Below are 144,179 nucleotides of genomic sequence, written 5' to 3' on the forward strand. Positions count from 1 at the left end.
CTACTACTTTGGTAACTTACACACCGGGTGGCACTGAGCAATGGATAAGAAGGATTGAAGAGAAGTTTACACCCGTGGTTGGCAAAACATTTGTGGACTTAGAGCCAGCAATGTTGTTCTATAAAATTTATGCTATTGCTTGTGGGTTTGAAGCAAGGAAGTCTTCAACTAAGAGGTTTAAAGATGGTGTTATTAGAACAAAATGCATGGTTTGTCATCGTCAAGGTTTTAATAACAGGAAAAATCATCCTCCCAAAGCTGATGCAAAAACAACAACCGTTGAAACTGGTGACAAAACAAAAGCTGGTGTAATAAGTGGAAATAAAAAAATAAAAGCTGCTAAAACCAGTACGAAAAAGGGTGGAGGTGCAGGTGAGGCTGAGAGTTCCAATAAGCAAAGTGGTACAAGAATAACTAAAATTAAAAGGTGGGGTTGTGAAGCAATGATAAAATTCATGTTCCATGAAAAGATGTACAAGATTGAACAATTCCGTGAGGGTCACAATCACCTAGGGACGCCTGTCAAAAATAGGAAATTTGAGAAACTTGCTGTTAATATAAATCAACTGAACGAATATTATAAGCAATTGATTATCCAAAATTCGAGATTGAATGTCGGGGCTAGTTTAACATACAAATTATGCAAGGAAAAAGCAGAAGGTTTCGAAAATGTTGGAGCTACCCTTACGCAGTTCAAGAATTTCCAAAGGAATATAAAGTGTCTACTTAATGGCAAGGATGGACATATGTTCATCTCTCGTTTAGAAACCCTCCGAGAAACAAAAGGGTTGGTATTTTCATATGAAACAGATGTTGACAGTGCTTTGACAAGAAATTTTTGGACAAATGTGGATTCCATCAGATGTTACGCATTGTTTGGTGATGCTATTTCATTCGATCCAACCTATGGAACGAACAAATATAACATGAAATTTGCACCTTTCACTGGGATTGACAATCACAAAAAGTCAATAACATTTGGATGCGTGCTTTTAGATCATGAAGACGATGACTCATTTATTTGGGCATTTCAGCAGTTCCTGAAAGCAATGGGTGGGAAAGAACCCAATTACATCATCAGTGACCAAGATGCCGGAATAATAAATGCAGTTCCAGGTGTGTTTGGAATATCTTACTTTTGTGAAACTGGTTATTTATTTGGTGAATCTAGGAACATTATTCATGAATCTTGAAGTTTATTTTGTGAATCATAGAGCGTGTTTTGTGAAACTTGATCTTAAGTGGTTAAAATCACGTGCTTTGCTCTTTTCCTTATTTTGTGAATCTTAGGGCTTGTTTTGTGAAACTTAGATCTTGATTTGTGAAACACAAAGCTAATATTCTTAAACTTGGTCATAAGTTGTTGAAATTGCCTATTTTGTTATTTCTCTTATCTTGTGAATCTGAGACCTTGTTTAGTGAATCTTAGAGCTTGATTTGTGACCAAAGATCTCTGACAATAGATAATGTGGATTTTGTGACTTGCAGCCGTGTTCAAAAAAGCAAGACATTGCTTTTGCATGTGGCACATTATGAAGAAAGTAAGAGACAAGGTTGGGAGCACAATTTGCAAAGAGACTGATTTCTTAAGTCGTCTGAACAATGTTGTCTGGAGCGAGGACTTGGAGCCTGAAGAATTTGAAGAGAATTGGGCTATGGTCATTAGCGAGTTTTTGTTAGAAGAAAATAAATGGTTGACTGACAAGTTTGCGGAACGAGATCAGTGGATACCCGCTTATTTCAGGAATGTGCCGATGGGCAACATTTTAAAAACCACACAAAGACAAAGAGTTCAAATAGCTTCTTCAAGAGATTTGAAAATAAATATGGGACTCTCGTAGAATTTTGGATGAGATTTGAGAGTGCCATGGACCAACAAAGGCACAATCTAAAGCTTCTTGAAGTACAGAGCCACAACTCAATGCCTGAAACCTTATTCGGGTCAAACTGGGAGGCCCATGCAGTGAAGGTCTATACACATGAAGTGTTCTTTGACTTCCAAGAGGAGGTTAAATTTTCGGTAAATGCGTGTAGTGTTTGTGGATACACCCCACCAGATCCAGTAACTAACTTTGAAGTTTCAATTGTTGAGGACGCAAACAAGCAGAAGAGATATGCAGTTGAGTACAATAGGAGAACAACGGATATCCGTTGTTCATGTAAATTGTTTGAAAGGAAAGGTATCTTATGCAACCACATCATTTGGATTTACTCGGGAAATTTTAAGGAAATACCTGAGAAATACATTTTGCGTAGGTGGAGTAAGAATGCACTCAGAAACCCGGTTTGTGATTTGAATGGAAATCTACTGGAAAACTATGATCTTACTGGTAATAGTAAATTTGGAATGTCTCGGGTGTGGTCTGAGATTTACGCAACTGTTGGTATGCTCAAAAGAAAAGAAGAAGAGTCAGATATGAGAGAGTTTGCCAAGCTAATAAAAGAATTACGAGAGAAGTTGGAGCCAAACCCAAAGCCTTTGACCAAAGAACAAGAATTGGAGGCCCTTCTTAACTGCAAGGCTCCAAAAGAAATCAAGATCTTACCACCTAAAGTCTCTAGAAACAAAGGTAGTGGTAAAAGGATGGTGAGCAGCAAAAATAAGGCAATTATGAAGGCAAAAAAACCGAAAAGGTTGTGTGCTAAGTGTAAACGCATGTCACACCACGATAAAAGAAATTGTCCAAATGAGTTTGCAGAGCATCCTCCTGAGAATCAAGTATGTATAATTCTAATTGAAAACGCAACTACTATTGTCTACTAATTCTTTTTTTTTTTTAAAGTATCTAATCAAGGTTTGATTCTTCACATAGGGAGACATATCGGAAGAAGAGGAAGAAGGGGAAGAAGTCGAGAATGAAGAATGATGTAAAGGAGTATTCTTAAGCAACGAGAATAGAGATGACGATTGAAGAAGACAAGTTTTAAGCTCGTCTTATTTTGATCAATGTTGTGAATCCTGTGAATCTTGGACCTTATTTTATGAAACTGAAATGTAAAATTCTGAAACTTGGTCCTGAATCTAGCATCAAGCATTTTTATCATTTCAGACCTTATTTTGTGAATCTCAGACCTTGTTCAGTGAATCTCAGAGCTTGTTATGTGAAACTTGGTCGTGGTTTAAAATCATCTATTTTTCTCTTAATTTTGTGAATCTCAGACCTTGTCTTGTGAATCTCAGACCTTGTTCAGTGAATCTCAGGGCTTGTTATGTGAAACTTGGTCGTGGTTTAAAATCATCTATTTTGCTCTTAATTTTGTGAATCTCAGACCTTGTCTTGTGAATCTCAGACCTTGTTCAGTGAATCTCAGGGCTTGTTATGTGAAACTTGGTCGTGGTTTAAAATCATCTATTTTGCTCTTAATTTTGTGAATCTCAGACCTTATCTTGTGAATCTCAGACCTTGTTCAGTGAATCTAAGGGCTTGTTATGTGAAACTTAGTCGTGGTTTAAAATCATCTATTTTGCTCTTAATTTTGTGAATCTCAGACCTTATCTTGTGAATCTCAGACCTTGTTCAGTGAATTTTAGGGCTTGTTATGTGAAACTTGGTCGTGGTTTAAAATCATCTATTTTGCTCTTTATTATGACTTTACAACTATCAAATATCTTTACATGAGTTGATGAAGGCAACAATCTTTACAGGAGCCTCGACCCACTTTTGCTCAACTCAATGTCAATGTCAATGTCAAATTAGCTCAAATTGCTCAACTCAATGTCAAATTAGCTACATAAGTCACATAAGTGACCCAGAAAAATTATTATGACTTTACAACTATCAAATATCTTTACAAGAGTTAATGAAGGCAACAATCTTTACAGCTTCGACCCGCTTTTGCTCAACTCAATGACTTCACATCATCCCATCAACACGGACAATTGTCTTCTTTAATTAAACACCTATACAACCAAAAACAAGTACAATCGACTTATTTACGAAATATTCGCCAAAGTTATGAAGAAATGAACTTCACGTCATTTTTAATACCTTTTTAGTATTTTCATCCCATCTAAGTAGTTCCAACATGATCGATTTTCGATATTGTGGCAATTTCTACAAAGAGCGACATATATTAATGAAGTATATAGACAACCAACCTATCTTTATTTGGTGAATATCAGACCTTGTTTTGTGAATCTCAAACCTTGTTCAGTGAATCTCAGAACTTGTTGATTTTAAACCACTTATAATGACCAAGTTTCACAAAACAAGCTCTAAGATTCACTGAACAATGTATGAGATTCACAAGATAAGGCTTTATTTTCGTATACTAATGAACTTACCTCAAAATATTCACTTTTGGTCCATAAACTATCATCGTCCAAGGCACTCAACCACTTCAACACAAAAACGCCACAATCATAACTAGACAAAAAAAAAACAGCAAATGGTTTAAAATCAACAAGTTCAAAATAATAACTATTGATCTATTAACAAAAGGAAAAAGTTACATGCTTACATACCATGTTGTTTGTTGAGGGACTTCGAGATTGACAAATTCGTTCGTGTGCATGAACTGCAAAGATTTATATGACTCCCAAAATAGATGAAACATGAGGTACCTGAAAATGTAAAGGCAATAACACGATCAAAATATATTTTGGAGTATATTTTGGAAAAACAAAAATCATACAAGCTCTTTGGTATGCTTGTTGTCAGGATCCACATTAATATCCCTGCTTGAGTCAAGGATGAAATTTTTTCCATGCTTTATATCACAGACACAAGCCCACCAATGCTCCGACGGCGTGTTACTATGAAAAGGGATAAAAACCTGAGATAGTAAATGTACAAGACAAACCAAGAGATTAATGCTATAATAAGGAAAATAAGGTCCAGGATTCAGAAAATAAGGTCAAGGATTCACAAAACAAGTTCACAAACTAAGGTCAAGGAGTTCACAAAATAAGGTCCGGGATTCCAAAACAAGGTCCAGGATTCACGAATTAAGTTCCAGGATTCACAAATAAGTTCACAAAATAAGTTCCAAGATTCACAAAATAAGCTCCAAGATTCACAAAATAAGGTCCAGAATTCACAAAATAACGTCAAGGATTCACAAAATAAGTTCACAAATAAGGTCAAGGATACACAAAACAAGGTCGAGGATTCACGAAATAAGTTCCAGCATTCACAAATAAGTTCACAAAATAAGTTCACAAAATAAGCTCCAAGATTCACAAAATAATAAGGTCCAAAATTCACAAAATAAGGTCCAGGATTCACAAAATAAGTTCACAAAATAAGATGAAGGATTCATAAAATAAGTTAACAAAATAAGGTCCAGGATTCACAAAACAAGGTCCAGGATTTCACGAAATAAGTTCCAGGATTAACAAATAAGTTCACAAAATATGTTCACAAAATAAGCTCCAAGATTCACAAAATAAGGTTCAGGATTCACAAAATAAGGTCCAGGATTCACAAAATAAGTTCACAAAATAAGGTGAAGGATTCATAAAATAAGTTAACAAAATAAATTCAAGGATTCACAAATAAGTTCACAAAATAAGTTCCAAGATTCACAAAATAAGCCCCAAGTGTAACACCCCCATATTCAGAGGAGCCTTAACTAGGCCTTCCTTAGCATATAAGGGCGTTACCATCTCGGTTGCCCGAGGATAGTAATTATCGAACGTCGATAAGAGAACTATTATGCTATATTACAAGTGCTTTAAACCAACAAACGATATAAAAGATACAACTCAAGGACTACTCGCTATGACCATCATATCTCGTGAAGACTCATCCCTGCCCGGAGTCCAGCTATCAACAACATCAACACCTGCTAAGACCGACTGCTCACCATAAGGGATCACGGCAGACACATAACAAACAAACAACCACACAAGGTCAGTACTGAGATAAGACACGATAACAGCAACTACAATTATCAACACGATACAACGCTAACAATCTCATACACAATCACAATAATCCAACCAACCTCCGTCACTGACTGTCCACTGGACCAGCCCTGCCAGTGGGGGACCGCAGCCGTTCCCACCTAAGCCCCGCTCATCATATCGAGCGACAACCGTGTCCATCAATGTGCACATTCCCTTCCGTGGCGGGTTCCACGAAGGGCGAAACTAGGGCGTGAAGCCACTCCCGCAAGTGACCCCACTCAGCCGAGAACGTATCTCGAGAACCAGAGACAACAACCAAAATCACCATCACAACCGTCACAATACAATCACGATACTAATCAATCACAATACAACCACAACGACCGACACACTAGACCGTCTACAGAAACTGAGTAGGCGAACCTACCTTTAAGCAACTGCAACCAATCCATGCCGACAAACAACACATCCAGCGACCAGGCAAAGCCTATAACCACAATACAAATATCTATTACTATCAAGCAAACCCTAACTGTAAAGAACAAGGACACGGGTGATGATTATGACATACCTATAGGGAGAAACTCAGCAAAAGACCGCTACCCGACTCACGTGATGCTCTCCTAAGGCACAAGGATCTTCAAAAAGGCTTCCATGGAGGTTTTGAGGTGAAGGGAAAGGAAAGAGGCGACTGAAGGATAAGAGGAAAGTGGCGGAAGTGATTTGCGGATTTAACAAAACGCGATATAAAACCCTCGCTGAAAACTCGGTACTCGATCGAGTACCCAACATACTCGATCGAGTGGCCTCCTACTCGATCGAGTAACCTAGCTACTCGATCGAGTAGCCTCTACTCTATCGAGTACCACTCTTAACACGCAACCCAAGATGGTTTTGGCACTCACTTCTAAGACTATTCCCGCTCCCAAGGCCAGTCAACGTTGGTCAAAGGGTCTCTAAAAGGGCGGGTATTATAGTCCCCCCCCCCTTTAAAAGAACTTCGTCCCCGAAGTTCAACTCACCTATCTCACGCACAAGACACGGAAAAACACGACATCACCAAACTTCCCACCCAAACCATTACTCCCTGGATACCATCCCCCATGACATCATCATCACCGTCTAACGCTCTATACCTATCGACTCTTACAACTATCATGCAAACATTATCAGCGTCAATTGTCACTCTATATGTATGCATCAATTCTTACAAACTATTATATATCAAACATCGACTTTGCCATACGAGCCAACACAAACGACCATCGTCCATCATATGATAACAGCTATCATCCCGAAACGTATCTCATATCAACCTCATACTGCACAACTAACACCACTGTGTTACTCACTAATTCATTCTATTACGACGCATCGCGCCACAACTAGCTCTTTATGACGGTCCTTTACAACATACTATCATATTCATTTCAATGAACTAAAGTAACCACTTACACTTCGTATAAGCAATGTGACCAACGTACTAGAAACAATTAGTAATTAAACAACAAAACCTTGTAAACGAATAACAACATAACTTCAAAATCAGCCTTTTTATTTTGCGACATTACTCTTCCCCTCTAAAAGAAACTTCGTCCCCGAAGTTCACCACCAAAATTACAACACATATTATCTATTACTTGATGCATAACATGTATTAGAAACATATTATTTATTATGGACATTACTCGCTAAGCATAAACTCGTTAAATTATAAATCATATACATACATCAGGATAACTCGCCGCCGTCGCTAAAGTACGTTAATATCGTATGCACAAACGTATGAAGAAATGTAACTTCAATGAATGAATGGTAATATGGCATATGTAATATTAAAACAATCAAGAAACCGTCACCACTTCACTAATTGTTACAAATATGCATATAAAACCGAAACTTGACTTCAAACATATGAAATTAACGGTTCAAAGGTGTTACTACGCACTAATAACCACATTAGACATCAAACTTGCAATTATAAAACAATTGAACATTTTTAATTTTCGAAAATCTCCTGTAACAGTGCTACTCGATCGAGTATGTAGCGGTACTCGATCGAGTGCCATGCTACTCGATCGAGTGTCTTGGCTACTCGATCGAGTAGCCCACAGATCAGAATGATTTACTTCATGCATGCCTGCAGCTACTCGATAGAGTACGGGGTACTCTGTCGAGTACCTACAGGCCAAAGTGCCTATAAAACTCGTCATAAACCAACATACATGTACCTAGTCGTCATATAAATCGAGTCGGGATGACTCCCCGACTCCCAACATCCTGCAACAAGGTCAAAGTATCAAATCTGGCCATATAGCCAACCATACAAGTCCAAAATCAAAGTTTCGATGGGAACAACTACCAACGTCTAACAACACTACCAACCTCTAAAACCAACTACCATCAACAGAGATAAAAACAAGGAGTATCACTCCTCCTGCTGCTGCTGCTCAACCATCACCTCATCATCACCACCACCTCCGGAAGTACCCGCTCCTGATGACCCAATCCCCGCATCCACTCCTGCTCCTACTCCCGGGCTCACATACCATGGGGTCAAGCCACCGTAGGCAAAGGACTGAGGTGTCCCCCACGTCGACTGATGCACCCCGTAGGAATGGAAAACCCCTGTGTAGTCCCCAACTCCAATCCACCAAACCGGATGCGGTCCCTCGGTCCCTATCCCCTGAGCGTACGCCATCTCGTGCATGTTCCGGAGTGTCAAGGTAGATAACACTCTCTCCGCCAAGTAGCTGGATCGTGTCTCCGGGGTGTCGAGGTAAGGGTAGCACGGAAAAGGATGCTGCTGCTGCTGTGGTGCTACCGGCCGTGGCCTAGTCTCCCAGGTCCTCTCCCTCACTCGACGGGGTCCTCTCCCCAACCTAGGTCTCTCCACCGCCACGACCGACGCATTCTCTCCCTTCTTCGGCTCTGGCATCACCTCGAGAATCGTGTCGTCGATGAGGTAGGTCTGCAGCTGTCGGGGTCTATCAACATCCTCCTCCTCCTCCTCATCATCAGAGTCCACAGTCACTACCGCCGGCTCTAAGGGCTCAGTCGGTGGGAGGTGCTCAGGAGCTGGAATTTTCATCCAACTCATGCCCCACACCCTCCAAGCTAAGCTACCGTCAGCCAAGGTCCTCAATCATTTCAGGTCGAGATAGTAGTCACGGTCCATAGTGGGCACTGGGGTAGCTAGAGGCACGTACTCCGAAGAAGTCTCAAAAGAGGTTAGCTTTTCAGCTAACAGAGTGGCGATAGCGCCACAACTCAAGTACCGGGAAGAGGCAGTGGCCATCAAGGCAAGGGCAGCAGAAACCATGGAAGGAGCATTAAAGACCACTTTCCTAGTCCGCTCCGGGTTGAGGTACGACATCAAAAGCAACACCTCATGATTATTCAGCTTACTGATATCCGGTCGATCATAAAGGAGGTTCGAGAGGGAACGAAGAAAGATCCTCAATGTGACATGCTGAACATCATTAATCAGCATGTTACTTGAGGTGGGAGCTGGTTTCCCGGTCAGACAAGGCATTAGGCGGCAGACGCCGCACTCGGCAGGGATATCAGTGATGGAGTCCTTGGGAGGCTTGGCCAACCAAAGGTGAGAATCAAATTGGTCCATAGAAAGCAAGAAACTAGTGTTCATCAACCAAAACTCAACGGTCTGGGCAGCGGGGTCATAGATAAAGGAGCTCATAAACTCCAAGGTAAGAAAAGGATAAGAGTGTTTCCTCAGCCTATACAAACCCATAAGGCCCAAGGTCTCAAATATGTGACGGACATCCGTCTCTATCTCCAATTCCTCCAACAGTATAGTATCTATGCACCTCGTTGGTCTCATCTTGCGTTTTTGTAAAGCTACAAAACGCTCTCGTTGTTTGAAATCAACAAAAACAACAGAAGGGTACTCCGGAACTGCGGGTACCACAAGTCCGCTCCCTTCCCCCATCTCAGGCGGATTACCCCTCCCATGTTTACTTTGACGAGTTCCTATGTTCAGTCTCATCATCTGTTTCAGCATATGACTTAAGCAACTTGCATAAACACGTAAAGCATATACTTCATGTAATTTGGACTTTACATACTCAGTTAGGCACTCAAATTCACCAACAAATTCGACATGTGAAGCACATAATTCATGCCATTAACTTTGAATACTCAGCTAGGTACACACATTCACCAGCAGTCTCCCAAATTTGATATATAAACTCAGTTTACAGCTACTCATAAGCCACAGTTGTGAAAAATTTATCATGGTGATTGCACATGCTCCACAAATTCGGATATCCTAACATGATTCAAAGGTTGTTCCATACACATCCTAATCACATGTGAGGCATTCTTTCTAATTCATGAAAAACTAACTTAGAACATATCATCATCATCTTCCATATTAGAAACAGCAACTTAATTAAATTTTTCAGACGGTCTTTACAGCTGTAACAATTTTGGCATATTTTCATCAATTATCATCACTACAATCATATTGAAGTTCAACTTACACTTAAACAGTCATACACAATACCAAATTCCAATTATAAATCATGAATTTCCATTTGAGGCACTTTTAAGACGGAGTTTTAAGGCAACTTTCTAATGTGAAAATCATCAAAATCCATCCTTCAACATGATATAAACAATGTAGGATACTCAACTCCATCATCTAATCAAGGTAAAACAATCAAAAATCAATTTCAATTTTGTAAACCCTAGAAATTTCGGTTTCAACTTTGCAATTCCTAGTCTAATTTACAGCAATTAATCACAAACAAACATGGAAAGAAGGCATGTGAATCATATTTCAACTATTAAAAGCAATAATCTACCCATGTGAATCGAAAATTTCAGATTGTTTCACCATTCTAACACATTCAAATCAATAAACAATGTAAATTAGGGAGAAAAGCATACCTTGATTGAGTAACAAAGTAAGGAAACGAAATTAAACAAAGAAATCAACCCCAAGAATAACCACTAACCCAAGAGTATGAGAGATTTTGAGGATTTTGGGAGGAAACAAGCTTTAGGGTTCGAAATATAGAGGAAGAATGAGAAGAAATAGAAAGAATAGGGGTTTTAAGAAACCCGTAGGATTCTCTGTACAGTAACCTACTCGATCGAGTGCCTAGGGTACTCGATCGAGTACCACCCTACTCGATCGAGTAGGAGCTATTTCGTCGAGTATCTGTAGGAAATCTTTCCACATCCCGACGTCATAGCTTCCTAACTACATCGAGTGAGGTCTACTCGGTCTAGTAAGCACTCGCACTCGGTCAAGTATAGTTAAGTACTCGGTCAGAAGTACAAAGTAAATCGGAGACACCTGCAAAACAACACCGCGTGTCAATTCCAAACTAAGTTCGGAATTCGGCACTAATTATCACATTCGATCACGTTTTACAATCATCACTCACGCATAACATATTGCCTCACTAAAAAGGTGTATGCCACATTACGCTACACAACTACCCAACTCGGTTTACCTGCTACCGAGTCACTCAGAAGCTTAGTCACGTCATCCTTTCATACTCAAAACTTGTCTTAACATATCGCTACCAAACTCACTTTCACAATAACATGAAACATATAATTAACACTAATCCATTCTTTCTTATAACATATAATTGTATATCCTCATAACCAATTACTCTATCATATTCTACGTTCAATCATAAGAAAATCATTTTGTACAAATCAATTATTACGCAGCGGAAATTTCAACTTATAAACAAGGCATAAGCGCATTACTATATGCTATGTTTCAAATTATAACTCAACAATTCTATAACTATCATCATATTACTCACGGTAGGGTTTATAAACTCGTACATGACTACCGTCACCATCAACTTACAGCAAACACCAACATGTTAATCCTTCCATTATAGCACACCCATTCCCCTTCTACGCATTTCTATCGAATAGACTTTTGTCACGTATCTCAAAATCATCATACAAGCTCACTAATCATGCCAAAACTTCACTAAACACGGCCCAAATACAACTATCATATCCTTATTAACTCTATCCAAGGCTCAACTACAAGTAACTCCGACACAATTAGCATACACGTCACACATATACACACGGACTCCACATCCCCGTACCATGTGACTGGCTTAAGTATCATGGGGTCAAGATTTTGAAATGAGGGCGCCTACTCACCCAAAACCTAGCATCAGCTGGGGCTCCCATTCCACATACACCAGGTTCATTTTATTAGACTCACTAAGTTCTTTATTTTTTTATTTGTTACAGGTTCCAAAATCGTCGCTCTGATACCACTTTGTAACACCCCCATATTCAGAGGAGCCTTAACTAGGCCTTCCTTAGCATATAAGGGCGTTACCATCTCGGTTGCCCAAGGATAGTAATTATCAAACGTCGATAAGAGAACTATTATGCTATATTACAAGTGCTTTAAACCAACAAACGATATAAAAGATACAACTCAAGGACTACTCGCTATGACCATCATATCTCGTGAAGACTCATCCGTCACTGGACTCCGCCTATCAACAACATCAACACTGCTAAGACCATTGCTCACCATAAGGGATCACGACAGACACATAACAAACAAACAACCACACAAGGTCAGTACTGAGATAAGACACGATAACAGCAACTACAATTATCAACACGATACAACGCTAACAATCTCATACACAATCACAATAATCCAACCAACCTCCGTCACTGACTGTCCACTGGACCAGCCCTGCCAGTGGGGGACCGCAGCCGTTCCCACCTAAGCCCCGCTCATCATATCGAGCGACAACCCTGTCCATTAATGTGCACATCCCCTTCCGTGGCGGGTTCCACGAAGGGCGAAACTAGGGCGTGAAGCCACTCCCGCAAGTGACCTCACTCAGCCGAGAACACATCTCGAGAACCAGAGACAACAACCACAATCACCATCACAACCGTCACAATACAATCACGATACTAATCAATCACAATACAACCACAACGACCGACACACTAGACCGTCTACAGAAACTGAGTAGGCGAACCTACCTTTAAGCAACTGCAACCAATCCATGCCGACAAACAACACATCCAGCGACCAGGCAAAGCCTATAACCACAATACAAATATCTATTACTATCAAGCAAACTCTAACTGTAAAGAACAAGGACACGAGTGATGATTATGACATACCTATAGGGAGAAACTCAGCAAAAGACCGCTAGCCGACTCACGTGACGCTCTCCTAAGGCACAAGGATCTTCAAAAAGGCTTCCATGGAGGTTTTGAGGTGAAGGGAAAGGAAAGAGGCGACTGAAGGATAAGAGGAAAGTGGCGGAAGTGATTTGCGGATTTAACAAAACGCGATATAAAACCCTCGCTGAAAACTTGGTACTCGATCGAGTACCCAACATACTCGATCGAGTGGCCCCCTACTCGATCGAGTAACCTAGCTACTCGATCGAGTAGCCTCTACTCTATCGAGTACCACTCTTAACACGCAACCCAAGATGGTTTTGGGACTCACTTCTAAGACTATTCCCGCTCCCAAGGTCAGTCAACGTTGGTCAAAGGGTCTCTAAAAGGGCGGGTATTACACCAAGATTCACAAAACAAGTTCCAAACATATCAATGACCTACAAATAAGTAAAATAAACATCACAAATATCTGACCTTGTCGATACGACTACCAGCAAGTGGAGTGTAACTGTCCTTTATGTATTGACCCCAAATAACGGGGTTGTTTTCTCGATGAAGACCCCACAAGAACGCAATTTTAGAAACAAAGCAACTTTAAGAACGCAAAATACTTGAATATCAGCATATAAAGGATTTGAGACTGACAAATATTGTTGTTGGCAAGTAGAGTAAATTTGTTCTGCCGAGTGTGCACTTAATTCCAAACATATTAATGACCTACAAAATTAAATTTGTTAGGAAACATACACATCGAGTGATCTGATTTTATGAAACGTGAACAAAATGAAACAGGTTGAGTGGCGTGAACAAAAAGAAACAGGTTACTTACCTGATCCATAATAAGGCCAGGCGGTGCAAGGCTATGCAAAGCATCTCTTGTGACTTCCATGCACGGAGTGGATACCATAACCTCACTTCATTATTGATAAAATGCAATTAGTAGATATATTTATTACAATAAAAAAAAATCAAAAAATCAAAGCAAAAATATGACATTACTCTTTATCTTTCTTTGATCTCTTTCGAACAAAATTCACCAATTCCATGTCAGTGTATCTAGGCCATTCTAGTGCATCATTTTGTACTATTTCTTTAGATAGGTTCTCAGAACATGTAGTAATTTTATCGCACGCCCTCAACTCCTTACTGGCAGATGGTTTATCGAGGCCGGAAACAATTGGTGTAGAAGGGGGATCACTGTTGCCTACCACATGAGGAGGAGGAGTAGAAGTCTCAGGAGTAGCTAGAACAGTAACGGTGGGGTGAGTGGGGTCACTGTTCTCAGAACATTTAATAATTTGATCGCACGCCCTCAACTCCTTACTGGCAGATGGTGTAGAATGAGGATCATTGTTCCCTACCACAGGAGGAGGAGAAGTAGAAGTTGCAGGAGTAGGAGTAGGAGTAGCTAGAACAGTAACAGTGAGGTGAGTGGGCTCATTGACGGAAGGGACATCATCAATAGCACTGGAACTTGTTTGCATATCTCTTACACTTGTTCTCCTCCTATTGTACTCAACCCACCGTTCTTGATTATGATGATCATCCGCTACCACTGTGGGCTCAGAATGGTCAGGTTGTTCATCATTGATGGGGGGACATCATCAATAGTAGTATTATGAGAGGGAGATAAAAGATGATCAGGTTGTTCATCAGCTTGAATACAAGACGTTGAAGGTTCACCAAGTGGTATGATTTGGCATTCTGGCTTTGGTGGTGAACGACGTGACTGTATTGGTTGCAAAGCTTCACCCATCACGTCCAATTCCTCCAACAATTCAGCTAGATTATCCCCACTATTACCCTCCACACTCTCCTGTACATTACCCTCGTCATTATTGTCTTCTTGAGATAACCTAAAACCATCTGCCATACCATCTACAGCTACAACTAGTTTAGAAACTGTTGCTGAGGAAGGTAGTTTGCTGAGAGCTTGGCTAGCAAGAGATTTGTACTCCACGAAAGCTTGAGCCATGACCTTTGCGGAAACCGCAAGTTAATTAACAAACTCAATAGTACTACCTGAATTATTAGGTAGAAGAGGATCAACATTTGCGGAAAGCGCAAGTTTATTAATAAACTCAGTAGAAGGATCAGTAGGTTCTTCATCTTCAGAATGTTGTTGTTCACTTGTTGGCTTTGAAGACTGCCTAAACTCAATAGTAGGAAAATGTGCACTCAGTGGCTTTGAAGACTACCTAAACTCAATAGTAGGCAAAGGTGCATGTGGCTTATGCTGAGTGATGACCAGTGGAGGCTCAATAGAACCCCTGCCGAAAGTTTTATTGTCCGATTTTTTGTCATTCACTTCCTCCTTAAGTCTCTGGGATATAGCTTATTTAGTCCAAGTTGAGAGCGTTGGAAACTGCCGAGTAACAAGGCGTGATTTGAAGACACATCGGTCAAGATAAATGAAAACCAAGACCATAATAGGTCCACCAAACCAATTTTCTTTCCGCTTTTTGGTCTTCCACTCCTCCTTTTGCCAAGACTCAACTTGGGAAGCCAATTTACATTTGATAAAATTGCGCCAGTTGAATTCGGAGATCAACTCAGTGTTTACCAAACTTTTAAGAAGTCTCAAACTTGCCCGATTGCCTACAACACCGCCTAAAAGAGTTGAAGTTATAAATGATGAAAGTGCGTTTGAAATCATCTCCACCATCTCTTTGTGTAGAGAGCTTTTGCATAATGTGTTTGACCTCAATGGAACTACCTTTGTATTGACTTCTGAACTCCTCCAAAAGAGACACATAAGAAGGCACTTATCTCCAATTTTTGCTTCTTCGACAATGTTTGGACCCATTGGCAATCCCATGCACAGATGGATATCTTCCTCTAAAACAAGGAGTTTCCCATCACACAAGGATCCTTTAAAGGGGTCATAATTTGAAACTAGCCAGTACGCCAAGTGACCCGGAACAACATCTGTTTTAAGATGCAATAGAGAACCAAATCCCATTTCTTGTATAGCTTCAATCTGCTTATCTGATGGTGGATTCTCCTTATTGTTGAGAAAGTTGTAAAGCCCAGCAGAAGACATCCGAGTCCTCAACACAGCGATCTGTCTTTGTAAATTCTTGTCTTTTTTGTAGCGGCTCGGAGAGTGGTTCAAGAGCTTGAGTAGGTGCTTGAGAGAATCGGCAGTTTGGTTCAACACGTCGCTTCATTTTAGCTTGCTTCCTATTATGCACCAAGTAAGGCAAAATAACATCAGAACTAAAATCCAAAATGTAAATTTTAAGTAAGTTTGACAACAGAGAAGGTGATTTCATCCACTTATTAACAAGTATAACAATATTATCTTCCAGTTTCACAAAACAGGGTCTGAGATTCACACAATTAGGTCCTAGATTCACACAAGTAGGTCCTAGATTCACGAAATGCAAATGAGATGTAGCTACTGAAAACTTAACCAACAATACATTTAAAAACTGGCAATATAGAAGGATAAGATAATGAAAACAGAGAAGGTAATTTCATCCACTTATTAACAAGTATAACAATATTATCTTCCAGTTTCACAAAATAAGGTCTGAGATTCACACAATTAGGTCCTAGATTCACACAAGTAGGTCCTAGATTCACGAAATGCAAATGAGATGTAGCTACTGAAAACTTAACCAACAATACATTTAAAAACTGGCAAAGAACATGCATCCAAAGAACATGCATCTAAAGAACATACAGCCAAAATAACGATAAATTAATCACAAAACCATACGCAAGAGAATCGAAATATACTAAAAAAAAACCTAAACCCTCAATAACAAAAACCCTAAAACCTCAATAACAAAAACTGGCAAAAACCCTAAACCCTCAATAACAAAAACCTGCATAATAAAAACAATAATTTGACGAATTAAAGAAGTTGATATAAAATTATGGTGAAAAATACGAAACAAAAGGAGGATGAATCGAAACTTGAGAAAGTAGATAGAAAATACCTAATTTGCGGATGATAGCGATAGTAGAAACGGTAATGCTAATGGCAGACGAAAAGCTTAATGATAATGGCGAAGACGGATGTGAAACTGGAGCACTGAATATGGAAGTTGAAGAGAGAGACAGTTAGTGAATATGGAAGTTGAAGAGAGAGCACTGAATATGGAAGTTGAAGTGAAATTTGAAATTGCGAAATTTTGTGAAACTGGACCACGTAGATCTTTACTTAAGAATGCATGACTCCTAATTTTGAGAATCTTGGAACTAATTACGTGAAACTGGAGCATGAAATTGTGAAACTAAGTCTTGAATAGTTGATCTTCACTTACGATGTTTCTTTTACTCAATGTTGTGAATCCTGGAACTTATCTTGTGAAACTGGAACATAAAATTATGAAACCTAGACCTGAATCTAGCATTAAGTATTTTTGTGAATTTAGTCTTTTGTCTTTTTTATAATGTGGATTTTGATCAAAATTTAGTCTTTAGTCGATGTCATTGTTTCCCAATGAAGTAAAGCCTAAATCCAGCATCGTTTCCCAATTTAGCCTGAATCCAGCATCGTTTCCCAATGAAGTAAAGCCTTTAGTTGATGCCATTAAACATGTAATTGTGCCAAAGGTATATCCAGACCTGAATCCATTAATCATGTAATGTACATAATACAGAAAAATATGCGAATCAAATGAGAAAGCGGCTTGCATTAAACATCTTTGTCTCTCAATAAAAGACTGTCATACGAAATACACCCGTCTCATCTTATGGTCAAATCCAAGTTTTACAATTTCTTGTAGCATTACATTCTCGACTACTCAAATACAAGACTACAGACTAATCAATTCATGGTACCATTACAAACAAACAAGGTCATATGGCCGAATTTCACCATTTCGAATACTGAGTACATCAACACAAGATAGATATAGCAGGCTTGCTGAAGCAAGGGATGTCCGCCAGTGAACACATATCCGTCGAAGAAAGATCATTTGCTTGCAAAAATACTGTCATGTCATCAATATAACACCTATACCATCAAAAATAAGTAACAATTAAGAGATTTTCACCCAACTTATTTACAAAATGTTCACCAAAGTTATGACCAAATGGACTTTGCATTAATTTTAAGTCAAGCAAGTGTACCGTTTTTGTATTTTTATCCCATTTAAGAAGTTCCAATATTATCTTCTTTCGATAGTCCGGCAATTTCTGCAAAAGAGATTTTCATACAGTATAGTATATATTTAATATGTAGCAATGGCAAGGTAGGAGGCAAAACCCGTAAATTTATACCTCAAAATATTCATTGTTGGTCCATAAACTTTCATTGTCCAACGTATCCAACCATTTCAGCACAAACACTCCACAATCAAAACTACAAATAAATAAACATTTATGAGTAAAAGAAACATCTCAAGTGAAGATCAACTATTCAACCATTCATTTCAGTAATATGGGATTGCGTACTTGGTTTTGGTCAGAGAGAGAGACCATTCAGGTCCAGTTTCAACCATTCAAACTTGTACGATAAAAACACAAATATAGCCTAAAAAACGAAGATACATGGTTACATACGATGTTGTTTGTTGAGGGACTTTAAGGTTGACAATTGCGTTCATGTGCATCAACCACAAAGGTTCAAATGCAGATGAACCACCACAAAGAATAGATGAAACTTGGTAAAACTGGAACATGAAAAAGGCAATAGAACATAAAAATATGACAGGGTTATATTTTTAAGAAACTAAAGATAAATACTCCAAAATATTTTGGGAAAAAATCATACAATCTCGTGGGCTGTGTGGTTATCAGGATCCTCATGTAAATCGGTGCTCGAGTCGAGGATGAAATTTATTTTTTGCTTTAAATCGCAAACGCAAGCCCACCAATGATGACACTTATCGTTAAGCATAGGGATAAAAACCTGCAATAGACAAACTAATTAACAATACATGAACGAAAATAAATAAAAAAGAACATAAATAGCAGAAGAGGGATCTTTCACCTTTTTGATATTGCTCCCATCAAATGGAATGTAATCAGACTTCAGGTATTGACCCCAAATATCTGGGTTGCGTTCTTCATGAACGGTCTGCATGTGACAAAAGTAGGACCATTTTAATAAACCAGAGCGGAGCAACATTAAGAAAGCAAATACTTGAATATCAACATCTAAAGGATTTGAAGCTCACATATACCGTGGTTGGCAAGTAGAGGAGATCTGATCTAGGACTTAACTCCAAACATATCAATCACCTACAAAATCAAATTTAACAAAACATAGGTAAAGGATTCACAAAATAAGTTCCAGCATTCACAAAATAAGGTCCAGGATTCACAAAATAAGGTCCAGGATTCACAAAACAAGTTCCAGGATTCACAAAATAAGTTCACAAAATAAGTTTCAAGATTCACAAAACAAGTTCCAGGATTCACAAAATAAGGTCTAGGATTCACAAAACAAGTTCTAGGATTCACAAAAAAGTAAAATGAAACATGAAAAGAAAAAGGAAAGGAAAATGATACTTACCTGATCCATAACAAAGCCACGTGGTCCAAGGGTCTGTAAAGCATGTCTTGTGACTTCCATCCACGGAGTGGACACCATAGCGTCACTTAAATATTGAGGAAATGCAATTAGTCAATATCTCTCACAATATAACTTTTATATTGTAAAATCAAAGCAAAATCATATAACTTTTATATTGTAAAATCAAAGCAAAATCATTACAATTTAGTTTTTGCCGATTTTGATCTGCAAACATAATCCAACAATTGCTGGTCACTGTAAGGAAGTGGTCGAGAGCCACTGCCACAATACGAACATATATGATTATTTAATCAACTAAAATACTAAAGAATGTAAAGGTTTTGCGAGAAAAATTTGATAATATTAAAAGAAGAAGGTTCTTACAGCGGTACACGACTCCATTCTAGTGCATCTTTTTTCACTCTATCTCTTAATACGTTCTTATCATATGTAATAATGTGATAGCACACCCTCAATGCAAAACGCTTCACCTGAGCTTCCTATAAATGGAAAAGGGGGAATAATAATGTGTTGCAAACTTATAAAAATTTATGTTTATCAATGTATAAATAGAGTTGAAAAAGTAATCTTACAGTATATATGGTTATTGGACAATCACTTTTGTTTCCTTTGTAATTCTCCAATATGTTCAATAAATAGAGGCCATTATCTATTTCATCAGAAGTTAGGTTTGATTTTGAGATTCGGGCGTCCACAAAATACTTGTCAGTGCTGGCAACTTTGGTTTAAGAAGCCGGGTGAGCTTTTCTTTCTGTATGAACAAAAGAGAAATTAGTCTTTCTTAGCACATGTATAAACAAAACTTATTTTGTGAGGTACAACACACTATCTAGGAATCATGTAAGGTACTACTATACTGTCAAAACAGACACTAGCTACAAAATTGCACCAGTTGAACCATACATCTTAGTTTGTAAAACTTGGAGTGAAATGGTAAAGGACCATAGGTTCACAAAATAAGATCTAGGATTCACAAAATAAAGGCCGCTACTTTCACAAAGTCCCCTATTTTGCCGTTTTCCTTTTTTGGTGAACCTCAGACCTTGTTTTGTGAATCTCAGACCTTGTTCTGCGAATCTTAGGGCTTGTTTTGTGAAACTTGGTCAACATAAGTGGTTTAAAATCATCTATTTTGCTCTTAATTTTGTGAATCTCAGACCTTATCTTGTGAATCTCAAACCTTGTTCAGTGAATCTTAGGGCTTGTTTTGTGAAACTTTGTCAACATAAGTAGTTAAAGTGATAAGATTCACAAACCTAAAGTGTAGGCTTCACAAAATAAAGTCATACATTCACAAAGTCATTTCCTAGTAGAATCACAATAACACACATTTTCCTAAGCAAAATGGAAACAATAGACATACCACAGGTTGTATAAAACAAGAATAATCAACAGATCTGCCTTTTATAGGATGGATGATTTGCACTTTGCTACTTTTAGTTCTGAGGTCGATACAAATCAAGAAAGGTGGGCATGAGGCGGAGACTATTGGAGCGCAAACCTGAAAAAGGACAAAAAGTAAACTGAATTAAAAAGACAAAAATGCAGTGAATAAAAAAGACAAAAATGAACTTAAGTTGAAATATTATGCAGACCAAAATCAAAGACTTACTAGTTGAACTGCAGAAACATCAACATTGGAGAGACACTGGGAACAAAAAATAAGATCAGTATGAGTAACGATTAGAAGTCAACATCATGTAAAATAGACTTGGAGAATTGGATAAAGTAGAGAGTAATAAGACTAACACTTTCATTTCTATACGACACAAATAAACGAGAAGGGGAAGTCCGGGATTTGAATATCTCAATACTATTTAAGATCTCACAATACACATCTATGACATGAGATGATATCCGATCGCCTTGACCACACTCTTCAATCGGCTCCTTGTCAAAGTCGACATTGACTTTGGAAAAGAATCTCCGTTTCATCATATGATTCGCCAAGTATAAAATCTAATACTCGTTTCTTAGCTTGATTCAAATCCCTAAAAATATTAAGATTTCTTTGCAAATAGGGCGATCGGAAAACTTCAGCTGGAACTACAACCCTCCTCTTACCACGACCCGGAACATCCTCTTCAATTGGTAATGGAGATAAGGGAAATGGGATTGCAGCAGTAGTTGGGGTTTTGCAAGGAACACTGGCAATCGACTTTGCCAAATGATGTGGCGATCGACGAATATAGACATTACTGACAGATCGTTTACTGACAGATGGTTTATCGATTGTTGAAACAAGTGGAGTATCTGGTAGGGAAATAACATCAAGAGTTATCTTCCGTACCACAGTAGTAGAAGGAGTAGGAGGAGTAGCTGTTATCTCAATAATTGCAGGCTCAGTGACGTCCTTGTCAGGAAGAACATCATCCAGAGCAGCGTGAGAGGATGTGTTCCCTACCAAAGGAGTGGGCTCAGTGAAAGGAGGGATGACATTCACAAGGAGGGATGACACAAAGAAAGATATGTGTCGGGCTCGGGCTCAGGTTGAGACAACAAATGGTCATCAGCTGCTAGGAGCCTAAAGGATGGGTATTCTGCATTTGGTGGTGGTGGATGATGTGGCGCTATTGGTTGCAAAGCTTCACCCATCGCATCCAATGCCGCCAACAAATCAGCCTCAGTCCACCCATACTAATTATCCACATTCTCCCCAGCTTTCTCCACATTCTCCCCAGCTTTCTCCACATTCTCATGAATATCGTCAACCACTTTCTCAATGATATTCTCATCCACAATGTCCGACACCTTTTCCTCATTCTTCACATCCTTCACATTTTCAGCATCATCCTCTTGTTGAGATAACTTAAAACCTTCGCTATGCCGTCTCGTCTACAACTAGTTAGTTTCTTCACCGTTTGTTGTTGTTGAAGGCGTTTGAGAGGAGCTTGACTAGCAAGTGATTTGTAGTCCGCAAAAGCTTGAGCCATTGCCTTTGCGGAAAGCGCAAGTTTATGGACAAACTCACCAGTGCCTTCATTCCCAGGTAGAGGTAATTTTTCAGCTTCAGATACTTTATCTTGAATTGTTGACTTGGAAGACTGGCTGAGCTCAATCTTTGGAGGAGGAGGTGAATATGCAGGTTGATGACCATCGGAGGCTCAATAGAACCCCTACCGAAAGTTTTCTTGTCCGCTTTTTTGTCATTCACTTCCTCCTTAACTCTCTTGGATATAGCTTCTTTAGTCCAAGTTGAGAGCGTTGGAAACTGCCGAGTAACAAGGCGTGATTTGAAGACACATCGGTCAAGATAAATGAAAACCAAGACCATAATAGGTCCACCAAACCAATTTTCTTCCAGCTTTTTGGTCTGCCACTCCTCCTTTTGCCAAGACTCAACTTGGGCAGCCAATTTGCGTTTGATGAAATTGCACCAGTTGAATTTGGAGATCATGTTAGTGTTTACCAAACTTTTAAGAAGTCTCAAACTTGCCCGATTCCCTACAACACCGCCTAAAAGAGCATTGAAGATATAAATGATGAAAGTGTGTTTGAAATCATCTCCACCATCTCTTTGTGTAGAGAGCTTGTGCAATATGTCTTTGACCTCAATGGGATTACCTGTGTAGTGACTTTTGAACTCCTCCAAAACAGACAAATAAGAAGGGCACTTATCTCCAATTTTTGCTTCTTCGACAATGTTTGGGACCCATTGGCAATCTCAGGCACATATGGATATCTTCCTCTAAAACAGGGAGTTTCCCACCACCCAACAATCCTTTCAAGGGGTTGTAATTCGAAACTAGCCAATACGCCAAGGTACCCGGAACAACATCTGTTTAAAGAAGCAAGAGAGACCCAAATCCTATTTCTTGTATAGCTTGAATCTGCTTATCTGATGGTGGATTCTCCTTATTGTTGAGAAAGTTGTAAACCCCAGCAGGAGACATCCGAGTCCTCAACACAGGCAGTTTGTCTTTGTAAATTCTTTTCTTTTTTTGTAGCTGGCTCAGAGAGTGGTTCAGTAGCTTCAGTAGGTGCTTCAGTAGAGTGGTTCAGTAGCTTCAGTACGTCCTCAACATTGTTGGAATATGTGTCCTCCGATAATAATGTGATCACAACTGTTGATCATGATGATCACATGTTTAAATCTCATTTTAAGAATACATGTGGTATGTAATATTTTACAGTCAACTGGTCCACACATATCGGTAATGATTGGCTGACTAGAGTTTGACATTATTGTCGTGCGACGGAGGTGATCAATTGATCCCCTTAGGTCATACCTATAGGGAAATACTCTTAATTGATTATTTAATTAATCGTATGCCGATACGAGTTAATTAAATTGCTTAAAATTGACGGGTGATATTGTGAGTAAAATTAACGTGTCTTATTGTAATTCGATTATATTAGATACGGTCTAAGTAATTGAATTATTTTATTACTTAGATAAAATTTCTGTTTACGAAACAATTGAAATTGAATGAATTATTTATTATAAATACAAGACGTTGTGATTTATAATTCAATAAACCATTTTGGTACAAGTAATTACGAATTACTAGTCGATTTTGTATATGACATATTTTTATTAGTATGTTGATTTTTAATGGGTTAGAAATGCATAAATGTGAGACATAAACATGTAACATGTTACATGTGACATTGTGACAAAATTGACAAATTGACAAAGATAAAATGGAACCCATTTTATCTTATATATACCGAAATAATAGAGGGAGTATGAGGATGAATATTGTGTTTTTATTTTAAATAGGAACATGATTATTACCTCTAGGGACTAGCCTTGCATGCCTATTTTCTTGGATAGAAAAACAAGCCCATGCATAGGGCACTCTTCCCCCTCCAACCGGTTTTGGCATGAGGAAAAAAAGGCAAGGGTTTTTCCTCTCTATTTTTCATTCATTCATTTTTGATATAGAATTTCTAGAGTAAGAAATTACTCTTATTCTCTCTACATCTTATGAAAATTCTAGAGAAATAAACTTCACAAATACTCCCTCTTGAACCGTTTTTTCAAGAGCAAAAGTTATAATTTTTGTGTCAATTTTATAGTAAGACTTATATTATTTCTAGTACAAAATAATATTAGTTATTAAGAGGTTTCCTTGGGTATATGCTTTTGGGAGAGATTCTAAACTTGAATCTTGTTCATCCATTATTGGAAAGCTCAAGAACTAACAAGAAGGAGATCTTGTTGGTGCCCATAAAACCGAAATCATATAGTAAGAACAATGATTTCTTCTCTTATCTTATTTATGCTTGCATGCATAAGATTTATATTTAATTTTTTGACTAAATTAATTGTAACATATATGAATATATTGTATAATGAGATAATGATTTCTTAAAAGCGGTATCAGAGCCTTAGGTTGTTTGCATGCAAATCGGTTATTGTTTTTCCGAGTTATATGATTAACAAACAAAACTTATAAATTTGTGTTTATTATGATATATCACGAAATTAATTATGCATGTTAAAGTTTCTGGTCCTAAAATGTTTTTAGGATATTTTGGTTTATTTGTGGATTTTATTGTTCATTTTTAATAATAATGGCATTAAAATGTGATTTTTATGATAAAAACGTCATTTTTGGACTAAAAATAGCTAAACTTCGATTTTTCCAGTGGTTTTTGGATATGTTTTCACATATATTATCTACTGATGACCTGTAAATTTTCATAATAAAATGAGTTGTTATTCTCGAAATATGGATTTTTCAAGTTAAAATCGTATTTAATTGGTTAAATAGGTTAATATGAGTTATATTTCGAATCTGGTCATAGAAATTTATATATTGTCACATGAAATTTTACAAGATGTGTGTAAAATATTTGGCTATATATAAGTCTTTATGCATGATTTATGAATTTTTGATGAAAAATCACATAAATGGTGACTTTAATTAGTAAAAATTGCTAAAACATACTTCATGACTAAGGAGAAACGTCACATATTGCATTTTATCATTTATTTCAGATATAAAATTGAAAAGTTGATAAAAATAATTTTTCTCATAATTTTATGGTTATAATTGATAAATCCGATAAAACGCAACATTGTTTTTCTCGATAATTTTCGAAATTTTTAACCTATGATTTTGAGCATTATGAGTGTCATGGTATTTTTACGAATGTTCATGAGTTTAAATTTCAAATTTTGAAATTATTTGAAATTTTTAAGATTTAATTTGAAGTTTATGGCAAAATTTTGTATTTTAAGTCCTTTTATGAACAATATTAAGAAATATAAGTTAATTATTGTCAATATGTTAGTGGAGACTAATTTTGAGTCCTAAGTTGGTTAGGGTAATTAACTTGTACATAAATATGATTTTATGTAATTATTGTGATTTTAAAAGGTTAAATCACGCAAATCCGTAAAAACCGATTAATATACGATATTGGCTCCTTAAAGGCGATTTAGCATAAAATTGGGCATGTTCATACATATTATAATGCTGAATTTTATTTATGATTGTCATATTTTAAGTTTATGTAATTTTTGAATTAAGTAATTTTACTTAGTATGGCCTTAGTTTAATTGGTATTACCCGAAATGTATGGGAATATCGATTTGGTTGTAATTTATTGTGATCTCGTATCACCGTTTTGTAATTTAATAGATTTATTTTTATTTTAATTACAAATTTATAATAGGAAATTATGTAATTTATTATGTAATTTATTTATTCCGGAGTTCCTTGAAGACGGTGCCACTCGAGAAGGCGATCCATTAAAGAAAGTGTTGCCTTGAAATGCGTGCCAAGACCAAAGTTCAAGGGATCAAAGGAGTTGGTTTCCGAATATGTAATAGTTAATTAGATTTACTATTTTAGAAAGGCCATACTAGGATTTAATTTATGCTTTGCATTTTATTTATATGTTGCATGCATCGGTAAATCGCCATAACTAAACATGCATTTTTAATCGAGTTTATCGACCGTGTCAATTACAATTATCGTAGTTCACCGCTTTAGTTCACTTAAAACGTGATAGATAATAAATTGACATGACCTCTCGCTAAAATAAACAATTGAGACTTAGCCTTACCAAAAAGTAGAAACCATGAAAACCTATTTCGCGAGGGAGTGCACTCGGCTACCCCGGGGTACAAACCTTGTTACATAGGGGAAGTGGGTGATAAATGTCTATCCACCAAATTCATGTTGATGAGGAATGAATCGGCTACCCCGTGCCCAAGTTAATGTGAATTTGGATCATGGACACATTTATTTGAAATTTGGATTGACCTCAACGGAAGTATTCGTGACCGTAGTCGCATGTGTTCCGGGCTATAGATAAATATTAGAGTAATTTTATCGACCGAGAGTTCTAAAAGTAGAATCGATTAAAGAGTTAATCCACCGAGTTATATTGATAAGGGATGAATCGGCTACCCCGTGCCCAAGTTAATATGAATTTGGGTCTTGGAATCATTTATCATAGTTGGGTAGAGGTCACTATGTAAATGCTTTACTTGTTACTTACAAGTATTAATAAAACGATAAATGTTAAGTTTTCCACTATTCCGTTATCATATTATTCTATTTCTTTACCACAATTCATATACGATATCATTTCGATTTTTAGTTCAAATCTCCATTAAAACATCGTAACTAAAGACAAATATGAATTTTCTTTTAAAACCTCGTGTTATCCATTGGAAGGATCTCTTATGAAGAGTATAGATGAAAGTTGTTCGTGATCAAAAGGGTTTTTGATTTTTGACTAACATATCTACTTACAATGAATTGTTTCTCATGTGCTTAATTGAGTTAAATACTTTGAAACGTTAAATCATTTTGGTGTCTAGATTTGTTGGAAATCATAATAGACCAAAATACCGCAACCACTTCAATGAAAGTTTTAAGACTAAACAAACGAATGAAGAGTAGTCTTCATGAATTTCAATTTTGCTTCTCTTAGCAAAGACTCATTGAAATGAGTGGGAGCATTCTCTTAAACCGTTAAGAAAAGGATAAGGTTTTAAAGAAGTAAAATTAGAATGGAATTGATACAAGGTAATGTTACCTATCAATCCCGACCGATAAAGTTTCCATTGTCTTAATTGTTGGACGCTAAAAAGGAAACTACCCCAAATTATTGAAGAATCAACAAGTTAGTTGTGGGACATCTAATGGGACCTTCTTCTTTAAATGTTTATTTGATTAACATAAATTTTGCTAGTACTACTTCGTCAATATTAGAAACCGGTGGTGGTTTTCATCATTGTATTTGGTACATAGGATGATTAGAATATGACAACTAGCAACAATGATGTTGAGAGATAGAGTCATTGTGTACTCAATCTAGTTTTGGGTTTAGAGTTGTACTTAATTGTGACTATTAAGTGCACAAACTCTAAATAAGAATATAAACTTGTTAAGATACAAAAGAGGTTTCACTTTTGTGACCCTATACACCATGATTTGATGTATGGCTAGCCCATTATCAAAGTGATTATATTCTAAACCAAACTAGAATGATATATCATGTAGATGATGCAAGACTCAAATTGGTAACCCAAGATTAAACCTTAAATTCTGGAATGATGAATGCAAAGAGTTATCGAGTACTCTTGAAACCATTAGATTGTTAATCTTATGGTATATGCGTATCTTGTATACAAAGCAAGAGGTCTCGTGCTTTTGGTTGAAAAGGAGATCGAGAATGTAAATCATTGATACAGAATAGGTTGATCATTTACTTTTACCAACGATTTAAGTTGACACTAATGTGTTCACTTAATAAGGTAAATAGAGAAATCTTTGAAGAAGTTCAAAGAGTTCAAGGAATCACGATTTAGTCGTGATGGGATTATCAAAGTGAAGACTTTGATATAAGCCAAATGAAATATGAAATAGTATCACAAGTTAATCTCTCTTAGCACGCATTATGGGATAATGTGTGGTTGGATAAGAAATCAAACGCTTTTCGATATGGTTTGAACTTCAATCAAGTTACTTTGAGTTACTTGATTCTTTTGGGGACTTTATCATTTTGTCTAAAATTATTTTTCCACTAAATCTAAAACAAATCATATGAGATATGAAATGGTAAGGTACAATGTTTGTAAGTTTTTCAAAAGAAACAAATGCTCATTTTTCCTTATTATAATCACGAGTACAACGGTTTTGTGGCTCGTGAAGCTGTCTTTCTAGAATACAAGTTTATTTCTAGAAGACAAAGTGGGAGAAATTATTCAAGAGCCACAAAGAATGCTATGTCGCAAGAAACTGGTCTTTCTTGGCTACATAAGACGTTTTGTGTAAAACGTTGTTTCTTCAAAACCTAGGAGGTTAAAGTCATCACTTGTTGAAGATGATGAATTAGTGTTATTTTAGAAAGTAAATAGCTTGTAACTTACAAAGAAATTGTTTGATTCAAGTTGATTACTTCTGGAAAGTAATGAACATATGACTTACATGAGAATGTTTAAGTCACAACTCAATACAAGGCTTAGAGCCATAAAAACCGAAATAAAAGGCTTGATTAGTGACAAAGGGTTTTGCACTAATAAAGAGAGATTTCAAAGCTTGATTGGTAGCAAATAGTTTTTCACTAGTTGAAATGCTTAAGTCTATTTGGATCTCCTTAGGGATTATGTTTCATTATGATGATATACATATAGCAAGTTAATCTAAAACCCACTTCTTCAATTAGAAGGAATGTATTCAATACATGTCTTGAGTTTTGTAGATTTTTGCAATCCTAAGATAAACTTAAGAGAGGGTCTTAAGTAGGACATCAGTGAGTTGGAATCAACATTTTGATCATGTGATGAAACTTTTCTCAATAAGTTGAGAAGTTATGTTTATACATGAAGTTTAGTGGAGTTACGGAAATTTTAATTAGTCTAATATATGGATGACATATTGATCATTGGGAATGATTTAAGACTTTTGGAGTATTATAATACATCTTAATATCCGGATTTATGGAGATAAATCCACATGATATTAGCGTCAAATTAGAAGTCTTATGTTGATAAGATTCATGACTAGTTCAATCGAGTTGAACATATTTGATTGATTTCAATTGCTTCCGCTACCGGATCGATTAAATAGAAAATGATGTATAACACTTCATATACTTTGAGTATGATTAATTGTTTCAAATCGAATTTAAGTAATATTTACCAAGTAAGCCATAAAGATTACCCTTAAGTGCTTGCAGAAGCATTAAGGATGTAATGCAAAGTGTTTTTGATGCAATTTTGTGTAAGGGTGTTACACAAATGACAATTGACAATTGAGATTGCGCATTGTTTCCGACAAAACCATAATCAAAACACATTAGAATGGTTAAGATACCATTGTGGCTATGTTATTTTTTCTAGAATCGTTCTAGGCAATAAAGAACAATGAGAAATATTTACAACGGAAATTGAGTACACTTGCAATCATGGGATGTGCAAGAGGGATGAGTCCCGCATACTGTGAAAATAGTGGGAGCTATTCTAAGGCTAGAGGGCCTATGTCTAGATCGGATCTAGACACGTACTCAGAAAGTTTTGTAATGCAAATGTATACATTACAAAGGAAAAAGAGTATGTAGTAAGGTTGAGTAAGGTAGAAGAAGTTGATGAAACCTACTAACCAAAGCCTTCTCATACATGATGAGTCATGTCATATGTCATTTCAATAACAACTACATACAAGATCTAAATTGGATTATAGAATATGAAGTCGTAATCAAGTAATGACTACTCATATGATAATCACATTTGTCGTTTGAGTTTTTAAATCAAAAAAACTTCTTTTTATACTTTGTTACATCCAAACGGGTTGTGGAGACAATATTGAACCCCGTTAAAGTGAACCCGGATTAACATGGTATTTGCCCATAGTCACTTGTATGAGGTGACGTCTCGAAGTAACTGGAGTGTGATGCGATTGATGGCAAGTTCAAGTGCCATAGAGTCATATGAGATGACTAGTCGATCACATAGGCAGACTGTTAGGAACACTTTGTCGGGCCTTATGACCGCTTATAGAGTTCTGGCAAATTTATATAGCCTGGTCGTGGCGAGAGCTACTATAATATTCTAATGAGTCGATTCTTTTGACTAAAGACTGTTCGCCTAAGGTGGCACAGTTTCAGATTAACTTTGATTTCTGTTACTACGACCTTCGTAAATGGGGTCAAATGGGCATATTTTGGGTTATGATGGTTGTAGCTAGTCGAAGGGAATAAGTGCGATAGGAATTGTCCACCCCCTTGTCAGGGTTAAAACAATATTTCAGGGCCACTCGAGGAGTAATGAACTAGAAATGCGTGGCCACGCTCGGAAGGTATCTATGGTAGATAATTCCGGTCAATCAGTTATTCTCCAGATCGAGGAAACCACTCTTGATATGATCACTTGCAAGTACGACCTGAAAGACACCTTGCATTGAGTGGGAGATAGTAATAGGACAAGAGAATTGGTGACGCACACTTGTCGAGGACAAGTGGGAGATTGTTGGAATATGTGTTCTCCGACAATAATGCGATCACAACTGTTGATCATGATGATCACATGTTTAAATCTCATTTTAAGAATACATGTGGGATGTAATATTTCTGATCAACTGGTCCACGCATATCGGTAATGATTGGTCGACTAGAGTTTGACATTCTTTTGTCGTGCGACGGTGGTGATCGATTGATCCCCTTAGGTCATACCTATAGGGAAATACTCTTAATTGATTATTTAATTAATCGTATGCCGATACGAGTTAATTAAATTGCTTAAAATTGACGGGTGATATTGTGAGTAAAATTAACGTGTCTTATTGTAATTCGATTATATTAGATACGGTCTAAGTAATTGAATTATTTTATTACTTAGATAAAATTATTGTTTACGAAACAATTGAAATTGAATGAATAATTTATTATAAATACAAGACGTTGTGATTTATAATTCAATAAACCATTTTGGTACAAGTAATTACGAATTACTAGTCGATTTTGTATATGACATATTTTTATTAGTATGTTGATTTTTAATGGGTTAGAAATGCATAAATGTGAGATATAAACATGTAACATGTAACATGTTACATGTGACAATGTGACAAAATTGACAAATTGACAAAGATAAAATGGAACCCATTTTATCTTATATATACCGAAATAATGGAGGGAGTATGAGGATGAATATTGTGTTTTTATTTTAAATAGGAACATAATTATTACCTCTAGGGACTAGCCTTGCATGCCTATTTTCTTGGGTAGAAAAATAAGCCCATGCATAGGGCACTCTTCCCCCTCAAACCGGTTTTGGCATGAGGAAAAAAAGGCAAGGGTTTTTCCTCTCTACTTTTCATTCATTCATTCATTTTTGATATAGAATTTCTAGAGTAAGAAATTACTCTTATTCTCTCTACATCTTATGAAAATTATAGAGAAATAAACTTCACAAATACTCCCTCTCTAACCGTTTTTTCAAGGGCAAAAGTTATAATTTTTGTGTCAATTTTATAGTAAAAAATAATATTAGTTATTAAGAGGTTTCCTTGGGTATATGCTTTTGGGAGAGATTCTAAACTTGAATCTTGTTCATCCATTATTGGAAAGTTCAAGAACTAACAAGAAGGAGATCTTGTTGGTGCCCATAAAACCGAAATCATATAGTAAGAACAATGATTTCTTCTCTTATCTTATTTATGTTTGCAAGCATAAGATCTATATTTAATTTTATGACTAAATTAATTGTAACATATATGAATATGTTGTATAATGAGATAATGATTTCTTACAAACACGTCGCTTCATCCTGGCTTGGCTTGCTTCCTACAACTCAGTAAAGCCTATTATTCATAAAGCAAGGGAAATAAGTTCACAAAATAAAGAAACTTGGTCAGTAAGGTTTAGATTCTCAGACCTTGTTTTGTGAATCTCAGACCTTGTTCAGTGAATCTAAGGGTTTGTTTTGTGAAACTTGGTCATTATAAGTGGTTAAAATCATCTATTTTACTCATACCTTTATTTGGTGAATTCACATACCTTGTTTTGTGAATCTCAGACCTTATTCAGTGAATGTAAGGGCTTGTTTTGTGAAACTTGGTCATTATAAGTGGTTAAAATCATCTATTTTGCTCATACCTTTATTTGGTGAATTCACAGACCTTGTTTTGTGAATCTCAGACCTTAATCAATGAATGTAAGGGCTTGTTTTATGAAACTTGGTCATTATAAGTGGTTAAAATCATCTATTTTGCTCATACCTTTATTTGGTAAATTCACAGACCTTGTTTTTGTGAATTTCAGACCTTATTCATTGAATCTAAGGGCTTGTTTTGTGAAACTTGGTCATTATAAGTTGTTAAAGAACATTACATTATAACAATAAGCTATGGTCAATTAACTGAATTTAAGTGATAATAGGTAAGAAAGAGGGAAAATCGTATGAAGAAGTAGGAAAATTCACTAAACAAGGTCTCAGATTCACTAAACAAGGTCTCAGATTCCCTTGCTACTCATTTGAGGTGCAGAAAGACCAAAATAGACCCTACAGGAGGGAGGGGTGAACCCCTTTTTTGTAATGGGATTTAAAGTAGGGGGTCGGGTGTCCTAAAACGGGACAGGAAAGGGTTTGGGGTTGGATTAGGCGGACCGCTACCGCGGGTCCGCCTAATCCAACCCTAAACCCTTTCCCTTGCTACTCATTTGAGAGGCAGAAAGACCAAAAGACACCCTACAGGGGGGACGGGTGAACCCCTTTTTTGGAATGGGATTTAAAGAAGGGGCCCGGGTGTCCTAAAACGGGACGGGAAAGGGTTTAGGGTTGGATTAGGCGGACCCGCGGGTCCGCCTAATCCAACCCTAAACCCTTTCCCTTGCTACTCATTTGAGGGGCAGAAAGACAAAAAGACACCCTATAGGGGGGACGGGTGAACCCCTTTTTTGGGATGGGATTTAAAGAAGGGGGCGGGTGTCCTAAAACGGGACGGGAAAGGGTTTAGGGTTGGATTAGGCGGACCGCTACCGCGGGTCCGCCTAATCCAACCCTAAACCCTTTCCCTTGTTCAGTGCATGGAAGAATATGTAAGAAAACAAATACAAAATTAAATGGAAAATCATAAGTAAATAACATTGCATTATACATAGAAAAGTGATCCATGCAAATATTTAAAACAAAGTACAAGATTACATGATAATTTATGTTATCCAAAATGTTAAACTAAGACGTACATAATTATACAGAAGGTTGATACTACTACGAAATTATACAAAATAATAAAAGGGCAAAGTTAAAACCTTAAAGTGCAAAGCCCTAGTTACACAGATAGTACATTACAAACAAGGGACAACTCTAGGCTGTATATACAACATCAAAGGTAAGTCAAGAAAAGATATATTTCTACGAGTGACTAGTAAGTCAGCAGCAATGCCAATAGCTATATCTCGTTCTTCACTCGGCGTAGCTAAAACATGCAGTGACTCATTAACTGCACTACGTGCAACATCATCAAGAGCATTTAGATGAGTACTCTGAGATGGAAGTTTTGCTTGGTGATAATGCAGTAAGAATTTGGCAATCATATCCTCCGTCATGAAACATTTGCATGTTTCAAAGACTATTCTAGGACCCCTATGAATAGTCCGAACACCATTCATATCATTTATGTCTACAGAAAGCCAATATGCCATGGTGACCCCAGGTGCACTTTTGTGTATCAGAAATAGTTGAGCCCAAATTCGACATACGAGCGCCACATGTGCTTTATCTTCGTAATGATCAATTTTAGAGAATATTTTTTTCAGAAGATCTTGATTATTAAAAACAAAATGACATGCTTGATAGTGACGGTCAGGCACTATAACTTCCTTTAACGGCGAAAAAGAGAAATCCATAGCTGTTTGTTTTTCAGTGACATAAAGTTCGCGAAATGATACTTGATCTTCATCAAGAAGATTAACAACACAACCATTGCACCAAGTTGTCATACTTGTCTATGAAATAAGTGAAATACAAATATTAGTTAAACAAAAGAGATGTGAAAATACAAAACCCAAATTCCTAGGTAGTTGGACTAACAAGCTGGGAAAATAAACAAAGGTGAAGGAGGGTCACAAAATTAGATCTAGGAAGCACAAAAGCCGGGAAAATAAAAAGGTTTAGATTCTCAGACCTTGTTTGGTGAATCTTAGACCTTGTTCAGTGAATCTAAGGGCTTGTTTTGTGAAACTTGGTCATTATAAGTTTTGCTCATTTCTTTATTTGGTGAATTTACAGACCCTGTTTTGTGAATCTCAGACCTTATTAAGTGAATCTAAGGGCTTGTTTTGTGAAACTTGGTCATTATAAGTGGTTAAAATCATCTATTTTGATCTTTTCTTCTTAATTTGTTTCTCTGCTTCTTTGTAATCGCAGACCTTATTCAATGAACACTCAAGCAACAACAGCAGAAGACAAAAAGTAGCTAGTGTAATTTATGCAAACCTCTATAATTTATGCAAACCTTTGAATAATCTCAGACCTTATTCAATGAGCACTCAAGCAACAACAACAACAGCAGAAGACAAAATGCAACACGCAGCCAAAGAATGACAAGCAAGCAGGCAAAAACTGGCAAAATAGAGGCAAAACTACTAAAATTAAAAATGAAGCAACAAAAACAGAAGTCGGTTTAAGTTTGAAGATAATATAACAATAAGCTACTGGTTTCACAAATTTGCCTCCTAGATTCACAAAATAAGTTCTAGGTTTCACAAAAGCAGGTAAACGAAATCTTAAGAAACAAATGACAAAAATTAAGTCCAAGTTTGAAGATAATATAACAATAAGCTACTGGTTTCACAAATTTACCTCCTAGATTCACAAAATAAGTTCTAGGTTTCACAAAAGCAGGTAAACGAATCTTAACAAACAGATGACAAACATTAAGTCCAAATTTGAAGATAATATAACAATAAGCTACAAAACTTAACTGAATTTAAGTGATAATAGGTAAGAAAGAGGGGAAAACCGTACGAAGAAGTAGGAAAATTGCTTTTCAATTGATGTTAGGCGTTCCGACGGTGCTTGATTATGCTGAGTAAACGATTAAAACCTTCATTAAAACAAAAATAATAAGTAATTTAAGATCAATAACAAAAATAATAAGTAATTTAAGTTCCGACGGTGCTTGATTATGCTAGTGATAATGACGACGAGGATATGGAACTTATTCAATCGAATATACCTGACTTGAAGAGGATAATGGCAGATGGGAAGCTCAATAACAATGGCGGTCGGAAGCTCAGCGTTAATGGCGAGTGACGAGTTGAAGAGTGAGAGAGAAGAAGAAGAAGAAGGATGAAGTAAATGAGAAGAGTAATGACCATGTGTTTTGAGAGGATAATGGCGGATGTGAAGCTCAACGTTAATGGCGATGGGGGAGAGAGAGAGAGGAGAAGAATGACGATAAATGAGTGAGTAAATGAATTGAGTTGGGTGTATTATGACATTATATAGGGACACGTGTCATAATCTGGTGAGCCTACAATTATTAGATCCAATGGTTTAAAAAGGATTCAGCTACCTCACCCTAAGGAGGGTGCCTCACATGATTCAATTTATATATATATATATATATATATATATATATATATATATATATATATATATATATATATATATATATATATATATATATATATATATATATATATATATATATGATCTCGTCTTGAACCGAAAGTTCGGTACGAACTTACGAACTAATATTAAATAGTCAGATTCCACAAAATTAACGCTAATCCACTTGTCCCTGACATATTCCCTAGACCTTCACTCCATAATCTCTGACTTTCACTCACCTATCACTTTCACTCCACCTTCACCAGATATCACCCCCGAGGCCCCGGCACCGGAGCATCTCCGACGTAGGCACACTGCCGATTTCAGCCATCCCAACCCCGCACAAGTCGTATTTACTTCTCTCCCTTCCTCCCTCGATCGTCGATCTACCACCGCAAACATCATCGGTGCTGTAGTCTCCGGCCCTCTAACACTATATTCGGGTCGGAATCTTCCGAGTAAGTGAATGATATTGTTACTTTTGTAAGTTCTTGGATCGTTTTTTGCAGATTTACCTTTTAAACATGAATGAACATGAAGGGGGTACCGGCCTGGGGTGAGGCTGGTGTTGGGTTATTTTGTTTGTTTTGATTATGACTTCAAGCTGTTTTTCTGCAGATCTACCAACACCGTCTAACAGCAAGAATTAATGGCGATGTCACTATTAGCGAAGAACAGGCCTGACTTTAAGCTGTTTTTAGTCGAGATTTTCCGACTAGTTGAATGGTAGAATAAGTTTTCAAAATTTGTTGTTCCTTATTTTAGATCCTACAATTTAAATCGAACTAAAGAGATGAGATATCGATTTAAGGTGAGTGAAGGAAATAGGATGGGCGTGAGGATGAAAATGGGGGTGACAACTGTGGGCAGGTCGTTGCCGGCGTCGTAACTTTGTCATGGTTTCAGACCTTGGGTGAGCTTGGTCTGCGGTGGTGGTTCGGGTGATGAGCGTGATGTGACGTGACGTCACTTTGTCATGGTTTCAGACCTCGGCGTAGTGAGTGGGGCGGTGCTCGACGTGACGTCACCTTATTGTCGGTGAGAGTGACGATGGTTGGTGCTACGTTAACATATTGACGACATTAAATATGTTAGAGGTGAGGCGTCTATGGTTCTGGTATGCGGTGTTTAATGGCTGTTTTAGTGGTACGAGGCAGTAGGTTGTACTTAGAATTATCTATCTACTGGAAATTGTAAATGTATCAAGTATGTTGTTTTATGCAATTAGACTTGATTTTGTTGTATTATTTTCAAATTGTTTAGGATTTTAGCCAAATAATAATCTAGCTGACTTTTAGATTTTGTTGAATTTGTGCAATTAGACACGATATGACTTTTAGATTTTGTTGAATTTGTGCAATTAGACACGATATAACATTGAATTGGTATAGAACTATAGATGGAATTCATCATAGAAGTACGCATGGATTATGTGTGTTAGAAATGATTGTTACAAACTTTTAGCATGTTAGATACATACCTCTAGCTAGCTACATACACTTCTTTATGTTACTAGGTACATTCCTCTACCTAGTTAGATACACTTCTCTAACTTGCTAGATAAATATCTCTAATTATCTAGATACACTTGTTTAAATTTCTAGATACACTTCTCTAACTTGATCGTCTTTAACTTGCTAGATACATATATCTAATTAATTAGATACACTCGTTTAAATTTCTAGATACACTTCTCTAACTTGCTATATACATATCTCTAATTATCTAGATACACTCATTTAAGTTGCTAGATACATACCTCTAACTAGCTAGATACACTTCTTTATGTTGCTAGATACATACCTCTAACTAATTAGATACACTTCTCTTAGATAAATATCTCTAATTATCTAGATACACTTGTTTAAATTTCTAGATACACTTCTCTAACTTGTTAGATACATATCTCATATGACTTTTATGTTCTAATTTTGCTTAGGCCTGATTTTGAGAAGTATGAAATAGTTACGCCTAACTTTAGTAGATGCGTGTAATTATTGTAGGTTGTCTGCTTTTTAAGAGTTGTGTCATGGATTAGTTACGCTTAAGTTAGATAAACCGATTAACATTGTTACGCTTTCTAAATGACGCAATAAAAACAAAACAAAAAAAGTTGCAATATTAGCACTTTTAACGCGAGTTTGCATTTGAGCTTGACTCAAAATTTAAAAGAGGTACGTCTTGCATTCTATTTTGGTTCGAAAGAATTAGCGTGTGGTACAGTAAGGAACGTAGGTTCGATCCCACAGACGATGTGGTACATCTAAAAACCATCAAATTTGTATACCACGAGAATCTATGACAAGCTTATTATTTCCCCCAAAAATAATACTTGGCTCAACAATTAGTCAGAGAAAAGGTTGTGTGAAAAACATTTACAAATGTATTTGTCGTGTCGTATATTCAAAAATGTCACTGATATCACAATGTATTTGGTAGAAAAATACACTTTGGGAGCACTACTAAAAACAGTGCCAGTATAGAGAGATCTATCTATAGCAGCTTTGACGCATGTGAAATACGAGTACAAGTTTCATTTGTCCTGCTGATTTACGGACTTGTCAGCCTCGAGTTTCCTTAGTGATGTTGAACTCAGCTTGTCTCCACTCGTTTCTTCTGAAACTAAATCTACAACTTGAATCTTCAAATAGCAGATGCATAAGCCAACTTTTAACAATTGCAGAAGCAGGAAGGCAATTGATTAGCAAGCACAGAATTTTCTTGGAGTACCTTTGAGCCATATGAAGGAAGTGTGAACTCCATAAAGTTGATGTCCATATGAAGGAAGTGTGAACTCCATAAAGTTGTTAGATCAGTCTTTAAGTGTGGAGCCATAGTAGAGTTCCGTTGTATTGGAATTTTCTTGGAGTACCTTTGAGCCAAATTGCTTGTTTCTCTCCGGCTCTTCACCAATGCTGTCAAAGAGTCAGTGATCATTATGTAAATTGTTTGGAAAAGTTGTCAATTATATATGTAATTGAGATGGGAGAAACATGGATCGTACTTGATATCCAGCCTTTAGCATCCTGGCACTGCAGATCAGACCATATATACGCAGCTGCTCACCATAATTAACACAAAATAAGTCACGATTTCGAAGGAGTTTTAATTAAGACAGTGAGGCTTGTACGAGACAGACTTACACACGAGATCAACCTAAATCATTGTATATCAGTCATTAAATCATAGGATTAATGAGATCCCTTCACATGTAAAATTGTCTCATATGAGGCCTCATATGAGCAAGCAGGACATTTATTGTGGCACAAACTTAGATACACTTTGAGTAAATCTTTAAAAAAACGCGAGTGTTTTAAGCAAACTTGAGTAAACCAATCTTACTCGAACGGAATGTTTCGTATCATTATCCTTAAATAACATGATACACTCATTTACCTTTCTAGATACACATCTCTAACAAGATAGATAAACTTTAAATTGCTATATACGCTCATTTACCTTGCTAGGTACACATCTCTGACTATGTAGATACACTTCTTTAAATTGCTAGATACACTCATTTACCTTGCTAGGTACACATCTCTTACTAGGTAGATACACTTCTTTAAATTGCTAGATACACTCATTTACCTTGCTAGGTACACATCTCTGACTAGGTAGATACACTTCTTTAAAGAGGTTAGCAAGGGCGTTTATTCCGTGCCATGAAAAAAATTAAAATTCCCATCAATTTTTATTCCTGCAAATACCAATTACCACACTACCATGTACCACTAGTCATTCAATCAGGGTTACCCAATTCGCTCGCCCCCCTCCGAATTGCGAATTAATTCGAACGAATTAATTCGCAATTCATTTTCATCTTAATTCGTCCCAATTCGCGAATTATTCGCTGAGATGAGCGAATTATATGATTATGCTAAAAACCAAAAAAAATCAGGAAAAATTGAAGTATAGACAAGATACCTGGTTATTTTGAAGTTTGAACTTTGAAGCCAAGCACAATGATTTGATTCACTATTGTAGATTTGGAGATTTAGCTTTAATTTGATTTTGATTTCTGACAGGAAGATGATTTTTTTTTAGCTTTGTTGATATAAAAGGATAATCCTTTTGCGAATTGGATTCGACGAATTACCGAATTTCAAAATAATGTAATTCGCCAGCGAATTGAATTCGCTAAATTGAGTGAATCGCGAATTAGAATTAAGAAAGCGAATTGAACGAATTGCAAATCCGGTAACCCTGCATTCAATCATATTTGAGCATAATAAATTCATATCGCCACCAAATGAAAGCATCAAATTAAATAGTACTTGGATGATCTTGGACGGCTTGTTGTTAATATACTCAGTACAAAATAGCCAACAAGAAACAAGAACAACGGACATTAAAAGAAGTATAATGAAGCGGGTTTAACAGAAATATAGTGATAATTTTATTATTCGTCGACGTAGTAAATAGAATTAGTCTCTTCGTCTTTACATAAAAAAATTTTTAGGAGTAATTAACTGTGACACGTTCACTAAAAAAAATCCTTTTGTAGCCAATCATTTATTACGAAAAATTGATAAGCTTAACACAAAAGCGGAAAAAGAAATAATAGTAACTTGGTCTCGGGCATCTACCATTATACCCACCATGATTGGACATACAATCGCTATCCATAATGATAGGGAACACTTACCTATTTACATATAGGGCGAACGACGGGAATTGAACCCGCGCATGGTGGATTCACAATCCACTGCCTTGATCCACTTGGCTACATCCGCCCCCTTTTATAGTTACGTAAAAAAACTACTTCTTATCTTAATTAAAAAACAAGAAAAGACGAATTGACATAATAAGACTTTGTAAAGCCGTTTTATTTTTTTTTAGGATTTTCTAGTAAAGAATAAAAAAAAATTATATAAAAAAACGAACTAGTAAAGGGGCAATACTAGTTTCTTGATCGAACAAGAAATTTTTTATTGCCCCTTTACTTTTATATACTAAACTAAAAAAGAAATTTTATCCATTTGTAGATGGAACTTCAACAAAGAAACTAAGTCTAGAGGGAAGTTATGAGCATTACGTTCATGCATAACTTCCATACCAAGGTTAGCACGGTTAATGATATCAGCCCAAGTATTAATTACACGACCTTGACTATCAACTACAGATTGGTTGAAATTGAAACCATTTAAGTTGAACGCCATAGTGCTAATACCTAAAGCAGTGAACCAAATACCTACTACCAAATACAACAAGTATACATTAGTTGGATCGGTGGGACAAGCGAGTTTGGCCGAGGCAAGTTCGGAGAAATAGCTGCAAGAGTATAGTGGTAATGAGTTTGAAGAAGCTAAGAGCCTATTGTGATTGTTAGGACGGTAAAACACAAGACAGGGAGAAAATATTATAGTGACCTTAGAGCTTGGCTGACCATTATTCCAGCTGCACCAGCAATAAAATTTGTCACCTTAGCAATAATCTCTGCTTCTTTCAAAACTCGACTACCACAAGTGAAAACTCACAGGTGAGTTGTTCCCCCTTGTGCATATTACTTGACACTGAGACTTCTCTTGAGTCTTGATTGTAAAGCCGAAACATGAGAACATGTTAAAGGTGTTCTCTAATGCGCAGTATACTGAGAATGGAGTTGTAGCTGCTAAAGAAAAGGCGGGCAAGAAAGTTGAGGACAGGACTTTGAAGAAGGTTCAGTTTGTAAGTGGCTTTTTTATATAGTGGTAAACTTGGGGGAATAAATCAGACCTGAATGAGTGAATGACCCCACCCGAGACCCGAACAAATTAAACCAAAACCACCCAACCTAAAATTAAAACTGATCAGAAATGACTATTTGAAATTAGCCTGGTGTTTATCAACATACCCACCAAAAACTAACCTCGAATGATTCGTCTGTCAGATCTAAGCAACACTTTAAGACCTTTGATAAATTAATGTTAATGGATTTATTTTGATGGAAACTTTTGTATACCCTGAAAATTTCAGATACCAATCAAAAGCAAATACAAGAAGACGTCAAAGGAGGGTGAACCACTGTCACGAGGCACGATTCCAGCATAAAACACAACCAAAAGTGACAAATTTGAAAGAAGCAGCCGTGATTATTCAAAATTAAGCCAAAAATCAATTACCCTACGAATCTGTCGATAAATACCAACACAAAATTGAAAATCTAACATCACATAATCACATCGGAGGTGTTGGTAAGGTGAACAAGAAACATAACTAACATTTGCTCGACTACATTTTTTATAAAACAATCGTATTTGAGCATATAAATTTGGTCGAGGAAGACATTTCCCGAGTCCAAATGTTCAAACTAGCCTTTTTTACAATGTCTTTTCGAATTTCCCCTTCTTTTTTAGTAGATATATAATTAAAATCATAAGTTTTAGGAGTTGAAAATGATTACCTCACCGGAGAAAGGAGATGCAATGGACTTGGCGATAGTAAGCTGTAGTGAGTCACCGGAGAACGGAATTAGTCGCCGGAGTAAAGGCAATGCTGTTGGAGAAGATGCAATGGACTTGGCGATAGTCAGAGTTGCGTCTGCCTGATCGGTGTCGGAGTACCGTCGAGTACGTCACCGTTGGAGGGTGGTGGTCTAGGGGAGGTGGAAGGAGGGTAGTGGGTGATGGTAGGTGGTAGTTGATGAAAGAAAATGGGAAAGACTAATTGTCAGGTTGGTTTGTGTAAGTTAGAACTTAGAAGGGGTGGTAGCGTGTTATTTTATTAGTTAAATAGTTTGCAGTTCGCACCATTTAACCCTATATATCTATATATATATATATATATATATATATATATATATATATAGGGGCGGGTTCAGTGATTTAACTACCTTAACGCATTTAACTGTACGAACTAAGGCTAATATACACTGTTACTCTATCTCGCGTGAAAACCAACATCTACAACCTTAATCCTTTTCCTTTCTTATTCCCTACCCCCACCCTCGACCTCCGTCCACTCTACACTCACATCACTCATCCTCACCTGATGCCGCCGTCGCAGCCGGCGATATACAACGACGCCGGCGCATCACTGGCGATTAGTATAGGCGCATCTCTTCTTTTGTGTGTATCTTCGATTACCACGACCTCTAGTTTTCCTTGCCTTTTCACCACAATCGCTTATCGGACCACCGGAGAACACCACCAGTGGCTGATTCTGTTATCGCCGAACCTACTTTGTCGGCGACGTTTACCTCACACAATCGATCTATTTCTGGAGAGAGAAGGGCGATCAACGACGACGAGAGGATATGTGTTTCATTCTTAAGTTTCAGGTTAGTAGATCTGAACAATTAGAAAACAACTGTGGTTTAGTTTTCCTTGCCTTTAAACTCTTGCATTACACACATACTTGTGATCTTGTGATCTAACTGGTTTCTTATAAGTTATATTAGAAGACTATAAACTGGATTACTTTCACAATACTGTGTATACTTGTTCGTCTGATGCCTGATCGTGGCGTTTTCTGGTGACGGGTGATTTCCCCGTCGGTATGAGGTTGTCGTTTATGTCAGCGGTGATGTCGCTGATATAGGTTCAAGCGGCTGTTGGGACTGACGAGGATGGGGCAGGTTGTGGGGTTAGTTCAGGGATGGTGGTGGTGGTGGTGCTCGCAGTAGGTGTGGTGGTAGTGTTTGTGATGGTCATAGTTGAACTTTAGATCGTAAATACACGAAATACGAGCCCGGATACACATGGTATTACCATTTGACACACAAATCGATTTGTGTATCTAGTAGTAATACCATGTGTGTCTATTGTATGAACATTAAACGTGATTTTAGATATGTTGACTCTAGGGGGTTTGATGAGTGCGCCGACTTTCTAAAATACTTGGGTGAGTGCGATCACGATTGGGAAGAGGCTTTTGTCACCTGGATTGATGTCTCTCCTAAGTGGAAGGAGGACCGCAAAAAATCCCTAAGCCACTGGGGTCCTTGGAATCTAGTCAAGGTAGCTCTTATATTGTTATTGCCATTGGCATCTTGTTGTGCAGTGGGTGGGTACTGGGTGGTACTTGTTCAATATTTGTTGTAATCTGGAATAATATGTACTAGGACAGAGGCAAAAAGGAGCCATCGCACTTTCACTGCTTTTTCAACCTGGAGGCCCACTTGCTCGTGAATTAGCTCGACATCCCATTGTTCTTAAAGTTGTGCCTGATCATGCCACTATACGCAGAACACATAACATACTTTTCTTGTATTATCCTTAAAATGCTAACAAATAGACTTGTGGTTGTTGTTCAGTTGGTTATGGAATAAAGAATCAGGTATCTTGTTGGATGAGAGGTGAACATGAGAATGATAATACAACTCCCATCCCTTTCATTACCACACACAGATACGATAGTGTTGTCTGGAATCGCTTATACTCCAGAGATATTTCAGACTTGGAAGACTATCAGATTAACCAGGCAAACAGTCCTTTGAAATATTTGTTGTTAATGATTAAATTATGTTTTTATATGTCCCAACGAACTCCATTTTGGTTGACAGATTCACAATTTCACACAATCCTTGAAGAAACCCTGCAAGCTATTGGTGCCAAGGTGATGGTGGTTGGTCATACTCCTCAGACCCAAGGGGTGAACTGGTATGTGTTAGCATCCATGTTTGGGATGACTTCCCTTTCTTAACTTCACTTTTGATAAACTTGATATATTGTTTAGCATATGGCGTATTGATGTCGAAATGTCCAGTGGAGTTTTGGATTCCCGACCTGAGGTATGTTGATATTGGTGGTGATGGTTCATGGGTGAGGTTAGTGGACAGTGTTTCATGGTGGGTCAAGTGTTAGTCGTGAGTACTCTTGGTCATTAGTGGTGTTCGTGAGGTGGTGAGTGGTGGTTGCATAATATATGACCAGCAGATACACAAGCTAGTACTATAAGATACATAAATCGACTTGTGTATCTGGAGTATTAATTTATGATATCACCTTCCACCGAAAACGAATCTTGACCATCTAGGTCCCTCCGGCGATCTTGACATTGACCTCCTCCCTTCCCTTCCTCTTCTCCATTTTCACTATTTCTGTCCATAAGATAATATTTTTAGCGTAGCCTCATTTCATTATTTCTGTCCATCCAGATATTTCCTCGTGGATGTCATCTTTGGCGTAGCCTCATTTCATTATTTTTGTCCATAAGATAATATTTTTACTGTTATATCGCATTTTTGAGGGAACCATTGTGTTGAACTAATGCTGATGTTTGTGTTGACTTGTTATTGTTGTCGAGCTGACTTTAAAGTTCATAATCAACATTGAGGGAAATTGGGATCTTTTTTATCATCATTGGCTGCAATCTGGTGAACTATTCAAGTCTGTAGATTAAGTTTGAGTAAAATAGTTCTAGCCACTTTACAGGAAGAAGCCTGTAGTTTTTGTTACTGTCAGTATGACTACAATTGCAGGATTACACACAAACGGTAGTCTAATTCTGAACAAATGTGTATGAAAATGAAATAGATGGGCGGATTACTGCATTTCTGTTCAAATATCCTTGTATATGTATCTGTCATTCTGAAAAAATAATGAAATTATTATCCTGATATATTTCTTAGACAGAGTGTAAATGGCACAACATTTTTGCAAGTAGCATGTTTTAGTATCTAAGAAATGATAATTTTGTTCACAAATTCTCATTGATGGCAGCCATATTTGGTCTTCAGCTGAAGACGGGCCAAATGTCGCCATTTTAACTACAAAATGTTACCATTTTAATGACAAACTATTATAGCTTTAAAAATTATTTACCTTAAAATGGTTACATTTTCATCAATGTTGGGTGACATTTTGCCCGTCTTCAGCTGAAGACCAAATATGGCTGCCATCAGCAAGACTTGCTGAATTTTGTTATGTTTTAAATCTTGATTACACAATTAAATGTACATGTTTGTAGTAGTTTCGGATGCGAAAAGTATAATCAAACTTGGTCTTGGTGATAGGTACAATAGCGATGATTCCTAATGGGATGTCAGAGGGATTTCAAATATTACTCAGATTTTCAATTCATTTAGGAAAGACCGTTTTATCGACGTATAAATTCATTACACTTAATTAAAGGAGTGTATCTAATAAGCTAGAGATATGTATCTAGAAACTTATGAGAGAGTATCTAATTAGCTAAAGGTATGTATCTTCCAAGTTAAACGAGTGTACCTAGATAGCTAAAGGTTTGTATCTAGTAACCTAAAAAAGTGTATCTAGTAAAATTAATGTGATCAAACGAGCAGGACGAGTATGCTAAATTTTTAATACTTTCCCCCTAACTTACATGTTAATACTTCGAAGAGCCGTTTTTTAAAAGCAATGAAAATAAAAGGCCGACATAGTGAAAGTTTTAAATCATTTTTACACTCAAATAAGATGCCTAAAACAAATGGATATTTCTATCTTTGATAAACACCGATTATCAAACCAACATTTCATCTAGTTATGTAGAATTTGACTGAGTTGCTCTCAATTGATACAATTACTATTACTACTCCGTAATAACAACACTAGACAACAGAAATAACTAAAATGTAATCAACTCAAATTTCTTGAGGACGATAAAAACTATTCATGGCGACAAGAATCTGGAACAAGCATAATTTACCAGGTTTATCGAACAAAACCTTATTAATCAGCAATTTAAATTCTGATTGCATATCAGACTAATGAAGTTCATGGCGAAATTGAATAGCTATGGATTTCGAATTCAAGAAGACTACAAAAATCAATAAACATCATCTAAAATATAATTCAAGACCTTCAAACCCAAGTGGAAAGTGGGAAAAAAATGGGTAAAAAATATACTGTATGTATTTACATGGTTAGGAAGTGTATCTGCAATACATGTGGAAAGTGGGAAAAAAATGTATTTACATTATTTACTACCAATAGACCGTCTTACTTGTGACGGCCACAAACTTATACACATGATATTACTACCAAACTAGTTTTATTTCCGTGCAAAAAATGCACGGGTCGTAATAACACACGCTATCATTAGAGACATGAACATATAATTGAGCGTGATTAAGTGTTCAATACCGTGACAATATAAATAGTCCATATTTGGAGATTTGAATATTTGATAAATATTAGATTTGAATATCAGATAATATACAACCATATTTTATTAGAATTATATTAAGGTATTTGACATGTTAGACCCGTTGAATGTATGTAAAATTGTAAATTGCAACATTTATGTAAATTGGGCCAAATGACCAAATTGGTAAAAAAAAAGTAGGGGATAAGTGACAAATTGGTAAAAAATCTAAGCAAAGTGACAAATTGGTAAAAAAAAGTGGATGATAAGTGACAAATTGGTAAAAAAAAACGTTTCTGAGGATAATTTAACCGAAAATAAAATAAGGTAATATTACAAATATTTTTTATTTAACGTGAATTTTGTTTTCCAAATAAGTAAACACTTTCTATCAAATATTTTTATGTAAAAGCAATTTTTATCATTGTTTGTCAAAGTATTTGTGTTTTATTCGGCAAAAAACATAATGAAATATAATCATTATTTTTTTCTTTTTTCTTTATATGTTGAATTTTCTTATGTTGAAAAATATGAAATGATAAATTTTTTAACCCTTGAAAAACTACAATTATGTGAAATTAAGTTTTTTTTTAGTTGGAAGGCAAGATAATTGCGTAAATGGGGTTGAACTGAAAATGTTTACTATGAGTATAATGGACATATGTTCGTTGTTTCTTTTCCAAACTTGGTACGGAGTCACTAAATGTTATATTGATTTTTTATTACACTATAGTTGTTAAATCGTAGACGACTTACTATTACAAAGATATATACTCCATAAACGTAATAAACCCGTGATTCAACGATTTTGCCCGATTTTGTTAAATAAAGGTTAGACGATTTTATGACATTGCATAACAAGTTTTAAAGTTTTGGGCCAAGTTTAAACTGAAGCTATTTGGAGGAGAAACCCAGCATTTTACACCTACAAATTAAAATTTTTTTCCATTCCTCCTTGCCAATCCTCCATGTCATTCCTCTTTGTCTAGCCAAACAAACTATTAGACTTTGGAAAGGCGAACATGACCCGAAATGGAATTTACGGAGGAATTAGAATAAGAAATAGTAGATGGACCCATTTGAAAGTTTTATAAGATGGTTTTATGGTAGGAACAATCCGGTAATAAGTTAGTCTAAATAATGTTTTATTTTTCGTCAAATTGTCTTCCAAAATGTTTATTTTACTAATTTTCCGTCAAATTGTCCTCGAAAATATTTTTTTACCAATTTGTCGCTCGCCATCAACTTTTTTTACCAATATGTCACTTAGCCAAGTTTTTTTTACCAATTTGTCACTTAACCCCTACTTTTTTTACCAATTTGGTCATTTGGCCATGTAAATTGTGACATTTTAACTTAGGTTTTAACATAAGCAATTAAAATAAGAATAAGAGATAGAAATAAGAGGAATTGGCTTGAGGAGAGAAGGTAATTAAATAACATAGGAAACATGGTGGGGCCCACATGTAAAAACTCACCAGCCAATCAAAAGGCAAGAAAAAACTTGGCTTTTATACTATGTAGATACCCTTATTACTACTTCAGATACACGTGTTATTACTACCGAATACACATGGTATTACTACCAGATACACAAATTGATTTGTGTATCCGGTAGTAATACAATATGTACCTGGGCTGATATTTCGTGTATCCACTGCCAAAACCTCCAACACCACCTGACTAATCATCCCCACGACCAGTACCTCACCCAGACGACCACCAACAGCACACTTATCGATTACCCCACACTTCTCATGTGACCTCCCTTTATCCCATTTCCTTTACAACCATCACAATCACCGCAGTCAGACCACGAGCACCTCTGCAATTACTGCACCGAAACCGACAAACCACCAGAACATTATGAACACTGCCATATTTGTCCAGATCACCCAAGCCCACATTGCTCGTGCTCCTAGTTGAACACTACAGACATGGGATGACACGCGCCATCAGCGAACTAAGTTATGGTGCAAAGTACGAACTACTCAGATACATCTCTCACTTCTTCCGGATACATTTATAGGTACTTTAGATACATTTTTCAGAAATGTATCTAGAAGCATATCGTATGTATCTGCCCCCAACTTGGAATACCACCGCTCACTACCACTACTACCACCAATACATTTATAGGTACATTTCAGAAAAATGTATCCGCCAAAATGTATCTAGAGTACATTTTTCTGAATGTTACTCCATTTACTACAGCCCCAAATTGTGATGCTCCCGCAGAACGGATACACCACACGTCCTTCGACGCCCATATACGCTATTAGAAAACACCGGCTCCGGTGGCGACTTTTCCGGCAAAGTTTAACCTAATTGTGTTCGAAAATGTACAACGATTTCAACTATCTAATTAAATTTTTGAAATTCCTCATTATTATGCATAGATCTAAGATTTTAAAACTTAAATTTGTCGAGCTACAACCATCGTACCCCTGATGGTGTCGGCGTTCTAAAAGGCGATGATAGGATTTCGATCCTTACCGAGCTGAGTGAGTATTGGTCGGAGAACCTGTCGACGGTGATAAGGACGGCGAGTTCCTCGACTGTGTTTCAATAGGTGGGGGTTTGCGTGAAAGATAAAGGAGTTCGTGGTGGTAGTCGTAGGAGATTATCAGCTGCCGGAGGTTACATTTTTGGTGCGCCGGTGAAATGTGCGGCTTGCTCCGGCGAGGTTTGGTCGGCGATGGGTTGAGAATTATGGGATGGGTGTAGGTTGCGAGAGGTTAAGAGGACATTAGGTATATATGAGTGGGAGGATAAGAGTAATTGGGGGTTTAAATAGGGACCATTGATCTTTTTAATCTGAAGGCTATTACTGAGTTCATACGGTTCGCACCCTAATTTGGTTCGTACAGGATCCTGATTCTAAATATATATATATATATATATATATATATATATATATAGGGTCGGGATCCAGTGAGAACCACCCATATAATGAGAACCGTGAGAACCACCTTAATCTAATCTAGTACCAATAATAACGCGCGCGCAAATCGCAAATCAACCACCAAAACATTCTACACTCCGTCATTTTCCAATTTTCGTTTCCCTCTCATCATTCTTTCTCTCTCCTCGAATATTACCATCTTCACAACACCATTGATCCTCAACTACTGATCCATCAATCTCTTCAACGATCTGCCTATTCGACGCGTCCTTCATGAATGGAACCTTTTAATTCAAGGTAATATTTCGAAGTTGCTGATTAATTTGTTGATTTTGAAAATTAGGGTTCGGTAATTTGGGAAATTGTTTAAATTGGTTGAAATCGTGATATTATTGGCTCAGTTTTATGAATTAGACAGGTTTTACAATCGTCAAATTATCAGCTACGTGCATTAAATTGTTGCTATGTGCGTCAAATTAGGGTTTATAGTTTGATCTGTTTGTAATTTTTCAATTAATCGATTAAAATTAGGGTTTATCGTTTGATCTGTTTGTAATTTTTCAATTAATCGATTAAAATTACGGTTTACAGTTTGATCTGTTTGTAATTTTTCAGTTAATCGATTAAAGTTGTTGAATTTGAGCAATTAGGGTTTCGTAATTTGAGAAATTAGGGTTCTTTAAAATTAGAAATTGCTTAAATTGGTTGAACTCGTGATATTGTTGGCTCAGTTTTATGAATTAGACAGGTTTTACAATCGTCAAACTATTAGCTACGTGTATCAAATTATTGATATGTACATCAAAAATTCTAAATTTAGTTGTAGTAATAATTACCTGGTATGATTTTATTGTCAGTTACTTAATTTTAAGTCGTCGTTATTGCAGCAATGACATTCTTAGTTCAATGGGGTCGCTATGAGTTTTCTAATGTCATTACAAATGGCATTACAAATGAAGGATGAGATGGTTGAAGTTATTGCATCTCAATCAATATAAAATATCCGCCCTTAACATTGATGTTCTGAAATCGTACAAGGTACAATTCGTTGAACTGTTGAATGATCGAGATATTGTTCTATATAACCGTCTTTGTTGAATACTTGAGTTATCCAAAAATCTAAATCCTAACTCTACTTTAATTTCATCACATTTGCAGATAACGTAGTAGACGAGGCAGAGGTAATAGAGGAGGCAGAGGTAATAGAGGATGCGAGAGGAGGAGGGGGAGGAGGAGGAGGAGGCGTCCGGTTCAAGCAACATGAATCGGATTTTTGGTTGTCCTACCCATCTCAAGCCTATTATTGGTATGGTCTTTGATACACTTGAACTCGGTATTGCCTTTTATGAAGCATATGCAAAAGAATGTGGGTTTGTGACTAGGAAAGGCTCACAAAAGAATAAACAGGGTGTCACTACACATAAAACTTGTTTGTGTAATAATTTGGAGAATGTGAAGCCAAAGGCAAAAAACACCGTAGGCAAAGGACTAGGGTAGGTTGCCTTGCTAAGATTAAGTTTAAACGAATTGCTAACGGTAAATACCAAATTTATGGTTTTGGTGAAGGGCATAATCATATGCCGCCTACACCATTAACAATGGTACATCCGACGCAAACGAGAGAATTGAATATAGTTCAAAAAAATGATAGTTGACAACTCAAAGGTTAACAAAGGTCCGGTTATGACCTATAGGATGTTTAAGGAGTATGTCGAGGTTATCGAATGTGGGTGCTTCATTGGAAGACTTTAAAAACTTTTCAAGGGATATCAAAAAGTTCTTGTCAGAAGGGGATGCTCAAATGCTTATTGAGCATTTTATGAAAATAAAAAGAATGTGTCCATCCTTTTACTTTGACTTTGAGGTAGATGAGAAAGGTAGATTGTCACATGTTTTTGGGTGACCCTATTAGTATAAAAATTATTTGTTATTTGGGGATATGACATCCTTTGACACTACCTTTAGGAAAAATAAGTATAGAATGATATTCGCCCCTTTCACGGGGGTGGATCATCATAAGAGATGTGTGACCTTTGGGGCTGGGCTTCTTATTAATGAGAGCAAGGAGTCATTTGCTTGGTTATTTACGAAATTCCTAGAAGCTATGGGGGTCGTTATCCTGTGTGTATAATAACCGACGAAGATTTGGGGATAGAAGGAGGACTTAAGAAAGTCTTTAAAGATAAAGTGCAACATAGATATTGCATGTGGCACATATTGAAGAAGTTGCCAGAGAAGGTAGGGCTTGTTATATGTAGAGAAAGCGAGTTTTTGAAAGAGATAAACTCATGTGTTTGGGGCGAAGATGTGGAGCCTGCTGAATTTGAGGAAAGATGGACAGCCATTGTGGAAGCTCATGGGTTGTCGGATAATGAGTGGCTTCAGGAAAAGTATGGCATTAGACATTTTTGGATTCCAGCTTACTTTCGTGACTTGTTATTAGGAGGGTTGATGAGAACCACCTCGAGGTCCGAGTCAGAAAATCATTTTTTAGCAATTTCACTAATCCAAATTTGACCCTTGTTGAATTTTGGATGCGCTTTGAGAGTGCAATGGATACACAACGATGGGCTCAATCGAAACTGATTGCACAATCTAAGTACTCATTTCCTGACTTGGCTACTCCTCTAGACACGGAAAAGCATGCAGAAACCTACACTCCGAGAATTTTCGAGGAGTTCAAAGTGGAAATAAAAGCAAAGATGCTTTACATGTGCCATTGGGGACAAACAAAAAGATAAGAATCATGCAATTCTCTGCATAGATGTCAAGGATCGTGAGAGAAAGAAAGACTATAAGGTGGGTTATAAGACAAAGTGAAGTGAAACTAGTATGCGAGTTGCAAGAAATTTGAACGACATGGAATACTTTGTCGACATATTCTATGTGTCCTTAAAGATTATGGTTTTGAGAAAATTCCAAGCGAATACCTACTTAATAGGTGGAGCAAACTAGCAACCTGCCAGCCAATATTCAATTTCGATGGGCGGTTGCTTGCTTGATTGAGATCGAGTCGATGCACAAAAGAACAAACTGACTGAATTGTGGTCAGAAATGTTCACTTGTGTGTCACTAGTTGAACAGAGTCCTGTTAATTGTGATGAGTTACTAACCATTTTACGCGAGTTCAAGGAAAGGGTACTTGCAGAAACAACAAGTAGTGTCGCTGATGATGGTGGTAATAGTAGTATTGGAAAGAAAAGGGACAAAAATGCGGAAATTGGAATGCTCTTGGGTACAAGTGTGCCTAGCGAAATTACAATTTTGCCGCCAAGACAATGCAAAAACAAAGGCTCGGGAAAAAGAATGATTTCACAAAGAGAAAGAGCAGGGGAAGTCAATAAGAAACCACTAAGAAGATGCAAGGCTTGTGGGCAGATGGCGAACCACGATAGCAGGAATTGTGACCGACCAAAGGATCACTGACAAATAGTCGAGTAAGTGATGTCTCTTATTAGCGCAAGTTTTCTACTTTTACCCTTTTTGTTTCCCTCTAATTTTTATCTTTGTTGACATTTGCTTTCTTATGTGTGAGATTGAAGTTTTTTGCGAGGAATTGGACTGTGCAGCGGAATTTTTGAGCATCATTTGAGAAGTCAACACTTGTTTTTGAGCATCATTGAAGTTTTTAGGATTATTTTTGAGCATCATTGAAGTTTTTAGGATTATTTTTGAGCATCATTTGAGAAGTTAACAATTGTTTTGTAATAAATGTAACGGGAGGCTTCCCGATTCTTAAATTGTATATTTGAGAAGATGAAATTGTGATTCGATTTAAGAATAGGAAACATGTGTTTCTTTGAGCAATTATGACATGCACATACAAGCTCATTTTATGCACGTATGAGGTCGTTTTATGCACATGTGATAATTGTTTCTCCAAATTTGGTAATTAGAAAGCTGAAACATGTGATCAATTTACGCCATGAGAAAATGTGATTAGTTGAATCATCATCGTGTATGACAAGTCGTTAAATATCATGCAACTAAAAGGTTATTCCATGCACATGGATTTCATCTATGATACATGTGTTTCCCTTGGCAAACATGAACATGGCATGTTCATATGAGATCATTTTATGCACGTACGAGGTCATTTTATGCACGTGATAATTGTTTCTCCAAATTTGGTAATTAGAAAGCTGAAACATGTGATCAATTTATGCCAGCAATAAAATGTGATTAGTTGAATCATCATCGTGTATGACAAGTCATTAATATCATGCAACTAAAAGGTTATTCCATGCACATGGATTTCATCTATGATACGTGTTTCCCTTGGCAAACATGGCATGTTCATACGAGATCATTTTATGCACGTACGAGGTCATTTTATGCACGTGATAATTGTTTCTCCAAACTTGGTAATTAAAAAGCTGAAACATGTGATCATTTTATGCCAACAATAAAATGTGACTTAAATGTGGGTTTTAATTCTCATTTCAAGTCTCGAAACTTAAATGTGAGTGATTATTGAAGAAGTCGGGCCAATCCTATTAGCACTTTAGGCACGGCCCCAGCACGGCACGCTCAAAGTACATTGGGAACTCTAAATAATGCAAGTAATTTTGTTTTGAAAATTTTCATGCATGTAGAAAGTCATTCCATACACATATAACGCCTTTTCATGCATGTAAATATGCAAGTTACTTTGGGATTTAAAAACAACACCCTGACAAATGGGGTAATTCTCATTACAAGTCTCATTTAAAAAGGCCATAATCTAGTAACATAATTGTGCCCCACACAGTTAAAAAGCGGTTCCATTCACATATAACGCCTCCTCAGGCACGCTCGAGTCTCGTTAAACAGACCCGAAAGTCGACAAATTACATGCACGTAGAAAGGTATTGCATACACATACAACGCCTTCCCATGCACGTAGGAGGGTCTTCCATACACGCAAAAGTTACTTGGAATACCTACACATCTGCAACCTACAAATTTAGTCCACAAACAAACTAATGCCTGCCCAAATCAAAGAATCAACAAAAGACAATGAGAAGGTTCTCTGCCACTCCCAGTTGCTAAGCACATACAACGCCTTCTCACCATATTCTTGCAAAAATAACACCTAGGTATAATCCTACAAAAAAAAGGTAGGGAAATATTGTTACATTTAAAGTCACTTGACAACAATATTGAAAGTCTTGCAGTTAAATGATTGGAAAATAATAGAAACAAAATTAGATAAAGCATTCGGAAGATATTGTTATTACCGTTCTCTTGTTTTCCTCCCATCTGATAAGATCTACAATCTTACTCTCACCATATTCATCCAAATTCTGCATATATATTTGACAACAATATTGAAAGTGTTACATTTCACCAAAAAATATTGAAAGTGTTGCAATAAAATATGCCGAATAATATTTGACTAATATAACTTGGTTTAGACATCATTACCTCGTAACAAGTCTGATCGGACCATAATGATTGACAACTCAAGTTTTCTAGAAACTTCAGCAAATAGACTCCGCAAGAATACCTTTTGAAATAAGGAAATTTGTTAAACACTTTAAAATGGTGTGTATCCCATCGAAAATATTTAAAACGAGTAGAGTATAGTTTAAACAAGTAAGGTACCCATTCTTTTGTCGAGGCACATCCACAGTCACAAACGGAAAATTGTTTATTTGCAACAGACTTTTTGTATATCTGGAAAGTCTCTTGCAATAATCTCCAAAGCAGGAAATAACTACAAAAAACCAAAAAAAGGAAAACACAATAATATAAAAGCGAAGGAAAACCAACACAAAATTGAGGTAACAAACCCCTAAGGCATACGGATATAATCATACCGTTTCAACTAAAAATTTACATCTTGTGTCAGGACGCCTAGGCAAGTTTGAGTCAAGTATAAAGTTGGTCTTTTTAACAAAGTCAGACACGCAAGCAAACCAATGTTCACGGTCAACACGAAAGAGGGAAGAAAGCCTGCAAAAACGCCCATAAGGAAATGAAAAAGTGAGGGGATAATTACCGATTCGACGGGATAATATACAAACAAAGTTAGACAGGATATTTAATAAAGTTCTTTCTTGGGCAAGAACTTAATTAAGTTCTTTCAAAGTAGTAAATTCCGTCGATATAATAAAATTAAAAAGTGACAGGATAATTACCAGTTTAGCTTTGGTTAGACTTTTGGGCAAATCTTGAAGCTTAATGTCGACTTTGAAAACTGTTTTTAGGGACAACATCCCGAAAGTTGAGAAAATTTGTAAAAAATGTTGGTAATTCCAAGTAGAAACATTAGCGGTTACTAAGGATGAATATGAATACCTTGATTATTGTCGGAAAGTACACAAGACTTGGTCTTTCAAGTGTTAAACGAAGACCAACAAGGTCAATTACCATATCCATGATCCATTTTCCTCCAAATAAAGTCGACATTCCTTCTTGGGTTACTTGCAGCCATGGAGTGTCTACAACAATGTCACTAATAATGCACATATTGTAATTAGATGCACACACAACAGCAAAGTGGACAAAAACAACTCAAAAAGATGCTATATGGTCAGTGATAACTTACTCCGTATTTGCCACATTTGTCCTAATAAAATTCATCAAGTGTTCATCTGTATAGGGCAAGTCTCGTGGAACTTCATTCCTGGGGAGAAAAAGGGAAAACACAAAACAATTAAATAACCATAGCACACTTTTAATAAACCAGGAGTCATCATATAGTAATGAGAAGCATTGTTGGTAATAGATTTCTGATTACCGAATCACACAGCCATTCTTGTAAGCCTTTGCTTTAGACGTCACTTGATCTTTCACGATGTTGTCTTGCCAAGTCAAAATTTCATTGCAAACCCTCACAATGTAACGCTTCACATCAGTTCTCTGAACAATGATATAAAGTAAAATCAACCGCAGAGCCTACACATCTAATACACATACCTACATATCTAATACACATACCTACATATCTAATACACATACCTACACATCTAATACACATACCTACATATATAATACACATACAAGGCTGATTCATGAAAGAACAAAGCTAATACATGCATGTTGATGGCTTCTGGCGTCAGGAAATATAGAAACACCAACTAAAAATTTGACTTAAATAATGGAGACTTACGTCCTTGAGCAACTTTAAAGTATACCGACACTTATTCCCATTGTACGTCTCCATATGTCGCATCATGTAAATTCCAGTATCACGCGCGACAGAGAAACTTTTATTCGGAACATACTCTTTGGCTACTACAAAATATGTAGCATGCAGCTTGGGAATCATGGAAGAAAGCTTTGCACTTAACTGTTTCTTCTGTTAGACAGAAGACAATGCCAAGCAAATAAGTTCGCTATATAAGAATTAAATCAGACATTTAACATACTTATTGCCAAACGGTGTGAAAACATACCACATATTGAACACTGGCATGAAAATCTACACATCCTGGATCACACGGGTGTATAACTTCATACAAGTTATGATCAATATCAAAACAATGAAGAAGTGGGCTGGGTGCAACAACAGGGAATAAAACCTGTCAAACAATGGTTAGTTGGGTTTGTATATTATTTAATTATGTACTTTTAAAACTTTTAAAATATTGAACAACTTACCAATTTCACGTCTCTATAGTTGATATCCAATGAGGCTATCTGTTGTTTCAATTAGCTGACCCGTATTAGAGAATAAAAAGGTACAAGTTGATAACTTAGACCAACAAAATTTAAATATCAAACTTACATCAGTTGTTTCAGTGAGAAAGAGACGGGAAATTGATCTACGATCTCTTAACCTGTTTCCATTATTCAGATAATCACACCACACATTGATCACGTCGATGTTAACGCTACCACCAAATAGCAAGGTCTTCATATCATATCGTGTAAGAATCTTCCGCCACTACTGAAACAGAACCTCGCTACAAAAATAAAACCTTAGTGTTATAGAAAGAAAATATAATACATATATCTTGAATAAGAAGAAAATAAAAGCAAAATTAATAGACTAATACATACCCTTCATCTAAGTCAGCGGCAAATGCATAGTCACCCATCAGTTTTTCAGACTGACTCAAGGCATCCATCACGTTCACATTTCGTATGAAGAAAGGTGAACGAAAAACGTCAGGTAACTCAACTTTCCTCTTACACTTCCGAGTCTGGGAGGGGACGGTTGGGGACAGTTCTACAAGCGGAGAAGAAGGCATAATTGGAGATTCATTCAATGACAGTTGTGACGAGATAAGTATTGGTGATGCAGGGGATGGATTGGAAGGTGCAGCTGATGTGCTTGCACGGGGAGGGGAATGAATAGAAGGTGCAGCGGGAGTGCTTCCACGGGGAGGGGATGGGATTGAAGGTGTAGCTGACATTGTTGCACGGGGAGGGGATGGAATGACAGGTGCAGTTGACGTGCTCGCATGGGGAACATCACACATATCACCAGGCCTCTGTGCTTCGCGGAACTCTTGAGATGTATATAACGCATCCTCACCGTGAAAGAGACTGAAAGATGGTCCCTCCATGAGTTCCTTGTCCATCTTTTCCTTCGTAACTTGGTGTTCTTTAAATGCCTCACCAACACGGTTATATGCACTATTCAGAATCCCCTCTAAATCAGCCAAGATGTTGGGATCGTTGTAAAACTCATCAGAGTCCATATAATCCACATACTTCTTCCCCTCCTCCACTTTACTCTCGTCCTTTCTCTCCTCTTCCTCCATTTCATGGTCATCTTTCTCCTTGACCTTATCAAATTTATCCTCCACTGTACCCTCATCGTTTCTCTCATCTTGCTCCAATTCATGGTCATCTTTCTCCTCGTCCTTTCTTTCCTCTTCTTCCATCTCAGATTCTTCTTTACTTTGCTGCGAAAGTGAAAACCCTTCAAATAACGAATCTGCCAAAGTCGACATTTTGGTAACAGCTTCCATATGAGGAACCACAAACTTTGCTTGCATGACTGCCTTTGAGAATGCACCATAACAGTCTGCAAGAGTAACAGCAGTCCCCGCTAAAACCTTGATACAATCTGTTGTTTTCTTATGAACGGGACCTCCTTCTTCAGGATCCTCAACCTTTCCCTTTCCCTTTGTTGTCACTCCAGCACCCTCAACATTTTCCTTTCCCTGTGTCGTCACTGCATCATCAACCCGTTTGTCAGTTTCAGACACGGGTGGTTTATAAACAAATCTGTCTTCTACACGCCCCTCTCCGAAACAATTTGCATCATGTTTTTCCATCTTCACCCTCTCTCTGATACGTTCGTCAGACCAATTGGCTAACAAAGGGAAAGATCGAACGACCGTTCTTGTCTTGAAAACGACTCTATCCAAGTAGATAAGACAGAAAATGAGAATTGGTCCCTTAAAGGACGTACCAGGGTCTTTAGCTGCTGCCTTTTTCCAGGAAATGACATTTTCAATCATGTTGACTCGTGCAAGCTTGCACCAATTAAATTTAGGTACATCAGCCAGATCGGATGAGCGACTTAATATACGAGTCTTTGGGATAATCACTAGCTACCCCCATCAATGAACAGAAGTAATGTATACAAGAAAATTCCTCTTAAAATCATCTCCAAAGATCCATTTGCTCAATCATCTTCTCTAGTAAAACCTTCTTGGTAATATCTGTGGTACTAAATTGGTCCTTAAATCTCTGGGACACCTCTAAATAACCCTCTTCTTTACAAGTACCTCCCAACTGGATTAATATCTAATGGCCCCATAGGAATTCCCGTGACAAGGTAGACATCCTCATCCGTGATAGTCAAATCCCCATTCATCAACGAACAACTGAATGGATTGAAAGACTCCACAATCCATCTAGCCAAATGGCCATGGATTTCTTCCGACTGAAGTTTTAATGACTCTCCAAAACCCATGCTCTTAATAGCTTCAATTTGCTTCTCAGACGGGTTCGACTTGATAAAATTAATTATCAAAGAAGGACTCATCCTAGTTACCACAGATATCATAATCTTTACCACACTTCCTATGTGGACTTCCTTTCTTACTAGCAACGCTGCTAGCATCTTTCTTATCGATAATAAAGTGGACACTCTCCTTTTCTTGGTAGATGGTTCTTCAACATCTTTCGGTAAGACATCCTCATCAACTGGTTTTTTAGTACGAGGACTCACTCGACGCGGAAATTGGTTCTGTTTTAGTAGCTTCCTTGTCACATTTGTTCTGGTTTAGAAGCTTCCTTGTCAACTGTTTCTGTTGTAGTAGCTTCGTTGTCAACTGTTTCTGAGAAGACATCCCCATCATCTGTCAAATGTTAAACAACATTAATTAGGTGATGTACAGAAGTTTTTGGTGAAGTAATGTTTCAGCATTTCAAATAAAATGACAAATTTTAGCATTAATGCATCAAATAGCAAAGCAACAGGTGTAAAATTTTAATGCACATATAGTGCTTCGTCATACATGTAGAAGACTATTTAATGCACATACTATGTTTTTTCATTCATGTACAAGGTTGTTTAAATAAAGACACCGTAGAGGGGTCGAGTGAACACTTGTTTGGGGACGGGATTAAATGTAGAAGGCTAGGTATCCTAAAACGGGACGGGAAAGGGTTGAGGGATGGATTAGGCGGACCGCTACCGCGGATCCGCCTAATCCAACCCTCAACCCTTTCCCTTTTTTTTTAAAACATGTAGAAAACTATTTAATGCACATACTCTACATTGTCATGCACATACACAATTGTTTAATAAACATATGTTGCCGGGTATCCTAAAACGGGACGGGAAAGGGTTGAGGGTTGGATTAGGCGGACCGCTACCGCGGATCCGCCTAATCCAACCCTCAACCCTTTCCCTTCTCACATTATCGGCCGCGAGACCAAAAGACACCCTAGAGGGGATGAGTGAACCCTTTTTTGGGGACGGGATTTAAAGTAGGGGGCCGGGTATCCTAAAACGGGACGGGAAAGGGTTGAGGGTTGGATTAGGCGGACCGCTACCGCGGATCCGCCTAATCCAACCCTCAACCCTTTCCCTTCTCACATTATCGGCCGCGAGACCAAAAGACACCCTAGAGGGGATGAGTGAACCCTTTTTTGGGGACGGGATTTAAAGTAGGGGCCGGGTATCCTAAAACGGGACGGGAAAGGGTTGAGGGTTGGATTAGGCGGACCGCTACCGCGGATCCGCCTAATCCAACCCTCAACCCTTTCCCTTCTCACATTATCGGCCGCGAGACCAAAAGACACCCTAGAGGGGATGAGTGAACCCTTTTTTGGGGACGGGATTTAAAGTAGGGGGCCGGGTATCCTAAAACGGGACGGGAAAGGGTTGAGGGTTGGATTAGGCGGACCGCAACCGCGGATCCGCCTAATCCAACCCTCAACCCTTTCCCTTCTCACATTATCGGCCGCGAGACCAAAAGACACCCTAGAGGGGATGAGTGAACCCTTTTTTGGGGACGGGATTTAAAGTAGGGGGCCGGGTATCCTAAAACGGGACGGGAAAGGGTTGAGGGTTGGATTAGGCGGACCGCTACCGCGGATCCGCCTAATCCAACCCTCAACCCTTTCCCTTCTCACATTATCGGCCGCGAGACCAAAAGACACCCTAGAGGGGATGAGTGAACCCTTTTTTGGGGACGGGATTTAAAGTAGGGGGCGGGTATCCTAAAACGGGACGGGAAAGGGTTGAGGGTTGGATTAGGCGGACCGCTACCGCGGATCCGCCTAATCCAACCCTCAACCCTTTCCCTTCTCACATTATCGGCCGCGAGACCTAAAGACACCCTAGAGGGGATGAGTGAACCCTTTTTTGGGGACGGGATTTAAAGTAGGGGCCGGGTATCCTAAAACGGGACGGGAAAGGGTTGAGGGTTGGATTAGGCGGACCGCTACCGCGGATCCGCCTAATCCAACCCTCAACCCTTTCCCTTCTCACATTATCGGCCGCGAGACCAAAAGACACCCTAGAGGGGATGAGTGAACCCTTTTTTGGGGACGGGATTTAAAGTAGGGGCCGGGTATCCTAAAACGGGACGGGAAAGGGTTGAGGGTTGGATTAGGCGGACCGCTACCGCGGATCCGCCTAATCCAACCCTCAACCCTTTCCCTTCTCACATTATCGGCCGCGAGACCAAAAGACACCCTAGAGGGGATGAGTGAACCCTTTTTTGGGGACGGGATTTAAAGTAGGGGGCCGGGTATCCTAAAACGGGAAGGGAAAGGGTTGAGGGTTGGATTAGGCGGACCGCTACCGCGGATCCGCCTAATCCAACCCTCAACCCTTTCCCTTCTCACATTATCGGCCGCGAGACCTAAAGACACCCTAGAGGGGATGAGTGAACCCTTTTTTGGGGACGGGATTTAAAGTAGGGGGCCGGGTATCCTAAAACGGGACGGGAAAGGGTTGAGGGTTGGATTAGGCGGACCGCTACCGCGGATCCGCCTAATCCAACCCTCAACCCTTTCCCTTCTCACATTATCGGCCGCGAGACCTAAAGACACCCTAGAGGGGATGAGTGAACCCTTTTTTGGGGACGGGATTTAAAGTAGGGGCCGGGTATCCTAAAACGGGACGGGAAAGGGTTGAGGGTTGGATTAGGCGGACCGCTACCGCGGATCCGCCTAATCCAACCCTCAACCCTTTCCCTTTATTTTAAAACATGTAGAAAACTATTTAATGCACATACTCTACATTGTTATGCACATACACAATTGTTTAATAAACATATGTTGCTTAGGTTGTTTAATCTGGTCATGGAAAGGGTTGAGGGTTGTTTAATGTACATATATTTTTCTTTCATGCGTGTGCAACGTGACGTCATGTCGATAAGGAATTTTGTTTTCATGAATGTGCAAGAGTGAACTAAATTTCTTACTCAAATTGCTTGGGTCAACAGAATTAGTTGTGGCGACTTTCGATTTTTCTTTGGAAAATAATCTTTGACTGACCGTCCTCCTCTTGGTAGAACTTTTTTCTTTGATGCAACACTCTTTCGCCCCATATCTATCAATCATTTCAGGGAAATTGTAAAGACAGTTGAAAGACAAACTATTGTACAAATCACATGGTTATAATGAATGTAGATTGCAGCATTTGACAGTTAATTATGTTGCAAAACAATAGTAAAAAGCGTAATACTACTTGATGAATACAGATGAAAACTAAGTAAAATTGGGAAATGAAAGAACATAAGCTGTGAAAGTCAAACCAAAAATATAAAATGTATATATATATATGTGCCAAACCAACATTCATAACAACTTCTACAATCCAAAATGCCAAAACTAATTACATAATTATTAGTAAAGCCTGACAAAAAGTACAAATACAATTCGTTGGCCAGAAAGTTGTACAAACTTATGATAGACCTACGTCAAATCAACGACTTCAACATAAGACAACCTTCGACGAGCTAGTAAAGATGTTGCTATTGATTTCGCTTCTTCATGTAACAAAGGTGGCATATCCCGTAACATCTCATCAACTTGCTTAATTTGACTGTCATTAAGTGGATTGAGATGTGTGTTCTGAAAAGCATTTCTTCGTTGGTGTACATGCATGATGAATTTGGCTGCCATATTACCCGTCATAAAACACTTGCATCTTTGGGAAATTAGTCTACCACGACTACGCACTATCCTCACGCCATTAATGTCATTAAATCGCAAAGTTTGCAGGTAAGCTATCAGCACACCAGGTGAATACGGGAAGAAAAGAAAGAGTTTAGCCCACAATAAGCAGACATTGGCCATGTTTGCCCTATCAGAGCATTTATCAAGGTGATTGAAAATTTGTAACACAAGATCTGGCTCACTTAAGACATTATTTCTTGACTGATTGCGACGATCAGTGAACTCCACTGTGGTAACTTGACCAAGGTAAGGCAGAGACTCAGTTTTCTCTTTGACATAATGTTGGATAAAAAGTTCTTGTTCTACTTCCTCGCGATTGACTACCCAACCATTGCACCAATTTTCCATTTTTTAATGTTTCTGTATGCAGAATTGAAAAGAAGGAATACTTGTAAATGGAGAAAATATGTAAAAAGTTACTTGACTCAGTGGAATAGTTACTAACGTTAGTAGCTTTACTTAGTATGCATTGTGTGAGCTTGAGATGTAAACAATTTTAGTAGAAAATCAGTAACAAACATCAACAACATGGGGAATCAGGGTTTGATCATTGCGTGATTAGGTTTATTAGCGAAAATGTGAACAACAAGACTACAAATCTAAGAATCTGCCATATAATGACAATGAATTAGCGTAATTAGCAATAATTTTGGAAGTTCAGTCCCTAATTTCATGATTTCAACTAAGAATCTGCCAACCCTCATTTCCAAGTTTCCCCAATTGAATTCACCAAAACCCTAATTTAACAAACATAATTCATTATTCCGACTGTAACACATTAATGAAGGCGTAAATTCAACTAATATGGTCGACAAATGTAAAAATTACAAACACAGAAAACACTGAAACCCTAATTTCGGGTATGGTTTATCAATTGAATTATTAGTCTCTAGTCGTTGTCATTTCCAAGTTTCCCCAATCGAATTCACCAAACCCTAATTTAACTAATATGGTCGACAAATGTAAAAATTACAAACACAGAAACACTGAAACCCTAATTTCGCAAAATCAGTTCCTAATTTCATGATTTCAACTAATGTACCTAATTTGACAAACATAATTCATAATTCCGACTATAAAATATTAATGAAAGCATAACTTCAACTAATTTAGGCGACATAAAAATTGCAAAGACAGAAACACATAAACACAGAAACCCTAATTTCGCTAAAAATTAATCATGAATATCGGAAGTTTACCTCGTTGAATTACCAAGATGTGTTGCTGGAAAAAGCGTCGAAGATTTTGATGGAAGAGGAAGTTGATCGGAAGATTTGTGATGCTCGAAAATGGCGGAAGGATCTAGAACGTTTGTCGCGTAGAGAGAAAAGGAGATGAGTGAAAAGGGGAAGTTGTAAAATGAAAATGATGGACGGGTTTGGGGGATCCGCGCGTTAATTACAAAGGTTGGTTCAATTATAAGTGGTTCTCATGGTTCTCATTATCTTGTTGGTTCTCATAGGATCTCAAATCTATATATATATATATATATATATATATATATATATATATATATATATATATATATATATATATATAGAGGTGGGATCTCGTGAGTTTGGTTTTTATGGTGAGTTGTGAGTTTGAAAAATCTCAACCATTAGATGATAGCAAATAAATGGCTGAGATCTTATACCGACACAAAGAACATAAAACTGGTAAGTTTTCTATAATCAAGCTTTTGTGAGATGATCGATTAAGACCGACACCATGGATGCTAACCTCACTCTCCCAACTCCAAAACCACCATTACCATAACCACCCCATCAAACAAACGGTGTTTCTCTCAAACCGACCATGCACTACGCCATCACCACCGAAAGGTTCGCCATTGCTCCGAAAACTTCCGACGCTTCATCGTCTGCTGCCTCGTTCGAGTTCTCCCACCGAGTTGACTCGTCTAACTCGCCAGAAATCGGTGAGTCAGTGTCTACCGCCGACGAGTTGTTCCTCAACGGTCAGATCCGTCAAGCTCTTCGCTCATCTTAGTAATAATCAAGACGATGTAATCAGAATTCCTTGCACAATTTGTTATTAATTGTGACTCAAAATAAGATGCTTTTGCTATTGAGACTGGGTTTGATTTCTTCCACATCGGAACACCGATTTCCTGCGTATGCAAGTTTTAGTTATGCAAATTCCGAGGTTCTCTTGTCTCGACTCCTGCTATGTCGAGTTCTCGTGTTGGTCTAATTTCTACTGCGCCAGATTGTTAATTTTCGGCGAATATGGGTTGGATTTGTGTGTTCCGGGGTGTGCTTGGCTCCATTCTGATTAATCAAGTTGGAGTTCAGTGCTCTGGTCCGACTTCACTGATTCTGATCAGATGTTCAGTTTGATTTAGTTTGCTATGCAAATGGTGCTCTTATTGTGTAGATTTTTGGGGTATTGATTGTTTGTTATTTGGATATGGGAGATTATATAACTCAATTGTTGGACTGCTGTGTAGTTGAGGCTAATTTCGTATACTTAATGCTGCATACTCATGTCTGAATCTACTGACAGTACAATATTATGATATGACACTTGCTGGAATTTGAGCTCGCTTGTTTCTCATGATACCAATACTCGGTCAGCTCGCCTCATTTAGCTCAAGATTTATTTGTGTTTGTTGATGCCGGCTGATGTTGGATGAATGTGGGTTTGGTGTTTGAGGGGGTATTTTCTAATGGTGAGTTGATTATATGTAATGTAATTAAATATGTAAAGGAGAAAGCATGCTAGCTTTTGGGATGATTATTTGTCGTGCCAACTTTCACCAATTAGGAAGTAGGATATCAGGCCTTAGTGGTATTACAGATGTTTTATATTGGCTATGTGCATAATACTTGCACACATGAATACATGATAATCAAACGGTAAGAATAACAATAATCAAATGGTAAGAATAATACTACAATAACACCTAACACCACAATAACATAAGAATAACACTACAATACCACCACAATAACACTACTATAATGCACAATAACATGGTAAAAAAAAGAGAAAAAAATCAAAGTAGTAAAAAAAAACAAAGTGACACCGGAATAACATCACAATAACAATACAACCAGAATAACAGCACAATAACACGTAGTAAAAAAAGAAAAAAAATCAAAGTGACACCAGAATAACATCACAATAACACCAGAATAACAGCACAATAACACGGGGTAAAAAAAAGAGTAAAAAAAATCAAAAGTAGTAAAAAAAATCAAAGTGACACCGGAATAACATTACAATAACACCGGAATAAGAATACCACCAGAATAACAGCACAATAACACGGGGTAAAAAAAGAGTAAAAAAATCAAAAGTAGTAAAAAAATCAAAGTGACACCGGAATAACATCACAATAACACCAGAATAACAATACCACCGGAATAATAGTACAATAACATGCGGTAAAAAAAAGAGTAAAAAAATTAAAGTAGTAAAAAAAATCAAAGTAGTAAAAAAATCAAAGTGACACCGGAATAACATCACAATAACAGCAGAATAACATCACAATAACACGTGGTAAAAAAAAAAGAAGAAAAAAATCAAAGTCGTTAAAAACATCAAAGTAACAGCAGAATAACATCACAATAACAGTGGAATAACAATAACAACACAATAACATGTGGTAAAAAAAAGAGGAAAAAAAAATCAAAGTAAGAAAAAAAAAGGCACAATAACAGCATAATAATACGAGGTAAAAAAAATAAGCGTAAATAAAATTTCAAGTAAAAAAAAAATCCGGTACAAAAAGAAAAAAAAAAGGTAACATAATGAGTAAATTAAAGAAAAACATAAGAGAAAAAAAAAATCAAAGTGGTAAAAAAAAAGCATAATAACACGAGGTAAAAAAAAGAGAAAAAAATTAAAGTAAAAAAAAAGTAACATTAGAAAAAAAAGAAAAAATAAGTAAATGATAGTGGTTTTATGTGACATGTAAGATTAGATCTTGGCCATTCATCTCTAATATAATCTAGTGGTTGAGATTTCAAAACGCAAAACTCACAACTCACCATAAGAAACCAAACTCACAAGATCCTATATATATATATATATATATATATATATATATATATATATATATATATATATATATATATATATAGGAATGAGATCATGTGAGTATTACTTATATATTTGAGGATTGAGGATTAATACTATGATAGGTATTTAGGGTGGAAAATAGCAAGGGCAATTTTGTAATTTAACAGCTGCCTATATAAACCACTTTTTATAGCAATACCGTTATTTCCTCCTTTTTCTTCATCTCCCTTCAACTTCTCTCTCTACTGTAGCTTCTTCCTCCATTGTTGAGCTGGAAAACCCTAGAATTTAGGCGTCATCTCCGTTTTTCGTCGTCATTCTTCACAATTATCATATTATTCCAATTAGTTCGTTTGTTCAGGTACGTAATTGGCGTTTTTCGTCCCTACATTTCGAATTCGTTGTAACATTACTCTGTTTGTTCTTCTTTCGTTTCTATAATTTGAATTTCATCTTGCTTTTATTTGTTATTTTCAATTTAATTTTGTGTTTCCTAAAATTCGGTACATTTTTGTTTTATTTCCAGGTTTTGCTGCTCATTCTTCACAATTATCATATTATTCCAATTATTTCCTTTGTTCAGGTACGTAATTGCCGTTTTTCGTCCTTATGTTTCGCCTTCGTTCTTATCTTACTCTGTTTGTTCTTCTTTTCGTTTATATGCTTTGAATTTCATCTTGATTTATTTGTTATTTTCAATTTACTTTTGTGCTTCCTTAAAATTCGGTACGTTTTTGTTTGATTTCCAGGTTTTCCTGCTCAAATCTCTGCGTATTCAATCTTCATTGCGATGTCTGGTATGTTATTCTTCTTAATTTTGTACTTTCAGGCGTATTCTCGAAATCTCTGCGTATTCTCTCTTTATTTTGTACTTTCACTTTCAATCACATGTTCGTTATACTTTTGGTAAATATTTTTTGTTCATTGACGTTCTTATTTTGCTCAATATGTGATATTGTTTTTTCTACAATTTGGTGATATTGTTTATGTTGATATGTACCATTGTATATTCACGTATGTGATATTGTTTTTCAACTTCATGTGTGATATTTGTTCCAGAGTACGTGATATTGTTTTCCTGGATATGTGATATTGTTCAGGCACTTGTGTGATATTGTTCCTGCAACATTCCTTGTGATATCGTTTTTCATCTTCATGTGTGATATTTTTCCCAAACAACGTGATATTGTTTTCCTGGATATGTGATATTGTTCAGCCACTTGTGTGATTTTGTTTTCGTCCATATCTTTTAGACTTTTTCTTATTATTTTACATTTTACTTTTCTTGCCAGATCCTACAAGTAATGTAACTTCTTCTTCCTGTAATGATCTTCATGTCTCTGCCATTACCTCTAAAGATAGTAATGATATTGTTGAGTCTTCACTTACTTCTACTTTGTTTGATTGAACCACCGATGCATCTAGTTCTACTCCACATGTTGAACAACATTCTGTTCCTTCTCGTGTGCATCAACTACTTTTGGACTCCACACCTGGTGGTAGTGAATTGTGGACAAGGAATGTTGCACCTGAGTTTAAACCTTATTGATACCCGTCGCTGTGAGTACCAAAAATAAGATTTATAATTTCCTATTAAAACTAACCTAGGCTAGTGGTAACAGGGTCGAACCACAAGGAGGCGAATGTAATTTCTAATTGTTTAATTTAGTCTAAGGTAACGAAAGTGGGGGTTGATTTGATTTGGTCTATACTAATAGCAATAAAAGACAATAAACTGAATAAACAGATAAAACAGATAAAAGAAGGGGTACTAGGATGGTCGGTTCACTATAGTTTCGGCGGCAGCAAACTAAGTCGGTCTAAATCAAACACATGAGGCGGGAAACAAGAGGGGTCAAGCTTCACTCTTAACAGATAGCATCTTTCGATCTCGCTATAAGTCCCTAATATCACTAATATTGACTCTCGTCCAGAAAAGTGACTTATAAACTAAACTTTACCTATCTTTCGATCTCAGCATAGTTTAATCGTTTTAATTGGTGATCTAACAACTGTCCCTATCTCTCGATCTAACGGGTCAGTCATATAATAAGCATTCAACTGGTCGCATGCATTCGATTCGTCAAATATAACATTTAAAACAATTAAAACGAAGGTATACCTCACGTGGTCAGTCGATCGACCAAGTATGTCAGTCGATCGACTGACACGCGATTCAGTCCGTGTTATTCTACGCCGCCTACACTATAATTCCCCTACATCCTAGCACGAATAATTTAGCTACTCATACTAAGAATGATAACAACAATAAGATTGATGAAATAAACAGAAGAATTCATAATTAAAACTACAGAACAAAAGGCTAGCATTAAACGATAATTATGGTTTCGGGAACTAACTAACAATTCTATATCTATGAACGCAATTAAAGTAATAAACTGGAATAAGAAGAATACCAAAATCGCAGAAGAATTGTAACGGAATGATTGAAAGCACAACGAAAATCCGATGCGAAATAGTATCCCAAACCCTAATTATTTAATAACTAAACTCAATGTAAAACTAGGTAAATTTCTGAATAAAAACCGGATCATTGTATCTTTGAACTAGGTTACGTTATATAGAAAGTATACGTAACATAATTCCTAAACCTAATATCGCTTTGGGCTTTCTATTCCTCGGTCTTTTAATTCTCGTCTGAAGTAGCGGTGTGGTCGATCGACTAAGCATGGTGGTCGATCGACTGACAAGCAGTGTACAGTAGCCTCTGGATCCCGTGAGTTGGTCGATCGACTAAGGGTACTGGTCGATCGACTGCTTTAGCTGGTACTTAACTTCTATGATCTCGTGGATTTGTCTTTCGGGCCTTGAAATGCGCACCAAGCTCGTTCCTTAAGTGAATACCCCATGTCAAAATGCAATGCAGGATGCTCGGGGACGGATTTAGCTCAATTTCCGTTGAATTCTTCACATTTCTGAAATAATGTACAAAAACACGAAAGTAAACGGAAATAGGGGAAATGGTAGCTTAAACTACACAAATGAGCTCTGAAATGCGTGTAAATTGAGGTATAAAACATCATATAAAAGACACGCATCAAACTTCCCCAAACCAAACCCTTGCTTGTCCCCAAGCAAGAACTAGACTCGATCTAATGACCTAATGGAACGAGTTCAATCTCAGAGCGAATTACAACATGTAAACCCTAAACCATTTTAATGCAACTAACAATCAATTAGTAATGTGAATCATGCAAACGAGTTATGAAGTCGTTAAAAACTGCTGAACCATCAACTATAGAGACTTATCAATTTGGACTCTCACGCGTCGCTCATATCACACATAAGCACGGGTGAATATATAAGAAGATAGAAAGAATTCATTTTGTAAAGACTCTCACCTAACTACTACCTATAAGAACATGCCAACCAACAAAAGACCATGACACATGTCGAGGTATATATGTAGATATGTGAGGTATGGGTAAGAAGAGGCAAAACATTTATGGAAAAGTGGAGGTACAGGTGATCAAGCTAGTACCAAAACGGAACCATATGACAGCATCCTTCTTCTTGCTCAAGATCAAACGAAACGGTGCTATAGCAAGCACAAATCTCACAATCTCCAGTATAAAAGTAATCAACTAACTCCCCATAAGATACTAATGCAACATGGGAGCAAAAATCGCCATAAGATAAAAGCTTGAATTATGCGAATTGATTTCTTCTTTTATTTCGAACCTCAGTCAATCGACCAGAATTGGCAGTCGATCGACTGCTATGAACAGTACATAACTCTTTTTTTTCATTTTTTCGAATTTTCTTTTTCTCTTTTTTTTTTCTTTTTTCTTTCCTCCTTCATTTCATCTTCCCAACAAAATCTCAAATAAGAGCAAATGCTACCAAAAACTAAGTAACAATCCCAAGAACATAGACTACTAGCTTGACAAAGGACAGGCTAAATGTAGGATGTAGTAATGGGACAAAAAGGCTGTTTTTGGCAGTGTGGAGCTTATGGGCAAAAAATGAAAAAAGGGAAACCTCTACCACATGTGTCAACAAACCACGAACCCGAATGCACACAGGTATTAAGAAGATCAAGTTCATATTTATGCACATTTATGTAACACGTCTCATAAGGAGTATTACTCACATCCTAGATAAACTGGTCATAGATGACACCAGTTATAAGCTCTAATAACTCAGAAATATGATGTAGCTTGCCAAAATTCTAAGTCAAGTCTCAAGTTCAACAAATAATTAATGAAAACTCATAGATATGCACTTATACGATTTTACTAATAACATGTTAATCAAGCAAGGCTTAGGCAAAACAGATGCAAATGCAATGTCATCATTGAAATACCACCGTTCCGACTCGACCTATATGCTAAAATAAACATGCATTTTTTTTTTAATTTTGATGAAATTTTTCAATTTTTTTGGATTTTTCGTAAATATATATAGAAATAAACAACAATGCAAGACAAAAATGTAAATGTGAATGCAAGCAAATGATATGCGACGCAAAACCCTTCCCCAAACCAAATCGCACAATGTCCCCATTGTGAAAAATCACGTAATGAAGAAAAGAGAAACGGGAAATTGCGAGAAAATTAAGTAAATAAGACATGAAGTAAAGACTTAGAAACTCACAAGACGTTAAGCGCACCAAAGGAAACCTCCCCAAACCAGCGTGAGCTGGGAGGTTTCAGTAGCCAGCAGTGCTACCAATAAGTACCTGAAAAGACAAACAAATACCACGCATAAAACCGAGAAAGCAATAAAGAAGCGGTAATTATGTGCAAAGTTACGAAAATGGAAGAAATCAGAAATGAGTCGGGAAATAAAATAGAGTAGAAAACTCCCTTAATCCCGCAAAACGACCCAACACAGCAGGGGAAAGGTCGTGAACAGGTACAGCAGCGGCAGTGGTCGATCGACCATAGTGTTGGGAAATGTGTCCTCAACAATAGTGCGATCACATGATTTAAATATCATTATTAAATCTCATTTTAAAGAATACAATTGGGAAGTAATATTATTTTTGTCAACCTGGTCAACATATATCGGTAATGATTGGTGACTAGAGTTTGACATTATTCGTCGTGTGACGGTGGTGATCAGTTGACCCCTAGGTCATACCTATAGGGCGATACTCTTAATTGATCATTTAATTAATCGTATAATGTTACGAGTTAATTAAATTACTTGAAAAATTGACGGACGATTTTGGAAGAAAAATTTACGTATCAAATTGAAATATGATTAAATGAGATACGGTCTGAGTAATCAAATTATTACTCGGATGAAATTATTGTTTAAAGAAACAATTGGATTTGAATGAATTATTATAAATGCGATTTATAAACGGTAAAATATTTTGGTACGAGTAATTATGAATTACTAAGTCAATTTTGTATATGACGTATTTTTATTAATAAGTTGATTTTTAATATGTTAAAAATACATAAACAATTTATGTTACATATGACATGTGACATATTGACATTTGACAAAAATAATATGGAATCCATAATACAATGTGGACCGAAATATTGGGAATCATTAACATATTATGTTAATTTAGATTAGTGGGATTAATCATCATTTATCTAATGTAGGCACGCATACCTAGTGCCTTTTGTGTAAGAGCACAAAGGCCATGCATAGGCCAATTCCCTCACCCTACCCGGTTCTCCCTTGGAAAGAACAAGGGTTCTTTTTCATTTTTATTTTATCTTTCACTATATGCATAGTGTGTGTAAGATAATTATTCATTCACTCAACATAATTATTTTTAGAGAGATAAAAATAATTTCTCTTCCTCTCCTCTTCTCTCAACCGGTTTTGAGAGCTAAAATACCAAATATTTTGGTTCAATTTTTCATAAGATTAATATTATACTAGATCAAATAATATTAATTAGATTAAGAGTTAGCCTTGGGTATAAAGCTTGGGGAGAGATCTTATACTTAGATCTTGTTCATCCATAAGGAAAGCTCAAGAACAAAAGAAAAGGAGATTTCTTTTGTGCCCCATAAAACCGAAACATCTATGTAAGGATATGATTTCTTCTCTTTTGTTATATTGTTTGCATGCATAAAATCCGTTTTAATTTTATGACAAATTAGTTTAGACATATATGAGTATGTTTATATGTATATGAATCTACATTTCCTTCAATCGGTATCATGAGCCACGGTTGTTTGCATGCAAATTGGTTAAAAGTTTTTCCAAGTTATAAGAATAACAAATAAAACTTGTAAAATTTGTGTTATTATGAGATATCACTAAATTAATCCATGCATGTTAATATTTCTGGTCCTAAAGTGTTTTGGGATATTTTGGTTAATTTTTTGGATTTTTATTGTTCATATTTTACAATAATGGCATTTAAATGTGATTTTATGAGTAAAAATGTCATTTTTGGTCTAAAATTAGCTATACTTCGAATTTTCAGTTGGTTTTTGGATATGTTGTTACATATATTATTTTGAGATAACCTGTAAATTTTCATAATTTTTGGACTTGTTATGCTCGAAAAATGAATTTTTCATTATTAAATTCGGATTTAAGAGAAAAATAGGTTAATATGAGTTAAATTTCGAATCTGGTCATAGAAAATTAATATGTTGTCACATGCAATTTTACAAGATGTGTGTAAAATAATTGGCTATAAAGAAGTCTTTTAGCATGATTTATGAATTTTTGAAGAAAATAGCATAAATAGTGACATTATTAGTGAAAAATTAATAAAACATAATCTATGACTTAGAGAAAACGTCTAATGTTGCATTTTATTATATTTTTCAGATATAAAATTGAAAAGTTAATGAAAATAATTTTTCCATGTTTTTTATGATTATTTTATTATAAATCGATAAACCGCAACATTGTTTTTTCCGGAAAAATTTCGAAATTTTTAACCTAAGATTTTGAACATTATGAGTGTCATGGATTTTTTCCAGAATGTTCATGAGTTTAAATTTCAAATTTTGAATTTATTTGAAATTTTGTGATTTATTTGAAGTTTAATAGCTTATTTTTGTAATTTTTGGTCCATTTATGAACAATTTTGTAAATATGGGTTAATTATGGTCAAATTATTAGTGAAGACTATATTTTGAGTCCTAAGAGGTTAGGGTAATTAACTTATGCATAAATATGAGTTTATGCATTTTTGTGATTATAAAATGTTGAAATCACGCAAATCCGTAAAAACCGAGTAATATACGATATTGGCTAATTAAAGGCGATTTAGCATAAAATTGAGCATGTTCATACATATTATAATGCTGCATTTTCTTTATGATTGTCATAATTTTAATTTATGTAATTTTGAATTATGTAATTTTACTTAGTATGGCCTTAGATTTTAATTGGTATTTCCCGAAATGTATGGGAATATCGATTCGGTTGTAATTTTTATTGTGATCTCGTATCACCGTTTTGTAATTTAATAGATTTATTTTATTTTAGTTACAAATGTATAATAGGAAATTATGTAATTTATTATGTAATTTTATTCATTCCGGAGTTCCAAAAGACGGATTTCTTCAAGAATGGCGATACATAAAGACGGTGTTACCTCGAGATGCGTGACACAACCGAAGTTCAAGGGACCAATGGAGTTGGTTTCCGAATATGTAATAGATTAATAGTTTTTCTATTTTAGGAAGGCCATACTAGGATTTTTATCTTTATGCTTGCATTTTATTTTATGTCCCATGCATCGCTAAATCGCCATAACTAAACATGCATCCTTATTTTATCGAGTTTATCGACCGTGTCAATTCGAATTATCGTAGTTCACCGCTTTAGTTCACTTAAAACGTGATAGATAATAAATTGACATGACCTCTCGCTAAAACAATTAATTGAGACATAGCCTTACCAAATAGTAGAAACCATGAAAACCTATTTCGCGAGGGAGTGCACTCGGCTACCCCGGGGTACAAACCTTGTTACGTAGGGGAAGTGGGTGATAAATGTCTAATCCACCGAATTCATGTTGATGAGGGTTTCATCGGCTACCCCGTGCCTAAGTTAATGTGAGTTTGGACAATGGACACATTTATTCGAAATTTGGATTGAACTCAACAAAAGTAATTGATAAGGGTTTCATCGGCTACCCCGTGCCCTTGTTGATGTGTTTTGGGCTATAGATAAATATTAGAGTAATTTTATCGACCAAGAGTTCTAAAAGTAGAATCGATTAAAAGGTTAATCCACCGAGTTATATTGATGAGGGTTTCATCGGCTACCCCGTGCCTAAGTTGATATGAATTTGGGTCTTGGAATCATTTATCATAGTTGGGTAGAGGTCACTATGTAAATGCTTTACTTGTTATTTACAAGTATTAATATAACGATAAATGTTTTGTTTTCACTATTCTGTTATTATTGTTCTATTTCTTTACCACAATTTATATACGATATCATTTCGATTGTTGATTCAAGTCTCCTTAAAACATCGTAACTAAAGACAAATATGAATTTGCTTCTAAAACCTCAAAAGAACCATTGTTAAGGATCTCTTGCAAAGAGTATAGATTAAAAGTTATTCATTATCAAACAGGTTTTTGATTCTTGACTAACACATCTACTTACAATGGATTGTTTTTTCATGTACTTAAATGAATTAAGTACCTTGAAGCGATAAATTGTTTTGGTAATTAGTTTTGTCAAGAATTCGTAATTGACCAAAATAACGCAACCACTTCAATGAGAGTTTTAAGACTAAAACGAACAAATGAAGAGTAATCTTCATGAATTCAATTTTGCTTCTCAAAGCAAAGACTCATTGAAATGAGTGGGAGCATTCTCTTAAACCGTTAAGATGAGGACGAGGTTCAAGAAGTAAAGATTATAATGGAATTGATATAAGGTAATGTTAAAGGTAAAGTTGTTGAGAATGACGATACTAAACCTATCAATCCCGACCGATAAGTTTCCATTGTCTTAAATGTTGGACACGAGAAAGGAAACTACCCCAAATTATTGAAGTATCAACAAGTTAGTTGTGGGACATCTAATTGAACCTTCTTCTTTAATTGTTTATTTGATTAAACATAAAATTTTGCTAGTACTACTTCATCAATATTAGAAACCAATGGAGGTTTTCATCATTGTACATGATATATAGGATGATTAGAATATGACGACTAGCAACAATAATGTCGAGAGATAGAGTAATTGTGTACTCAATCTAGTTTTTGGATTTAAAGTTGTACTTAATTATGACTATTAAGTGCATAAACTTTAAATAAGAATATAAACTTGTTAAGATACAAAAGAGGTTTTCACCTTTGTGACCCTATACACCATGATTTGATGTATGGCTAGCCCATCATCAAGGTGATTATATTCTAAACCAAACTAGAATGATATATCATGAAGATGATGTAAGACTAAAATTGGTAACCCAAGATTAAACCTTAAATTTTGGAATGATGAACGCAAAGAATTATCGAGTACTCTTAAAACCATTAGATTGTTAATGGTATATGCGTATCTTGTATTCAAAGCAAGATGTCTCGTGCCTTTTGGTTGAAAAGGAGATCGAGGTTGTAAATCATCGATCCAAAATAGGTTGATCATTTTATTTTACCAAGGATTTAAGTTGACGCTAATATGTTCACTTAACAAGGTAAATAGAGAAATCTTTGAAGAATTTCAAAGAGTTCAAGGAATTACGATTTAGTCGTGATGGGATTATCAAAGTGAAGACTTTGATATAAGCCAAATGAATTGTGATATAGTATCACAAACTAATCTCTCTTAGCACGCATTATGGTATAATGTGTGGTTGGATAAGAAATCAAACGCTATTCGATTTGGTTTGGACTTCGATCAAGTTACTTTGAGTCACTTGATCCTTTTGGGGATTTTATCATTTTGTCTAAATTATTTTTCCACTAAAACGAATCATATGAGATATGATATGGTAAGGTACCATGTTTGTAAGTTTTCACAAGAAACAAATGCTCATTTTTCCCTTTTCAATTATCACGAGTACACCGGGTTTGTGGCTCATGAAGCTGTCTTTCTAAAATACAAGTTTATTTCTAGAAGACAGAGTGGGAGAAATTATTCAAGAGCCACAAAGAATGCCACAGAGAATGTTATGTCGCAAGAAACTGGTCTTTCTTGGCTACATGAGACGTTTTGTGTAAGACATTGTTTCTTCAAAACCTAGGAGGTTAAATTCGTCACTTGTTAAAAATGATGAATTCATGCTACTTTTAAGAAAGTAAAGAGCTTATAACTTACAAAAGAAATTGTTTGATTCAAGTTGATTACTTCTAGAAAGTAATGAACATATGACTTACATAAGAGTGTTGAAGTCACAACTCAATATAAGGCTTAGAGCCATGAAAATCCGAAACAAAAGGGCTTGATTAGTGACAAAGGGTTTTGCACTAATAAAGAGATATTTCATAGCAAGATTAGTTGCAAAGGGTTTTGCACTAATTGAAATGCTTAAGTCTATTTGGATCTTCTTAGGGATTGTATTTCATTATTATGAAATACACAGCAAGTGAATCTAAAACCCACTTCTTCAATAGATGGAATGTATTCAATACATGTCATAAGTTTTATAGATTCTTGCAATCCTAAGATAATGTGAAACTTAAGAGAGAATCTTAAGTAGGACATCAATGAGTTGGAATCAACATTTTGATCATGTTATAAAACGTTTCTCGATAAGTCGAGAAGTTGTGTTTGTACATGAAGTTTAGTGGGAGTTACGGAAATTTTAATTAGTCCGATATGTGGATGACATATTGATCATTGAAAATGATTTAAGACTTTTGGAGTATTATAATACATCTTGAATATCCGGATTTATGAAGATAAATCCACATGATATTAGCATCAATAAGAAGTCTTATGTTGATAAGATTCATGACTAGTTCAATTAAATTGAACATATTTGATTGATTCCATTTGCTTCCACTGCCGGATCAATTAAATGAGTAAAGATGTATAACACTTCATATACTTTAAGTATGATGAATTGTTTTCAAAATCGAATTTAAGTAATCTTTACCAAGTAAGCCATAAAGATTACCCTTAAGTGCTTACAGAAGCATTAAGGCTATAAAGCAAAGTGTTTATGATGCAATATTGTGTAAGGGTGTTACACAAGTGACAATTGACAATTGAGATTGCGCATGGTTTCCGACAAAACCATAATCAAAACACATTAAGATGGTTAAGATACCATTGTGGCTATATTAATTAAGAAATAGATTTTCTAGAATCGTTCTAGGAAATAAAGAACAATGAGAGATATTTATAACGGAAATTGAGTACACTTGTGATCATGAGATGTGCAAGAAGGATGAGTCCCGCACACTGTGAAAACAGTGGGAGCTATTCTTAGGCTAGAGGGCCTATGTCTTGATTGGATCTCGACACGTACTCAGAAAGTTTTGTAATGCAAATGTATACATTACAAAAGGAAAACGAGTATGTAGTGAGGCTGAGTAAGGTACAGGAAATTGATAAAACCTACTATCCAAAGCCTTCTCAAAGGCTAAACATGATGAGTCATGTCATTTCAATTGAATTGAAATGAACAACTACGTACAAGATCAAATTAGATTATAGAACATGAAATAGTAATCAAGCATTGACTATTCATGTGTGATAATCGCATTTGTCGTTCGAGTTTTATTTTAAAACTCTTTTATTATACTTTGTTACATCCAAACGGGTTGTGGAGACAATTGAACCCCGTTAAAGTGAACACGGATTAACATTGTATTTGCCCATAGTTACTTGTATGAGGTGACGTCTCGAAGTAACTAGAGTGTGATGCGATTGATGGCAAGTTCAAGTGCCATAGAGTCATGTGAGATGACTAGTCGATCACATAGGCAGACTGTTAGGAACATTTTGTCGGGCCTTATGACCGCTTATAGAGTTCTGGCAAATTTATATAGCCTAGTCGTGGCGAGAGCTACTATAGTATTCTAATGAGTCGATTCTTTTGACTAAAGACTATTCGCCTAAGACGGCACAGTTTCAGATTAACTTTGATTTATGTTACTACGACCTTCGTAAATGGGGTCAAATGGGCATATTTTGGGTTATGATGGCTGTGGCTAGTCGAAGGGAATGAGTGCGATAGGAATTGTCCACCCCTAGTCGGGGTTATAACAATATCTCGGGGCCACTCGAGGAGTAATGAACTGGAAATGCGTGGCCACGCTCGGAAAGTATCTATGATAGATAAGTCCCGGTCAATCGGTTATTCTCCGGATCGAGGAAACCACTCTCGATATGATCACTTGCAAGTACGACCGAAAGACACCTTGCATTGAGTGGGAGATAGTAATAGGACAAGAGAATTGGTGGAGCACACTTGTCGAGGACAAGTGGGAGATTGTTGGGAAATGTGTCCTCAACAATAGTGCGATCACATGATTTAAATATCATTATTAAATCTCATTTTAAAGAATACAATTGGGAAGTAATATTGTTATGTCAAATGGTCAACATATATCGGTAATGATTGGTGACTAGAGTTTGACATTTGCGTCGTGTGACGGTGGTGATCGATTGACCCCTAGGTCATACCTCTAGGGCGATACTCTTAATTGATCATTTAATTAATCGTATAATGTTACGAGTTAATTAAATTACTGAAAATTGACGGACGATTTTGGAAGTAAAATTTACGTATCAAATTGAAATATGATTAAATGAGATACGGTCCGAGTAATCAAATTATTACTCGGATGAAATTATTGTTTAAAGAAACAATTGGATTTGAATGAATTATTATAAATGCGATTTATAAACGGTAAAATATTTTGGTACGAGTAATTATGAATTACTAAGTCAATTTTGTATATGACGTATTTTTATTAATACGTTGATTTTTAATATGTTAAAAATACATAAACAATTTATGTTACATATGACATGTGACATATTGACATTTGACAAAAATAATATGGAATCCATAATACAATGTGGACCGAAATATTGGGAATCATTAACATATTATGTTAATTTAGATTAGTGGGATTAATCATCATTTATCTAATGTAGGCATGCATACCTAGTGCCTTTTGTGTAAGAGCACAAAGGCCATGCATAGGCCAATTCCCTCACCCTACCCGGTTCTCCCTTGGAAAGAACAAGGGTTCTTTTTCATTTTTATTTTATCTTTCACTATATGCATAGTGTGTGTAAGATAATTATTCATTCACTCAACATAATTATTTTTAGAGAGATAAAAATAATTTCTCTTCCTCTCCTCTTCTCTCAACCGGTTTTGAGAGCTAAAATACCAAATATTTTGGTTCAATTTTTCATAAGATTAATATTATACTAGATCAAATAATATTAATTAGATTAAGAGTTAGCCTTGGGTATAAAGCTTGGGGAGAGATCTTATACTTAGATCTTGTTCATCCATAAGGAAAGCTCAAGAACAAAAGAAAAGGAGATTTCTTTTGTGCCCCATAAAACCGAAACATCTATGTAAGGATATGATTTCTTCTCTTTTGTTATATTGTTTGCATGCATAAAATCCATTTTAATTTTATGACAAATTAGTTTAGACATATATGAGTATGTTTATATGTATATGAATCTACATTTCCTTCACATAGATGGCAGTCGATCGACCAGAATTGAACAGGAACATAAAGGCCCTGTTCTTTCTGGCTTATTTTCACTCACTTGATTCGGCTCATTTCTACTTATTCTATTGATTGATTCGGCTCGATTAAGCTCGATTCGGCTCTATTCGATTCGATTCGGCTCGATTCGATTCGATTCGGCTCTATTGATTCAGATCCGGCTCATTAAAGCTTCATTGATTCGGCTCGGCTCACTTGATTCAGCTCCACTAATTCAGCCAATTTCAATTTTGCGAATCTTAAACTTAATAGTTTTTATTAATATTATATTAATATTAATATTAATATTATTTTATTATTATTTATTATTTATTATTTTTATTTATTTATTTGTTATTACTATTATTATTATTATTATTATTATTATTATTATTATTATTATTATTATTATTATTATTATTATTATTATTATTATTATTATTATTATTATTATTATTATTATTATTATTATTATTATTATCATCATCATCATCATCATTAATTTATTATTAATTAATCATCCTCATTATTTTTATTATTATGAATATTATGGTTATTAAAATCAATAATATTCATATTAATATAATTAATACTATTACTATTATTATTATTACTATTATTATTATTATTATTATTATTATTATTCTTATGAATATTAATTAATAATAATATTATTAATAACATTGTTAATTTTAATATTACTATTATTAATACGTAATTATTTTTTCATATACGAACTTTACTCTTTCACACCCACTTTTTCATAACATTCTATTTTGTACCCTTTTCACCTCAAACTGAATCAAGTGAACTCTTAAATCAATATTTTTCCCTAAAACTTAATTTAATTGCTCAAATGACTTAAAACTTACAAGATGAATTCTAATTTTTAAAATAATTAATTAATTTACTTGTTATCAATTATTAATATTATTTGTTGAGTTTTAATTAATCAACCAAATTTTATTTATTTGTTAAAGATGAAATTAGGGTCTGTCGATTTTTATTTATCTAATTAATTAAATTAGGATTGTTGGTGCTTTGTGGTGGTTACCTAATCTGTCAAATTAGGATGATAAACGGCTAGAGTTTGCACATCAATCTAACAAATTGGTGCTCCATTATTTCACCTAATTAGATTGATGGCGAACAGTGGTTCATGGTGGCTACCTTGTTAATCACTCAAATTAGTTTTATTATTATTATTATTATTATTATTATTATTATTATTATTATTATTATTATTATTATTATTATTATTATTATTATTATTATTAATGTTCTTCTTCTTCTTCTTCTTCTTCTAATAATAATAATAGTAATAATTATAATAATTATAATAATTATAATAATTATAATAATAATAATAATAATAATAATAATAATAATAATAATAATAATAATAATAATAATAATAATATTATTATTAATATTAATACCTATAATAATAATAATAATAATAATAATAATAATAATAATAATAATTATTATTATTATTTATTATATTTAGTATTAATATTAATATTAATATTAATATTATTTCAGTTCAATTCACCTCTAATCAGCTTAGTTCAGTTTAGCTCAGCTCCATTCGATTGATTGATTCGGCTTAGCTCCATTGATTGATTATTTCGATTGATTGATTCAGCTCCATTCGATTCGATTGGCTCGATTCGATTTGATTCAGCTCCATTGATTGATTGATTGATTCAGCTCTAAAAAGCCAGAAAGAACAGGGCCAAACTCCTGAGACCCGCAACTCAATCGATCGACCATGAAAGGCAGTCGATCGACTGAGAAAGCTGCTGTAACTTTCTGATTTCTTTTTATTTGCTCAATTACTTGAGCTAATGGGGTCTAAAAACCTGTAAATGCACAATAATACGCGCCCAAAATTGCGCAAAACCCAAAGTAAAGTCTAAAGTACTTAAAAATCCTAAGCAACAAAATAAATGCGAAGTCTCGCGCACACAAAAGTAATAAAAAGAGTTTAAAAGCAATAAAATGTTTGTAAAGCAGGTGATCAACTAATAGTTGATCAAGAACGACCACGGTATGGCCCACTTCGTCGGCTTCTGGCTACAAGAGGTAGCCTCAACGGTGCTTATCTTCTCAGCAGCACCTTTCTCAACTTCATTGTCCGTAGAGCTTGACGGATCAACAGCTTTGTCATCTCCCCAATCAATGACCTCTTCCGACTCATCAAAATCCAAGTCGGACTGTCTCACTTTGGCTGGCTCATCTTCAAGCTCCTCATCAGTGGCATAACTCAGGCATCCAAGACCGCCTCTCGAAACGATTTGCTCCTTCACAGCTGGAGCAACCCACGGCTCTTCCTTCCCCAAACCAGTTCATGTAATGTCCAAAACAACAGAATCTTCATCCTTCTTGCTCCCAGTCTGGGGCGGAGGTGTTATAACAGGAATAGGAGTAGAGACAGGCATATCAGGAAGCACAAAGTATGATTTCTTTTCAGAAACCGTGTTACAGGTGACAGGCCACATGGGGTCCTTCTTCCTAGCTGTTTGGGCGAAGACAATAGAATGTGATGAGCTCCCATTTCTACTACATATTGGCACTAATTTGAGCTCATTTGGTAACATTTAGGGGTGGTTTGTGACGATTTTTACATTGTTTGACCAATTCCGAGTGCTTTGCCATTTAGCACGGTTCAAAGTAGAGATCAAGAAGCCAATAGATAGAAGAGGAATGTCCAAGGAAGAGCCAAGGATAGGCTTGAAGAAACGCACCAAAGAGGCCTTCCAAAGGAGCAAAGGAATCAAGAAAGAAAGGCGGACTTCAGGAGCAAACTCGCACCGTGCGAGTTTCCCAAGCCCAGAACTCGCACGGTGCGAGTTTTCTGGGTTTTGACAGTTTTGATTAGCGTTTGTATTACGGGCCTGTCTTTTGTTAAGCCCATAAGTTTTAGGTTACGGGATGTTATAAATACAATGTTTTGCAATTAGGTTTGGATCATCTTGTCACTTTTATTAATCAAGTTTGTAATTTGGGAATTTCATCTTTAATTTGGGTATTAGATTTAATTATGGAGAACTAATCTCCAATCTTAATCCGGCTCAAGGCTTAAACTTTGGTTGTAAGATCCTTTAATCCTTCTTTAATTTTAATTATCATTGTTAATCCTTTTGTGTTTATTGATTGAATTTTGGAATCCTTGTTTATGTTGAGTAATTAAGTGTGATTTCCTTGTTGCTTAATTAATCAAGTTCCTTAATTTATTGTTGTTGAGATTACTAAAGTGTGATTTCCTTGTAATCTCATATTTGCAACACCTTGTTATTAAGTTAATGAATGTGATTTCTTCTTGGCTTAATTAGCAAGTAAAGGATTAACTTGTAATTGGGCATTAATTGTGATTTCATTGTGTCTAATTACCCCTATTGAATCTCTTGTGCTCATATCTTCTTATTAATTTGTCCAATGTATGTGATTTCTACTTGGTAGAATTGATAAGTTGGGTTATTTGATTAAGTGTGATTTCCTTGTCATTTGGCCATTATTTAGGAGATTTGGAAGATTTATCTTCACAATAGGGTGATAATATATAATTGAAGGACTAATTGAAGGATTTTGTCAACTAAAGTGCCTAGCTTTGAGTCGGGTTAGGTCTTCCCTAATATTGATTAATTTCCATCTTAAATTCTTGGTTGTTTGCTTGTTCTACACTCTTGTTTGAATTCCCTTGCTTTGGTTACAATTGAAAACTCAACTCAAAACCCCCCCCTTTTTATTTACTTGTTGTTATTGTTGTCACAATTGTTCTAAGTACTCTTTTAATTTCACTATTGCAAAACCCATCTTCTCTTGGGTTCGATCCCTAGCTTGCTATTATACTAGTTTATAATTAGTGCTAATTAGTGTGTTTAGTGGTATATAAATTGTTAATTTGGCCGTCTTTAAGTGCGACATTTTAGGCGTGTCAAATTTTGGCGCCGTTGCCGGGGAAGGTAACGGTTTTGCTAGTGTTTGTTAATTGTGTTTTTAGGATAGTTGTGTTAGTAGTCTTTGTTTCTTGTTGATAGTGTCTTGTTCTTTACTTTTGTGAACTTTTTGATTGTGTGCTCTTGTGTAGAATTGTTTATGGTCAATACTAGGAATTCAAGAGAACCACTTTTTCCTTTCGACCCGGAGATTCAAAGATCACTTGCTTGGATAGGAGGAGGTATTAGAAGAGACAACCCGGTTATTGAAGAAATTGATTCCGGTTTTCAACAAGACCAAGGAGAAGATAACAACATCCCTTTTGAACAACCCATACCCATTCAAATCATCATGGAAGATCAACCACATGGTGATGGAGAGAGGCCACCGAGGCCTAGAACCATTAAGGAACTTACCGCCCCGGATCTCACACAAGTGCCCTTGTGTATCTCCTTTCCGGCCTTGGCGGAAAATGCCACCTTTGAGTTGAAGTCCGGGCTAATTCACCAATTGCCCCAATTCCATGGGCTTAGCACGGAAGATCCCAACAAGCACCTCAACAAATTCCATGTTGTTTGCTCAAGCATGAAGCCTAATGGGGTTACCGATGAGCAACTTCAACTAAGGGCCTTCCCTTTCTCACTCAAGGACGCGGCAAATGATTGGCTTTATTATCTCCCTACCGGGAGCATCACCACTTGGAATCAAATGAAGAGGGCTTTCTTAGAAAAGTATTTTCCCGCTAGTCTCTCATCTCAATTGAAGAAAGAAATAAGTAATGTTGAGCAATTGGATGGAGAGAACTTGTATGAGTATTGGGAGAGGTTTAAACAACTTCTTGCTAGTTGCCCATACCATGGGTACACCGACCACGACCTTCTCTTGAACTTTTGTGGTGGTTTACTTGAGGATGATGCTAGAATGATTAAAGCCGCCACCCAAGGTGGAATTGAATACATGTCGGTCCAAGAAGCAAATGAGTTGATTGAAAGGTTGGTAGGAAGCTCTAGGAATTTTGGGAGGAGAATTAAGAAGACAAGTGGAACATCCTCTTCAAGGCAAGGTTCAAACCATATGGAGGAGAAAGTTGACTTTCTCACTAATTTGGTGAAGGAACTTACAAAAGGTGGTGGGAGTACTTCTCATGTGAAATTTTGTGGTCTTTGTAATGACCCAACTCATCCCACCGATGGGTGTCCGTCTTTGCAAACGGAGGAAGCAATTGAAGCGGTGAAAGCTATTGGTTTTAGGAAGTTTGACCCCTATTCTAACACTTACAATGAAGGTTGGAAATCTCATCCAAATATGGGGTGGGGTGGGAACCAAAATCAAAACCAAAATCAAAATCAAAAAGGGGCTTCAAACTCTTCATTTCAAAAGCCAAATCAAAATCAAAACCAACCCCAAAATTCCTTGGAAGAGATGATGAAAACACTTGCTATGAATCAAATGACAATGCAAAAAGAAAGCCAAGTCTTGCTACAAAATACCAAGGAATTTCAAAATGCCGTGCTTCAACAAAACCGACTCACCGACTCTAGGTTTGTTAACCTTGAGACCCAAGTTGGTCAAATCCTCACTACACTCAATTCCCAACCCAACCAAGGAGGGAGTCTCCCATCTCACACCATTCCCCCACCGAACAAGGAACAAGCAAAAGCGGTCTCTGTGAGGAATGGTAGAGAGTTGGAAGAGGCACCCAAAGCTCCTAAGAAGACAAGACCACTTCCTATTGTTCATGAAGTGGAAGATGTGGTTGAAGATGAAATTGAAGTGGTAGTGGAACAAGGGGAAACATCTTCACCCCAACAAGTAAGGGTACATGAACCTCTTCCGGAATATGAGCCACAAGCTCCATTTCCAAGTGCTTTGAACGATACAAGGATAGTTGACAAGAAGACTTCAAGCCTTTATGATATCTTTCGTAAAGTGGAGGTAAACATTCCTCTTCTTGATCTTCTTAGTAGTGTACCCAAGCATGCAAAATTTTTGAAAGAGTTGTGCACTACTAAGAGGACCAACAAGGCTAAGAGCATGAAAAAGGTAAGGGCTAGTGAACATGTGTCGGCAATGTTTCAAAAACGGTTGCCACAAAAATGTAGTGACCCGGGCATGTTCACCATCCCTTGTAAAATTGGTGATTTGGATTGTCAACATGCTATGCTTGATTTAGGTGCATCCATTAATGTCTTGCCCAACTACCTTTATGAGTCACTTAAGTTAGGACCTTTGAAACCGACTCGTACGGTCATTTCTTTGGCCGATAGGTCCAATATCTATCCTAAAGGGGTTGTGGAGGATGTCTTGGTGAAGGTGGGGGGAATGCTTTTCCCCGCCGACTTCTATGTGATTGAAATGGAACCCGAGAAAGGCTCCACTCCCATTCTATTGGGAAGGCCTTTCATGAGAACTTCTAACACCAAGATTGATGTATCTAGTGGCCGCCTCACAATGGAATTTGAGGGGGAAAAGATTGAGTATAGCATACATGAGGCCATGAAATACCCGTCCGAGACTTCATCTTTGTGTTTTCTTGAAATTTTTGAGCCAATTGTGCAAACCGTGTATGAATTGTGCAAAGTTGATCCATTAAATGTTGTTTTGACTAATGGATTGGTTGGAGAAGATACGGGGTATGCTTTGTCTTGTGATGTGCAGGAAACAATCAAGGACTTAGAGGAAAATCCCCCAATGGAAGAATGGGAAGAAAAGGAAGAAATCCGGACTACGAGAGAGAACTCGCACCGTGCGAGTTAGGGATGGGAAACTCGCACCGTGCGAGTTATGCCTGTCCGGGAAATTTTCTTCCTTTCTTCCAAATTGTTAGAAGAGCTACCAAAGGAGAAACCTGTTCCCTCTATTGTCAAGCCTCCTCTTTGTTGAATTGAAGCCCTTACCAAGCCACTTGAAGTATGCATTTCTAGGAAATGAAGAAACTTTACCGGTAATTATTTCAAGCAAGCTTACTAAGGAGCAAGAAGAGGCTCTCATCCGAGTTCTTAAGCAACACAAGGAAGCAATTGGGTGGACAATGGCCGACATCAAAGGCATTAGTCCCACCTTATGCATGCACCGAATTCTTCTTGAAGATGAAGCAAAGCCCGTTAGACAACCACAAAGACGTTTGAATCCTCCAATGATGGATGTTGTGAAGAAGGAGGTACTCAAGCTCCTTCATGTAGGTATGATCTATCCTATATCCGATAGTCAATGGGTTAGTCCAACCCAAGTTGTCCCAAAGAAATCCGGGCTAACGGTAGTCGAGAATGATGAAGGTGTTTTGACCCCCACTCGAGTTCAAAATGGGTGGAGGGTATGTATCGACTACCGTAGGCTAAATGCCGTGACCCGAAAAGATCATTTCCCGCTTCCCTTCATGGATCAGATGTTGGAGAGGTTAGCGGGAAAGGCCTTCTATTGCTTTTTGGATGGCTACTCGGGGTATTTTCAAATCCCAATCGCACCCGAGGACCAAACAAAAACAACCTTCACATGCCCCTTTGGAACGTTTGCCTATAGAAAGATGCCCTTTGGCGTTTGCAATGCCCCGGGGACGTTCCAAAGGTGTATGATGAGTATCTTTTCGGACCATGTTGAGGACTTTATTGAGGTATTCATGGATGATTTCACCGTCCATGGTCAATCTTTTGAGGATTGTTTGAGTCATCTTACTTGGGTCTTAAAGAGGTGTATTGATACCAATCTCGTTCTCAACCATGAGAAATGTCATTTCATGGTTGATGAAGGAATAGTGTTGGGACATGTTGTTTCCTCTAGGGGAATTGAGGTTGATAAGGCAAAGGTCGATACCATTCGCACCTTGCCTTATCCTACTAATGTGCGTGAAGTGAGGTCTTTCCTAGGTCATGCCGGGTTCTACCGGCGTTTCATTAAGGATTTCTCAAAGATCGCCGCTCCTCTATGCAAGCTACTTCAAAAGGATTGTGAATTTGTCATGTGTGAAGAATGCAAGGGAGCTTTTGATATGCTCAAGGAGAAGCTTATTTCGGCACCTATAATTCAACCTCCCAATTGGAATGAACCGTTTGAGATCATGTCGGATGCAAGCAATTATGCCCTTGGCGCGGTACTTGGCCAAAGGGTGGGAAGAGCACCTCATGTTATTCAATATGCATCGACAATGATGAATGAAGCTCAAAGGAACTATACAACTACCGAGAAATAATTTCTTGCGGTGGTGTTTGCCTTAGAGAAATTCCGATCTTATGTTCTTGGAGCCAAGGTCATCATCTTCACGGATCATGCCTCTTTGAGGCATCTTGTCTCAAAGAAAGAATCCAAGCCCCGTTTGATGAGATGGGTACTACTCTTGAGTGAGTTTGACGTTGAACTCAAGGACAAGAAAGGCTCCACCAACACGGTGGCGGATCATCTTAGTAGAATCATCCAAGAAGACTCCTTGGTACCACAAAGCTCAATAAAGGAGACCTTCCCGGATGAAGCCCTTCTTGCCTTGATGTCTACCGAACCTTGGTACGCACATATCGTGAATTACTTGGTCTTAGGCAAATTTCCACCGGGTTTGACTCGACATCAAAAAGACAAAATCAAGAGTGATTCCAAGTACTATGTGTGGGATGATCCTTATTTGTGGAAATTTTGTGCCGATCAAGTGATAAGGAGGTGTGTGCCGGACACCGAAATCATGTCAATTCTCCGGTTTAGTCACGAATATGCTTGTGGCGGGCATTTTGGAGCCAAGAAAACGGCTAGAAAGGTGTTGGATAGCGGTTTCTTTTGGCCCACACTATTCCGAGATGCTCATGCCATAGTGAAGACTTGTGATAGATGCCAAAGAGTTGGTAATATTTCAAAAAGAGGAGAAATGCCCCAAACACCCATGATCTATTGCGAAATATTTGATGTGTGGGGTATTGACTTCATGGGACCATTTCCCGCTTCTTGTGGTCATGTTTATATACTTTTGGCGGTGGATTATGTCTCCAAGTGGGTGGAGGCTAAGGCCACCAAGACCGATGATGCAAAGGTGGTTGGAGAATTCATCAAAACCAACATCTTTTCTCGGTTTGGTTTTCCAAAAGCTTTGATAAGTGACCGGGGCACTCACTTTTGCAACAAAGCCATTGGTGCTCTTCTCAAAAAGTATGGGGTACTTCATAAGGTCTCAACCGCCTATCACCCTCAAACCAACGGTCAAGCCGAGGTTTCTAATAGGGAGATTAAGGCTATTCTTGAGAAGACGGTGAATCCCGACCGCAAGGATTGGAGCTTGAGGTTAGATGATGCCTTGTGGGCCTATCGCACGGCTTACAAAACGCCAATCGGGATGTCACCCTACCGCTTACTTTTTGGGAAATCATGTCATCTACCCGTGGAGGTAGAGCATCGAGCTTATTGGGCGGTCAAGTCGTTCAATTTGCAATTGGATGAAGCGGGTCTTCATAGGAAACTTCAATTACAAGAGTTGGAAGAAATCCGGAACGATGCTTATGAGAATGCTTCCATTTACAAGGCAAGAACAAGAGCATGGCATGACAATATGATTTCAAGAAGAGTGTTTCAAGTGGGAGAGAAAGTCTTACTTTTCCAAAATCGACTTAGACTTTTCTCCGGTAAATTGAGGTCTAGGTGGATGGGACCATATGAAGTGGTTCGTGTCTTCCCACATGGAGCAATTGAAATCAAATGTTTGAAGACCGGGAAAGTTTTGAAAGTGAATGGGCAAAGGTTAAAGCATTATTATTAAGGAATTGAAGTGGGTGAAGTGGAAACACTCCATCTTGTTGATCCAATTTACTCAAATTGATGAAAGTGCAACTTTGTCGAGCCATCGACGTTAAATAAACGGCAAAAGTTTGTAAATATTTCCTTCCCTTGCATATTTAAATTCCGCATTGCATTGTTTATATTGCATTTGTCATATTGCATTGTTTATATTGCATTTGTCATGTTGCATTGTTTATATTGCATTTCTCATGTTTAAATTTATTGCATCCTTTACTTTTTGCATAATAAATTAAATCATTTGCATTTTCACCAATGTTTTTGGCATATTAGAATGGTTTAATGTGTGTTTTAGTGTTAGGATATCAACTCAAGGGCATATGTGAAGAAAGAAAGGAAGAATGATGGGTAAAAGAATTTGCTAGAGTGAAGAATTTTGCAACGAAAAATGCACTTCCAGCAGAGAACTCGCACGGTGCGAGTTTTCTGAGGCTGTTTGTCGCACCGTGCGAGTTTTATGAATTCTCGCCTTTTCAGCTCAAATTCGCACGATATCTTCATTTGTTCTTCCCCAATTCATTCAACATTCAACCTCTCTCTTCCTCACTAACCCTAAACACCCAAAATCCACCATCAAAATCCTTCTCAAATCAACCAAATCAATCAATTTACCTTCAAGTTTCATCAACTTTCATCTCCCAACATCGATTTGGGTAAGGTAAATTGCAATAATTCGAGGAATCACCATCATTTTCGAGCTAGGGTTTGGAAAAATTGAAGAAGTGGAAGATTTGGGTTTGCAAATTGGTTTTAAGGGATGATTTTGAGCAATTTGGGTTAGCATTCTTCACCAAACAACCCAAGCAAGGATCAAAGGGAGGTATAAACACCTTATTCTTCTCCTTGTCAATTCTAGCTACTAAAATTCGAATTTGTGCTCCATCAATTCGAATATTAGTTGTGTTTTTATGTTTGATTCGTCCTTAAAACAATCCCTTTTAACTAGTGAGGTGTTCTTTTCTGGCAAATAGCTAATTAGCACAACAAATTTTGTAGTGCATATTAGGTGTTTGATCAATTGCCTCACCCAAAATTTTGTTCAAAAATTGTGTTTTTCTGAGATTCTATTTGTTCTACAATGGGAAAAGGAAAAGAAACTGCGGCTTCCTCCTCGAAAGGATCCAAGGGAGCCGCGGATTTTGACGAAAATGAGTATTCGGGAAAAGAGGGCCTCCGAGACAAGGTCCTCTCAAATTGGAGAAAGTTTGCCGCGGTGTCTACCGTGGCACAAACCAAATTTCTTGATGAGAACCTTCTTATCGAGTTGGGAATGCTTCCCATAACTCGTATGCTACTAGAAAAAGTTGGGCTTGAAGCCTACATTCATGTTGCCGCACCCACCCGAAGGGGTGTCACCTTTGAGTTTTTGTCATCGTTGGAAAGAGTAAAATTGGGGAGGGACAAGGTCCCGGGAATCAAATTCCGGGCATGCCGCCTCACCCATACAATGTCATTTGATGAGGTTCGTGAGGCCTTACTTATCACCAAGGCCCCCGTGAAGGAAAAACTTGATAAAGCTTTAATGAGTACTTTTTGGAACGAAATGACGGGTGACTTACGCCACGGGAACTCAAAGAACACAACCATACCCAACCCGGTCCTACGCCTCCTTAGCCGTCACATCAACACAAATTTCTTGGTCATGACCGAACCCACCAAAATGCAATACAATCAAATACAAGTTCTTTGGTCAATGACCCCGGAAGGGAGGGGGGTGCCGGATTGGGTGGAATTGTTTATAAGTGGGTGCCTTGAACTTCAAAAGAACCCCAAGGGTACCATTTATATTGGTGGTATGATTGACTTAATCGTGCAAAAGACGGGTGTGTCATTTCCACCCAATGCTTACCCTCTTGATGGTAGTGGTCTCATAGACTATCATTACTTGAAGCACTCAAAAGTGATTGAGGTAGTTGACAAGACCGCTCCCTTAGTCATTTGGTGCATGGGTGGACTAAATTCCAAGCACTACATGTATTTACCCCGTCCCTCCGACTCACCACCTTTGGGTTGGGGGAGTGCGAAAGATTTCTTCATGCCCCCCGATGATGATTTTGTGTACCTTTGGGTTGATAGAGCCCAAGTAGTTGAACCGGAAGAGGACGAGGGAGGAGAGCAACCACAAGTGGGGGGGGGGGGCTCTAACTTTTGGTGACATGCCTAATGATGCACCATTTGATGAACCCATGCCTAATGCCCCCTATGATGAGCCACATTTCACTCCTCCCCATATGCAACAACAACAACAACAACCACAATATCCTTTTCCGGGCCACCAATTCGACTACCCGGGTTTTCAATCATGGCAAACCAACATTACCAACCGAGTCTCAAGCATTGAATCTACCCTCTCACAAATGCAAATCACGGAGAATGCGCGGTGGGGAATCACCGAAAACCGCTACCACCATTATCAAGAAGATTTGGATGAGTTGCGTTATACTTCAAATGCAACTTTTGATATGGTGGCCGCAATGAATGCTCAATTCATGCAACAATTCCCCACCCAATACCAAGGGTATAGTGCGACTCGGGTTGCGGAAACAAACGCCGAAAGGGGGAGGATGAGAAGTAGAAGAGAAGCAAGGAGAAGAGGAGGACCTCCCGACTTTGGAGGTGCCTCAAGCTCACACTCTTGAGTGAGTTTAGGTGTAGTGTTTACCTCACACTTTGGGGACAAAGTGAAGATTTAAGTGTGGGGTGGACATGAGTTGATATCATGTAAATTTTGTAATATATTTCAATTCCATGCATTGTTCTCAATTAAAAAAAAAAAAAAAAAAAAAAAAACAGAAAAACGAAAAGAAAAAAAAAAAAAAAAAAAAAAAAAAAAAAAAACCCGGCTAGGATGAAAACCCGAAAGGGCATCCTAGGCAAAAATGGGAAAGTGGCCGAGGCCGGAGTGAAAACCCGAAAGGGCGCTCCGGGCAAAATGAAGAAAAGAGTGCGAGCCACGAGAGTAGAGGTGAGGAAAAGAGCTAAACCGAAAACCCGAAAGGGCGGTTTAGGCAAAATGAGAGAATTAGGAAAAATTAAAAAATCATGTGACCTCTTTGAAGCCTTGAAATCATGTCACATACTTGACTATTTCCATTTGGAGTTGGTGACATAAGTGGTGGAGCTCTAGAAGGCCGGAAGGGTAGGATAGTGATATGCCAAGGCTAGGAGGGGGATTTGGAAGACTACTTTGTTACTAGTGCTTGGCATACTTGAAGCATGGGATTGTGGTGACTTGTATTATCTTTGTTGGAAAGTTGTGTTTTGATTGATGAGTTGTTGTGAATTGTTGAAGAATGGAGGTGTTTGAGGTTGCCAAATTGATTGGAAGAAGAAGCTTTAGTGACCATGGTAGCCTTGTATTACTAAGTGGAGTGATAAGGGGGAGTAATAAGGAGGAAGTGTTGAGTTTTGGGAATGATGTATTGGTGAAATTGGTGGAATTAGGATCATCTTAGATGAGGGAAGTCATAAGGAGGGCGCGTGAGTGAAGAGAGTTCTTGTTGGTGGTTTTTGGGTCACTTACTCACTTGTGGAAGCTATGAAGAAGAGTGACCATATGCTTAGTAGAGGGATGATATAAGAAGGGAGAAGTGAGATGAAGAGTGGTAAATGAGGAATGCCCATACTACTTGGCCTAGGTGGTGAGTAGTCTTATTCTAGTTTGCTCGGGACGAGCAAAGGGCTAAGTGTGGGGTGTTTGATGAGCTCCCATTTCTACTACATATTGGCACTAATTTGAGCTCATTTGGTAACATTTAGGGGTGGTTTGTGACGATTTTTACATTGTTTGACCAATTCCGAGTGCTTTGCCATTTAGCACGGTTCAAAGTGGAGATCAAGAAGCCAATAGATAGAAGAGGAATGTCCAAGGAAGAGCCAAGGATAGGCTTGAAGAAACGCACCAAAGAGGCCTTCCAAAGGAGCAAAGGAATCAAGAAAGAAAGGCGGACTTCAGGAGCAAACTCGCACCGTGCGAGTTTCCCAAGCCCAGAACTCGCACGGTGCGAGTTTTCTGGGTTTTGACAGTTTTGATTAGCGTTTGTATTACGGGCCTGTCTTTTGTTAAGCCCATAAGTTTTAGGTTACGGGATGTTATAAATACAATGTTTTGCAATTAGGTTTGGATCATCTTGTCACTTTTATTAATCAAGTTTGTAATTTGGGAATTTCATCTTTAATTTGGGTATTAGATTTAATTATGGAGAACTAATCTCCAATCTTAATCCGACTCAAGGCTTAAACTTTGGTTGTAAGATCCTTTAATCCTTCTTTAATTTTAATTATCATTGTTAATCCTTTTGTGTTTATTGATTGAATTTTGGAATCCTTGTTTATGTTGAGTAATTAAGTGTGATTTCCTTGTTGCTTAATTAATCAAGTTCCTTAATTTATTGTTGTTGAGATTACTAAAGTGTGATTTCCTTGTAATCTCATATTTGCAACACCTTGTTATTAAGTTAATGAATGTGATTTCTTCTTGGCTTAATTAGCAAGTAAAGGATTAACTTGTAATTGGGAATTAATTGTGATTTCATTGTGTCTAATTACCCCTATTGAATCTCTTGTGCTCATATCTTCTTATTAATTTGTCCAATGTATGTGATTTCTACTTGGTAGAATTGATAAGTTGGGTTATTTGATTAAGTGTGATTTCCTTGTCATTTGGCCATTATTTAGGAGATTTGGAAGATTTATCTTCACAATAGGGTGATAATATATAATTGAAGGACTAATTGAAGGATTTTGTCAACTAAAGTGCCTAGCTTTGAGTCGGGTTAGGTCTTCCCTAATATTGATTAATTTCCATCTTAAATTCTTGGTTGTTTGCTTGTTCTACACTCTTGTTTGAATTCCCTTGCTTTGGTTACAATTGAAAACTCAACTCAAAACCCCCCTCTTTTATTTACTTGTTGTTATTGTTGTCACAATTGTTCTAAGTACTCTTTTAATTTCACTATTGCAAAACCCATCTTCTCTTGGGTTCGATCCCTAGCTTGCTATTATACTAGTTTATAATTAGTGCTAATTAGTGTGTTTAGTGGTATATAAATTGTTAATTTGGCCGTCTTTAAGTGCGACATTTTAGGCGTGTCAGAATGCTTCCCCACTTTGAAGGCCAGGGTCCCAGAACCAACATCAATAACTGCACCAGCAGTGTGCAGAAATGGCCTACCTAGAATGATAGGTATGTGGGCATCCTCAGGCATATCTAGGACTACAAAGTCTACGGGGAAGAAAAACTTCCCTATTTGCACAGGGATGTCTTCTAGGACTCTTATAGGCTGGACCGCAGATCGGTCAGCCATCTGAACGGTCATGTCTGTGACTGCAAACCTAGTCAATTTTAGCTTCCTAGCAAGACTTAAGGGCATGACGCTAATACTAGCTCCTAGGTCACATAATGCCTACTCAATAGAGAAGGTACCTATATTACAAGGAACAGAAAAGCTACCCGGGTCCTCTAGCTTATGGGGTGCAGTGTGAGTCAAATAAGAACAAGTTTCCTCAGTCAGTGCAACAGTATGCACGGTTTCAAGTGACCTCTTTTTAGAAAGCAATTGCTTCATGAACTTCATATAAGCGGGCACTCGATTCACTAATTCAAGGAAAGGTACTTGTACGTTAAGACTACGAACAACATTTTCAAATTTATTGAAAGATACCTGTTCCTTTGTCGGCACTAGTCTCTTTGGATATGGGGCTGTAAGAAGTAGCTTAGCCCTCTCCTCTAAATCACGCATGCCGGCATCCGTGGACTTAGGCTGGAAGTCCACTACCTTCTCTTTATTGAAGCTTGACCCCTCATCAGACCATCTCAAATGTGAGCCATTGACCGACATTGGGTCGAACTTCGAAATCGAGACGGACCTATTAGCACCCGGGTCTTGCCCCAATACTTTCGGGACTGTCGAACCCCGAAATAAGTGGTCTCTCAAATTATTGGGCATTGGAGGACGAAATTTCTCAATATCAGCAGTGGCCTCAGTCGATCGACCAGTGAGGTCAGTCGATCGACTGACTTGAACAGGACCAGAAGCTCCTGTAACCCGCACTTCAGTCGATCGACTGGGTACATCAGTCGATCGACTGATATACCTGGTAGACGCCTTTTTCTTTGTATTACTCGTTACAACTTTATTCTGACTCGGTTTCGCTTCACCTTTTGCAGGGGCATCCTCGACCATGGCAGGCCCCTCCAGGGTAGACCCACTCCTCAAAGTAATGGCATTTAGGGTCTCTTTCTGGTCAGTTTGAGTCGGTAAGTGTCCCGGAGCTCGAGTGGTACTTTTGCTAGCCAATTGAGCAATTTGGCTTTCTAAAAGTTTCATTCCAGCCTCTCTAGCTTGAGACTCTTTTTGCAACATGTTCTTCAACTCAGCAAACTCGGAATTTTGGGATTGTTGCTGCTGTGGCACATAGGGGGGGTTTTTGATATTGTTGTTGCTTATGATGAGGGGGTACATAGGCTTGCTGCTGCTGCTGCTGCTGCGGAGGTGGAGTTGGATTTAGGACATTCTGGCTACTCCACCTCAAGTTGGGATGAACATTAGGCTCATAGTAGGTGTTTGTCTGCCTATAGTGTTGAAAGGCAGCACAAGACTCGAAAGGACTAGGACAATTCTCTGAGACATGTCCCTCAGCTCCACACCTTCTGCAGACGAAAGGACCGTCTGACACAGCATTTACTTGGTAAATACCTCCCTTTGAAGCTCCTCCCAGTTCATACTTGTCAAATATCGCAGTGAGAGCTTCAAGTGCGCTCTGAAGGAGATTCAAAGACTCCTCCTTTGATTCCCCCGGAATTCCCATACTCGGCCTTGTGGGTGGCTAAGTCATCAATGATCTTCCACCCCTTAGTCTCTCCCATATTCTCAACAAATCGGCCATTGGTCATGACATCCAAAATAGCCTTCGATCGTCATACTGACCCGTTATAGAGCGATTGCAAAGACTCCATTTTTCGAACCCATGGTGCGGTATGGTTCGCACCAGCTTCTTTAAACGAACCCATGCTTCATAAAAGTTCTCATCCGGCCCTTGTTTAAAGCTCGTGATCTGAGCTCTAATGGCATTAGTCTTCGAGGCAGAGAAGTACTTTTTGTAAAATGCCAAGGCTAAGGAATTCCAGTCGGTGATCCCATGAGCGGCTCGGTCCAGATCTCTGTACCACTCCCTTGCAGCATCACGGAGTGAGAATATGAACATGGTCTCCTTTATACGGTCTGGGTCACACCGGTCGGCGGGGGTATAGAGCGGCGATGAATCGATAAATATCTCCATATGCTTGGCTGCATCTTCATTTGCAGCTCCCGAATAGTTCCTCTCAACTAGGTTGATATAGGAAGGCTTTGGTTCGAATTTCCTATCAGCTCAAGGTAATTCGAATCCCTTGTAAAGATTTTTACTGTGTCGGCTCGAGAATGACTTGTTATAGTTGCTTCTTGACCATGACTGGAATTTCGGAGAAGTGACTGTCTTAGCTGAAGAGATAGAAGCAGGAGATGTAGGTGGATCTTCCTCGAACAGAGCGTTCTCGTAGTAACTTGACAGAGTACTCAGCTCTTCCTCTGTCGGTAATACCCTTTGTGATCGTCTCAACTCGCGCAAGGATTTCTCAATCTCAGGATTGAACGGTACTAGTTCACCACCCTGTGACCTGCGCATAAGAAGAAACTACAAAAAGAATATAAGAAAAGTTTAAGGAACGGATGTCCCTTAAACTAAGAAAGACTAAATAAAAACAACTAAAAATTAGAACAATTGCCTCCCCAAAGAACGGCGCCAAAATTTGATACCCGTCATTTGTGAGTACCAAAAATAAGATTTATAATTTCCTATTAAAACTAACCTAGGCTAGTGGTAACAGGGTCGAACCACAAGGAGGCGAATGTAATTTCTAATTGTTTAATTTAGTCTAAGGTAACGAAAGTGGGGGTTGATTTGATTTGGTCTATACTAATAGCAATAAAAGACAATAAACTGAATAAACAGATAAAACAGATAAAAGAAGGGGTACTAGGATGGTCGGTTCACTATAGTTTCGGCGGCAGCAAACTAAGTCGGTTTAAATCAAACACATGAGGCGGGAAACAAGAGGGGTCAAGCTTCACTCTTAACAGATAGCATCTTTCGATCTCGCTATAAGTCCCTAATATCACTAATATTGACTCTCGTCCTGAAAAGTGACTTATAAACTAAACTTTACATATCTTTCGATCTCAGCATAGTTTAGTCATTTTAATTGGTGATCTAACAACTGTCCCTATCTCTCAATCTAACGGGTCAGTCATATAATAAGCATTCAACTGGTCGCATGCATTCAATTCGTCAAATATAACATTTAAAACAATTAAAACGAAGGTATACCTCACGTGGTCAGTCGATCGACCAAGTATGTCAGTCGATCGACTGACACGCGATTCAGTCCGTGTTATTCTACGCCGCTTACACTATAATTCCCCTACATCCTAGCACGAATAATTTAGCTACTCATACTAAGAATGATAACAACAATAAGATTGATGAAATAAACAGAAGAATTCATAATTAAAACTACGGAACAAAAGGCTAGCATAAAACGATAATTATGGTTTCGGGAACTAACTAACAATTCTATATCTATGAACGCAATTAAAGTAATAAACTGGAATAAGAAGAATACCAAAATCGCAGAAGAATTGTAACGGAATGATTGAAAGCACAACGAAAATCCGATGCGAAATAGTATCCCAAACCCTAATTATTTAATAACTAAACTCAATGTAAAACTAGGTAAATTTCTGAATAAAAACCGGATCATTGTATCTTTGAACTAGGTTACGTTATATAGAAAGTATACGTAACATAATTCCTAAACCTAATATCGCTTTGGGCTTTCTATTCCTCGGTCTTTTAATTCTCGTCTGAAGTAGCGGTGTGGTCGATCGACTAAGCATGGTGGTCGATCGACTGACTAGCAGTGTACAGTAGCCTCTGGATCCCGTGAGTTGGTCGATCGACTAAGGGTACTGGTCGATCGACTGCTTTAGCTGGTACTTAACTTCTATGATCTCGTGGATTTGTCTTTCGGGCCTTGAAATGCGCACCAAGCTCGTTCCTTAAGTGAATACCCCATGTCAAAATGCAATGCAGGATGCTCGAGGACGTATTTAGCTCAATTTCCCTTTGAATTCTTCACATTTCTGCAATAATGTACAAAAACACGAAAGTAGACGGAAATAGGGAAAATGGTAGCTTAAACTACACAAATGAGCTCTGAAATGCGTGTAAAATGAGGTATAAAACATCATATAAAAGACACGCATCACTTATATTGGCCAGTTGTTTGGGACGTTGGAAGAAGCTATTAGTGTTTGTGATGTGTATGCAGAAGCATGTGGTTTTGAACCTAGGAAGTCTTATCAAAAAAAGGTCTGTTTCTGGTGATGTGAAGTATAAATTTGTTGTTTGCAACCGTGAAGGTTTTAGAGATCGTAAGAGGAAGGCTACTGTTTTAGATAGTGGAAAGGAGCAGGCAACTCCCAGGCCTTTTGATATCAGGAACACTAAATTAAATAGGATTGGTTGTACTGCTATGATTGAGTTCGCTATAATGGGGATGGTTATGTTGTTTTTCAGTTTCGTGAGTGGCATAATCACCGTCTTTGTTCACTTAGAAATCAACAGTTTCAAAAAAAACACAGGCACCTCCATCTTTACCATAAAAAGACAATTATTGATCATTCAAGGGTTAATCAAGGGCCAATAAGGGCATTTAGAAATTTCAAGGAATATGTAGATGGCTATGAGAATGTTGGAGCTCAACTGGTTGATTTTAAGAATTTTGGAAGGGATATCAAATGTTTCATAGGAGACCGGGATGCTCAACTGTTTGTTAACTATTTTGAGGATAAACGTGATACCACTGAAGGTTTTTACTTTACTTATGAGGTGGATTCTGGTAAATGCTTGGTTCGTGCGTTTTGGTGTGATGCAGAGTCTCGTAGAAACTATGCTTTGTTTGGTGATTACATCACTTACGATCCAACTTACAGTACGAATAAGTATTGTATGCTTTTCACTCCTTTTACTGGCGTAGACCACCACAAAAGGTCAGTTACTTTTGCTTCGGCGTTGCTATTTCATGAGGATGAAGATTCGTTCACGTGGGTCTTTCAAAAGTTCCTTGATGCTATGGGACAGCGAGAGCCACACTGTATAATAACTGATCAGTGTGCTAGAATAAAGCTGGGTTTGCGTGCTGTCTTCAAACATGCTAAGTGCAGATATTGCATGTGGCATATCATGCAAAAGCTTACCGATAAGGTTGGGCCTGCAATTTCGAGAGATACTGATTTTGTCAGCCGTTTGAATGCTATTGTTTGGGATGCTGAGTTAGAACCTCTTGAATTTGAAGAAAAGTGGTGTCAGTTGGTCAATGAGCATAATCTTGACGGTTATTACTGGTTGTCAACCATGTTTAGAAAAAGGAGGAAATGGATCCCAGCTTATTTTCGTGATGTTTCTATGGGTTGTCTATTACGAACAACTCAACGTTCTGAGAGTCAGAATAATTTTTTCAAGCGTTTTGAAAATGCACATGGTACACTTGTTGAATTCTTGATGTGGTTTCAAAGTGCCATTGATGTACAGCGCCATACTCAAAAACAACTTGATAGAGACGATGATTGTACTCTTCCACAATTAGCGACTTCTCTTAAGTTGGAAGCTCATGCTTCCAAGGTTTATACAAATGCTGTTTTCTCAGATTTTCAAGTAGAAGCTTCTGCTTCTATTTGTTCCCTTAGTGTTGGTGGCTTCACACCACCTGTAAACGGTGTAGAATTAATTGGTATTGCTGATGCCAGAACGCAGAAGACCTACCAAGTCGTCTATAATTCTCTAACGAATGACGCTGAATGTTCTTGCAAGTTGTTCAACAGGAAGGGTATGATTTGTAGACACATTATCTGGGTTTACTCTGGAAAACAAGTCCACACTTTGCCCGATAAATACATTCTTATGCGGTGGACCAAGAATGCACATAAAATCCCTCTTTATGGTCCACATGGTGAGTTAATTGAGGATTTTGATGCCACTGATTTACGAAAGATGGAAATGTGCAAGTTATGGTCAGAGTTCTACGCGACCATCAGTGTGCTCAAGAATGTGTCTACGAAGGACATCACTGATCTTGTTGACACACTTAAACAATTCAGGGTGAAACTCAATCCGCAATCAGAGTCAATGACCAAAGAGCAGGAGTTGGAGATGCTTCTTGGGTGCAGTTCCTCAACTGAGGTGAGGATTCTACCACCTCGTCAGGCAAAGAACAAGGGTAGCGGGAAGAGAATGATCTCCAAAAAGCAACAATGCATAGCTAAAGCGGAGAAGCCTAAAAGGCTTTGTCGTAATTGCAAACAAATGGCTCACCATGATAAACGAATCGCTGTCCTAATGCTTTTGTACCGATGCCGACAATAAGGTATGTTGACCATGAACAGTCTATGTATGAAACTTTTTATCTATCTTTGTATGGTCACGAGTCGAAACAATACCACATGTTATTTAAAATAATATCACATCTTATACTAAACAATATCACTATTTGACGATACCAGAATGTGATATTATTTGAGGATAACAGAATGTGTCAACACATCTGTCTCAACTTTCTTATATTTTCCTGGTAATTTTAGAAACAATACCACACCTTATTAGAAATAATATCGTACTTTTGTAGTACAGTATCTTTGCTTGAGGATAACGAGAATGTGATATTGTTTGTAATTGTTCGAGATAGAAACAATATCACATTTCATTTGAAATAATATCACTCCTTATATAAAATAATATCACTGTTTCACCTTTTTGTATTTTCAGGATAGTTCAGATGAGGATGATGCTGATGATGGTTGATCGGTCGAAGGAGTTTTTGTTGATGACGCTCATTAATTATAGCAGCAGCAAATAGACGACATTCTTTATTACTAGCATATTAATATAGACCACAACATTCATTAAAGTATAAATTATACTTTATTTTATATAGAAAGTACTCGTACTCGGAGAATATTTGATTATTTTATTTGTCTCAGTTGTCTTGTTTTTGTATTTTGTGATACTGAGAAACAATATCACACCTTACATTTATATATTTCACATCTTACTCTAAACAGTATCACTACATCAGGACTACTATATATGCCTTTTGCTTTAAGATTTTCACATCTTGTGTTTTGTGTGTTGTCAAAATATGGCAGTTCATAATATGCTTCTGCAGTTTTCTAACACAATATCAACTTGTGTACACAACAATATAACAACATTGTGAAAACAATATCAACGTAAGACTTAAACTTACATATTCATATTGTGATATTGTTTAGTCATCTGTGTGATATTGTTTAACATATTGTGCGATACTGAGAAGCAATATCAACCTGTGTACACAACAATATCACAACATTCTAAAAACAATATCAACGTGAGATTTAACAATCCATATCCATAGTGATATTTTAAAGTAAACAGTGTGGTATTGTTTTAGCCCTGTGTGATATTGAGAAGCAATATCACATCAACTATTACACAATATCACACCAAACGTGAAATAATATCACACTTTAGCAACAGTTAGATGACATCCAAAATAGCCATCACTACTTTACCATTATAAAAAGTTACCATTAAATTCCATTTTGTACTACCATTACATACCCTTTAGTTTAATTACAACTTCGTTCTAACAAATATAGTAGTCCTAATTCCTTCCTCTACCTCTACCACGGTTCTTCGGATTTGCAACGGTCTTAATCCTACCACGTTTGTATGTTATTGCGGGCTCGTTCCTACGATCTTCACCATCTTTTCCGGAATCAGCTCCTCTGTAAAGCATATCCATACCAACAGTCAGTTATTATTTCTGGACACCTTTGTCCTAATTACTATCTATCTTTTTGTATATACAATTGTAAATTGTTTTTACCTTTTCCTAGGAGATTGCCGAAGAATTGGCAATTTTGTGTTAATAATCGGTTTCTTAGTACAATCCTCCTTTGCTGTTTCCGGAACATCTTCTTTATTTGTCTCCTCCACAACAACATCAGCATTCTCTTTTGTTTGAACTTCTGCCATTGGTACTTCCTCTTTCGCTTCCCTTCCCTTTCGCCTTTTTCGTTGTTCTTCCTCTGTTGCTTCAATGTCTTCCATATTTCATCCTTCCCATCTGAAAATTCTTTTACTTTTTTGATCAAAGGTGTTATGTTCTCATTTATGTCAGCTAAAAGTAATGCTACTGCAATTTCTAGCCAGTAGTATCGCCTATACACTTTTTGGTTCAGGTCGGCTTCAAACATTACACCCTCATATCGAATCATGTGCATCATTAAGAAGTTCCCAGACTCAGTATTATTCATCTCTGTCTTTTGCCAAGGGAAGTTGATGTTGACAACATCAAACGTTATTATATCATCTGCTCTTTCCACGTTCTTCTTTGCTAAGTAGTCACTCATGTGCTCCGCCTACAATATTACGGTTCACCATTAGTAATAATTTCACAAACACAGAAATCCATTATTTCAATGTTACTATACACCAATACTTTAAAGAACTATCAATTAATCATACCACCAAATCTGCAACTTTGTGTATTTGTGTTTGCTCCCAGTCGGGGTACTCTGTGTTGTCCAAAGACTTCCCTTTGTCTCGGTTTTGAAATTTATACAAACACAGAAATAATGCTCTTTCCATACCATTGGAATAAAAACCAGATCTGCTTGCAGGTTATAGGGAACTGTGTTTCTTCTAATGAATTCGTCCCATTCTTCGAACATCTTTTCTTTAATCAATTCCCTGTTTCCAGCTCCTTCGGTTTTAATTTCCTGTTTTGAATATATATCTTACAAGTACTATTTTTGTTTTAAAGAGTGATTATATTTAATCAAACTAAATGGACAGCTTACCATGTGTCGAATCCCAAAAAACATCAAACTTGTTTCACATTTTTTCGTGTGCTCAATATGGTTGAGAATGAGGGACCAACATTCAATCACATTGCTACTGCGACGTGCTCATTTGGAAGCAACGAGAATATATCGTTTCGACAAGATATTGATCATTCTGAATTTGGCAACCACCTCACTTTGCTCCAAACATTAACACAAACCAAATTAAAATAGTGCGGACAATATCACACTTCTCTAAAAACAATATCACATCCCTTAAGAAACAGTATCACAAAAAATAGCAATTATGATAAAATAAAAGTACCATCAAATTTAAATAGTGCAAACAATATCATACTACTCTGAAAACAATATCACACTCTTTAAGAACAGTATCACAGAAACATACTCTAATGGGAAGTGTGGTCGTCCAATAGGCGTAGTCAAGCACTTGTTTCCTCATGGTCAACATCTTTGCACACAATGATTTGTTAGCCTTCATAAACCTTGAGACGACCTCCATGTTAGAATCGCCACACCACGTTGTTGTATGTGCTCCCAAGGCCATCCGATTTCCCCCTCCTCGCTTCCCACCACTTTGGCAGAACCATCTTCTACCACACCTACAAAAATATTTATTTTTGTTATTTGAATATATAATGCTTATATATAATGAAAATAAGTCAGTGTTGAAGAAAATAACCTATTTTTTTTTTTGTACAGGAGTTTGAACATTCTTTTTCCCACCTTTCCCTCTCTTTCTTTTGCTTCTTTGCTTTCCTCTTTGCTAGTAATTTAGGCAACAAAGTGTCCCTTTGATTGCATTAAAGTTTGTAACCTTCCTCGGGACTGACTCCTACATTTATTTAAATCGCTCAACACAAGCGTTCTTTGCAATCTCCCCCCCCGTACAACTGCCTCTTCTTTTCATCATTCGAGTTCACATTTAAAATCTTCACCCACAAAAAACATCATGTGGAACATCATGAATAATCCACAATCCAGGTTCAACTCTTTTGTTTGCCAATCAAAGGCGACATTTGTCAGCACATAGTCCTGTACTTTCGACCCACTTGCATAACCTTTACTGTTGAGGTAGTGCCCGTAAACAACTCCCTGTTTATGTTTATAAAAAATAACTATCAAATTTCAATCTTTAGCTAACAAAAACATTATATCCTTAGTTCTTATTTTTAAATATAGTACTTACAGTTAAATGAGCAAGGTGTACATGCTCCTCGTCCTCAAAATGATCATAATCTCGGTTGTCCAAGTAGAACATTTTTTCCCTCTTGGTGTCAATACAGACGCAAATGTAGTGGTCTTCATATAGCAAAGGTATGAACACCTATAGAAATATTTTATAGAAAATAACACTGTCATTCACAGACCATAGCATACAATATCACAAGTAATGAGTAACAATATCACAGAATATATAATACAATATCACAACTAAAATAGCTACCTGATTTAAGAAACAATATCAATACTTACTTCTGACAATATGAGATAATTAACTTAACAGTATCAGATAAATAACTTAATGAAGATCGAACTAAAAGTACTTTTAAATTCTTACCATATCTGAATTTAAATTCAGTGGCTGTTTATATTGATTTGACCACATATCCCATGTCCTCCATACGTCTTCCTTCAGTTTTGTCAGTTCATCAACATCTTCTTCATCTACAAGTAAGATTTTCTCCATACCACCCTGTTTGTTTATAACAGAATTGATTAGTCGTGTTGACACATTTTTCCACTTAATTTAAAACACAAGGAACACATGAGGTTTATGTTTCCCATACCGAGTGGGCAAGGCCATAGAAAATCCTTGTCGGTCTGTTGCTGTCTTTTGGCGCCATTTCAAACTGATTGAGCAATATTGCCCATGCCTCAATAACCACTGCTTCTATTTTAGTGTCAGGCAACAAAGACTCAATATTGCTCTTTGGTATGTTATGGTAAATACCAAAGTCACAGACAATCTCTCTGTACCATTTTCCAAAAAAATTAGCATATTAGTTTTTAAATTATTTTTATGTAGTAGATTAATTAATGTCTTACATTCAAAAAATAAACTTACGTCTTCTTAATCGCATGATCTGTAAGGAAGCAATAATCCATGACTTCCTTCCGACGCTTCAAGACAGTCTCAAATAAATGGTCTGTCGACCATGAAATCGAGACAAGTGCAAGCATCCCTGTCGGCAAACCACAGTCCATAGTACACCCCAAATTATGAGGTACCATATCTCGCCGATTCGGGTATTTTGTTCATGCTTCTGTCTGCGTGCAACAAATAGTCATTGATGCTCCACGTTCTCTCTGTTTCCAACTGAACATTTGGAACAACCTCCTTCATATGAGACCCCACACTTTTATCATCATTTTTCTCCCCAACCTCTTTTCCACCGCCTTCTCGTGCATGGGTTCTTAGTATTCAGGTCCTCAACAGTTGGTACATTGTTAACATTTTCCTCAACATCTTTTCCAATTCCCTCCTTAACATTTGTTACGTTCTCAACATTTGCTGTATTCCCATCCCTTTTTGCAGCCTCCTCATTCATTTCCTGAACCTCTTTTTCAATGCCCTCATTTGGTTTATCTGTGTTAACCTCCTCAACAGTCTTGGTCTCTCCTAAACCAACATTGATTACACCTTCATCAAGTTGTGTCAACACATCTGTCTCCTCATTTATTTTTCCACACTCTTTTTCACCGCCTTCTTGATTAAGTGTATCACGATTCAACTCTTCATTGAATTCCGCTGCAACGGGACTTCTTACTCCTACACCAATACTGGATATAACATCCTTCAATTTTGAATTCATGTCATTATCCAGCCCATCATCTTGGTCTTCATCATCACCACTGTCCAAGTTAGTAACATCATTAATATCATCATCCTGTTGTTTGTCATCACATGCCAAGTCATCATCACTCTTCTGTAGATCTTTATCTGTACATCCACCGTATTTTTTGTTCAATTCCTTGTACTGCACTTTCAACATTTCAGTCCAAACATCAAATGATGGCATCCCTTCTTTTGCTTTCTTCATTTCATATGACCTCGCTATCAACATGTCCATCAAGTTATGATACCCAACATCTTTCATGAAAGGCAGCGTTTGAGTCTCCGTTATACTGTTTTCAGGATTCTCAACCTCTTCTTCAGCAGCAGCATGTTCTTTAGGATTAACATCTTCCGCACCATCTACCTTCGCACCAGATTGTGTAGATGTAGTTGCTTCACCGATTGAACTTTTTGCTTTCATAGTGATCAGTTTTCTCATGTTACGTACATACCTACCTATGAACAATTCATTGTCCCTCTTCATACGTAGATAAATTTCATGATGTTGCCAAATTACAAAATAAATATATTAAACACTAAAATAGACTCTTTGATAATAAGAAGATATGACACAATAATAAGGTTATTTAATATCAACTTTCATAACAATACCACAACCTACTACAAATAATATCACCCTAGTGCAAAAACAATATCATAACAATTTTTAAATCAATATCACAACAATCTGTTATTCAATATCATTTGCTTTTCTAAACTATATCACAATTATCAATTAACAATATCACAATATCATACAATATATCAAACAATATCATATCTAAAATAATTATCAGATAGCAAATGCTTTTATTCAATATCAATATCATAATAATATCACAGCAGACTCAAAACAATATCACACTAGTTCAAAAACAATATCACAATAATATTTTAATATCATAGCTAAAATAATTATCAGTTAGGAATTTATTTCATTAGTGCTTACATCCATTGCCCTTGCTCTGATTTGTTCATCAGTTTCAACACCACTAGGCAACTTCACCATCATATACCCCTCTTTTGTTTCCACTTGACTTCATGATCGACGTCCCGAGTCGTAATATCTCTGGAGCTGCTGAAGAATATGGTGTTTTTTAGGGACTTCTTGTTCTTGACGGATGGGGTCTTGAATCTTTGATATTGGAGCATTCCCCAAAGATCTGTTTTTTTCTCATCATCCACTCTCTTTGACAATTTTTTATCGTCCCAATGTTGGATGAGTGGTAAAGTGTGTTCCAAAACATCGCCCTTGAAATCGAACCTATGCATATATGCTAGCATAATAACTATTACGCATCCACTGACAGTTGACTTTCCCCCTTCTTTGAACACCCTAACACTTCTAACCATTTCCTCAAATACGTATTCACACCAATCAAATTGGCTTATCCTTTTCACATGCTCAACAGCCTTTACCAGTTTCAAGTCCAGAGATTTATTTGAAGACGGTGCTAGGAAAATAGACATGCTGTAAATTACAAACATTCTTTTAAATTCATCTCCAGCATCATTACATTCCATCAGTCTTTCATGTACATCTTTGACCATAATTGGAGTGAAGTACTCTCAATCCAAACTTTGCCCTCCATGCATTTTTCAGCTTTGTGTCTGTCACAGCGGTGGTGTTTCTCATGTGAGCGACGTCCACTTTACGACCTTGTCGAGGAATTTGAAATATGTCATGCACATCGTCTTTCGTCAACAGAAATCAATTTTTTTGTTTTGAACATGTTGCTTGTGTGATCAAATGCCTTCAGCAGCAATTTCAGAATTCCATGTGGAATTTTTGTTAGTTTCAACTCTAACAATCCACCAAAGCCAACATCAGAAACAACCTTCTTTTGTTCTTCATTTAAGTTGGCAATCAACTCAACCAATTTCAGTGGCCTACATTTAGTTTGAAATGGTTGCACCTTCTTCTTTTTGATCTCAGTGCTCTACCTACCGCATCCTGTACCACCAAGTCGGCATCTTTGTTTCTATCGGTCTTTGATTTCTTTTTTGATGGTTGGCCCTTTTTTTTTTGTTGACGGCGGGATGCTCTTTAACTTCATCCCTGTAACACCATTTCGTCGACTTTACTTTTATTTTCATTACCATTTTTTGACCTCTTGCTTGGTTGTTCAACCTCATCATTTTTTGATTTCCTCTTTCTCTCCGTATGTTTTTTCGGGTTGTTTAGAAGTCAAGTCCATTCTCATTTGAATCAATATCACACTTCATTAGAAATAATTTCACACCTTATTCAAAACAACATCACTATTGTATGTCACTGGTAATAAGTATTTTTAAAGGAGTATACGAGTTTCAGTATTTCGTAAACACTATCAATAATAGAACTACACAAAATTCTGAAGATTGAGTACCACTAATATTGATTCAATATCGAGACCATACAAGTAATGATATTACAGGTTTGTCTTTCTCATTGCCAACACATATATCAACGTTACTCATTGTACTGAACAGAAACTCTCAATTCATGGACCTCATTGTCAAACAAATTCAATTCAGTGTTATGAAATTGTACTCGTTCACATTTAACCAAACGTTTAACCCTAATTTTCGCGATTCAAACAATTTGCAACCGTTATTTTGACAAATACACAATTTTGAACTCTCAATTTCACAATCGAACAGTGTTCAAACGAATAATTAAACGGTTTAATATATTAAACAATTTTTTAACCAGTTTTAACCCTAATTTTTCACAAATAAACAATGTCGAACTTTGAATATCACAAATAAACAATGGAACAGTGTTTAAACATAAATTTCTTCATTGAATAGGTTAAAACCTATTCTTAATTGATAAAAACAATACGAAATACTAATTTTGCACTTCGAACAATGTCGAACCCTAACTTTTCGCAGTCGCACAATATTCAACGCTAATTTAGCAGATTTAACGAGGAAAATATGCAATTTCAACTGTAACAGAAAAACATTCAATTAACAACTACGAAGTTGTACAATTATATGAAAATTATTGGAAATTAACGAAGTTTATCAATAATTTTGATACTTAAACTAACAAATACTCGATTTTAACAATGATTTCACTAAAATTGAAGTCCTCGAGAGAATTAAGACAGAAATTGTACCTGATTTTCAGTCAAAATGCAATTGAATTGAACAATGATTAGTATTTTTTCGTAAATTGTTGTTGATTTGCGTTAATAATCGGGAATTTTAGTGGTTTTTTAAGTTTTTAGAGAGAGAAAGTGAGAAGTCGAAAAAACGGACGCGCGGTTATGAATTTCAAAAGGCGTGCGTGTCTGTTTTGTTACCCTTTTTTTAAGTGATATTGTTTAGTTTATTGCGCGATATTGTATCCGTTACTCAGTCCTCAAATATTTAGTGGTTCTCACCGGATCCCGACTATATATATATATATATATATATAGAGAGAGAGAGAGAGAGAGAGAGAGAGAGAGAGAGAGAGAGAGAGAGAGAGGTTCTAGTAAGGCCCTCATATCAAATGAGTCCCTAAGTCCTTATAAGGGTCTTTGGATGGAAGGGATGGAGGGATGAGATTACATCTCATTGAAGGCTCACAAATCTCCCTCACTAATCCTGTATAACTCCATCCTAATCTGTATAACTCCTTCCTCATTCTAATTCTCCCAACTCACTCACTCATTATTCATTCTCTCACACTTCTCTCATCCCTCTTTCTCTCTCATTTTCCTCTCATTCTCTCAAAACAAAAAAACCAAATAAAACCAAACTAAAAAAAACCAAAAAACATAAAAACCAAAATCAAACAAATTCAGAAAAATAAAATGACACTCCACTGCCACCCCGACCACAACGCCGCCTCCCTCCACTGCCACCCCCGCATCTCTCCACCACCGCACCTCCCTTTCTCCTTTTTTTTATTTCAAACCACCAAACCCGACACAGCTCTCCCTCCTTCCTCTCCTCCCCTGCCGGACCACCAAACTCGACGGCGGATAACCGCCACACTTCCTCCACCGGACCCACCAGCTCCCGCGCCCACTAATCTTCCAATACCGCACTTCCTCTGCCGCCTCCCTACTCCTCTCCTCCTTGCCGCCCCCTCCAGTCCATCCTCCTTCCTCCTCGACACAACCACGACAAACACCCACCATAAGAAACCGCCACCACAACTCCTCGACACAACCACGACAAACACCCACCCAAATCTGATTTTTGGTTTTTGTTTTTTGTTAATTTTCAGATTTACGGTTTTGTTGTCATTTTTTTGTTCTTTATTTTTGCAGATTCAGTTTTCTTTGTTTATTTTTTTTTTTGGTTATTTTTGTTATTTTTGTTTTTGTTATTTTTGTTTTTTTGTTTTCAGATTCAGATCTTTGTTTTTGGTCTAATTTGGTTTGTTATTGTTACATAATTTTTGGTCTATTTTGGTTTAATTTTGTTATTGTTACATAATTTTTGGTCTAATAGATAACATTTTTAATTTTTTTGGTCTAATTTGGTTTTGTTATGTTACATAATTTTTTTGTTTTTAGATATTGTTACATTTTTGTTATTGTTATATGGTTTTTATTATTGGTATTTGGAATTTGGAATTTGGTATTTGGTTATTTGGTTATTTGTTATTTTTCAAGTTTTTTTTTTATGTTTCATATTTTGGGCTAAAGTTATACAATAATCAAAATAGAGTTATACTGTTAATGTCTAAAGTTATACATTGTATAAATTGAAGTTACACAAATTTTGGACTAAAGTTATACATCTTGTCTATTAAAGTTATACACTGCGTGCATTAAAGTTATACACACGATATATAAATTTGTCATATTTAAATATTTAAATGTTTAGATCTGACGTTTTTTATTTCAATTATTGTTATTGTATTGTATTTCATTGTTATTTGGTTTTTTTTAGTTATTTGGTTTTTTTCTTAGACGGGTTTTTTTGGTTAGATCTAGTATTGGCGAGATTTACGGTTTTTTCTACTTTATAGTTTTTGTTTACAATTTACATTTGTGTTCTTTTTTTTATTTTGAATTTTCAGATCTATATGTGAACACAACTAAAGTTATACTATCTACTACTAAAGTTACACTACTTACTACTAAAGTTATACACTTTAAACATTAAAGTTACATAAACTTGGATTATATGACTAAAGTAACTTTAATCTCATCTTCTTAATGTGTTTGTTTTCAATCTGAATTTATATTCCTAAAGTTATACAATTTTGGACTAAAGTTATACAAATTTGGACTAAAGTTATACAAAAAATGACTGAAGTTATACAAAAAATGATGTTAATTGGACTATATGACTAAACCTTACACAAATTTGTCAGTGAAGTTATACGATTTTGGACTAAAGTTATACGATTTTGGACTAAAGTTATACGAGTTTGTTGGACAAAAAATTTCTAATTACTTGTATTTGTGTGTTTGTGTGTCGGTGTTGTTAGACAAATAAGGACTAAAATAATACAAAAATGGACTAAAGTTATACAAAAAATGGACTAAAGTTATACAAATAAGGACTAAAGTTATACAAAAATGGACTAAAGTTATACAAATAAGGACTAAAGTTATACAAAAAATGGACTAAAGTTATACAAAAATGGACTAAAGTTATACGTTTAGTCCATATTTGTATAACTTTAGTCCATATTTGTATAACTTTAGTCCATTTTTGTATAACTTTAGTCCATATTTGTATAACTTTAGTCCATTTTTGTATAACTTTAGTCCATTTTTGTATAACTTTAGTCCATTTTGGTATAACTTTAGTCCATTTTTGTATAACTTTAGTCTATTTTTGTATAACTTTAGTCCATATTTGTATAACTTTAGTCTGTTTTTGTATAACTTTAGTCCATTTTTGTATAACTTTAGTCCATTTTTGTATAACTTTAGTCTTTTTGTATAACTTTTTTGTATAACTTTAGTCCATAATATTATAATTTTAGTCCTTTTTTGTATAACTTTAGTCCAAAAATCGTGTAACTTTAATCCATGATAGTATAACTTTTGTCTAAATGTAATTAAGATTTGAAACTAACACAATGTCATTGTTGTACATAATGTAAGTTAAAGTTATACATAATGTCAGTGGAGTTATACATAATGTCAGTGAAGTTATACATAATATCAGTGAAGTTATACATAATGTTCATTGAAGTTATACATAATATCGGTGAAGTTGCACACAATATCATTGAAGTTGTACATAATGTAAATTAAAGTTATACATAATATCAGTGAATAAAGACTAAAGTTTCAAATATATTCTTTTTAGATCTAATAATTTATATAACAAGACGAATTTTAAAGAAACGACATTTGTAAAAATAAAAAAGTATATCACCCAAAAAACGATATTTAAAACCCGATTTTTTTTTAAAAAAACGTATGACAAGAAGATATTTGAAAAGAATAAGTAACAACAAAAATTTACAAATAAAATAAACCGACCCAAACAACAAATTAACACAAAATCTAAAAAAAAAAAAAAAAAGTGACGAAAATAACCGAGTAAGATGTGCAAAATCTGGAAAAAAAAAAACGAGTTTACCGACGGCGGCGGTGGAGGTGGGTGGCGGTGGGGGTGGGCGGTGGGTGGTGTCGGATGGGATAGTGGTGGTGGTGGTGGTGATGAATGAGGAAGAGAGGAATGAATGATTTATTTGAGTCTTTTGATTTATTTGGATTTTTTGGGTTTTTTATTTATTTGGATTTTTGGTTTTTTTTTTATTTATTTGGTTTTTTTTTAGAGTTTGAGAGAAGAGAGAAATGAAATGTGTAAGATGAAAGAGAAATGGATGAGTGGAAAACAAATATATAGTAAATTAGTGATTAATTAGAGTGGATTAGTGAAGTAGGAGAGAGATGGTGAGATTAGCTAATAAACACACTTTTTTGGGGTTGATCTTGGCCATCCATTTTCACCATCCAATGGCCCTTAATAGAACTTATGGACTCAATACATATACTTGGCCTGAGTTGATCTCTTCTCTCTCTCTCTCTCTATCTCTCTCTCTCTCTCTCTCTCTCTATATATATATATATATATATATATATATATATATATATATATATATAGAGAGAGAGAGAGAGAGAGAGAGAGAGAGAGAGAGAGAGAGAGAGAGAGATTGGATTTGGTGATTTTGGTTCTTATGGTGAGTTGTGAGTTGGGGGAATCTCAGCCACTAGATTATATTAGAGATGAGTGGCCAAGATCAAATCTTTTTGTACCGGATTTTTTTTTACATGAAATTTTTTTTATTTGAAATTTTTTTTACCTCGTGTTATTATGCTATTATTGTGCCTTTTTTTTACCTGGATTTTTTTTACGACTTTGATTTTTTCTCTCTCTCTCTTTTTTTTTACCACATGTTATTGTGCTGTTATTGTTATTCCGCTGTTATTGTGATGTTATTCTGCTATTACTTTGATTTTTTTTACGATTTTGATGTTTTTTTCTCTTTTTTTTTACCATATGTTATTGTGCTGTTGATGTGACCATAATTAGCGCATATTTAGCCCCCGAATTAGCCTTATTCCCATGCTTTTTAGTGCATATTTGGGTCATTTATTGTCTTTAGTTCTTTGTTTTGCATATTCTTTGAGATTTTGATCCCTTGGTAGGAAAGGAGTAAGAATCTTGCATTTTCATGCCAAAACGAGACTAAATTGATTGAATTCAATGACCAAGCATCAAGGAGAGACAACATTAGAAGGCCTTTGTACATATTATAATAGTTGGGCAATGACGAGAAAGGATCCTTGCATCCCCGAGGAAATCCCCAAGGATTTTATGAAGAAAAGGGAAGAAAAGAAGAAGAAACAATGCTGATCTACAATCCGAGCGGATTGCCCTGAATCTGCCCGTCCTCCACAAGCACAATCCGTGCGTCTTCCTCCAAAGACGCCCGGGCAGCTCCACCAGAATCCGGCCGTCTTCTCCCAAAGACGCCCGTCTTCCCCTGCTACAATCCGCCCGTCCCGACACTAATACGCCCGGATTCCTCCCCAGCACAATTTCGTCTTCTTCAAGCTTGAAAGAAAGAAGCCCTTCCTTCGAAAAATACCGGCGTCTCACTGCTCAATCTAAAAAGTGTAATTACTAGTTTAGCCCTTAGTTAACCCTAATGCATCCACCTAATTTCCACTATAAATACCCCATTAGTCTAATTAGAAGAGCATGTTCTTCTTATCAATTATTAGAGTAGTTAATATCAATCAAATCCCTCTTTAGTTTTATAATCAACAATTAATCAAGTTTTAATACAAGTTTTATTTCCTTAATCTCTCTTTTGTTCATCCTTTATTTTGGGTAATTGAAGATTATTTGGGTTATTATTGGTAGATTGACAACCTCTCAATCAAGCATCAAGTACCTCTTTTATTCTTTGCTTTATTATTGGAATCATTAGTAGGTATAATTCTCTTAATCCCTTTTTAATTATTGTTAATTACTTTCATTTATTCATCATGTTTCCTTTTGTTGGTATGATTGACAACCTTGCTAGCATGATCAACATGATAATGAGTGAGTAGTGACCTAGCTAGGGTTAATGGGTAATTAGGGGAAACCAACATGGAGGATGATTTATGCTTAAATTAATATGCTTTCATGGTTTATTTGCTTGCTTGTTTTGATCTCAGCTCATACACATGTTATGTTTGATGAAATGTGAGCCTATGAATCCTTGCATTTTTTACCCATCACCTATCTTTTCAATGAGACTTGTAAGACATAAACCAACTCGAGTCTCATTAGACCATGCATGTTGTTGAGTAGGGAAGATTAAGCCGACTTGTAGGTGTTGTACAATCTAATCGATTCGGCTCCGGGACCTAAACTTTCCTAGGATTGTAAGATATAACCCAACTCAATCCATCACAACAATAATTGCTTGCATATAATTTGAGAACATGTTTGTATGATCAATTCCCATGATTCCCCTATGACCGCATGACACCCTAGTGCTTTTTATCAATTGTTTACAACCCTTTCATTTCATCTTACTTATTTACTTACATTGCTATTTAGTTTAGTGACCTTCTACATCAACCCAAATTGTGACACCCCTAAGACACCACTAGTTTCAATAGAAATCTCATCTCAATTCCCGTCCCTTGGGATCCGACCTTTACTTGCCTCTTTACTAATTTTAGAGTTGTTTGTGAAGTGATAAATTGTGTTTTGATTCGGACGTGACCCAACGACAACAACTATTCAATTGTGAACACGAAACGGACCGATCAAAAATGGCGCCGTTGCCGGGGACGGTGTTAACTTGATTTAGATTTTCTTATATTGTTATTAGTTGTGTCTTCCTTTGCCTTGAGGAAGTAAAACTCCTCAAGGTTTGTTTTAATTATTTTCAAGTTGTTTGATATTTTGCAAGATGGACCTTATAGATTGTTTTGTAGAGGACCACTTAAGTATACCTTTCTTCAAAGATCTCATGCAAGCATTGGAAGCCTTGGAAGCAAGTGAGGCTAAAAATAGGTATTGGGAATTGGAGGTGGATCTTTTTGAGGCCGCTCTAGCTAACAAAGAACTTACTCATGCACAATCCGTATTGGTGCACAACATCCTTGTGGAAGCATGTCAACTCATAGAAGATGAGCAATCCATCCTAGAAGATATTTTACAAGCTCAAGAGCAAGAGGAGGCCATCATGGAATTTGAATATGATGAGGTTGATGAGAATGAAGAACAAGTTGAGTATGCTATGAGAATGGAATGTCTAATGGAGATGGAGCAAATTCTCAATGAAACTCCAAAGGAGGAAAGTGAGGTACAAACTCCTACTTTAAAACCCCTTCCCCCAAATTTGAAATATGCTTACCTTGATGAATCAAAGACCAAACCCGTGATTGTTAATGATAGACTTGATGAGAACCAATTGGGAAAATTGCTTGATGTGTTGAAACAACATGAAAAGGCTATAGGTTATAGTCTAGATGACCTTAAGGGGATAAGTCCCAACTTTTGCATGCATAGAATTCATCTAGAGGAAGACCATAGACCTACCATTCAAACCCAAAGAACATTGAACCCCCACATGCAAGAAGTTGTCAAAGGAGAAGTTATGAAATTACTTGATGCGGGAATCATATATCCCATATCGGACTCTTTGTGGGTTAGCCCCGTCCAAGTGGTACCTAAGAAAGGAGGTACCACGGTAGTGACAAATGAAAATAATGAATTAATACCCACAAGAATGATCACCGGTTGGCGTATGTGCATTGATTATCGAAAATTAAACTCCGCAACAAAAAAGGATCATTTCCCCTACCATTCATTGACCAAATGCTTGAGAGGTTAGCCTCCAACAAATTCTTTTGTTACCTTGACGGGTATTCGGGATTCTTCCAAATCCCTATACACCCGGATGACCAACATAAGACCACCTTCACATGCCCTTATGGTAATTTTGCATATAGGAGGATGCCTTTTGGTTTATGTAATGCCCCCGCCACTTTCCAAAGATGCATGATGAGTGTCTTCTCCGATTACTTAGAGACCATAATGGAAGTTTTTATGGATGATTTTAGTGTTTATGGAAAGGACTTTGACTCATGTTTGCATAATCTTTCTCTTGTATTGCAAAAATGTGAAGATGTTAGTCTTGTTTTAAATTGGGAAAAGTGTCACTTCATGGTCAATGAAGGAATTTTTTTGGGTCATTTGATTTCGGAAAAGGGCATCGAGGTCGATAAAACTAAAGTTGAGGTGATAGAGAAACTCCCACCTCCCGTGAATGTTAGAGGGGTGAGAAGTTTTCTCGGTCACGCGGGTTTCTATCGCCGTTTCATAAAGGATTTTTCAAAAATAGCGAAACCCCTCACTCAACTTTTGCTTAAAGATGCCCAATTCCTTTTCACTGATGAGTGTGTTGAAGCCTTTAATAGAATCAAGGAAGCACTAATCTCGGCACCGATCATTCAACCTCCAAATTTGGAATTACCATTTGAGATTATGTGTGATGCTAGCAACTACGCCGTTGGAGCGGTTCTTGGCCAACGGGTAGGGAGAGCTCTTCACGCCATCTATTATATAAGCAAGACTCTTGACCCCTCCCAAGTGAATTATGATACCACTGAGAAGGAGCTTCTTGCCATTGTCTATGCTTTGGACAAATTCGGTTCCTACTTGCTTGGATCCAAAATGATTGTATTTTCGGATCACCGTGCTCTCCGACATCTCTTGATAAAGAAGGAGGCGAAACCAAGATTGTTGAGATGGATTTTGCTTCTTCAAGAATTTGACTTAGAAATAAGAGACAAGAAAGGAGCCGAGAATGTAGTGGCGGATCATTTGTCAAGGATCCGGTTTCATGATGAAAATGGAGAAACCCCGATCAATGACTCATTTCCCGACGATATTTTGATGGCTATTCAAACACAACTTGAAAGGCACATCACCCCATGGTTTGCCGATTATGCTAACTATATTGTTGGAAAAGTACTCCCTCCAAATTTGAACCACAATCAAAGGAAGAGATTCCTATTCGAAGTGAAGAGGTACTTTTGGGATGACCCAAACCTCTACAAGGAGTGTAGTGATGGGCTCTACCGGAGATGCATCCCTCAATGGGAAGTCCAAGGAATCTTGGAAGGATGTCACTCATCACCTTACGGTGGACACCATGGAGCAAGGAGGACCGTTGCAAAAATTCTTCAATCGGGCTTCTATTGGCCTACAATGTTTCAAGACACAAGAGAATTCATCATTCATTGCGATGCTTGTCAAAGAACGGGGAATATCTCTTGGAGGAAAATGCCACAAAAGGGCATTCTAGAGGTGGAGATCTTCGATGTTTGGGGAATCGACTACCAAGGTCCCTTTGTGACATCTAATGGGAATAAGTACATCCTTGTGGCCGTAGACTACATCTCAAAGTGGGTGGAGGCAATTGCCACTCCAAATGATGATGCAAAAACGGTCACCAAGCTCTTCAAGAAGATAATCTTCCCAAGATTTGGAGTTCCTAGAGCAATCATAAGTGATGGAGGAACGCATTTCCATGAGAAGAAACTTGTATCTCTTTTGACCAAATACGGTGTTCAACATAGAACCGGCTTGGGATATCATCCTCAAACAAGCGGTCAAGTTGAAATTTCAAATAGAGAGATCAAACAAATCCTTGAGAAAGTTGTGAACAAGACTCGGAAAGATTGGAGCACAAAGCTTGATGATGCTCTTTGGGCTTATAGGACGGCCTATAAGACTCCCATAGGAGCCTCCCCTTACAAGCTTGTCTATGGAAAAGCATGTCATTTGCCAATCGAATTGGAGTACAAAGCTTTTTGGGCATTCCGAGCACTTAATCTTGATCTCAAATTGAGTGGTCAAAAGAAGATGATTCAAATTCAAGAGTTGGAGGAATTCCGACTACAATCCTATGAAAATGCAAAGATTTACAAGGAAAGAAGGAAATTACTCCATGACAAGAGAATTAGACAAAAGGCCTTGCACAAAGGGGACAAAGTCCTTCTATTCAATTCCCGCTACCGACTCTTTCCGGGAAAATTGAACTCTAGATGGATGGGTCCCTATGTGATAACCGAAGTTGGAAGATATGGAGATTTTGAACTCAAGGCGAAAGATGGAAGCAAGTTAAAAGTTAATGGTCAAAGACTGAAGCCATACTATGAAGGAGCGTTTATTGGAGAGGTCGAGGTCACCTACCTCGGGCCTCCTCACCCTTGAAAGAATCATCAAAAGGGAGAGTTTGGTGGAGTCCTCCGTAAACCACCACTTGTAAATATACTAACCCGCTAACTTGTATTTATAATTTTATTGCATTTATTTTCATAATAAGCATGAGCTCTTTTCATGAGAGTAAGTGAGGGAGGATCACTAACGAATTTTTTATGAAGGAAAGAACCAATTTTCAAGTGTGGGGAAGCATCTAAGAGAGGAAAGAAAGTCAAAGGGAGAATTCACAGCTTGAACACGTGCGTGTTCCCTGGAATCCGGCCGTCTTGCCAGAATCCGGGCGACCTGAGGAGAATCTGTCCGTCCTGCTAAACTGAGATTTTGAAGATTTTCGGACTGAAGGAGAATCCGAGCGTCCCAGAAGGGAAAACGCCCGTCCTGAAGAATCCGGCCGTCTTTGCATAAAGACGCCCGTCTTTCTACCTATGCATTTCAAGAAAAATCCCTGGAAGGGAATCCGCCTGTCTTCAGAAGAAGACGCCCGTCCTGATAAATAATCCGAGCGTCTCATGCTCTGGACGCCCGTCTTTGTGGCGTTATATTTTTGGAAATTTAGCTGTGCCAGAATCCGGGCGTCTTACCGTAATCCGCTTGTGTCGAGAAGCTCGAATCCGAGCGTCTTACGCTCGAATCCGCCCGTCTTCCCACGTTGATTTGACCCGTCTTTTCTTAATTAAAATTACACCCCACCACACATTTAGTGACACATCACTCTTCCTTCCACTTGCATTATAAAACCCACCTCCTTATGACTCCCAAGCATATCCAAATCACTCTCTTAACCCACAAAATCAAAAACCCCCAATTTTCTAGGGTTTCCAAAGGCAACACTCAATCAACAAGGAGCATCTTTATTCCTTCACAAATCAAAAGAATCCAGCTCTATAATCAAGGAATGGCACCAAGGAGATCCTCTTTTAGGAATAGGAGGAGACCAAGGACGAGGGGAAGTTCTTCTACCTCCCATGTCAACACATTAAGAAGGGAACATGAATAAATTGTAGATCTCACAAGGCTTGATGACTTCTCAAATGTGGAATTTGTCAATGATGTGCAAAGATTAGTCTTCCACCGGCTTCTAAGTAAGAACATTCTTCCCACTAAGTTTTTATGTCATGATACCTTGAGGAAACTTGGGATTTATCACCAAGTGGAAGCTCTCTTTGAAGTATTTGGTCTCTCCACCCTTTTCCATATGTATGAGAAAACTTATCGGTCTCTTGTGCTTGAGTTTTTGAGCTTTTTGAAGATTACAACCTTGAACAAAACAATATGCATAGAGTTTAGGTTGGAAAATGTCCCAAGAATGATGACCCTTGTAGAATTCGCAAATGTGCTTGGACTCGATGTTACGCCTACCCAACATCGAAGCCAAATAAATACAGTGTTGAACCTTTGTGGAGGGCCATGACCGGCCGGGACTTCATACACAACAAGGAATGTCTTGCTTTTCATATCCAAAATCCGATCTTAAGAGTCACTTACCGGTTCCTCTCGGGCACCCTCTTTGCTCGCCGAGATTCGGCGATCGTGAACCAATTAGACCTTATTTTTATGGAATCCTACCTCAACATTCAAGGAAGAAGTGCGTACCACTTCAATCCACCGCTAGTGTTACTCGAGAAATGGGCAAAGTTTAGAAATGGTGACGATGATGGAATGAAACACATTGTGAATGGAGGACTCATTACTAGGCTTGCGAAGAATTTCAACCCGAGATTCAATGAGAATAATGAGTATGCTTCTCTTTTGGGAAACACAAGGATAAACGAAGATCTTCTCCTTATTCATCACCATTGGATAACCCTTGAGGGGGTCGATAAGCGGATCAAGTGGTTAACAAAAGGAAGCAATCCGATTTATCTTCCAATGACCGGCCTTCCCCGAATTTCCCCGAGAAGAGGACCTTTGTCCCCAATCCCATCCTACCTCATCCCTCCAAACCCAACCCAACCAAGACAAGCACCACCTCCAAATCCACCACCACAACAACAAGAACAACAAACTCAAGATGAGAAGATCAAAGTGCCTCCCTACCCATTTCCTTACCAACCGTACAACCATCCTAACCCCTTCATCCTCCCCCGTGATGACTTTGTCACGGGAATCTTACAATATTTGCACTACCGTCAATACGAAACCTCCGTGAACAATTACTATTCACTCTATCCTCAATATCACGAGATGGTTCGAAGAGGACGGATTAGTGAGGAAGGAGCATTTCCCTCATGGGCTCAAATGGACCTACTTTTCCCCAATTCGGAGAGGGCAAATGAAGGGGCAAACGGGAGACAAGAGGAGGGAAGCGACAATTCTTGTGGAGGAGACACGGTGGAGCTTGAAAGTGAAGAGGACGAGTTCATGGACCCAAGTATGAGTGATGCATCAAAGGAGATATGGGATAGCGATCTAGAAGGAGATGATGCCAACCTCTAGAGGATTACTTCATAGCTAGGTGGAGCGGGCGAGAGGCACCCACCTAAGTTTAAGTGAAGTTTTCTCATCTCCCCTCTTTAATTTTCAAAGTTTCATGAAAAGAAGTTTGTGTTTTGTTAACTTGCACTTTATTTGTTTTGATCATTGTTGGAGTAGTTCTAGCACCATAGAGGACTAACACCTCGGCCCCATTGAGGTGTTCTCATTTTATTGTTCCCACCTTTCAAAATCCAAAATGACAAATTAGTTTCATGCATTGCATAGTGTGTGCATGAACTACACCCATCCTTAGGACATTAGCAATAATGTCTAGATCGGTTTGGGGAAGTCAATGCATACACAACGGGAGGTAATCTAAATTATCCTCTCCGTCATAAACAAAAACCATGCATCATGTAGTGTAGATTAGTGTAGCTTGCATTTAGTGTAGAAATCATGCATCATACTTGCATAATTTCCCATCATTTTGGCCATTGAGGACAATGCCCATATTAGTGTGGGGATGGGGAATTCTAACTTAACTTTTATTCAAAAATCAAAAAAAAAAAAAATTGAAAAATTTCGAAAATCCATAAAAATTTGAAAATTGAAAAACCCAAAAACATGTTTATTTCTTTTGTAGTGTAGTCATGTATATATTGTTGTATATATTGTGTTTGTTCTATACTTGTTCACATTGATTGACTACGCCACATTCGAGACATGAGGATCATGAAGACCGCATGGTATGATCTTTCCAATCTCCTTTTTCCTCTTTATGTTAATGACTATGTGGCTTTATTTTGATTGATGCGGTATAACAATGTGAACTTAGGACTTGCACTTAGTTTATATGTCATATTAGTTGATAGAATCACTTGCATTAGGATGTATATAATAGTTGCATCATGGCATGTAGTTGCATTTAGATAAAATATTTTGAAAAGTGCCTAATTGAGAACTTTGACAAGAGCAACTAAGCCATTACAAATACTTTTTCAACTTAAGACTTTGCCTACTAGAATGGTTGTAAAACACCCTAGATTGTGTCATACTAGTGTCTTTTGACCCATGACCCAAAGCCTAGTCAAGGGTTTGCATGTGAGTCACCTATCCAACCCCGTGATGCGATGTGGACTTGGTTAACTTGTCTAGGTGACCTTGATTGACCTTGTGGTAAGGAAACCTAAAAATACTTTCTATCAATAAGTTTGAAGTGCTCATTTCGAAAATTTTGTTATGTGGAAGTAATTTATTGCCAAGGAAACCTCAAATGTTATGAAATGTTGAAATGTTGAGAAATTTAGTTGTTTTGATGGAGGCGTACCACTTCGATGTGCTTTGGAGAGGGATCCATTGAATTGGGCCCCCACACGGTTGTGAATTCGACCGCCCAGAGACAGAGTGACTATCACCCCGAAAAGCTATTGTCTAGAGGTTAACCGGTTGCCTAATAAGCGATTGGCGAAAGCAAAGGACACTAGCCCGGAAGGGACAAACCCCATCTTTAAATTTTTGAATTGTGAAAGTTGAATGAGGTCAATTTTTGAATACTAGTCATATCCACCCTTGTTTATAATGATTTGAGCATTTCATTCCCAAAAAGCCTTTTTGTCAAGCCACTTTGTCGAGCTTGGGACGATCCATGACCTTTACTTTTGTAGAGAATTCGAGACTTGTCATGTCATATGCTACTAGCATCATAGGGATCATCATTCCACCACCATCCGATCGCTCTTGACGAAAGCATTTGGAAATTGAGGACGAAAGTAGTCTAGTTTAACACCATTTGGAGGTGATTTAGTGACATCCTCTTAGCCTTAGTAATTTGTTGAACTAGTGTTTGTGAAGGATTATATGCTTTTAAATTTGTTCTCTTTTAGTTGCCTCCGCCACTTGATGAGGAAGTGGCTATTCCTTTTGTAGATGCATCCATTATTTGATTTTGTGTGCTTAATGTTTGGATGTGTCGCCATTTTGGCAAGATCCACCTTGCCTTGCAAGAAGGCATCCTACCTCATGGTTGTCTTGTTGTGAGTTGAAGGGGCGGAGTGAGACCCGCTAATTGTCTTATATCGGCTATGTTATTAGGTTAGTTTAAATAATGGTCCTAGTCTTTGTCACCTCTTTACTCGAGACGAGCAAAGGTTCGGTTTGGGGATATTTGATGTGACCATAATTAGCGCATATTTAGCCCCCGAATTAGCCTTGTTCCCATGCTTTTTAGTGCATATTTGGGTCATTTATTGTCTTTAGTTCTTTATTTTGCATATTCTTTGAGATTTTGATCCCTTGGTAGGAAAGGAGTAAGAATCTTGCATTTTCATGGCAAAACGAGACTAAATTGATTGAATTCAATGACCAAGCATCAAGGAGAGACAAGATTAGAAGGCCTTTGTACATATTATAATAGTTGGGCAATGACGAGAAAGGATCCTTACATCCCCGAGGAAATCCCCAAGGATTTTATGAAGAAAAGGGAAGAAAAGAAGAAGAAACAATGCTGAGCTACAATCCGAGCGGATTGCCCTGAATCCGCCTGTCCTCCACAAGCACAATCCGTGCGTCTTCCTCCAAAGACGCCCGGGCAGCTCCACCAGAATCCGGCCGTCTTCTCCCAAAGACGGTCGTCTTCCCCTGCTACAATCCGCCCGTCCCGACACCAATACGCCCGGATTCCTCCCCAGCACAATTTCGTCTTCTTCAAGCTTGAAAGAAAGAAGCCCTTCCTTCGAAAAATACCGGAGTCTCCCTGCTCAATCTAAAAAGTGTAATTACTAGTTTAGCCCTTAGTTAACCCTAATGCATCCACCTAATTTCCACTATAAATACCCCATTAGTCTAATTAGAAGAGCATGTTCTTCTTATCAATTATTGGAGTAGTTAATATCAATCAAATCCCTCTTTAGTTTTGTAATCAACAATTAATCAAGTTTTAATGCAAGTTTTATTTCCTTAATCTCTCTTTTGTTCATCCTTTATTTTGGGTAATTGAAGATTATTTGGGTTATTATTGGGAGATTGACAACCTCTCAATCAAGCATCAAATACTTCTTTTATTCTTTGCTTTATTATTGGAATCATTAGTAGGTATAATTCTCTTAATCCCTTTTTAATTATTGTTAATTACTTTCATTTATTCATTATGTTTCCTTTTGTTGGTATGATTGACAACCTTGCTAGCATGATCAACATGATAATGAGTGAGTAGTGACCTAGCTAGGGTTAATGGGTAATTAGGGGAAACCAACATGGGGGATGATTCATGCTTAAATTAATATGCTTTCATGGTTTATTTGCTTGCTTGTTTTGATCTCAACTCATGCACATGTTATGTTTGATGAAATGTGAGCCTATGAATCCTTGCATTTTTTACCCATCACCTACCTTTTCAATGAGACTTGTAAGACATAAACCAACTCGAGTCTCATTAGACCATGCATGTTGTTGAGTAGGGAAGATTAAGTCGACTTGTAGGTGTTGTACAATCTAATCGATTCGGCTCCGGGACCCAAACTTTCCTAGGATTGTAAGATATAACCCAACTCAATCCATCACAACAATAATTGCTTGCTTATAATTTGAGAACATGTTTGTATGATCAATTCCCATGATTCCCCTATGACCCCATGACACCCTAGTACTTTTTATCAATTGTTTACAACCCTTTCATTTCATCTTGCTTATTTACTTACATTGCTATTTAGTTTAGTGACCTTCTACATCAACCCAAATTGTGACACCCCTAAGACACTACTAGTTTCAATAGAAATCTCATCTCAATTCCCGTCCCTTGGGATCCGACCTTTACTTGCCTCTTTACTAATTGTAGAGTTGTTTGTGAAGTTATAAATTGTGTTTTGATTCGGACGTGACCCAACGACAACATCTATTCAATTGTGAACACGAAACGGACCGATCAGCTGTTATTGTTATTCCGCTGTTATTGTGATGTTATTCTGCTGTTACTGTGAATTTTTTTACGACTTTGATTTTTTTTTCTTTTTTTTTTTACCACGTGTTATTGTGCTGTTATTCTACTGTTATTCTGCTGTTATTCTGATGTTATTCCGGTGTCATTTTTACTACTTTGATTTTTTTTACTACTTTGATTTTTGTACTCTTTTTTTACCACATGTTATTGTGCTGTTATTCTACTGTTATTCTGCTGTTATTGTGATGTTATTCCGGTGTCACTTTGATTTTTTTTTAGGACTTTGATTTTTTTTCTTATCTTTTTTTTTACCACGTGTTATTGTGCTGTTATTCTACTGTTATTGTGATGTTATTCCGGTGTCACTTAGATTTTTTTTACTACTTTGATTTTTTTACTCTTTTTTTACCACATGTTATTGTGCTGTTATTCTGAACTATGACTTTGTAAATAGGACGAATGACTCAATTGTACCTCCACCAATATATTTTATTACCATGCTTAATCCTCATTTTTCACAAAGATCACTAAATATCTGACATTATTCTATCAAAGAAATAAAGTGATTACTCCATAGTAGAATACCGAAAATACCCTTGCAACAAATCCTAGATCAATCCACTAACTACCAACATTATACTAACAACAGTGGAGCGTAGATCAGCATATTTAAATTGTTGAACATTAGACATTAATAATCAGCATATTTACCATTGTCATTTACTTATTTTCTCTTTTTTCTAATGTTACTTTTTCTAATCTAGTACTTAATCCCTAATTCATCGATAATAAATATCGAATCGAATACTCTGGCAAAATCTAATTAATTAGATCAGGAATTACACTATCTCCTCAACAAACAAAGCTCATTAATCATAATCAACAACATAGACATTCTGCACAATGGTAAATCAAAAATCTACAATTTCAGAAACAAATCATTCAACAACAAAACCTTGCTTTCTACATCATCGACGCATTCACCTTCTTCCTTCTTTTATGCTTCTTCAGCTTTCAATTTCTGAAATCCCAAACCTAGTTAATTATCTGCTTTAAGATTGACGGCTACACAAAAGCGAGAAATCCATCTCCGTCGGCGGGAGAGAAGGTGGTGATTGACGGCTACACGAAAGCGCGGAGGTGGAGCTATTTTGATAGGCTACCATGGTTGAAGAGAAGAGAAAAAGTGGAATAAGGTGAAAGGTATATTGAAGCATAGGTGTTTCAGAGTCGTTTAGAAACTGCTCAACTTGTGTACCATATCATGCCGCTCCTGTTCGTCCTTCAAGGTCGGGATTTTGTTGAAATAAAAGAATTTGAGAAAAAGATTCGAAGATATTTTGATTATTTTATCACTCAATTGACGGAGTTGTTATTTGAGAATCAATTACAAAGCCAATTTGCAAAATTAGTGCATTATTGAACGGAAATACGAAGAGAAAAAGGGGACAATTTTTTTGGAAAGAGAAAGAAGTAGGCAGAATTGCAGATGACAGGGAGTCGAGAAGATGGAGTAGTGGACTGACTTTGTTGGGTTTATGGAGGGAGAGAAAGTTTCAACGTGACTTTTGTTTTGTTTAAGGGTTGAATATCAGCCGTGTATTTGTATTTATTCAATGGTCTAGATTTTCCAAATTCACAACTCACCGTAAGAACCAAACTCACGAGATCCCGCCTCTCTCTCTCTCTATCTCTCTCTCTCTCTCTCTCTCTCTCTCTATATATATATATATATATATATATATATATATATATATATATATATATATATATATATATATATATATATATATATATATATAAATTGAATCATGTGAGGCACCCTATTTAGGGTGAGGCGGCTGGACTCATTTTAAACCGTCATATCTATATATTATAAACTCACCAGATGTTACCACGTGTCCCAATATATAATCCCAACCACCTAAACATTTCCCCTCAAAACTCTTCATTTCCAGCGTCCTCTTTCTCTATCTTCAACTCGTCTTCAACTCAGCTACCGAACCAACTACGTCTTCGCCATTACCGAGCTTTTCGATCTTCATTTTCATTGAGCTTTAGACCGCCATTATCAGTGAGCTTTTCTACTGCCATCATCATACGCAAATTATATATTTTCGATCTACTAATTTACATTTCGATTCATCTTGCTTTCATTCCGTATTTTTCACCCTAATTTTCAATCGACTTATTTAATTCGTTAAATTATTGTTGTTCTTCTTCAGGTTTTGATCATTTTCTGAGAATAATGGAGCACGTTAAGAACACATAAAATCAATTGGAGTCGATTTCTCCGCTTCTTTGTATGTTCCTTTGCCTTTCTTTACTAGAATTTGATTTTCTTGCTTATTTAGTTAACCTGCTTATAAGGAGCTTTGAAAAGAGAGTCAAAGAGTGCTTGAAATTGTCGGGAGGGAAGCGGATGGGGGCCGGCGATGCGCCCTGGTCGGATGTGGAACGGTGTTAAGCCGGTCCGCCGATAGGCTCAGGGTGCGGACCTACGCGGATTGGGAGGGCGGCTGAACCCCGGCTTGCCGGGAGCGTCGTCCCCTCGATTGTGGCAGGCAGCGCGCACCTCACGGCGAGTCACATCTGCGCGCTCCGGGTGTCGGTCTGCGGGCTCCCCATTCGGCACGTCTTGAAATACGGACCAAGGAGTCTGACATGTGTGCGAGTCAACGGGCGAGTAAACCCGTACGGCGTAAGGAAGTTAATTGGGTTAACCCGCTTCAGATTACATAATTTGTAATTTTGATTTAGCAGTATTATTAATCTTCGAGTTGAAAAAAGAACATATATCGGAGTTGTTGCAATATACAATTCACACAATTTTACATAATTCGTGTGATGGTTGTTGTGTATATTCTCAGAGCTTTTCGAAGATTTTTTAGTTAGTTAGCAAGTCTTTCGAGATTAACACACTAGCTCTTATTACACTCCTATCTTATTTGTTTCAGTGTATTTTTTATGTAACTTTAAGCAGTGTCTGGTGCTACTTCAGAATTCTAGTTTGTAATATAATTAGTCATGTTGAGAAGCTTAATCAGCTACTCGTCTAGCTTGACTAGCTATTGACATATCGGAAGAACTGGATGTGTTGCTTGACTTGCTTCATATTCAATAATATGTCGAGTACACTAAAATCTATCTAAAACTTACAACTCTCGTATACAAGATGTACCTGATATCTACCTGATGAAATGTGATCATGGAATGCCAGTCTTATAGTCACAAGCCAAAGTCGTTCGGACCAAATATTCCATTGCTAAAGTGCCTTGTATTCAAGTCATTCACATCAAAAGCATGACCAAACCGATCAAGCCACTGGGTCGTTTGGACTGGGCTCTCGATCTCCTCAACCCACTCGGAGGTCATGTCAATATCATCGAGTTGTATAGGATCTGAATCAAAAGACTTGGTCTTGGGCCTTGCAAGCCTGAGGTTTTAATTTACATAATTGAGATCATTCAAATCTTCTTTATCAATTTTGTTCTTTTTTTCGAAAAAAAGTTGTTGAAATGTGCTCCATTGCTTGTCAAATGTTGAAGTGCTGTAGATTTGACTGAGGATTCTGATAGCTACTCTTTGTAACATCGGTTCCTGAAACATAATACATTGTTTTTTCGGGGGGGGGGGGGTGTTAGCTGTTCATTTAAAGTTCTGTTAAGAATTTGTTGATAGTGGAGTAATGGTAATCAGGCTTGTGATATTTCTAGCATTCTTGTATATCCATGTTGAGGATGCAGTATCAAATAATCATAGAACAAGCCTCTGACTGGTAATTTCTCCCTTGCCAGGATGTGTATCAGTTTTCTGAGCATCTGAGCCTACTACTTTTCTAGCTAAACTAAAAACCTCGATTGGTTATAAGCAAGAACGTCTTACCGTGTTCGTGAGTATAGAGTTCAACCCACATGGTTGTCAACATGTCATTGGTTCATCAAACTAAAACCCGTCTTTTACTTGATTCCTTGAAATCGAATTTAGCTTAAGCGGTTTGATACTTTGATGCAAGTACACCAAATGAACTCGGATAAGCTTCGTTTATATATTTGAATTAGTTAAGCGACATTGACGTCGCACACTAATATTTTAAAAGGTTTCTCATGTGTTAAGTCGTTGTCGCATTTGCATTCTTGCAATTATTCTACACTTTTAAACTAATATAGGCATCTACGGTGTGGGCGAGTTCAAACCGGCTCATTCCTAGATGTGGCAGCTCCTAATGGTTTATTTGGACTTGGTATGGAGAACATATCAAGTACCAAAGATACTATCTAGAGAAGGTTTCAAATCCGATTCCTTCTCCATGCGTTTTGGGCGTGATGGGGTCGGAAGGATTAGCTTTGGGGACAAAGGCGGTCGACAAGACGAAACTCCGTTCAATGTGAACCCCTTACGATGTAAGTGGTAATTTTCCTCATACTTGCAGCTTTTTTTTAAGCAGTACCGGACTATAGGTCTATCTTTTAATTGCTTAAACGTCATCTCTGGTTTATGCTCTTATATCTGTTTTGTTTTACAGCCCTGCTTATAATGTAACTGTAACGAATATCTTTTGAGTATTGCTACGAGATGAAGTTAGTTTCTAGCTTCAAATTTCTAGTTTCTAGTTGTTAAGTTAGATCGTGAATTGTGATATTTTTCTTATTGCTTACTTTTATTAGTTACTTTTATTAATAAAGTCATCATAACGGATATCTCAAAATTCCTTTGTAAAAGAAAAATGCTATTTGAAGTGACGTAGTCTTTCAACTGCATTCATTAGGTTTGTACTTCTGAGGAAATAACATTTTTTTTGGTTTTAGAAAGGACTTTTGTTCAAACACTTACTGTAGTATCCCTAGAGTACTTGGGTGCAAGGCTAAGTGGTTTAAATTAGGAACCAATCAAACTCTAACACTCGTAAAAATTTGGCAAGTGTGAGCTACTTGTCTTTTAAGCAAGTCTGATGATGCTTTGAACTGCAAGAGATTAAAAGAAAATCGTTCAAAATTATTGTATTTGCACTCTCTCAAGTTCAGGTTCCCCTGCTCATAGAGTTCATAATGCCCTATATGTTGCGCAAGGCTGTAAAACCTACCTTTTCCCTTTCGGTTCTTGAAGTTATTGTGTGTGGTGAGGCGGTTGATCATAATTCAAAAGCTTAAGTTGACCCAGATGACTTAAACAGTAGAGGGAAAAGGACAATTTATTTGCATTTGAAGAAATTTCTTAGGGGGAGTCGTTTTACTAGTCAAGGTTTTCTCCACATTATTGCGAACAAGCATAAAGAAGGCGACATCATGTGTGCTAGCGGTAAGGTAGGATTCTAGGTTAGCTTCTTTTGTGTTTTTTTTTACTTAATATATACTCCCTCCAATCCAATTGATTGGTAACATTGCTTTTTGCACAAGTTTTTAGGTGGAAGAAAAAGTAAGGGGTAAAATAGATAAAACATGTAAGAGAATGTAAAGATATGTTACCATTGGTTTGTATTGTCTAAAAAAGTAAAGGATAAATTGGTCAGTTTTATTACCAAATAAGGAATGTTACCATTGGTTTGATTTTCCCAAAGTGGAAGGTGTTACCAATCGTTTGGATTGGAGGAAGTATTTTTTAATGGAATATGATGAATTAAGTAAAATGACTTCTTTGAACGGTTTAAGCTTTACGATAATACGAGTAATTGAAGGAGCGAGGAAGAACTCTTGAACAACATTATAATGGTTAATGCACAGTTTTCGCAATTTAAAGATCTACTTACAAGCAACAATCTTTTTCCTAAAACATAAAAGATAACAATTGACTGAAGCACCCTAAAATGGAAAATTATAACTATTCACCGCGACAGAGGGATTTTTTAATAGCTTCAATCTTCAAAAGTTAGAACGTATATTCACTTGGTGCTTGATTGGGGTTCCAGATGTTCTCACTTATATTCAAGAAATAGGGTAATGGATACTAATACATTATGATAACTGAGGCTTGGTGTTTAGTCATTCAATGTCGTGGTCTTGCAGAGAGCATATCCCACCATTCTGTTTTTGAGCTTTTTGTGATAGATTCGCGGTGTTATTGTTTAAGAAGTTATGAACCATTACAGTTCTGATGTATTATACTCCATGAATTACTAAAATCTTATTGCTACAGGTGCGGACTACCTCTAAGAAAGACCACTATGAAATGAGGGAGTATAGCGTGGACATCATTAAAAATGAAGGTGACTCATCTCTTCCAGCAAAGGGGATGCCATATCCAGTATATCCTTCAAAGGGTGGCCTCAAGCCACAATTCTTCAAGGACATTATAGGAAGGTTAAGTTCTGCTCCTTTAACTAGGTTGTGTGGTTCGATCTCGTTAGGGTGATTATTTCATTTTCTTATATTCTCAGTTCCTTTACCATTGTCCTACTATATAGAGGTTCTAATCCTTCTGTGTTCGTTTGATTTGTCTTCCACCGTGTGTTGAGTACAAATTAGGATCACAAATAGAGACGTATGTTTCTTGAAATTCAAGGTTTTTTTGAAAGCAATATGCCTTGAAACCTCCTTATGTATGGTTGAAAAGGAAATCATATTAAATTACGAGTTTATTGACTATTAACACCTTTTCTTTACCAATTTTTGAAAACTCTCATCCTTAGTATTTTTTTCCCTTTACAAAACTCCCATCTTTTGTGGACTCCCGTTTCAAAATATATTCCTAAATTCAATGCCGCTTAAAGAAAGATATTGTTCCTAAATATACTCCTAAACTAGAAGGTAATATTGTGAAATTTGGTCATAAAATGGTCGAAATCACTTATTTTGCTCTTTTTATTATTTTGTGAATCATACACCTTGTTTTGTGAATCCTAGGCCTTATATTGTGAAACTTGGTCATAAATGGTCAAAATCGCCTATTTTCCTATTTTTCTTATTTTGTGAATCATATACCTTATTTTGTGAATCTTAGAGCTTGTTTTGTGAAACTAAAAAGTAATATTGTGAAATTTGGTCACAAAATGGTCGAAATCACCTATTTTGCTCTTTTTATTATTTTGTGACTCATAGTCCTTGTTTCGTGAATCCTAGGCCTTATATTGTGAAACTTGGTCATAAATGGTCAAAATCACCTATTTTGCTCCTTTTATTATTTTGTAAATCATATACCTTATTTTGTGAATCTTAGAGCTTGTTTTATGAAATTAAAAGGTAATATTGTGAAATTTGGTCATAAAATGGTCGAAATCACCTATTTTGCTCTTTTTCTTATTTTGTGAATCATAGACCTTGTTTCGTGAATCCTAGGACTTATATTGTGAAACTTGGTCATAAATGGTCAAAATCGCCTATTTTCCTCTTTTTCTTATTTTGTGAATCATATACCTTATTTTGTGAATCTTAGAGCTTGTTTTGTGAAACTAGAAGGTAATATTGTGAAATTTGGTCATAAAATGTTCGAAATCACATATTTTGCTCTTTTTCTTATTTTATGAATCATAGACCTTATTTCGTGAATTCAAGGCCTTATATTGTGAAACTTGGTCATAAATGGTCAAAATCGCCTATTTTACTCTTTTTCTTATTTTGTGAATCATATACCTTATTTTGTGAATCTTAGAGCTTGTTTTGTGAAATTAGAAGGTAATATTGTGAAATTTGGTCACAAAATGGTCGAAATCACCTATTTTGCTCTTTTTATTATTTTGTGAATCATAGTCCTTGTTTCGTGAATCCTAGGCCTTATATTGTGAAACTTGGTCATAAATGGTCAAAATCACCTATTTTGCTCCTATTATTATTTTGTGAATCCTATACCTTATTTTGTGAATCTTAGAGCTTGTTTTGTGAAATTAGAAGGTAATATTGTGAAATTTGGTCATAAAATGGTCAAAATCACCTATTTTGCTCTGTTTATTATTTTGTTTATCATAGACCTTGTTTCGTGAATCCTAGGCCTTATATTGTGAAACTTGGTTATAAATGGTCAAAATAGCCTATTTTCCTCTTTTTCTTATTTTGTGAATCGTATACCTTATTTTGTGAATCTTAGAGCTTGTTTTGTGAAACTAGAAGGTAATATTGTGAAATTTGGTCATAAAATGGTCGAAATCACCTATTTTGCTCTTTTTCTTATTTTGTGAATCATAGACCTTGTTTCGTGAATCCTAGGCCTTATATTGTGAAACTTGGTCATAAATGGTCAAAATCACCTATTTTGCTCATTTTATTATTTTGTGAATCCTATAACCTTTTTTTGTGAATCTTAGAGCTTGTTTTCTGAAAATAAAAGGTAATATTGTGAAATTTGGTCACAAAATGGTCGAAATCACCTATTTTGCTCTTTTTATTATTTTGTGAATCATAGTCCTTGTTTCGTGAATCCTAGGCCTTATATTGTGAAACTTGGTCATAAATGGTCAAAATCACCTATTTTGCTCATTTTTTTATTTTGTGAATCCTATACCTTATTTTGTGAATCTTAGAGCTTGTTTTGTGAAAATAGAAGGTAATATTTTGAAATTTGGTCACAAAATGGTCGAAATCACCTATTTTGCTCTTTTTCTTATTTTGTGAATGATAGACCTTGTTTCGTGAATCCTAGGCCTTATATTGTGAAATCACCTATTTTGCTCTTTTTATTATTTTGTGAATCATAGACCTTATATTTTCAATGTTTGTGAGTATTGGAGCTAATATTGTTAACCTTGAAGCTAGTTTTGTGAACTTAGTACCTGATAATGTGAAATCTCGACTTGATTTGTGAAGAGTGATTTTGTGAAACCTGGATTTCATTTTGTGAAACCTAGATCTGATTTTGTGAATCCTAGACATGATTATGTGAACTCTAGACCTAATTTTGTGAAACTTGTTTTTGTGAAACATGGACCTGATTTGTGAACTTTGTACCTTATTATGTGAAATCTCGACTTGATTTTGTGAAACTTCATTTTGTGAAACCTGGATTTTATTTTGTGAAACCTAGATCTGATTTTGTGAAACCTAGACATGATTATGTGAACTTTAGACCTAATTTTGTGAAACTTGTTTTTGTGAAACCTGGACCTGATTTTGTGAAGGTAGGACTTAAATTGGTTAATTTCATAGTAAGAAATACTTGTATGAGCCAATGTGTCATGTTTCACATGTACATGAACTTACTAATGTTTTCATGTCTTTGTTACTTGTCGATACATAATTTAATTTTGGTACAATATCATCTATTAGCTCAAAAGGTAGAGCATTGTGCTATTGCGCAAGGTGTGGGTTCGAGACCCACATAGATGAACAAATATAAATATACGATTATTATATAATAATTACCATTGCCAATGTATGTCTAAAGTCACCTATTCAAGTCTTAGATTCGCAAAATAAGGTCCAAGATTCACAAAAACATGCATAGGATTCACAAAATCAGGTCCAAGCTTAGATAAATCAAGTAGTCTCACAAGCTGTAGCTTAAGAATTTTGTTTGTTATATTTTAGAGACATAGAGTAAAGTATTTGAGCTTTTGTGTGTGAGAAAATATTTGGGCCAAAAGAAAAGTTATGAATCACCCTAAGTTTCTAGCCCAATAAACATTGAAAATCAGTCCATGAAGGAATATGGTGAGGCCGACCGCCTCGCCATAATTAGCGGCCTCACTGGATCCGGCCTCTCTCTCTCTCTCTCTCTCTCTATATATATATATATATATATATATATATATATATATATATATATATATATATGAAGAGATCAAGTGAGTCCTCCATATATATAAGCCTATAAGTCTTATAGAGAGCCATTGGATGGAGGGAGATGGAGGGATGAGATCAACCCACCAAAACGTGATTAAAAGCCTAAATAACACATCTCACTAATCCACCCTAATTAATCACTAATTTACTATATATTTGTTTGCCATCCACCCATTTCTCTCTTATCTCACACATTTCACTCCTCTCTTCTCTCAAACCCAAAAAATCCAAATAAATAAAAAATACCAAAAAATCCAAATAAAAAAAATCCAAAAAAATAAAAAACCCAAAAAAAATCAAAAATCCAAGCAAATCAAACACCTCTCTTCATCATACACCACACCCCACCCGACACCACCCACCGTCCCACTACCACCGCGAATCAACTTTTTTTTCTTTTTTTTTTTTTTTTTTTTCAGATTGTGGTTCCTTTTTTTTCGTCATATTTTTTTTTTCAAATTTTGTATTAAATTTGTTGTTTTGGGTCGTTTTATTTCTATTTGTTGATATTAATGTTAGATATATTAAAGTTATTATAATTTATATTTTTATATTTCAAATATCGTCTTATTTTTTATTTTTGTTTTATATATTTTCAAATCTCGTCTTGTTATATAAATTTTTGAGTTTTAGTATTTAAATTTCAATGTGCATTTATTTATTTTCTCAAATTTCAATGTGTATAACTTCAATGACATTATGTGCAACTTCAATGACTTTATGTGCAACTTCAATGCACATTATGTGTAACTTCACTGACTTCAATGGCATTATGTGCAAGGTGTATAACTTAACTGACATTATGTATAACTTCAGTGGCATTAGGTGCAACTTCAATGATAATATGTGCAACTTCAATCTCATCTTGTTATTGTATTTGTTTCAAATCTGAATTTATATTTGGACTAAAGTTATACAATTTTGGACTAAAGTTACACGATTTTGGACTAAAGTTACACAATTTTGGATTAAGGTCATACAAAAAGGACTAAAGTTACACTATTATGGACTAAAGTTACACTATCAGTGAATTAAAGTTACACACACAAATATCAGTGAATTAAAGTTACACACACAAAAAACTAGAATTACATAAACTCAAAATAATGTATAAAATGTACTATAGAACTGAAGTTATAATATTAAGGACTAAAGTTACACTCTTAAATCAATAGAGTTACATGATTTTGAATATATAAATTTAATTTGTATAATATTAAGTCAATATTGTGTAACTTTAGTTCATATTTGTATAACTTTAGTCCAAATTTGTATAACTTTTGTAATTTATAGGTAAAACTTTATTTCTTGAGAGTGAATTTTATTAAATTGTAAGACAAGTTTATATAAATTGTCCTACTGTAATTTTAGTCTTCTTTGTATAACTTTAGTACAAAAGGATGTAACTTTAGTAAAAAATTGTTAGTCCAAAAAAAAAAAAAGAAATGAGAAGAATAAGATATTTAATATTTTAAGTTTATAACTTTAATCCATAATGATATAATTTTTGTCCTAAATATTGTAACTTTAATGTTTAAAGGATATAACTTTAGTCGTAAATAGTACAACTTTAGTCATAAATAGTGTAACTTTAGTCCTTTTTGTATAACTTTGTTCCAAAATTGTGTAACTCTAGTCCAAAATTGTGTAACCTCAAAATTGTATAACTTTGAAAAATGACATTAATGATAAAAGTTACACCTTTAAAGAATTAGAGCTAAAACTTTGAAAAATGACATTAAAGTTTATATAACTTTAATGTTTGAACTGTATAACTTTTGTCGTTAATAGTGTAACTTTAGTCGTATAGTCCATTTTTTGCATACTTCATATTTAATAGATCTAAGATAAAATCAACAATTATATATAAATAAAATAAGATTTGAAAAAAATTAACATAAAGATTTGAAAAAATTAAAAATTCAAAAGTAGATCTGAAAAATTAACAAATGTAAATTGTCAACAAAAATTTAAAAGTATAAAAAACCGGGGAAGTGGTGATTGAGCCCCATAACTCTTAAAAAATGTGAAATTAAGTCACATAACTCTCAATAGGAGTAATTTAGCCCCAATACTTATACATAAAGTGAAATTTGGCCCCAATTCAAATTGTATCTAATATCTCCTTTGAAATCAATATCTCCTCAATTTCTCCTTAAAATAATAAAAAAAAAAAACTTGTACTCTCCATATACGTATTATAATTTTACATTTTCCGTACATAGTTGTTTCTTCATAAACGATATACATTCTTCAAACTTCTGTAACAAAAAAAAAAATCAAAGTAGTAGCAGCCATAAGTAAACACTCCCATGTCTGACATGTCTATATATGAACAACCATATAATACACCAACACAAATTCTCACTTTAGACGGACGCTTTCCGTCTAAAGTTGTAGACAAATAGTGTCCCACCTGCCCTCTCACTTGTATTTTGTGTCCGTCTACAATGAGACGGATTGATATACCAACTAATGAACATAAATATTTCTCTAATTAATCTAATTTAGTAACAAAATAAAACGATTTAAATGATAATAACAAGAATATATTACCTTTTTTTTTTTTGAGAAAAGAATATATTACCTTTTGAGTAAGGTAAGATTAGATTAGGGTAGAAATTGAGGTTTAGCTATTGAGATTTTGAGGAGAATTTGGTGAGAATTTGAATTTGGGCCAAATTGAACTTTTTGTATAAGTAATGGGGCTAAATTACTCCATTTGAGAGTTATGGGGCTTAATTTTACAATTGTAAAGAGTTATGGGGCTAAATCACCATCTCACAACAACACATACCAAAGAAATAAAAAAAAATTTAACAAATGGATGGTTATAACTTTAATGTTTGAAGGGTATAACTTTAGTAGTAGATAGTATAACTTTAGTTGTATTCACATATAGATTTGAAAATTCAACAAAAAAAAAGTTAACAAATGTAAATTGTAAACAAAAATTATAAAGTAGAAAAAACCGTAAATCTAACCAATACTAGATCTAAAATAAAAAAAAATCCGAATAAAAAATTCTAAAAAAAACACAATTGAGAAGAAGAAAACTAGATCCGAAAACCAATAACAAAAAAAAAAGAAACGAAAGTATATCTAAAAATTTAAACCCGAAAACTAGATCTGAATAAATAAAATAACCAAAAAAATAAAAAAAAACCCAATCACCACCACTTATCACACACCTACCAAATCAAAATTAAAAATAAAAAAAATAAATGACAAGACGAATTAATAAGACGAGATTTGAGAAAATAAATAATAAGACAAGATATAAAATACGAAATCTGAAGTTACACACAATGGCCATTGAAGTTGCACAAAATGTCACTAAAGTTATAAATTTAAATACTTAGTATTTTAAATCTCTTCTTAAAAATTCGTCTTATTAATTCGTTTAAACAATGAAGTTATAAGATATAAGACGAGATTTAAAAATATGGTACTGAATAAACAAATCTTTAAATAAAAAAAGAAAGAAAAAGAAAGCAGCAACAACATTACATCATCATCGACATAGAGATCTGAGGACCAAATAGAACCAAATTATGAAAAAATAACTCTTGAAAAACCAAATTTGTTAGTTATTAAGAAAATAAAACCGTCTGCCACCCGACAACCGCACCGCACTCCTCCCCTTCCTCTTCTTCCCCGCCTGCCACACCGAGGACCATCACGAACCGTCACACAAACCCACCCGACAACCGCTGCCCACAGCCGCACCCCACACCACCACTAATAGATCTGAAAAAATAATGAAAAAAAAAATAAGCAGATCTGCGGTCGGGTGTGTGGTGTCTTCAGTGCGGTGGTCATTGGTCGTGGTTAGGTGGACGAGTGCGGCAGGAGCGGGTGTGTGTGGTGGGTTTGTGTGACGGTAGGATCATGGCGTGTTGTCGGGTTGTGAGATGATGGTGGTGGCGAGGTGCGGTGGTGGTGTTTGGTGTCGGGATGGCGCGGCAGGGAGGGATATGGTGTGGCAGGGTGGGTGGCGGCGTGTGGCTGGAAGTTGGTGGTGGTGGCACCGAGTGATTTGGTTGTTATTGGGTTTTTTTTGTTTTTTTTGTTTTTTGGGTTTTTGGGTTTTTTTTTTTAATTTGTTGTGGAGGAAGAGAGTATTTGTTTGGTTTTGGGTTTTTATTTTTTGGGTTTTTTTTTTGTTGGGAGAGAATGAATGAGGAGAGGGGAGTGAATAATTGAACAGGGTGAATGAATGAAATGGATGAGATGAGGTTATGATAATGAGGAGGATTAAGAAGGGTGATTAATTGAGTTAGGGAGGTAATTATGGGAGATCAATTTGTGGCCCTCCATTGAGATGTAATCTCATCCCTCCATCTCTTCCATCCAAATGCCCTTATAAAGACTGTGAGAGAGAGAGAGAGAGAGAGAGAGAGAGAGAGAGAGAGAGAGAGAGAGAGAGAGAGAGAGAGAGATGAGTTATAATGAGTCTACATCTTCCATTAAGTCCCTAAGTCCCTCTAAGGGCCATTGGATGAACTCAATGGATGGTTGAGATCGATGGAGAGCAACTAATTAAGGACTATTAAAAAGAAAAGGAAAAAAATGTGGATGGTTGGATTGAAATGGATGGTTGAGATTGAAAAAAAAAAAATTACCACTAATCAATTTTCTATACACTAATTAAATTTTCTTTCTCTCTCTAACCCCTAATTAATCAGTTTTAAGTTTCAGATTTTATGAGTGTAAATGTAATGTTGTATGAGTTTTATGAGTGTAACTTTGATTTTTTTTGTGACGGAAATTTTGATTTTTTTTTGTGACAGATTTTATGGCGGTTTTATATGCAAAAAATTGAATTTATACAATTTTAATATTTTACGAGTGTAAATGTAATATTTTAAGAGTGTAATTTTGATTTTTTTATGACGAAAAATTTGAATTTATATAATTTTAACATTTTACGAGTGTAACTTAGATGTTTTACGAGTGTAAATGTAACATTTAATGAGTGTAATTTTGAATTTTTGAGAAGGAAAATTTGAATTTATATAATTTCAACATTTTACGAGTGTAACTTTGATGTTTTACGAGTGTAAATGTAATATTTTAAGAGTGTAAATTTGATTTTTTGTGACGGAAATTTTGAATTTATATAATTTTAACATTTTACGAGTGTAACTTTGATGTATTACAAGTGTAAATGAAATATTTTAAGAGTATAAAATTTGATTTTTTAGGCAATTTTTTATATAGAAATTTGAATTTATATAATCTTAACATGTTACGAGTGTAAATTTGATGCTTTACGAGTGTAAATGTATCATCTTAAGTGTAAATTTGAAGGTCTACGAGTGTAAATTTAAAGGTTTACGAGTGTAACTTTAATACTTTACAAGTTAAACTTTGGTTCTTTGAGTGTAACTTTGGTCCTTTATAAGTGTAACTTTGGTCCTTTACGAGTAAAATTTGGTGTGGTCTAAAACTCGTCGTCAAAAGCTACCAACCAAAACAATATTTATAACTTCACAAACTACTCTTAGCAAAGAGGTAAGTAAAGGTTGGATCCCAAGGGACGGATATTGATGTAGGATTTTCAATTCCAAGTAGCTATGTCTTAGGGTGTCACAAATTGGGTTTGAGATGAGATGTGGTCTAAACTAATCAACAAGATGAATGTAAATTAAGTAAAGCAATTAAAAAGATTGTAAACAATTGATTAAAAGCACTAGGGTGTCATGGGTTCATAGAGGATTCATGGGAATAGATTATACAAACATGTTCTCAAATAGATGCAAGCACTTATTGTTGTGATTAGATCGAGTTAGTGTATATCTTACAATCCCTAGGAGAATTTAGGTCTCGAAGTCGAGTCGTCTAGACTGTACAACACCTACAAGTCGACTTAGTCTCTTCCTATTCAACTCTTATGCATGGTCTAATGAGGCTCGAGTTGGTTTATGTCTTATAAGCCTTATTGAAAAGATAGGAGATGGGTAAAGAATGCAAGGATTCATAGGCTCGCATTTCATCAAACATAACATGTGCATAGGTTGAAATCACAACAAGCAAGCAAATTAATTATGAAAATATATTAGATTAAGCATAGATTAATTCCCATATTTGTTTCCCCTAATTCCCCATTAACCCTAGCTAAAGAACTACTCACTCATGATCAAGTTAAACATGCTAATAAGGTTGTCAATCATATTAACAAAGCAAAACATGATGTATAAATGATGTGATTAACAATAATTAAACAAGGGTAAAAAGGAATTATACCTAGGAAGATGATCCAAATAATAAAGAAAAGAATAATAGTAGTACTTTATGATTCATGAAAGTTTGTCAATCCTCCAAATAAACCCAAATAATCTTCTAATTACCCAAATAAAGCTAAGAACAATTGAGAAATTAAGGAAAGATTAAGATGTGATTAATATTGGGAAGTGTATTACAACTAAATTAAGAGAGGATTAAGAGTTGATTAAAATGAGATTACAACTTAATTAAAACTTCATTCTAATCTAGGTAGTACAAAGGGGTATTTATACTAAAATTAAGTACAAGGATTAGGGTTACTAAGGGCTTAAATGACTATCAAGACCCTAAGAGAAGCTTGAGGAAATGCAACTCCCGAGGGACATGTGCAGATCATGCTTGCAACTCCCACCAGGATCCACTCGAATCACCTGAAGCACGGGTTGTCCTGTAAGAGGATCCGCTCAACCTGGAAGTCGGGACGCTCGGATCATTGCTCTGGCGCGCTCGGATCATGCTCAGGGACGCTCGGATCATTGGGCAGGGTTCTTCTCTTGTTTGGATCCTTATCAATCCGCGGGGATTGAGTCGGGGATGCAAGGATCTCTTCATCATTGTCCATTTCACTTTATTTATCTACTTAGGCTTCTAGTGTCGGTCTTCTCTTTGATGCTTGGTCATTGGATGCGATCCATTTAGTTCCATTTCGCCTCATAAATGCAAGGTTAGGGATCCTCTCCTACCAAGGACTCAAAACCTCAAAGAATATGCAAAATGGGAAACTAAAGATAAGAAATGACCCTAATATATGGTAGAAAGCATGGGAACGAGGTTAATTCGGGGACTAAATGTGCTCAAATATGAGTCACATCAAACATCCCCAAACCGAACCTTTGCTCGTCCCGAGTAAAGAGGTGACTAAAACTATGATCTTTATTTAAACTAACCTACTAATATAGACGATATGAGACAATTAGCGGGTCTCACTCCGCCCCTTCAACTCACAACAAGACATCCATGAGGTAAGATGCCTTCTTGCAAGACAAGGTGGGGCTTGCCAAAATGGCGATACATCCAATCATTAAGCACACAAAAGAAGGTAATGGATGTATCTACAAAATAATAGCCACTTTCCTCATCTAAGTGGTGAAAATTATCTAGAAGGGAATCAATCTAAGGGTACACACTCTATTATAGATATGGTTTCTTCAAGTTACTAAGCCTAGAAGGATACAAATAAATTACCTCCAAGTTGTGTCAAGCTAAGGTACCTTCGTCCTCAATTGCTAAATGCTTTCGTCAAGAGTAGACTCCTTATGATGTTAGAAACACTGTAGGATCGCGGAATTCCCCCCTCTTGCCTAAATAAAAAGAAGGGTCGTCCCCTCTCTACCATGCACAAAAGTGGGTTCAATGGAAAAAAGGATCAATGTACTTTGAGTTTCGTAAAGGGAGTTTGCTTTTAGTTTTGTTATTCCCCCCAAATTCTTGTGGCATTTGACATTTTTTAGAACAATTTTCTT

At 36.6% G+C, this 144,179-nt stretch overlaps 5 protein-coding genes, 5 long non-coding RNA genes and 1 other non-coding gene across 19 annotated transcripts; 6 read left to right on the plus strand and 5 right to left on the minus strand.

Moving 5' to 3' along the window:
* Window positions 1-1,867: 1,867 nt before the first annotated feature.
* Window positions 1,868-2,867, plus strand: LOC141601181 (protein FAR1-RELATED SEQUENCE 9-like). The gene is made up of 2 exons (XM_074421449.1): window positions 1,868-2,380; window positions 2,814-2,867. The coding sequence occupies exons 1-2, from the start codon at window positions 1,868-1,870 to the stop codon at window positions 2,865-2,867; spliced, it is 567 nt and encodes a 188-aa protein (XP_074277550.1).
* A 33,294-nt stretch (window positions 2,868-36,161) lies between these two features.
* On the plus strand, window positions 36,162-37,336 carry LOC141599905 (uncharacterized). Its single transcript, XR_012524015.1, has 2 exons — window positions 36,162-36,497; window positions 36,658-37,336. It is a non-coding gene; the product is annotated as an uncharacterized LOC141599905 (long non-coding RNA).
* Window positions 37,337-38,386: 1,050 nt separating this feature from the next.
* Window positions 38,387-42,771, minus strand: LOC141599906 (uncharacterized). Of its 9 annotated transcripts, XM_074420033.1 has the most exons (5): window positions 41,412-42,004; window positions 41,251-41,313; window positions 39,044-39,097; window positions 38,770-38,954; window positions 38,387-38,680 (listed from the first exon to the last, which is right to left on the minus strand). In XM_074420033.1, the coding sequence occupies exons 2-5, from the start codon at window positions 41,258-41,260 to the stop codon at window positions 38,573-38,575; spliced, it is 357 nt and encodes a 118-aa protein (XP_074276134.1). In that variant the 5' UTR covers window positions 41,261-41,313; window positions 41,412-42,004; the 3' UTR covers window positions 38,387-38,572. The 9 variants fall into 9 exon arrangements, 1 of the variants encoding a protein (XP_074276134.1); XR_012524017.1 differs by lacking the exons at window positions 41,251-41,313; window positions 41,412-42,004 and adding an exon at window positions 42,425-42,744; XR_012524020.1 differs by lacking the exons at window positions 41,251-41,313; window positions 41,412-42,004 and adding exons at window positions 39,499-39,760; window positions 40,317-40,421 and having other exon boundaries at window positions 38,387-38,954.
* A 100-nt stretch (window positions 42,772-42,871) lies between these two features.
* Window positions 42,872-45,623, plus strand: LOC141599907 (uncharacterized). The gene is made up of 2 exons (XR_012524025.1): window positions 42,872-44,442; window positions 44,525-45,623. It is a non-coding gene; the product is annotated as an uncharacterized LOC141599907 (long non-coding RNA).
* A 6,057-nt stretch (window positions 45,624-51,680) lies between these two features.
* LOC141601182 (protein FAR1-RELATED SEQUENCE 5-like) lies at window positions 51,681-52,713 on the plus strand. Its single transcript, XM_074421450.1, has 3 exons — window positions 51,681-51,849; window positions 52,116-52,362; window positions 52,416-52,713. Exons 1-3 carry the CDS (start codon window positions 51,681-51,683, stop codon window positions 52,711-52,713), a joined length of 714 nt encoding a protein of 237 aa, XP_074277551.1.
* A 287-nt stretch (window positions 52,714-53,000) lies between these two features.
* LOC141598151 (uncharacterized) lies at window positions 53,001-53,779 on the plus strand. Its single transcript, XR_012523275.1, has 2 exons — window positions 53,001-53,409; window positions 53,515-53,779. It is a non-coding gene; the product is annotated as an uncharacterized LOC141598151 (long non-coding RNA).
* Window positions 53,780-54,629: 850 nt separating this feature from the next.
* LOC141598152 (uncharacterized) lies at window positions 54,630-55,617 on the minus strand. Its single transcript, XR_012523276.1, has 4 exons — window positions 55,559-55,617; window positions 55,379-55,460; window positions 55,192-55,257; window positions 54,630-55,058 (listed from the first exon to the last, which is right to left on the minus strand). It is a non-coding gene; the product is annotated as an uncharacterized LOC141598152 (long non-coding RNA).
* Window positions 55,618-56,224: 607 nt separating this feature from the next.
* LOC141601183 (uncharacterized) lies at window positions 56,225-57,833 on the minus strand. The gene is made up of 7 exons (XM_074421451.1): window positions 57,687-57,833; window positions 57,560-57,598; window positions 57,355-57,480; window positions 57,069-57,257; window positions 56,697-56,818; window positions 56,505-56,582; window positions 56,225-56,411 (listed from the first exon to the last, which is right to left on the minus strand). The coding sequence occupies exons 1-7, from the start codon at window positions 57,816-57,818 to the stop codon at window positions 56,225-56,227; spliced, it is 873 nt and encodes a 290-aa protein (XP_074277552.1). The 5' UTR covers window positions 57,819-57,833.
* A 12-nt stretch (window positions 57,834-57,845) lies between these two features.
* Window positions 57,846-59,981, minus strand: LOC141601184 (uncharacterized). Its single transcript, XM_074421452.1, has 3 exons — window positions 59,652-59,981; window positions 57,962-59,466; window positions 57,846-57,864 (listed from the first exon to the last, which is right to left on the minus strand). The coding sequence occupies exons 1-3, from the start codon at window positions 59,979-59,981 to the stop codon at window positions 57,846-57,848; spliced, it is 1,854 nt and encodes a 617-aa protein (XP_074277553.1).
* Window positions 59,982-63,120: 3,139 nt separating this feature from the next.
* LOC141598153 (uncharacterized) lies at window positions 63,121-65,038 on the minus strand. The gene is made up of 2 exons (XR_012523277.1): window positions 64,756-65,038; window positions 63,121-63,916 (listed from the first exon to the last, which is right to left on the minus strand). It is a non-coding gene; the product is annotated as an uncharacterized LOC141598153 (long non-coding RNA).
* A 32,820-nt stretch (window positions 65,039-97,858) lies between these two features.
* On the plus strand, window positions 97,859-97,965 carry LOC141604041 (small nucleolar RNA R71). The gene has a single exon (XR_012525866.1). It is a non-coding gene; the product is annotated as a small nucleolar RNA R71 (small nucleolar RNA).
* The last annotated feature ends 46,214 nt before the right edge of the window (window positions 97,966-144,179 follow it).

The sequence above is a fragment of the Silene latifolia genome, chromosome 9 (assembly GCF_048544455.1).
Source record: "Silene latifolia isolate original U9 population chromosome 9, ASM4854445v1, whole genome shotgun sequence".
NCBI lineage: Eukaryota > Viridiplantae > Streptophyta > Magnoliopsida > Caryophyllales > Caryophyllaceae > Silene > Silene latifolia.

Bases quoted from the DNA above. Each gene is read 5' to 3' on its own strand.
- LOC141601181 (XM_074421449.1), top strand. From the start codon at position 1,868: ATGGACCAACAAAGGCACAATCTAAAGCTTCTTGAAGTACAGAGCCAC. The intron at 2,381-2,813 runs GTTGGTATGCTC...TTCTTCACATAG, and splicing joins GGTCTGAGATTTACGCAACT to GGAGACATATCGGAAGAAGA.
- LOC141601182 (XM_074421450.1), top strand. From the start codon at position 51,681: ATGTCGAGGTTATCGAATGTGGGTGCTTCATTGGAAGACTTTAAAAAC. The intron at 51,850-52,115 runs GTAGATTGTCAC...TAACCGACGAAG, and splicing joins CTTTGAGGTAGATGAGAAAG to ATTTGGGGATAGAAGGAGGA. The intron at 52,363-52,415 runs GTATGGCATTAG...ACTTGTTATTAG, and splicing joins AATGAGTGGCTTCAGGAAAA to GAGGGTTGATGAGAACCACC.
- LOC141599906 (XM_074420033.1), bottom strand. The intron at 38,955-39,043 runs GTACGATCCATG...ACTCTTTGACAG, and splicing joins TGCTAAAGGCTGGATATCAA to CATTGGTGAAGAGCCGGAGA. The intron at 38,681-38,769 runs GTACTCCAAGAA...TGCTATTTGAAG, and splicing joins TTCCTTCATATGGCTCAAAG to ATTCAAGTTGTAGATTTAGT.
- LOC141601183 (XM_074421451.1), bottom strand. From the start codon at position 57,818: ATGAAGACCTTGCTATTTGGTGGTAGCGTTAACATCGACGTGATCAAT. The intron at 57,481-57,559 runs GTAAGTTGTTCA...ATTGTTTGACAG, and splicing joins ACTATAGAGACGTGAAATTG to GTTTTATTCCCTGTTGTTGC. The intron at 56,819-57,068 runs GTAAGTCTCCAT...ATCATTGTTCAG, and splicing joins CTTTAAAGTTGCTCAAGGAC to AGAACTGATGTGAAGCGTTA.
- LOC141601184 (XM_074421452.1), bottom strand. From the start codon at position 59,981: ATGCTAGCAGCGTTGCTAGTAAGAAAGGAAGTCCACATAGGAAGTGTG. The intron at 59,467-59,651 runs GTTGGGAGGTAC...TGATGGGGGTAG, and splicing joins GGCCATTAGATATTAATCCA to CTAGTGATTATCCCAAAGAC.